Below are 106270 nucleotides of genomic sequence, written 5' to 3'. Positions count from 1 at the left end.
GTGGAGATGTGAGAGCACCGCTTCCTGGGAGGTGTCCAGGCTTGACTGGAGGACCTCGGGGAACAGAGGAGCTGCTGTTTTTCCTGGGAGTCTCTTGCTGATCCTATAACTGAGTGTGGAATTGGCTCAAGGATGCCTTCCCTGGCATTGCTCATCCTGGATGACTCGTGTATGCTGGCATCCCTTCTCCTGGTTAGATGTGCCCTTGCCAGAGGGGCTGCTGAGAAATTGCCCTGCTCTCAGGATGGGTCTGGGTGTCCTCTCAACTCTGGCCTTGGCCAAGCTTTCGGTCTCATGGCCCCAGCTCCATTGCTAGCAGCCACATTAGCCAGAACAGCCCCAGGGAGCAGCTGTACCCTGTTGGACTGTACCGTTTGACCTCATAATTCCCACATCCTCCCCCTTTCTGTGCCAGCCCTGGCCACCCACATCATTTAACATTGCCCTCTTGGTCCACCCGAGCGCTAACAGACCACTCTTCGCTAACGTGGGGGTTTAATAGTTCCTGCAAGGACACCTAGGAGGTGCAGGTCATGGCCACGTCTCCTCCAAACAGGACACTGTGATCTCAAGCTGTTGCTCGGGTTTGTCTCCTGCTCTCCCGTGCTTTGCCAGGGCCCCGGAGCCTCTTTGGAGGATGCTCTGTGGATCTGCCTCTTTCCTGCCCCTGCCCAGGCTCCGAGCTGGCTTGGAAGAGCTGACCTGGAGGCTGCTTAGCTTTGCAGCCAGATCTGACCCGTGGGAAGGCAGGAGAGGACATCGGTTTAGGGAAGGGCAGCTCTGCAGCAGGCTGGGAGCAGGGCTGGCCCCTGGTACCCGTGCGTGCCCATCTCTGACCAAGGTGCCCCAAGCTCAGAGCTGTCACCCTCAGAGGTGCCCTGTTTCAGCTCTGGGAGGCCCAGCACCTTGGTGCCAGGATCAGGCCAGGGGACATGACAGCACTTTTGGCGCTGGGAGGTGCACGGCCGGGCAGACGCTCGCCCTGTCGCACGCATCCAGCTCAGCTCGCACCCACGCAGGACAGAGTCCCCGCAAAGCTGGGCTCTGAGCACAAAATGTCCCCTGCAGTGGCTGCCCCGCTGAGGAGCAGCTCGGGGCTGGCCAAGGCCGCTCCTCAGGGAGCCCTTTTCATAGAATCATAGAATCTGTAAGGTTGGAGAAGACCTCAGATGATCAAGTCCAACCGTGCTCCTCTGTCCTGGGTCCGCATCTCCCTCTCACTGCCGCAAACGGAGGGTGCTGGCAGCACCGCGCCAGCCGGCCACGGGAACCTTTGCACCAACAGCACCTTCCCCTGGCCCCAGGACGCTCGTTCCCAGCCTCCTTCCTTCCTTCCCCTCCCGGTCCCAGAGCAAAGCGGTATTTTCATCGCCGAGGCAGGGTTTCTTTCTGGCTGCTCACAGCCAGACCCTGACCCCTTCCTGGCCGGTATTGCCGCCCGGCATGTAGTGTACCGTCACGGCCCCGCTGTGCTTTACTCCCCGTCGTTTGCGATGGAGGTTGTTGGTGTGGGACGGAGGGCACGTGCGTGCTGTGCTGCCTTGTAAACAGCACCGTTATTCCTGGAGCCTTGCTCCAGGGAAGGAGCCAAACGGGAGTGATGAAGAGGAGGGATGCGCTGGCACATCCTTCACAGCCCCACTCCTGCACCGGTGAAGGACCGCAGAGCAGGACCGGGCACACGCAGGCAGCCCTCGCTGCCGGCTCCTGCCCACGGTGGAGGACCATTCCCACTTCACTTTTTTGCTGCGTGGGTGACCTGGATTCGGGTGGGCAGTGCACATGGGTGCAGGCAGCAGCTATTCCCCCCCCGGCAGCAGCATCCAGCTTGGGGGCTCAGGGGCACAGACCGTCTGTACCCAGTTATGCTCCATCGCCCCTTCCCTGGCCCGGAGGTGCCCCGCACCCCCTTTACCGCTGGAGAGGTTACGGGATGTGACCAGGGGCAGGCAGGACCCCAGGTTCACGGCCAGCCCCATTCTGGGGCTCCCCTGAGGCAGGTGTCACTGGGAAGGCGATGGATGTGCAGCGGTAGGCACGGCTGCCTCCAAGTTTTACAGCAGGACAGACCGACCAGCGATGCTCACGGGCTCCCATTTTATCTCTGCTGGCACCAGCCCCTACCGTAGTGCCCCGGGAAGGGCTACAGCCTCTCTCACCGCAGGGTGATTTGGGTGCTAGTACGGTGAATGAGCCCAGCAGTGTGGGGAAACCCACGGGGAGCGTCCCCCCGGGGGGCCGTGGCCGTGCCCAGCCTGGCAGGGCCGCCTGCTCTCCCGGTGAGGATGCTCCATGCGGCGCAGGGCGGCTGCGAGGCCCCGGCTGGCCCCGAGCCGCTCGTACCCGGGCAAATCCCCAGCGGGTGGGGGAGCAGGGAACGTGGGCAGGTTTGCCCAAATTCAGCATCACCCACAAGCAGGAGTTTTTAGGGCTGGGTGCTCCCAGGGCAGTCCCCTCTCTCAAGCCTAAAAAAGGGACAAATTTGGGCTCCGAACCGCCCCATATAAACCCAAGTCAAGCTTTACCTGGGGGACTGGCGCCGTTGGGGTCACTCCCATGGGGGAAGGGTCCCAAGGCTGGGGCAGGTAGGGTGACACCCTCACCTCCATCTCCCAGCACCTTTGCATTTTCTAATTTCAAATAATTTCTTAATTGAGTTTTAACTGAGCATTCCATCCCTGTCTCTGGAACCAGAAGGTCGGAGCAAAACCCTCCGGGAGGGAGAGAAGGGGGGGGCCGTGGTGTGGTTCCTCGCAGACGCAGACCCTTTCCCCTGGGCTTGGCCGGGCAGTTGCCCAGCATGTCCCTGCTCCGCGAGGGGTGATGGTTCATACCCCAGGGCAAAAGGGGTTTGGGGGCACCTCGTATCCCCCAACACAGATGTTTAGGCAGCACGTGTGTCTGGCAGGAGGGCAAGTACCTGTTCTGGTGAGGTTCAAAACCACCTTCCTGCAACTCGGCCCCAAAGGTGACGTCCCCATCCCGCTGCCAGGGCCACCTCCTCGCATGGCTTTAACCTGCACCCCTCGGGGAGAAGTGGGGTGTCTGTGCCCAGGAATATGGGCACGGGGTGGCCTCAGCCCCGAGGGGTCCCTGGGGTGCAGGGGGACCCGCGGGTGCTGCCACCCCAGCTGGTTGCGTAAGCCCAGTGCCCGCGGGAGGCAAAATGGGATTGAGGGGGATTACAAGGAACAGGCTCAGGCTGCTTGATTCTTGTTTCTAAAAGGAGCTCTTAAGCCGCTGTTGTTTTCCTGGTGCTCTGGATTAGGGCCAAGATGTGTGGGGTGGCCCCCCGGCTCCCCAGAGGGACCCCCCGACCCTCCGCCAGCCCGCAGCTCCCCACCGGCATGGGCTCTGTCTGTTAGTGCCAAGACATAAACAGGGCTGGGGGTGACCGCCCCTCCCTGGGTACCCCAAAACCACCCCCCTCATCTCCTCCCCACGTCCCCAGGAAAGGCACTGGGGGAGTGGGGCACACGGGTGGGGGGTTCGGTGTCCCCGGCACAGACCCCACTGCTGCTGACGGGCCCCAGGGTGCTCACATCCCGGCGGGGGGGGACTTGGGGTGCTCATCTCCCCGCCACGCTCCCTCTCTTGCAGAGATTATGCATGATGTGATCCGGAAAGTGAAGAAGAAGGGCGAGTGGAAGGTGAGAGCCAAACCCTGGGGGGGCAGGAAAGGAGGAGGAGAAGGAGGGTGGGGGTAGGTGTGGGCAGGGACCCCCCGAGGGTGGGGAAGGGGTGGGGAAGGGCAGTTCCCTGGCTGCCCCCCATGGCCCCGGCTCACAGCCCCTCTCCCCAGGTGCTGGTGGTGGACCAGCTCAGCATGCGCATGCTCTCCTCCTGCTGCAAGATGACCGACATCATGACGGAGGGGATAACAAGTGAGTGTGGGGTCCCAGCCATCTCTCACAAACCTCATTGTAGGAAGGGCAAAACCTCCCTCGGTACCAGGGGACCCGCAAAGCCATCTCCAGGCTGGGACAAGCCAGTCGAGGCGGCTGCACGGCCCCCACCCAGCCCCATCCCTCTTGGGATGGAGACGCGCTGCCTCCCATTGCTCATGGACGACTGTCTCGGTGCCAGGCTGACGTTTCACAGCCTCTCTCCTTGCCTGCTGAGGCTGGAGGAGCCCGAACACCTTGTCTCCTGGCAGTGTCTCAGTCCAAGGAGGAGACCAGGTGTTATTTTATGTCAGCCCTATAAATAGCTCGCTGCGGCACTCAGGATGGAGAAGGAAACCCCAGTGCATTGGGAGGGGTTTGGGGCAGCGGGGGTTTGCCCCAGCCCGGGTACCACCAGAGCATCACCCCCCGGGTGGTCCCCTCCAGCGGAGGGATGTGAGAATAAACCAAGGCGAGAGCAGCACGGGAGCACGCAGGCAAATCCCCCGCCCCCCCCGGGACCTTGCCGGGCACCCAGACACGCAGCCCCAGCGGGGCACCACGGTGCTGGGACAGGGTGGGGACAGCCCCTGCCCTGGCTCCTGGGTGGGCAGAAGCGAGCGGCTGGGGACGTTTTGGATGCAGTTGGCAGGGCTGATCCCGTGCTGCCGTGGGATATCCAACCACCCCGCGCAGCCGAGTGCCCCCGCCTGCACCCCCCCCCCGCCACAGCTCCTGGTTTTCCCCCCAGTCGTGGAAGACATCAACAAGCGTCGGGAGCCGCTGCCCAGCCTGGAGGCCGTCTATCTCATCACTCCCTCTGAGAAGGTGAATATGTGGGGCCCTGCCTTTGGCTGGGGGGAGGCAGAGGGATGCCCACCCTGGGATGGCATCCTGGCCCCAGCGAGGCCAGCGGTGCCGCCAGGGCGGTGGACCAGAGGTGCGGAGCTTCCCCTGTGCCAGGAGGGAGGGCGCTGGGTGACCCTGCCGAGGTGCCCGCAGTGCCACCGTGCCCAGCCCAGCTGGTCCCTCCTCTCTTGCAGTCCATCCACTCCCTCATCAATGACTTCAAGGATCCCCCCACCTCCAAGTACAGAGCTGCCCACGTCTTCTTCACTGACTGTGAGTACCTGGGGGTCACGGCCCCCACCCCATTGCCCAGGCACCCCGGACCCCCAGTTCCCCGCTGACATCCCCCGGGTAGCAGAGAAGGCGAAAGAGCAAACCGTGGGGCGACAGCCCCGTCCTGCCCGTGGCACCGGGCGGCTCCAAGTGCCGACGGGTGGTTTCCATCACCCGCTCCCAAACGGCCGGCCAGATCCCTGCGCCCCAGGGCAGGCGCTGCAGGCAGCCAGCCCTCCAGGAAAGCATCGGAGGGGAGGGAAGGTCCCTGTCACTAAAACACGTGCAAGCAAGCGGGGATGGAGGGCTGCGGGGATGCTGAGCTCTACCCTCCTCCTCCTCCCCTTGCAGCCTGCCCTGACGCCCTCTTCAATGAGCTGGTGAAATCCCGCGCTGCCAAGGTCATCAAAACCCTGACGGAGATCAACATTGCCTTCCTCCCCTCCGAGTCCCAGGTGAGGCTGGGCTGGGGACCGTCCCCGCTGGGGTGGTCCAGGGGATGGGACAGATGGGGGATGCTCCGGGTCCTTCTCCAGCCTGTCAGGGTTTGTGTAACAGCCTCGTACCCCTCTCCCCCGGCCGGCTCCTCGCCTCCCGCTCAGCTCTTCTCCCTGTCTCCTTCGATTAGTCTCGGGGCTGATCCGCCGCAGGGGATTTAGCAGGCGCCGTGTCTTGGCCCCGTGCCGGCAGCCACATTGGCTGGCTCTGCACCCCCCAGCCAAGGGCAGCGGGGAGCCGACCCCGTGCCATCTGCCCCGATGGGGACGTGGGGACAAGGGGGACAGGGAGGGACAGATGGCGCTACCCGCTTGGTGCCATTAACCCTTCAAGCCTCAGCATTTCTGGGGAGACAGAGAGGCAGACGATGACCTGTTGGCATCCCCACATGCAGCCAAATTGGCTTCTGGTCTTTACTGGTGGCACAGGCAGGGAGCAGCGTGTCCCCAGTTGTCCCTGGGTCTCTGGTTCCCTGCCTGGGAGCAGGTGGCTGCTGTGGTCAGGGGGTCTCCCGCCTCCTCTGCTCACCCTGGGTGGCTGCACGTGGGTAGGGACCGCACCGCGGAGCCGGGGCCGGAGCTGGCAGCCACGGGATGCCCTGAGCATCACTGAGCTCCTGCTGCCCGGTCCCAGGCTCGGCTGGGGACCTTCGTCTGGGGTTGAATCTGGTTTCCAAACCCACCAGAGTGTCCTGCGGGGCCTGTCTCCTCTGGACATCCCTCAGTACATCCCCTCTAACCTCCCTCCCGCTGCACCTCCCAGGTTTACTCCCTGGATTCGGCTGACTCCTTCCAAAGCTTTTACAGCCCCCACAAGGCCCAGATGAAGAACCCGATCCTGGAGCGCCTGGCAGAGCAGATCGCCACGCTGTGCGCCACGCTGAAGGAGTACCCGGCCGTGCGGTACAGGGGGTAAGGGCAGCGCCGTCGGCAACCCCCCCTCTGCCCCAGCAGCGTGACGGAGCTGGGGCCGTGCCGAGCGTGGGGCCGTGCTGTGTCTGGTGCTGGTGAGGGCGTGAGGATGGAGGAGACGGTGGGATGGACGGACACCCGTGCTCAGTGTAAAAACAGACTCAGACTTGAAGATGGTCTGCAGAGCGGGGGAGGTTGGGACCCTAAAATCCAGGTGGCACCAAGGCAAAGCAGAGCACCCCAAGGAGAGGTGGAAATGGGCAACAAAACTTGCCCAGGTCCCTCCTCTCCCATGAGCCAAGGATGTTGCACAGGGAAACCAGCAGCTCCTCCCCATCCCACGCTGGCGAGAGCCAGCCGCCCCGGGGAGCTGACTTCTCCTCCTGCCTCCTCCAGGGACTACAAGGACAACGCCATGCTGGCGCAGCTCATCCAGGACAAGCTGGACGCTTACAAGGCTGATGACCCCACCATGGGCGAGGTGAGCAGGGACGGTGCCGGCAGCCCCAGGGGAGGATGCTTGGGTGATGCTTCACTCCTAAAGTCCCGCTCGAGTTCCGCCACGTGGCAGTTGCAGACCCCATGCGGGGACCCCAAAATGGCCTCGGCTTCCCCTGACCACCTGCAGGGCTGGAGGAGCCCCTGGCTCTGCTGCTGACGGCTTCCCCCGTCTCTGTAGGGTCCGGACAAGGCTCGCTCCCAGCTCCTCATCCTGGACCGTGGCTTTGACCCTGCTTCCCCAGTGCTGCATGAGCTGACCTTCCAGGCAATGAGCTACGACCTGCTGCCCATCGAGAACGACGTCTACAAGTGAGTTCGGTGCTCCTGTCCCCACGACCCCAATGGGCCCCACGAGTCCAGCCCTCGAGTGGGAGTTGGAAGCTCAGCCATGAAGTCTGAGCCTCAGCATCCCTCCATCCATCACAAGTCATTGGTTGGGAGAAGCCACTCCTGCCTGCAGCCTGGCAGGAGGTGTGATGGGCAGGATTGATGCAAAAGGGGCTTTTCCAGCCTTCAGCCCTTGGCCCCCTCCCAAGATTTAGCAGTTGTGGGGTACAAGAAGGCAAGATGTGAGAGTGAGTTGAAGTAACTTCACCCTGCTACTGGTGGAGCCAAGAAGAGGCCCCATGTCCCCCCATGTCCCCCCACCTCCCTAGAGCCCAGGCAGCGAGGGGACCACATGCCCCCCAGCCCCATCCCCACCGTGACACCCCCGGTCCTCTTCCCAGGTACGAGACGAGCGGCATCGGGGAAGCCCGGATTAAGGAGGTTCTCCTGGACGAGGACGATGACCTGTGGGTCACCTTGCGCCACAAACACATCGCCGAGGTGTCCCAGTGAGTGTCCCTGTGGGGCGGTTTGCCGGCTGGGTGGGATGTCGGCTCAGCTTTGCCACCCACCCCGCTGTTAGGGTCCCCTCCCTGCTGATGGCTGCATCTTCCTCCTCTCCCCAGGGAGGTGACCCGGTCCCTGAAGGAGTTTTCTTCAAGCAAGAGGATGAACACAGGCGATAAGGTGACCCAACTGCACTCGCTGAGCTGGGGGTGGGCACCCGGGGGGCTCAGCGCGGGTTGGCACACGGTGGAAGAGTCTCCTGGGGGATGTCTGGTGGGGACCTCTGCAAAGGGACAAGGGTGCCCAGGGCCCTGACTGGGGGAGATGACCGTGGGGTGCCAGCCCTGCGCCTGGGGCTGGGGAAGTGGTGCCTTGGGAGAGCACTGCGCCACGGGGTTTGTTTTTCCCCTGGCACGGGGTCCGTGCCCGTTCCACAGCAGCTGCCTCTGACCCCGGCCCGTTCCCTTGCGGAGACCCCGAGTCGGTGGCGGTGAGGGGACCCCGCTGGAAATAGGATGTCGAAGTGGCCAGAAGCTGAAAGCACCATCTCACCCTCAGCCAAGTGCACGGGGGTCCCAGGGGAAGGTCTGGGGGGGGATTTCTCCCCCTGGCACTCCAGTTTGCAGAGCTGCAGACCCCCTCCCTGCCCCTCAGCCGCACCAGAGGAGACCCGGCAGTGCCACGGCAGGCGTCACCAAACCCCCGTGAGGGACTCGCATGGGGAACAGAAGTCCTTGGTGGGGTCATCCCCTCTTTGCTCATGGTCCCTAAGTCCCTGAGGGTGAGTGACCATGTCCCCTTCACTCGCAGACCACCATGAGAGACCTGTCCCAGATGCTGAAGAAGATGCCGCAGTACCAGAAGGAGCTCAGCAAGGTACGAGGAGGGGAGGAGGTGTCTGCAGAGGAGCGGGTGATGGCAGCTGTGCCCGGAGAGTCCCCAGCCATGGGCAGGGGCTGAGGCTGGGGGGTGGTGGCACGGGGACCTTCGGCTGCTGCCAGCACCGCAGTGGTGACCACACCCCTTGTGTCTCCCCAGTACTCGACCCACCTGCACCTGGCTGAGGACTGCATGAAGCACTACCAGGGCACGGTGGACAAGCTCTGCAGAGTTGAGCAGGTACCAGCTCCCCCAGCCCCCCACCCCCCCCACATCCCCACGGGGACAACTGGGGCCGGCAGCTCCTGCCCCACAGCTCAGCACTGAGCCATGGGTGGAGGAGTGATGAGCTGTGCGGTCTCTGCAGGACCTGGCCATGGGCACCGATGCTGAAGGTGAGAAGATCAAGGACCCCATGAGGGCCATCGTCCCCATCCTGCTGGATGGGAATGTCAGCACCTACGACAAGATCCGCATCATCTTGCTCTATATCTTCCTGAAGAACGGTGAGGAGGACACCTAGGCAGGGGTGGGCGAGACGTGCAGGCAGCTCGTTGGCAAACAGCTCAGGGTTTGGCCAAGATAAGTCGAATCAAAAAGCTCAGCCCTGGCTCCCCAGCCACCACCAAGCCAAGTGTCCTAAGGTGACGATGGAGGGGCCATGTCCCTGCCGGGAGGCATTTCTCAAGTGGACACCATCTCCCCATTGCATTTCCAGGTATCACCGAGGAGAACCTGAACAAGCTGATCCAGCACGCTCAGATCCCGGCAGAGGACAGCGAGATCATCACCAACATGGCCCACCTCGGGGTGCCCATCATCACAGACGTGAGTGTCCACCTCCCGCTTCCCATGGCCCTCCTTGCCCCTCGGAAGGACCCACATACCCCCTCGGGATGCCCCCAGCACCCCTCCGGGGTGGCCCCGGTCCCACCACGGGAGCCCCCGTAACTCGGGGTGTCCCTGTGCTCTTTCTGCCCAGTCCACCCTGCGCCGCCGGAGCAAGCCGGAGCGGAAGGAGCGGATCAGCGAGCAGACCTACCAGCTCTCCCGATGGACCCCTGTCATTAAGGACATCATGGAGGTGAGCCAGCAAGGACAGGGATGGGGCACGGAGCAGGGACCTCAGCACCGCCCGGGAAGGGACCTGCAGAGACCTGGGTGCTTCCACCCAAACCCTGGCACCTCTCCCCGACACGTGCCCTCCAGGCTGCTCGCTGCCTCCAGTTGCAACAAGGTTGGGATGTTTTGGGAGGTTTTCCCGGCCCCCACGTGCATGCTGGCCCCGAGTGGGTTCGCTGCAGTTCAGTGCCACCTCTGCTTCCCAGCACCGGTGACAAGCAGCCCCGGCTCCCTTGATTTCCAAAGGCACGTGTAACGCCAGCTCTTGCCTTCCTCTCCCACAGTCCGTGCAAACCCCCCAGGATGGCTTTAGGCACCCCCAAACCTCATCCCCAGGACCAGAGGGGGCTGCACAGAGCACCACCATCTCACCACCATCTCACCGATGGCATTGACCCTCCACCACTGAGGTCCCTTACCCCGGGGGTGGATCACGGGGGTGAAGCCTCCAGCTCCGCTCACGCCCCTGAGCTTCCCAGAAGAGGACCCAGCCTTGCCCCCCACCCCTACTTCCACAGGCACCCCGTGCTGGGGGCGAGCCTCACCCCTACCCTGCCCTGCAGCCCCCCCACGCTGTGGAACAGCCCCCCCCCCCCGAGCAGCACCCTGCTCCCCCCCAGTGCACCCTGTTGTGGGAACGGGGCCGACTCGTTCCAAATGCAGATGGATGTAAACGAATCCCGACGCAGTCGGGCCGATCCCCTGGGCCCAGCCCTGCAGAGCGGTTCCAGGGCCAGGGGCCCGGCTCCTTGCTGACCCCCCCGGGGCTCTGTGCCCGCAGGACGCCATCGATGACAAGCTGGACACCAAGCACTACCCGTACATCTCCACCCGCTCCTCCGCCTCCTTCAGCACCACTGCCGTCAGGTGGGTCCCCCGCGCCCCCCCGCCCTGCCCCTATACGTTGGCACGTATATCACCGGTAGCGTCCATCCCTCGCCTGCCCGGAGGGGCCCTGCGCATCAGCAGGTGTGTGAGCTGCTCTGCGGTCGTTCAGGCATTCCGTGCCTCAGTTTCCCCCCCTGTAACAGAGCAGTTCTCATGGCTGGAGAGCTGGACTTTACCTGCTCTAGCAACAATTTGAGACCTAATTAACGTGTGATTATTTAAGATGTGAATTCAACGCACAGTTTGTTGCCGAGCATCCTCCTACCCGTCCTTCATCCCTCTTCTCTTCCTCTTTCTAGTGCCCGCTACGGCCACTGGCACAAGAACAAGGCCCCCGGCGAGTACCGAAGCGGCCCCCGCCTCATCATCTTCATCCTGGGCGGCGTCAGCATGAACGAGATGCGCTGCGCCTACGAGGTGACGCAAGCCAGCGGCAAGTGGGAAGTGCTAATAGGTGAGTGGGAGCCGGGGCCGGACGCTGCGCCCCGTCGCGCTGGCTGCTCATCCCATGCTCCCTCCGCCATCCCGCAAATTCCTGGCTCCAGATGACTGCGGGAGCTGGAACTCTGGAAAGGTTTTCTCCTGCCACCTGGCGTCATCCCTTTGTCCCCCACCCCAGGGACAGGATATGTCCCTCCACCCGTCCCCAGTTTTGCTCCCGTTTTTCCTCTCCCTGGCTGGTTTTGTTCCCGCAGAGCTGGGTGAAAGGGAAGGGGTTTTGCAGCTCGAATTGCTCCCGTCACACCCGTGTTGCACACTCATCCTCGGGGTTGTTACAGGGAGAAAAAAAGGAAGTAAAAAGAGGCGTGCAACACCGCATGCCAACCGCGATGTGCACTGCGCGTGCAACTGGAGATGCATTTTCCTGCTGCACACGCGCTGCGTGTCCTGTTGCACGCGCAATGCAATGAGATGCGTTTTCCTGTTGCACGCGTGCAGCGTGCATTGCGCACTCAGTCTCAGCAGCCCGGCTGTGCTCCCGGAGGAGCCGAGGGTCAGGCATGGAGGACACGGTGGAAGCCCTGCCAGATGTTAGCAAGGAGCTTTTAGGTCCCCTAAAGTTTCCCTGGGGAAGCACGGCTGGATACACACCTTGTAGGGCAGGGGCAGGAGCCCCTCACCGTCTCATCTGGTCCCTGGATTCTTGCCCGAGGCACCTGGTAGAGCCTCTTGCTGGCATCTCACCTGCTCCTTGTAGTCCCCCGGGGGCAGCAGCCCCCTCTCCGTCACCTCCCACAGCCGCCGGCCGTGTGCCCCCCGCCCCAGACCCACCACGGCCACCCGGCTCCATCCCACCTTTTGCCCATCTCATCCCGCGTCTCTCCGGGGACCATCCCCTGCATGCGCCTACAATGCTCCGGGTGGCAACCGCGTCCTTCCTCGCCCCGAAAAATGGGGGTGGGGGGTGTCTTGGCGCAGCCGTCAGCCCCGCTCTGTTCTCCCGCAGGTTCTACTCACATTCTCACTCCCACCAAATTTCTCATGGACCTGAGGCACCCCGACTTCAGGGACTCTACTAGGGTATCATTTGAGGATCAGGCTCCAGCAATGGAGTGAGCCAAAGAAACCAAGTAAAGGCAGCTTACTAACGAAAAAGAAACTCTTCCTCCCCGAAGGGTTTTCTTTGATTCTTCCGTTCCTCCTTTCTTTAATTATTATTTTGGGTTTCGTTTCCATTTGGTTCTCGGATACGAAAATGCTTGCAGTTCCTCCTTCCAGGTGGAAAAGCATCCAGCGCCGCTTCCATCATCCCTCTGCCATGTCTCTCGGCCGGACCTGGCCGGCTCCTTCATGCCACGAGTTCCCCCTTGCTGGGGCCGGGGGCGGCGGGTCGGGGTCCTGCCTGCCCGGCAGAGCCATCCCGGGGCCGGGCAGGGGGCTGGAGCACCCCGGGGTGCTGCCCGGGGCGGGTGGCTGGAACAGGGCCGGGGGATCGGTGCCCAGGGGAGAGCGGGCAGCAGTGGGTGCGGAGGGAGGAGCCCAGCGCTTGTCCCGGCTCTGGCCCCTCTCGTCCCCCACGGCGAAGGCTGGGCGCCGCTGTGATCCCCCCCCAGCTCTGGGCTGCGACGGGGCTGAGATCCCGAGTCCGTGGGAAAGCTCGGGTCTGCTCTTGCGGCACTCGGTGCCCTCGGGCGGGCGGGAGCCCCCTGATGTTACAGACCCCCAAAATCCACGCTGGGGGTTAAGCTGCCAGCGGTTTTACCGGTGTGACCCGTTGTGGCATCCCCCCGCTGCCACGTGTCGGTCTGCGCGGAGCCGGGGAGGCTGCGAGGGGGCACGGACCGGGCTGTGGGCAGCGGGGCTGGGAGCTCCCGCTGGCACCGTGCCGGGCAACCAGGGAGCAAGGGGCAGCAGAAGGCGAGAGCCCTTTTCCTCCTCCCCCCCCACCCGTTCCCCTCCGACCACCCCTTTGACCCAGCGATGCTCCGGGGGCGAGCCTGGGGACCTGCAGAAGGTCCCTCGGTGCCCGGCCCCTGCCTGCTGCCTGCCCGCACCCCCTACCCCATGCCACCCCGCTGCCTTTTCGGCCAGTGCGTCCCCAACGGGGCCGGGAGCGATCCCACCGGCCACGACCCCCCTGCACGGGCACCTCCCGCCCCCCCCCCCAGCTCCATACATCTCCATTTCTCCTTTTCCGTTCCTTTCCCGTTATCCGCGCTCTCCCCAAGCTCCCCCCCATAGATTTACATTTTCTCGCAAGCATTTCCACCGGCGCGCGGGGCCGTCGCCGCCAGGTAAGGCCTCGCTGAGGTGGGAGGGGGGGGAACCGGGGACAGCGGGGGCCAGTGGCCGGGGTGCGACGGGGGGGTCCCAAAGCCATCGCTGACGCCCCCTCCTTTTCCTCTGCCCCCGCAGGGTCCACGCACATCCTCACCCCACAGAAACTGCTGGACACGCTGAAGAAGCTCAATAAAACAGAGGAAGAAAGCAGCAGTTAAAAGGAAACGCTGCCACCGACTCGATGCCGAATTCACTTTCCCTGCCGGGCGCCCAGCCCGGGGTCCGATCCTGCTCCCGGCCCCAGCCCGGCCCAGCTTTCTCTCTTGTTCTTGTGTTGACCCCCCGCTCCCCTCCCGATGCCTTCCCCATCTCATTTTATCCACAGGGAGGGGATAACAGCCGGGGGAAAAAAAAAAAAAAAATCTTACGAAAACCGATGCATTGTGTTTAAAAGAGGAAAAGGAAAAAAAAAAAAAAATCTATATATTTGTAGCTGCAGCTATCCGAAGCACCCCGGAGCTCATTGCTGAGTAACCCATCTGCCCATTGCTAGCGAATGATGGCGACAAAAAAACCAAAAACCCAGAAAAAAAAAAACCTTTTTCCAAAAGTTTCGCTCCTCGTTGGGGTCCTGTGTGGATGGAAGGACGGACGGACGCAGCACCATCACTCCGGCCTCTGCTCAGGCAGGCGCCGCTGGCTGGGCTCAGCTCTCGCATCGCTGCTCGCTCTCGGCCGGGGGGGGGGGTCCCCGCTGCCGGCTCCTTCCCCTTGTCTTTCGGGGCGGCGGGCGCTCCTGCCAGATGTGCACGCCAACATCTGGGGCAGGGGTTGGGGGCGGGGGAAGGCGCACCCGGGATTCTTCACACTGTGGCAATTCCCATGTGAAAAGGGACCAAAGTGGTCAAAAACCTGGAAATGGGGCCCGTTTGCTCGCACGGCTGCTCCCCCGCCCTGCTGCGGCCTGGCCTCCTCCTCCTCCGGGTATTCCTTAAAATGCATATATATATATATATATATAAAAAAAATAAAAAAAAATTATATATATATATATCTATCTCTCTCTCTCCATCCATCCCACGGAAGCTGGGTGCCCCGTGCCCGGCTCCGCTCGTGTCGTCCCGTGGTGAAGCGTTTCTGCGCGTGCCGTCGCCCCGAGGCCCCCCCCGCTCTGGGCCCCCCCTCTGGACTCTGTGTATATTAATGACTGTGTCTCGTGACGTTCTTACAAGCTTGGTGTATAGTGATTTAACCAAACCTCTGATTTTAGTTGGGTTTTTTTTTTTTTTTAATTTTTACACCCAAGGATTGCCCCCGCCCTCCCCTGCCATTAGGTGCACTGCAATATTTTGGGGTCCATCGTTTTGTTCTCTCCCTCTGAAGGCTGCGACCCCCTTTTCCTTCCCCAAAATCTCTTTCTTGCCTTGTTGGTGGTTAGCCCCCCCCCCTTCCCTCCCCGTCTGTTCCTTGCCCATAAAGTTAAATATATATTTTTAGGGCAAAGGCTGTATCATTGCACTGATATTTGTTGGTTCCTCCTTGGTCCTCCCACCTCGTTTGAGTTCCTTCTCGGTTTAGCAATGCAAATGCTTCAGGATCTTGTATGTTGAACATTATTATTTTTTTTTTTCTGTTACAGTTATTTATATAAAAAATAATTTATCAAAAAGGAAAACTTTAAAAAAAAAAAATAATCTAGTCTGTCTTGGAACTTGTTTACCTTGAAATTACTGGAATCTAAATGTTTGAAAGTGTTGAAGCACAAACATGTATCAGCTCTGTATATCTGTTCTTCTGTACTAAAGCACTCGAGTGACTAAATAAAAGCGATCTCCATCCCTAGTGCAACCGGGCTGTGCCGTGCCGCTTGCTCGGGGGCCAGGCAGGCGAGGGAAGGGCGCGGGGAAATACTCTCACCAAACCCCAAAAATGCCTCCAAGGGAGAGAGCCTGGCGCGGCGACGCCAAAACCTGCCCGCGGAGCGGCGGTGGAAAGGAAGAAAAACCCACAAGCCAACCAACCGCGTTTATTTCGTTCAAAAAAAATAGGCGATTATCTTTGTACAAAATACCATCGAAATGGCTCTGCTGGTTATTACAAAATAGGAGATGCGGAACCCCCCCCCCATCATCTTTGCTCCTGGCTGTTGCATTTGGGACAGTTAAATACGGCTGCACGCTCCGGCTGGGCTGGGGAGGGGGGGGGAGTCATGGCTTCCAGCGCGGCCGCGACACAGGTACGTGCAGATGCAACCAGGGACACGTAAATCCTCTTTAAAATCCCCGCTGCGTGCCCCCAGCCCACCCCTCTCCACCCCAGGGCAGCCCCCCAGTGCCCCCCACCCCGGGCTGGCTGCAGGATCGGGGCTCAGTGGCTTCGCAAGCGCTTGGGGATGCTCTAGACCTGAGTATCTCACGGGGGGCGTTAGCGATTCCCCACCCCCCAAAGTGGGTCTTTGTACAACAACAACAACAAAATTTCAAAAATAAATAAATTTGACACGGGCACTTTAGGTAGGTCCTACATAAACGCAGCCAGGGGCACTGCAGGCAGAGATGCTGAGGGATGGAGGGGGGGCGGATTTGGCCAGACCTGTCCCAGGGACATGGGGTGCAGGTCCCAGGTGGGACCCCTGCTGCTGGGCGGGGGGGGGGGGTCCCCCAGGGTTTGTGGGGTGCAAAGCACCCACCTCCAAGCTGCCGTGACCTCTCCCAGGGCTGCACCGACACTTCCGTTTTTGCTAAAAACCAGACATTAACTCATTACAAAACCGCCCTGGAGGTGCAGGGGCTCTGCAGACCCCTCGGGGCCCGATCCTGCCTGCGCCTTGGTCTCACAGGACAATTTTTCCTCTACCAGCCCAGATCCTTGGGGAATTCCAAGGAAAACTCCAAATCCTTCTACTTTTCTGCCTGGACAACACTGTAGGTGGCCACATCCAAGCATAGACAAAAAAAAAAAACAAACCCTCAAATGCCCGAAGGATTACGCTGGAAATTAAACCCAAACCCTATATATGTATCTATAGATACATATATATATACATACACACACACACACATGTATTATAGATCACCGAACAATCCTAAAAGGGTGATTTAGCTGCTTGCTAGCCACCCCAGAGAAAAAAAAATAAAAATTCATGTAAAACCCCCAAAAAGAAGAGCTTTCCCAGGGAGGATCTGGCTGGGTTCAAGTTCAAGGGCAGAGCGGGGGGGCACGTGGGTCAAGCCCCAGGCACTGAGCCCCCACAGGATGCCTGAGGCTGGGAAAGGGTTGAACAGGGAATTGCAGGCACGGAGGTAAACGCAGCTGCCAACGGGGGCTCGGCCCGTGTTGCAGTAGGACCTACACAAAGTTGGAGCATCCCCAGACACAAAGCTGGAGCATCCCCAGAAGTGCCCAGCTGTGTCTGTCTTGGGGGACGCGGGGGCCACCCCGTTGGGGACGGTGCCCTCCTGCCAGGGCTGTGCTCGTACCCCGGGGTGCTGCAGGGTGGTGCAGGTCTTGGGTGAGCTCTGCCCATGTCTTACCCCCCTCCTGCAGCTTGGGTGGTCCTGAAAACGGACAGCTGGACGGACAGGCGAGGCAGGAGGTCTAGGGCAAGCGGGGTGGCGATGGGAGCTGGTGCAGGACCCCCTGGAGACGCCTCCAGCCCCGGTGTCCCCAGATCTGGCAGGGAGCATCCAGCGCGAGGACGCTGATGGGAGGATCATCCTCCTCCTCCTCCTGCCCCCCACGAGTGCAGGGAGGGTTTGGCAGGTGCCGGCAGGACCCTCAAAAGAGGCAGGAGCCCCGCAGGTCCCGCGCTCGGCTCAGCTCGGCGGTCAGCACCCGGCTCATGCGGGTGGTGGTGAGCCTCATGCTCTGCGCAGCATCCACGGCCCGGCTCAGCGACCGGTTCAGCTCCTCCAACCCGTCCAGGTCCAGGGTCAGGCAGCGGTGGTGGCCAGCGGCATGCGGCCGGGGGGGATGCTCTGCCCGCCGGTGCCCCGCGGCGTGCTGGAGGGGGACCCCGGCCAAAGCTGGGGCTGAGGTAGGTACCGCTGGGGAGCAGTAGCTGGGGAGAAGAAGGGGACACAGGCTGGGCTTCGCTCCGTAGGCTGTGCCCCCCCCGGGGCTCTGTGCCTCCACTCTGCCTTGTTTTTCATCCCTCTCCCCCACCTCATCCACCTCCAACCCCCAGCACCCGTCTCCCTGCGCTCACCCCCACGCAGACCCCCAGTTCCCAAAAGAGCAGGGGGCTGCGTGACCCCGCTCCCAGCCGGGTGCTGGGCTCCGTGGGCAAACCAGCGGGTCGCTGGGGTGGGCACAGCCCCTCTCGGCTTCACCCTCCTTCCCCCGGGAGATGCCGACCTCCCCCCGGCCCCCCCCACCGCAGAGCATCCTTACAGCACGGAGGGCGCGTAAGGCACGAGGGGGACGGGTGCCAGGCAGCCGATGGCGGTGGTGGCAGCAGGGCTGGCTGCCAGGTACCAGAGTCCTGGCTGCTCCGGCTTCTCGGCTCGGGGACCAACGCGGGGGTCTGGGGGGGACGTACCACCAGGGCCACGCTCTGCTGCGGGGAGGAAGGCAGTTAGATGTCCCCAGGGTATTTAGATGTCCCCAGGGGTGTTCGATGTCCCCAGGGGGTGCAGCAAGCGGCAGCCCTGGGTGAGCCCCCCCGCCCCGGTGCCACGCTGGGCTGCCGCTGCGGGGTGGGAACACGGTGCCCACGGGGAGCGGGTGGTGGCACCGCTGGCTGTCACTTCTGCCCCCCAAGCAGCGTGCCAGAGCTCTGAGGGATGTTCGGTGTGTCCCCCACCCCAACCCCCACACAGGCCAAGCATGTGCCACCCCCGTCACCCACCATGCGCGGCTCCGTCCCTGCTGTCGGGTGCGGGGGGACCCACGGGTGCCTGGCAAGCGGGGCAGCGCGTCCTCCTCGGGGTGCTGTGCCGGGGCTCCCTCGCTGCATCGCCCGCCCAGGAGCCGGCTACGGAGAGAGGAGTGAGTGTCCCCGGGAACGTCCCAGCAAGTTTGGAAGGAGCTGAGCGGTTTGGGGGTGCAGGGACAGGAGGCAGAGGCCTGTCCCTGCAAGGGCAGCTGCAAAGGGGGGGGGGGGGGGCTGCAAAAAAGGGGAGGCTGAAAAGGGAGGGGCTGCAAAAAGGGGGGGTGTCTGCAAAAGAAGGGGTCTGCAAAAAGAGGGGGTCTGCAAAAAGGGGGAAGTCTGCAAAAGGGGGGGTCTACAAAACAGGGAGGGTCTGCAAAAAGGGGGTGTCTGCAAAAGGGGGGTGTCTGCAAAAGAAGGGGTCTGCAAAAAGGTGGGGTCTGCAAAAGGAGGGGTCCACAAAACTGGGGTGGGGGGGTGTCTGCAAAACAGGGCGGGGGCTGCCAAGCACTCCGCACGCACCGCGCCCGGCCCCAGGCAGGGCACACGGCACAGCCCGGCCCTGAGCGGCTCCCCGGGACCGGCCGGGCCCCCCCGGAGCGGAGGGCCGGGCCACCCGCGGGGCAGCCGGCAGGGAGGAGCGGGGGGGTCCGGCCAAGGGGCAGTGGGGAGAGCCCCCGGCCGCAGGGAGTGTGCTCATAGCTCCCCCCACCCCCGAACCTCCGTCGTTAATGAATCCGAGTCATTAGCGGCTCCGTTAGCGGCACCGGGGAAGCCCGGGGGGGGGCTGGGGGCCGCTCCCGGGGCCACTCACCCGACGCTGTCCTGCTCCCCCGGCAGCGGGGGCACCCCGAGGTGCCCGGCTCTTCTCGGGGTGCCGCAGCGGTGCGTGGCGTCACCGCCCGGTACCGTGTCCCTGGCAAAACCCACCGTGAGCGCGGCCGGGGACCCCAACGCGGGGGCGGCCGCCCTCGGGCCCCCGGCCCCGTCTGCTGCTGGCACCCACCCGTGTGCTGCCCCCGGAACGGCACCGCACCCGGGGGGCTCCCGGGGCTCTTCTGCGGGGAGGGGGTGGTCCGGGGCCCGGCGGGCAAGGGATCCGGCTCGGAGGCTGCGGCAGAGGGGAGGGAAGCGGGGTGGGCTCCGGCGGGTCCGAGCTCCAGCTCTGCAGGATGCGGCCCCGGGCTGAGCACCGCTGGGTCCCACCCCCGGCACCCCGCTCCGTTTGGGGAAGGGGAAGCGGCGTTGCGGGGAGGAGCGTGTCCCCGCTGTCCCCTCCGTCCCCACCGCGGCGGGGTCCCGCTTACCGAGCTCCAGCTCCGGCCTGTCCCGCCGCAGCGATGCCGACCTCCCCCTCCTCGTGGGTGCGACCCCGGGGGCCGCCCTGCCCCGCACCGGGGGGCTCGGCTCCCTGCGGAGGGGCCAGAGGTGCCGTCACCACCCGCCCCGCAGTGTCCCCTCAGGCATCGCCCCGACCCCGGTGCGGCCGCGCTGCCGGCCCCCCCCCGGAGCCCAACCCCTCCCGGTCGCAGCAGAAATGGGACGGGCTGAGGCTGGGGGTGTCCCCATGCTCCTGGGACACAGTGCTGCCCCCCCCCCCCCCCCCCCAGGTCCCTCCTGCCACCTACCCCGCGGGTGCTGTGACCTTCGATGGTCCGCTGGCCACCGGCTGCCTCCTGGCCGGGGCGGCACGGGGGGCGGCTTTTCCCTCGGGATAGCTGCGGGAGCGGTGCAGGCTCTCCTCCAGCCTCCGCCGCAGCCGCCACACCTCATCCCGCAGCGCCCGGATGGCCTGGCTGCCGCAGGACAGATGCCACGGTGAGGGGCGCCCGCAGCCAGCAAGGCTCCCGACAGTGCTGGCTGACGCTGGGCACCCTGGGGGGGGGGGGGGGGCGGGAACAGCCCCGTCCTCCCTGGAGCCCTGCGCCTGTCCCCATCCCACTGGCCAGGACCCAGTAGCTCATGCTGTGATGCTCCCTAAAACCAAGCCTGGGGCTTGGCTGGGCTGGGGTCCAGTCTCAGCCAGCCCACACGTGTCACGAGTTTGGAGGACTCAGCCCCAGCTAGGTCCTGGCTCTCCGAGAGGGGAAAACCTGCTGCTGCCCAGCAGAAGATGCTGGTGCCTCTGCGGACTTTGCTTGGCAGGGTCCCTGTGTCACCCGGGGCGGGGGGGGGGGGGTGTCAGCCTGGTTTGGGGGGGGGGGGTCCAGAGACACTCACTCGCGCTCCAGACGTGAGCCCAGCAGGTCACAGTGAGTCAGGTCGGGGGACAGTGGGGTGGGGGACCGTGTTTCAGGGGATGGCGGGGGGCTGGCTGGGTCCCTGGCCGTGGCAGGGGGGTGGCCGCCGGCGCTGGCACAACTCCTGCCTTCAGCCTCCGAGTCCGTATGAGCTGGGGAGGAGGAGGGCAACGGTGAGCCGAGGTTGGTGGTGTGGGACGTGGGGGTGTCCCCCCCACAGGAGAGACCTGGGAGAGCAGAGTCAGCAGGCAGGAGCCCCCCCCCCCCCCACAGGGCAGCACCCCAGGGGGGCTGGGGAAACACCGTGAACCAGAACCTCTTCCACCCGCAGAGCCAGGGCTCCCCAAATTTCTCTCCCTGGGGATACATCCCCCCCCCCCCCCCCCCGAAACGCTCCCTACTCACTGCCGTCACCGTTGGGTCCTGCCTCGCTGCCCACGCTCTCAGCCCAGCGGGGGGGGGAGCTGCTCTGCGAGGGGGTGCTGGGGCGCAGGCGGGGCTCCCCCGTACCGCCCTGCCCCCCCGTGGGGTAGATGCCCATCAGTGCCGGCTCGGAGGGAAGTGGGGTCACCTCTTTCTTCCGTGAAGGACGGAGGGTCGACGGGACGGGGATGGAAGGTCCCAGTGAGCCGGGGGTCCTGGGGATGGGACGGGTCATGCAGGCAGCCCCCACGGCTCATCTCCAGCTGTGGGTCACATCTCCAAGCCCCCCGGCACCCTGTCACTGCTCCCCACATCCTCTCCGCCTCCCCCCCCCCCATCCCTGCTCCCCTTCGATGGCCCAAATCCCCCCAGAGCAGACAGCCTGTGTCCCCACATCCTCCCCTCCCCGGGCGAGGGCAGGGACCCCAAGCGAGGGCAGGGACCCCAAGCGAGGGCAGGGACCCCAAGCCGTACCCGGTGCTGGGGGGCCGGTGCTCAGGGGTGTGCACAGGGGGTGACACTCTGCTGGCCTCTGAGCCCACGAAGCCACTGTCTGTCTCTGGTGACACGATGCGCTGCTCCTGCAGATGCAATGTGGGGGGGGGGGCAGGATTGGTGCTGAGCACCCCTAGGACCCCCCAGCAGGGTCTGAGAGTGCCAGCTGATGGGCACCCATAGTCCTGGGGGACTCACCTTGCGGGGCCGGTACTGGGCAGCAGCGCTGCCCACCCCACTGCTGCGGCAGGACAGGGGTGCCTGCGGTGGCTCAGGGAGCCCCAGGGGGGGCTTGGCTGTGGCTGGCAGCTCCTCAGCAGTGGCCAGGGACAGGTGGCCCCGTGTGTCCCCTGGCAGTGGAGGCTCCTCGGGGGGCAGCAGCGCCGCTCTCCTCTCTGGGGGGTGCCTGTGGGGAGAGGATGGAACACGATCAATGGGGCAGAGCAACCCCAGATATGGGGAAATGCCCTGGTGCAGCTAGCTCTCCCACGGAGGCTGTTAACTCTGAAGCCTATCAATGGCAGTAATGTAAAACCTCCCACTCGCCCTGCCTGGGGGACTTGTCCTCCCACATCACTTACAAGTGGGAGGTCTCGAGATCGGCCCCCTCCTCTAGTGACCGTGTCCTGCAGGGGACCTTGCTGGGGCCACCGTCCTCTGCTGCAGGTCCATCCACCTCCTCCTGGGACCCGCTCTCTGCCAGGCTCAGCTGCTCCAGGCTCAGCGACTCCGGCAAGGACTTGAAGTGCTTGTACCTGGGGGGGACCCGCAGGCAGGTGTTGGTGGCTTTGGGGAGCCACCCCCTACCCGTGTCCCCTCCCCTGCCCCACCACGAGGGCACTCACTGTGCCAGCAGGTCACCAAAATCCTCCTCCACTCGGAGCTGCTTGTGCCAGAGGGGCCGGGGCAGTCGCCCCGTCACCCCCTCGCTGTCCCCCGCTGTCCCCCGGGGACCCTCCGCCAGCACGGGGCTCTGCAGGGCGCAGCCAAGGGGGGGTCAGAGAAGCCTGACCCCCCACCCCAGCCGCAGCAGGGTGCCCCCACCCCAGCATCTTTGCACCCCCCCAGCCCCGTCCACCCCCCCTGCAGCCTTGCCCAGCTCACCTCGGGGCGCGGGGAGCGGGCGGCCGGCGGTGGGGAAGGGGCTGGGGGGCAGCGGGGCTGGGCCGGGGGCTGCGGGGGGAGCTGCCGCCCGGCCCCGGGCTCCAACCGCTCCTTCAGCTCCTCCAGGCACAGCCCCAGGCGGAAAATCTCCCCTTCCACCGCGCTGCAAGACAGCGACCGTCAGTGCTGGGGAGACCCGGAACCCCGCGGCACGGCGGCCGGCAGCACCGGGGGCTGGGGGTTCACCGGCGGGGAGGGCCGGGGGGTCGGACACCTACCGGTCGGGATCAAAGGCCCCCGAGGCCCCCGGGTGCTGCTGCCGGGCTCGCAGGTACGCCCGCTCCAGTGCATCCTGCGCATCCTTCAGCTTCCTAAACCTCTGCGGCACAAGGGCGGCGATGTCCGAACCTGCCAGCTTGGCCCCCCGGTCCCCGCCACCCCCCCCCGGTCCCTGCCACCCCCCGGTCCCCACCACCCCCCTCGGTCCCTGCCACCCCCCCCGGTCCCCGCCAAGCATCCCCGGGGTGGGGGTGTCGGGAAGGGGCTGACACACCTGGAGCTGCTCCCGGGGCGCGGGGGTCCCTGCCCGCATCCAGCCTTCGAAAGTCTCCACCTGGGTGGGAGAAAGGGCTGAGCCCAGCCCTGCTGCAGCCCCCCCACCCCCGTGGGTGACCCCCCCCACCCCCCCACCCCGGGGCTTGCCTGCGCCTGCAGCTTGTGGGTCTGTCCCGCCAGCGTCTGCGTCAGCTGCGTCCCCGAGCAGCGACACGGCCCCGGGCAGGTGGGGCAGCCCCCCCTGGGTGGGGGGGTGGAAGGAGGCTGGGGTGATCCCCCCCGGTCTGACGGTCCTGGTGCTGGAGCTGCAAGAAAACACGAGGACAAGGTGATGCTGGGGACCCCCTCGCAGCACCAGTCCCCCCACACGCCGTGAGGATGCCGTGGGGATGGGGTCTCGGCTGAACATCCCCCCCGCCCCCCCCCAAACCAGAGCAGAAGGGCGATGAGCTGGCGGGGGGGGACACGGTTCTACCCACCTCCACCCGGCAAGGACGGGGGGGCCGGGGCCGAGCTGACAGTGGCCGTCCTGGGCTGCGGGATGCTGAGGGCCATCACCTGGCAGCCGGTGCCCACGGTGCCCACGGCGAGGCTGCGGCTGGGCCGCGGCGGGTCAGCGTACAGGCTCACCTGGGGGCAGGGAGAAGGGATTTGGGCACCCACTCCGCACCCCGACCCCAGCGCTGCCCACCCAGCCGTGCCCCTCGGGCACCCCGAAGCACCCATCCCCATGGGGACAGCAGGCAGGTGGGGGGGGGGCAAAGGTGGGGGCGCAGCCTGGGCAGGGGGCACAGCCGGACACCAGCCCTGCCTCAGTTTCCCCACCCGCGCAGTGGCGCAGGGCGGCAGGCGGCGAGGGTGACACGGGACGCGCTTCCGCCCACTGCCCTGCCATTTTGGCGACCTGCCCTGCAGCCGCCCCCGCCATTTCGGGGCCGTTCTGGCTCAGCCACTTCCCTGGTGCGGAGGGGAGCCCGCTGGGTGGGGGGGGGGGGGCACATGGCAGCCCCCAGCTTTGCTGTGGGTGCTGCAGCAGCCTCACCCCCCCCTCCCCAGCCTGGGCTTGCTTAACCGCAGCTCTCCGGGAGGAGGAAGAGCCAGGCCAGGGGAGGAAGACACCCCGAATAACCCCAGGAGGGGGGAGCAGAGTGGGAAGCTGCCCCCCCCCCCCAGCCATGCCGGCCCTGGCACCCACCCTGGCGCCCAGGCGCAGCTGGTCGATGGTGTTCTCGGCCTCGGCGTACTTCGTCAGCAGCTTGTGGTAGTCGTCCTACGGAGAGGGGACACGGGGCGGGTAACGGCACCCGGCATGGGGACGGGGGCTCAGCGGATGCCCAAGGGGTGGAAGCAAAGGGGGACGCAGCATGGAGGGAGGCATCCCTGCGTGGGGATGACTGGGCCGGGGGGTGTCCCATGGGTGGGGGACACCCTGGAGTGCAGAAACCCACCCCTCCCCACCAAGCACCCAGTCCATCTGGTGCAGATGTGGCCCCCATTTCTCTGCGGGGGTGGAGACTCTCCTTCTCCTCCCAGGGGACGGGCAGCATCCCAGGGGACAACATCCTGGGGTGGACACGAGCATCCCGAGCACCCCTGCATCCCGAACATCCCTGCATCCCGAACATCCCTGCATCCCAGGCATCCCTGCCTCCAGCCCTGAGCACTGCCCACACCCCCGCCTGGTCCTTCCGCCTTGCAGAACTGGGAAGGGGTGACCAGCCCCAAACCCCACCAGTAATGCAGGGCCGGCCCAATGGGCTGGTGACATCTCCAGTTTGCCTGCACCCCCTGGTCCCCCCCCACCCCAGAGACCCTCCCAGTAAGGTCTCTCTGGCTGAACTGGGTAAGGTGGGGGTTACCTGGAGCTGCTGCACCAGCTCGGTGGCTTGCCTGGGGGAACTGAACTCCTGCGGCAGCCCGGCGGGGGGCTGTGGGGACACCCCCTCCCCGCTGCTCAGCAGCACCTCCCGGACGATTTCGGCCGGGGACTTGAAGCCGATGGGGCCACCCAGGGCGCTGGGGAAGGCGGGCAGGGCCCGGCCCCGCGGCGGCCGGTAGCTCTGGTTGAACTTCACCCGCGCCTCCACCTTGGAGAGGTCGGGCAGGGGGTGGTTGAGCCGCCCTCGGCCGTACTGGGTGCCATCGGCTGTGCTGGTGCCCGATCCCGAGGGATCCCTCGTCTCCTTGCCGCGCGCGTGCCGCTGCCGGGGGCTCAGGGACCGCCACTGCCAGCCGGGCTTGGGGGCCAGCGCCGTGGGCACCGCTTTCTTGGGCACCCGGGACCTGTCGTGCAGCCGGGGCGCAGGGCGGGTCCCAGCACCCCAGGGCTCCCCGGTGGGTGCCAAGGCAGCGGTGCCAGGGGCTGACAGCCCCATCCCAGCCGGCTGGGGCTCGGGGACGGGCTCGATGCTGGTGGCATGGTGGGGGTCGTCGGTGGAGAGGTGCAGCCGGAGGCTCCGGCTCAGGGTCCAGCCCTGCCCATGCCCCCCGCCGGTGTCCCCGGCCGTGCCCCAGCCCCGGTGCCAGCGGGACGGGGTGGCGGGGCCAGGGCTGCTGTCCGAGAGCCCCGAGGTGTCACCACCGTCCGTGCTGCAGCCGCGGGGCTGGCAGACACCTCGGCCATCCTGCTGTACTTCGGGGCTGCCGCTGGACCCCGAGCCCCACTGGCCCTCGTAGGAGAGCTCAGGGTAGGGCTCCCCATCGCTCTCCACTCCCCAGGGCCCCTCGTCCCCCCCCGAGCTGCCCCGCTCCTCCTCCTCCTCCTCCAGGTCCCGCCGCGGGTGCCAGTGACCCTCCTCCGCCGGGGACCCTTCCTCCAGGTCCGCACTGTCGCCTGCAAAACACCGGCACCACGGGGCTGCCGCCAGCCAGCCGGTGCCCCCGGCCCCCCCCCGGCCCCCCAGCTCCAGGGACAGCCGGGTCCCCCCCACGAGGGGCTCTGGGCAGCGGAGAGGGGAGGACTCACCCCACGGTTGGCCCCCGGCATTCTCCCCCAGGCTGATGACCCCATCCTCGTCCATCCGCCTTCCAAAGTCGTCGTCGGCTTCCTCCTCCTCCTCCTCCTCCTCCTCTCCCTCCCAGCGCGTCAGCTCTGTTTGTGTCCAGCGCAGCCATGGTGCCGGGCTGGCCATGGCCCGCGGGCACGGCGTCCCCGTCACTTGCGTCGCTTCATGGCCCGGCGGTGGCTGCGGGCCGGGGACCTCCTTGCCATGAATGTGGGTCCCATCATAGCTGCCACATCCTGGGGGTCAGGGAGAGGGGGGGATGCTCAGCAGGACACGACGGGCTCTGCTCGAGGTGTGTTCCCCCTGCTGCTGGGGCTTCCCCTGTCCCCAGACCCCAGGGACAAGAGCTAACCCCCCGATGGGGGGGTGACATCCTCACCACCCCCCCCAGCATCCCACCATCGGCACCACAAAGCCGGGGCTGCCACTTCCCCCATGGCCACAATGGCCCCCGCAGGTCCCCATGGAAAGGAGCCCCCCAGGGCCACCCTAAAAGGCTTTTCCCCCCTTGGGGTGGGCAGCGGGGGACACCCAGGCTGTGCTGGCACCCTCCGGATGTCACCGGGCCCAGGCAGCCACAGCCTGGGGATCGTCAGCCTTGCCATCATGGCGCAGGACGGTGCCGGGAGAGGTGGGAGCACCCCAAGGCCCCTCCGGCTCTGGGGGGGGGGCGGCAGCAAGAGGGATCACAGCAGAGGCCTGGCACACTCACTCCACAGATGACCTAAAAGCAGGAACTCGCCCTCGCCCCGCTCCTCGATGTGCCGGGGTTCCCAGAACCGCAGTGCCAGCTCGAGAGACGCCAGATGCCAAAACCCCAACCACGAGTAGCAAGAAAGGCCACGGGGTTTTCCCGGCAAAGTCCCCTCGGTTGGTTTTGAGCCCCCCACAACCCAATTTTGGCCACGGGGTGCTGGAGGTGGCAGCTGCCCACGTGCCAGTACCAAGCACCGCGCCAGCATCACCGGCAGCCACCCCGCAGCATCCCCAACCCAACGCCGGAGCAACCGGCCCCGCGCGGGGTACGCTCACCCTCTACCAGCATCCCTGGTGGGGTCCCCAAATCAGCATCCCCTTTGAGCACCCCAAAATCTTCCTAAACCTACGGGGCAGCCGGGCTTTTGCAGAAGTAGGAAACCATGCTCTGGTGCTTCCTGCGAGTTTGCAGGCGGCCGCAAATTTTTTAACCCCATCAGGCCCTGCGCGGCGGGGGGCCGAACCCTCATCCCGTGCCGCTTTAAAACAAAACCTTTATTTTTTAAGCCAATTTGGTGCAAAACGCTGAAGCAAAATGGGGGGGGGGGAGTTATGTCCCTGGGTCCAAAAATTCAGTCATACGGCCCCAAAATTCAGCCAGGCAGACCCCCCGCCTTGGAAATCCGGGATATGGGCTTCGCCCATATCCCGGATTTCCAAGGGGGGGGTCCACCTGGCACCCACCCCAAGGTGCTGCTCATAGCCCTGGGAACGCCGTGGCCGTAACCAGGCACCCCGATGCATCCTGGCATATTTGCAGGTGGGCAATTAATCCAGCTCATCGCTGTGTAATTAGCGGCACGCGGAGGAGAGCTTGCACAAGCTCCCGGCTGCTAAGGAAACCATGGCACGGTCCCCAGGGTGGTTGCATTTAGCTGAGGGGGGTGCTGGGGTGATTTGGGGGTGCTGCTGGCATGGGGATGGTGGAGATGAGCAGCGTGCTCCGGGAAAGTCCTCTAACCCATCCCAAAGCCTCAGATCTGCAAATCCCCTGGCTTAAATCCCACTTTAGTGGGGTTTTGGGGGTTATTTTCCAGTACCGCCTGACATCAAGGTCCTCAGGCATTGTCCTTGCACGGGGAGCAGCGTGTTCCCAGCCCTGCCTGCGTCCTGGGGGCTTTACGGGCTGAGAGCAAACCTGGAGCAAACCCCAAAGCATCCCTTAGGGTTTTGCAAACCTCCCAGGGAGCTTGTAGGAGGTTTTTCCCCGCGCAATGGCCAGGCAACTTCACTTTCTGCACCTGGAGATGCTCCACAGCTTCTCCTGCCTCCGGGGTGCTGCCACCAGGGAGGATGCTCACGGGCTGCTTCAGGCTCTGTGGCTTCTCAACGCAGCTAAAGAGCGATTTTGGCTTTAGCCCCTCGCCGAGGTGGGATGTTTCCAGCCCCAAGCTCTTGTCTGAATCCTGGCCTGGAGAAGCAGCACACCAAAGTACCCCCCAACCCCCCTTGAGCCTTGCAGCATCCCCGAGAGACGAGGAGCCCCAAACATCAGGCCTAGGGAGGGGGGGGGCGTGCCAGCGGGTGGGCGGTGGGTGAAGGGAGCCCGTGGGTCCTGTCGTCTTGGGGCAAAGAGGGTTAAAACATTTCCTACTTGGTTTGGGCAGGCTGGGACCCGGATCGTGCCTAAGCCATACCCCGCTGGCCATCACCCCGTCTCTGAGCAGCAGCCGCAGTCTGCAGGATCTGCTTGCAAACCCAGCCACATTTATCGCTTTCCCAGAAAGTCCCTCCACAGATGGTCATGGTGGTAAGAGAGAAAAATCTTGGATTTTTTTTCCCCTTTAAGTGAGTTGCTCGCTTTTATGGTAGCACAGAAAAGCTTGAAAAATGATGTGGGTACGTACTCAGGAACCACAATGCAAATGCAAACAATCCCAAGTGTGCGCGTGTGTGTAGAGAGAGATATATATATTTTTTTTTTTAAGTCTTGCTTTTTGAAAGCCAGGATTTTGCCACAGGGTAATAAGAGAAAGAGCTAAAAAGAAATTTAAAAGCCTCAGCTAGAAAACGTCTTGTACCCCTGAACTCTGCTCTGCCTCAGACTCTCAGCCCCTCTCCTGCCAGGGCTGTCCCGAATTGCGCCTGGGCGATGGAAGTGCTCGGACGAGGCAAGGGATGCTCAGGGCAGCGATGAGTGCTGCCAGGTCTCTGCCTAGCCAACAGGCAGGAGAGTTTGCCTCTGCCTGTCCCTGCCCACGGCTCCTAATCTCTGATCCCCTTCGCAGGCAGCTTCACCCTCCACCGCAACGACCCTGTCCTTGTCCTGCTCCCCCTGCTCTGCAAACCCCCGTGGGACAGGGAGGTGCAGGGCTGAGACCGCCCAACTCATTGCACACGTGAGGCAGAGGAACAGCAGCGCAGTCAAGGCCGACACGAAGCAACGCTCGACCCCGTCGTCGCTCCTGGCTTTATCAGTGGTGACAGCAGAGGAGACGCCGCATCTCCCGCCCCAGGGCTCGCTTGGTGACACGGCGGGGGGGGGGGCAGGGGGGGGGACAGGGCTGCTGTCACTCTGCCTTCGCTGCCTCATCAACCCTGGGCAGAATAGGCGGGTTGAGGGGGGGGGGGGGCTCGAACCCCCCCACCTCCATCCCCGCAGCGTGAAGGTGACATCCTCTGAGTGATGGGGAATAACCCAAAATAAAATATCCATCCTTTGCCCGGGAGGGGGGGGGGGTTAAAGCCCCCCACCGCGTCCTTGGGACGCGGTGGGGGGCTTTAACCCCCCCCCCCTCCCGGGCAAAGGATGGATATTTTATTTTCCTAAACCACCAGCTCCAAAACCAAAACTCAGCTCCAGAGAGCGGCTCATCTCCCGCAGGGATCTGCACCCCAGCACCCCGAGAGGGCAAGCAGGCAGTGCCAGCAGCCAGAGACCTCCGACCGCAGGGGTTTTTTTGGTTAAAAAGCTCTGAATCCTCGTGCAGCCCAGAACTCTGCAGGGGGGGGAGTGCATAAAAAAAAAAAAAAACATTTTTACTGCATTAAAAAAAATATATACATTTTTCTGCTTGAGTGTCTAAAAAGAGAGGTTAAAAGCAAGCAGGGGCTGATATTTGCTCCTGGCGACTTGCAGGGGAGGGCTGGAGAGGGCTGCTTTATGGAAGCGTGGGTCTCTCGCAGCCTCCCCACGCTCCTCTTCCTCGCCTCAGCTCGCTTTTTTTGTCCCAGCCCCTAGCAGGAACCGCGCATCAGCGCTGCCATCCAAAGCGTCTCTTCTGGGGGGGGCCTGAAGGAGGCCAGAAGAACAGCCTCGGGCTGAAACTTGGCAAGGGGCGTCTGCACTCCAGGAGGGAGGAATTCCTGGGTTAGAATCCCTTTTTTTTTTTAAGCCCACAGAGTCCCGTTTTATAAGCATGAAAGAGAGCAAAGAAGCGGAAACGCTTTCTTAGTTTGCATTATTTCCTATTAAAACAAGGGAAGAACCGTCATAGCGAGGAAGAGCCTGACAAACCCTCCTCGTCCTCTGAAAGCGCACACGCCCGTTACTACACCATCGCTCCAAAGCCCACGTGTCCCCTCAGTTCCTTTGCCCGGAGGGGCCACATCCCCCCCCCAGCCCCTCCGTGCTGGCACATCCCTACGGAGAGGTACCAAAACCCCGTGGAGGAGGCATCTCTCCATCACTTGCACCGAAGCAAAGCCCCATGGCGGGAGACGGAGCTGTTCCCGCAGCCGCTTTCCCACCTCCTCCGGCACACGAACTCTCCGTTGTCCCCACGTTCCCAGGGCCTGCCCTGGAAAGCTGCGGGTTTCCACCTCAGGGCCGAACCCCAAGGTACCTGTGGGCGAGCCGGGGGCTGCTGACGGCCGCGACGCCTGCCAAGGGCGGCCTTAATCCCCGGCTGGAGAGAGCTGCCGCCGCGGCCGAGCCGGTGGCACCCAGATCCCTTATTAGCAGAGGACACGGGGAGGTGGCGGGGGACGCGGGAGGGCAGCCGGCCCCAAGAAGCCGCCAGCAAGAACGTGTGATGGGGTTAACCAGCGATGGGCTGGAGCTGGGTAAACAGCGCAAAGGCCGCTCCGCTCCGCGGGGAGTCCTTGGGGACCCCCAGGGACAGCCCTGGCTGGGCCCCTCCGAAAGGTGCCGCAGAGCGAGGGACACCCGGCTGGCACCCGCTGACCCGGTTCGTTCACAGCTGCCCTGGAACTGGAACAAGGAACTGAAGTTAAGGGCAGCGCCTGTAACTTCCTCGGAGGAGGCACCGGCACGGCCTCGCGTCCCGCAGCCCCCGCTCAAGCCCCGGGCTCGGCGTCGTGCCGCCCCCCGCGGCCCCGGCAGCCGGGTGACCCCCCCCCCCCGCTACCCCCGGGACCCTCGGGCAGCGCTGCCCGCGCACGAACCGGGGTGGGGGGGGCAGGTTCGGGCCCGGGTGGGGAGGAACGGCCGGAATAAGAAAAGTTACGACAAGTTTCCCCGCGGGCACGGAGGCGCTGGTGGCGTGGGGTGGCGTAGGGGGGACGCGGGGTGGCGAGAAGCGGCGCAGCGGCGTGTTCCGCACCCTCCCGCCCCATCTCGGGGCTGTGGGGACCCCGGCGGGGCGGGGGTTCCCCCCCCCACCTCCGCCCGGAGACCCCAAGTGACTGCCGGCTGCGAGCCAGCCCTGCCGGCGCCGGGCTCAGCAGAGCCGGGGGTGCCGGATGCGACCCCCCAGCCCCACGCACCCCCAGCTGCGCATCCAGCTGTGCGTCCAGCGGTGCCCCCGGGGCTCTCTCCTTCCTTCCAGCTGCAGCAGGGAGCAGCCGCGCAGCGCTGGCCCCGCGCCCTGAGCCGGCCCCCGCCCGGGACACAGCTGGGATGGGGGGGGGGGGAGCACATCTGGCCCGAGGGCGGCACCGCTGGAGGGGCACCCCCCGCCCCCCCGCATGCAACAGCTGCCCCGCGAGCGCCCCGCGGCTGCCCACCTGCAGGGAGGGCCCGGCCGGCCCCTCCTCGCCCGGCGCTGGGCGGCTCCGCACGGCGACAGCGGCCCCAGCCCCGGCCCCGGCCCCAGCCCGGCCCCGGCCGCCGCCTCCTCCCGGCCCGGCCCCGCCGGACAATAGCGCGGGCCGCCGGCGGCGGGGGGCGGGGCCTGCGCCCTCATTAGCATCCCGCCGCTTCCCGCCAATGCGCGCGCGCGCCGCCGAGCGGAGAACGAGAGGGCCGTTAGCATAAACCCAGCCCTCTCCTTCATTTGCATAGCCCGCGGCGGGCGGCCAATCAAAGCCCCGGCGGGTGGCTCTCATTGTCATAATTTATGCAGCACGAGCACCCCCTGGTGGGGCGGAGCGGGGTTGGGGGCTGCCGCATGTACGGGCAGGGACACGGGCAGGGACATGAGCACGGGCAGGGACACGGACACGGGCAGGGACACGGGCAGGGACATGAGCACGGGCACGGGCACGGACACGGGCACAGACACGGACATGAGCACGGGCAGGGACATGAGCACGGGCAGGGACAGGGGCACGAACAGGGACACAGACACGGACAGGGACACGGGCAGGGACACGGACACGGGCAGGGACACGGGCACAGACGGGGCATCCCGTCCTCGGGCACGGCCCTGGCAGGGGATGGGGATGGGGATGGGGCAGTTTCACCCCACCAGGATGCCCATCGCCATTGCACCCCCACCTGCCCAGCCGGTGCTGGGGTGCCCCGCAGGCAGCCCTGCCCCCAGCCCCCATCCCAGCCCCCAAGAAACCCCCACGACCCCACCCGTTTTCTAACCTGATAGATTTATTGAAAAATTAAAAGCACAAGCTCTGTATATATAAATACGACGACGTTGCCAGCGATTTACAAGGCCTCCGGTTGCTCTCTCCGCATCCCCGCCCCGTGGCTGTGCCACTTGCCTGGGCACGAGCATTGACCGCCCGAAAACCCCTCCGGCCTGAGCCACGGGCCCACCTCGCTCTGCGTGTGGCACTCAAATGACAGTGGGGACGCCCAGACCTCCGCCATCTTCCCGCCCCGCTCCCCAGCCTGGCCGAGGGGCAGAGGGTGTCCCCGAAGGGCAGCCCCCCCCACCCCAGACAGGACAGGGATGGAGACTTTAAGGGACGTGCACTGATTTCTGCCCGTTCTCAGCCTGCCCTACCCAGGCAGGGAGAGGCTGCGGTGGGTGAGGGGACGTTTGGGGACGAGATGGGGGTGTCTGTACGTGCAGGGTGGCGCGGCGGGCGAGGGCTCTGCGTGGTGGGATGCTGCTTACACACCTCGGCGCTGCCTTTCATCCCCGTTCGGGTGCTCCCTGTCCCAAGCCACGCTCCCCAAACCCCATTCGGGTTCCTAAAGGGCGACGTTGAATTCTGTGACCAAGAAATCAATGTAGTCCTTTTCCTTCAGCTTAAAGGCTTCAGCGATGATACGGGCGGCCTCCCGGTGCTCTTTGCCCCGTAGCCCCGTGCCATTCACCTCCAAAATGACATGGCCCACCTTCAGCTTCCCGCAGTTGTGTGCCGAGCCCCCACGCTGCGGGAAAGAGGTGGTCAGCTCATGCTCTCACCATCCCCCTCGGCTCAACCCAGGGATGAAATACAGGCGGTTTTGGGAAAATGGGAAATACTTCATTTCCATCGTGTTTACCTGACCCGGTGAACGCTGGGTCAGGGTGAACACGATGGAAATTAAATCACATTTTGGAAAGAGGGGATGAATTTGGCTTCCCTCCTGCTCGCTCCTGGAGCACAGCGCCAGCTGGGATGGCCAAGAATAACCAAGGCGCAGTCAGCTCTGCCTTTTGCTGTAAATAACTTGCATTTTGCCCCAAGTAAACAGCAGAGGAAACGGTGTGGGAAGACAGCTCTCGAGGGCTCAGGCTCCCATCCACCATTCCCCCCCCCCCCCCAAATCCTCTGAGCAGAAAAAGGGAGTTTCCAGACGTCTGGAGACACCAGCCAAGCTTTTGGGGCTGCCCAGACCATCTCTGAAATGTCTGGAGCAAACCCTTGGCTCCCAGGACGTGCTTTATGGTATGGGATCATGCACGGGACACAAACACAATCCTCAGGAAAGCCCCCCACAGCAGAACGATGCCCCTGATGTCCAGGGAGATGCAGGGCTATTCAGGGGGAGGGCACACCTCCAACCCCCGCCCCGGGGCAGGGCTGCCCACTGCACCCTGGCCGTGGCTGAAGGGCTTTCCTGACGTCCAGGGAGGAGAGGGACAGGATGTGCATCGAGTTCTTCCCATTCTCTGCCTGCCCTACCTGGATGGTGACAATGCGGGGCAGCGGCTGCCGCGTGTTTGCTCCACCCTCGATGGCGATCCCCAAGGTCGGTGCGCTCTTGGACACTCGGATCAGACACGAGGTGGGCTCCAGGAGCCCCGGCTGCGGGGAGAGACGGCAGCGCTGCCGAGGGAGGCCGAGCACCGCTTGCCTGCCACGCTCCCTCGGCCGGGGGTCGACGGCAGGCAGTGTCACCCATGGCAGGCTTCCACGGGAGAGGGACAGCCATGCCGCCTGCAGTCGCTCTCTGACTCCTGACATCCAAGATCCCGACCGTGTGCAGGTCGGAAGGGCTTGGGGAGCAGCGGAGCGGCTCTCTGCCTGCCTACGCCCCTCGACCTCGCCGCCATCAGAAACCTTTCAATTTACTTCTGATACCTGATGTCACCTTCCCCCTGGGAGACAGGTGGCTGCACTCATAGGACACTCTGCCCTGTGGACATCCCCTCAGAGCCAGGAACTCTGGCGCGTCCCAAGTAACCACTTGCTGGAGCTGGGAAGGGACCGCGTTTACCCAGGACAGTAACCTCGGCTGCTCCTGGCTCCCGGCCCCACAGCTCAGCCCACCGGGGAGCTGACTCAGCTCGTTAAACGAGAGGATAAATGACCCATCGGAGGGGTTGCTGCCTGCAGGCAGAGGAGGCAGAACCGGCAGATGGCTGGACGAGGCAGCGGGGAGCAGCACTGCCCCTTGGCAGCCCTGGGTGCCCACCTCCCACCAACGGCAGCACCCCTGGGCACCCAGCCTCACCGGCTTGGAGACCCCCTCCGCTGCCCCCTCGCTCCTCGCAGCCGCCTTGAGGCTTCGGCTTTTCCCAGGGACCGGCTGCCGGCTCTTGTCCTTGCCGCTCATCTCGACCTCCCCGATGTCCACCCCGCTGTCCTCGCTGAGGGTCTGCCCGCTGTCCGACAGCTGGGAGAGCGTGGAGGCTGGGGAGAGACGAGGGCTGTTAGAGGTCGGGCAGCGCAGCTCTGCGGCCAGCCGAGCACCCACAGGGCCACGGACCAGAGGGAGGACATCTCACCCGCTCCCAGGGCTGGGCAGGTTCCCTGGGATTTAGACCCAGACCTCAGAGCGGGGTTCCCAAGCGGACCCCTCCTGAAGAGCAGAGCTGTGCACAGGGAGCATCAAGGCACGAGTGGCCTCAAACCCCGGTCCAGGATCCAACCCAAATCCCGAGCTGGGACGGAAGGAGAGGGCGATGAGCTCAGGGATCCTGCCGGAGCCCAGTCTGAGGCAGCCCACGTTCAGCACCAGGGTCTGGGAGGACACGGCCAGCCCCCAGCAAGCAGGTGACGCCAGGCAGGGGCTTTGTCCCCTCCGAGGCTGAGGACCCTGGGTGCAGACCGAGCCTCCGCCTCCGGACACGACCGTGGGAACACCGGTACGACAGCACCGGCGAGGGCTGCAGGGGCGGGAGATGGGCTCCGGGGGGGCGGAGGAGTTGGGGTCACAGGGAGGCAGGCACTGCAGCCCCACGGCATTAACCACCCACCTGCAGCGGGGGGGCGGTGCCACGGGAGGGCGACAACGTCCCTCGCATCGGGTCCCACGGAGCCTGGCCGCAAACGGGGCACTGCCCGGGGGGGGGGGGGGGGTCGGGGTCGGAGGGGCTGGAGGATGCTGGGGGTACCCCCAGCCCACCCCCCCGGCACCCCCAGGGCTCCAGGACCACCCTTCCCACCCGCCGGTGGTCCCCCCCAGAGCCACTGCCGGGGGACCCGGGGAGCCCAGCACGCTCCTCCCTCCCTTCCACTTCTCCCAGGATGTGCTCAGGATCCAGCTGACTCCCAAGCTCTGTGTGGGCACAATTAAGTGGGGGTTTTGTGTTGGTTTTTTTTTTTTTTTCTCCTTCCAAAATACGGAGTTAATGGAAAAATGCCCGAATTGCTGGGGTTTTTTGGTTTTTTTTTTTTTTAAACTCCTCTGGAAGCAGATTTTATGAACTAACGCAGCAATGCCCACACAAGAGAGAAGTCGTAATCAACTGCCGAACAGAGCTCGGCCTTTAAGCAAAGGTCAGCCTGAGTCCCGCTGGCGAGGCAGGCAGGCTGTGACGAGCGTGCTGAATGCTGATGGGGAGCTGGCTGCCCCGGCCCGGGCCCTCGCAGGTTTTCCAGCGATGCCAAAACCCAGGGCCGAGGGCTTTGTCTCAGAGATTAACAGCACTACTGCTGAGAACACTGCGGAGGGCTTCACGTGTTTCGTGGATTTTCACTTTTTTTTTTTTTTTTTTTTGTCATGATGCTGTCAAGCTGTTTTCTGCAATTGAAAATTCACCTTGGGGGGGAAAAAAAAAAAAAAGGCAAACCAACACACAGCTACCAAACGTCGCCGCGCCGATCCAGGCTCTGTGGCTTTTACCCTACAATATATTGACCTGGAATTTGAACCAAAATTGTAACGTTTGCCCCTGCAGCCTCCCCGGCAGGCGCTGCCAGCCCACATCCCCACCAGGAAGGGAAAGCCCTGCAACCGAGTCTGCTGCTCAGGCAGGGACCTGCAGCCTGATGTAGGTCTCTCTCTTCCAACTCCCCCAGTTCCTGCCCTTGAGACGTGTCTCTTCTCCTGTTTCTCTCTTGAGGAACACCCCAGAGAGGGGTTTTTTCACCCCCGCGGCTGATAACGTGACACCCACCTCTGGCCTGGGGCAACGGCCTCACTTCGTTGACGTCGGGCTCGCTGTTGGGTTGGTGCACCTCCACCATGATGAAATGCTGGTTGGCCACGGCCTGCGGGCTGCCCTTGTCCGGTGGGGGGGGTGCCGGGTGGGACGGGGGAGGAGGAGGGAACGGGGAAGGGGGGCTCTGAAGCCCGCCGGCTGCAGGGCCATCTGGGGGTGGGCTCTTCAACCTCGTTGGGGACTGGACCCTGGGGAAGGGACCGATGGGGTGTTGGCTGACCAAGGAGAGCTGGGCATCCATCTGCCTCCTGGAGCTGTGCAGGGCCGGAGAAATGGTGGCATAGATAGCGCTTGGGGCAGACTCCTCGGTGGATGTGGTAGCAGTGGAAGTCACGCTGACCGTGTCCTTCTCAGGGTGGCTAGGAGGGGGCGTGGGGTTTCGAGGGGCCACGAAGAAGAGGCCTGACTGAGAGGACTCGGAGGAAGGGCGCTTGGGCTTGTCTTTCCCTGGGTTCCTGTGCTGGGCAGCAGCAGGGTCCAGCATCTGGGGGGCTGAAGGAGGAGGTGGAGGCTTGAAGTTGGGTGGTTCGTCTGGGAAGGAGGAGAGATCGTCCTGCCAGACCAAGAACAGAAGCCTTTAGGACACCATGCTCTGCTGCAAGAACTTCCCCAGGCCCACAGTCACCTGCACCCGCCTTCTCACAGTGACCGTGGCAAAATGAGCTGATTTTCATAGCAACACCTTTCCGACCTCACCGGCAGTAAGAACACGACTCAGAAGTGAGGACAATTAGAGGACAAACTACCCAACTTCTGCTCTGGTTCACACAGATCTGAGACTCAGCCAGCCAGCCAGCATCCTTCTTCCCAACTGGTCTGATTAATTGGCTGCAGTGAAATCCACGGGCCCGTGACGTAGCAACGAGCTACAGAAGCTGAGGCAAGACTCGGTATCATCAATTTGCCTCCAGCTCCCATCCAAGACGCAGCAGCACGGCGTAGTGCCTTACCAGGGAGATGTCCGGCAGAGTGTTGATGCTAGTTTGGTGGCCATCTCCACCTCCCTCCAGTTCTGACGTGTTCTAACAGGGCAAAGAAGGAAGAGAAAACCAGGTCACAGCAGCAAGGAGCAACCACCACAGTGTCAGCGAGGCAGGGAACATGCAAAGAGATACACGGCGTTGCCCAAAACCCCCACGCAAGGCCAGTCTTTCACCCAAAGGTTTTGGTTTCCTGGGAAGTTCCCTAGAGACTCACACGTACGAGCAAAGCAACACGGCTGGGAAACCGACTCTCCCAAGCTAAGCTGCGTGCTCAAAGCACGCTGTGAACTTGACCTACCAGGGCAATCTCCTCTGTAACGGAGCAGCATGCTCCTCTTAATGAACTCTCAGCTCTGGAGGGAGGGGAGGAACCAGCTCTGAGGGCCGCAGGTTCCACACCTGGATCTTTCCCAGGAGAAGGGCAATGCACAAGTTTAAAACTTCCCTCCCTTGCAGACCAGAGCAGTCGGCCTCAGATGCTAATAGAAGCCGCTGCCACTGCCTTAATGAGTCAAAATGTCATTAGAAAACGTCACATCACAGCTCTGAACACGTCACAGCTCCAGACGTCAAGAAGGGCTTCGGGAATGCGTCAGTCTGTCTGCGCAGGGGCAGCTGTCAGTCGGGATGGACCCAAGGCGAGGACACGGGACACAGTCTGACAGAGCAAACGGGCACCCTGGCTACGCACCAGCAGGGAGGGCAGAGCTGGGGGGTGCAGAGGGGGCTGGGTGCGGAGCTCTGCCCCGGGGAGCCGTGCCTGGCCTGAACGGGGCTGAACCCAGCCGGTCCTGAGTCCAGGCCAGAGCCGTGGCTCTGCTGCTGGCTTTGCCCCAGGTACTCTCCTGGGGGATGCGCTGCGGTGGTGCACATCCCCAGCTCTGCCTGGTTCCCCTGCAAGAGCAAACCCAGACTCAGCACCCCCCTCCCACAGGAACCCCCCATCCGGAGAAGCGTCTGCCGCTGCTCGGAAAGGGTGTACTTCATTTCTGTCACGTTCACAGGGATGTTTGTGTGTTTGTGCTGGAATGGGCAGGGTACAGTTTGTGTTTAACTGTGTGTTATTTATTGCAGGGTAAACAACTGCTTAGTTGAAATGTTGGTGCATCTGCATTTCCCCCATCTGCTGGAGGCTGCCGCTGTGCCTGTAAGATGTTAGCGTCCCAAAATAGACACGGGAGACAATTAAGAACATTAGAGAAGCAGCAAAAACATTGATGGAAAGTGCTTTTATCTCTGTGGCTTATCAGAAGAAACCCTGGAGAATGAGAACTAAAAGAAATGGCTTGTTCAGAAAGCAACAGGGAAAGTAGTAGCTTGGGAAACCACTCCTTCCTCTGTCGAGGGCTGATTTTATCATCAATCCAATATAAAGGCAGGTGGCTTTTGAAAGAGAAACTTCCCCTACCCCTTCTTGGGTTACTGACCGCGCGGCAAGCCAGGGCAGCAGACAAGATCTGGCTGAAACACACGGCAGCAGCGACAGAAAGATCAGGCTTCAGCCAGAGCTGACGCACCACAGGACTCTGCAAATCCAAGCGCTGGCACGAAGGACGGGGCGATACCATACGCCTGAGGCTGGAGGAAGGCTGTTTCAGAAACGACCTGCCTTCATATTGATTAAAAGGATCACGGACTGCTCTGGGCTGTGCACGTATTAGCAGCAGGACTTCAGATTCACCTGAAGCGCCCACGAGTTTAAAAAGCTCGAGTGCCATCACGGACGCCAAGGAGCAGAGATGCTCAGCCGGACAAAATGCAGGGCTGAAGAAACCGCTCGAAACTGCACCAGCGCGCTCACCGCAGAGCTCCCTCCCTTTGCCATCGTTTCCTCTAACGAGAAAGCTGTTCTGCAGAAAGCTGCCCAAGAATCTAACCCTCCCCCTGCACCAGCCCACCTCCAGCTGCTGCCCAGAGCCTTTAATCCAGCCAAATGGCTGCGGGCACGAGGAGAGGAGCCAAGGTGGAGACGGTGGCATTTCAGCTCAGCCTGGCCTCACGTGAGAGGATCTCGGTGTCCCAAGCTCTTCCCGCTGCCAGCCTCAGCCTGCCTCCAGGAGTTCACCGAGCTGCTGGCAGACGCGTGAGGACCAGACCCCCGTGATGTGACGGGGAGCAGCCTGCCGTCAGATAGCCATGGTTACGTCGCTACTAAAGAGAGAAGAGTCCGCCCGATGCCCCCCCTAAAATTCTGCCCGTGCCATTTCCCCCAGCCCTACCGCTGAACTCCGTGCCCATCACCATGACATCAGGCCCATCGTGTGCCGTGTCCCAGCCCAGGCCTCGTAGCTAGGACCAGTCCGCAGCGAGACTTGAATCCTCCCGGCAAAGGGAGGGTGGGCACAGCGCCGCACCCCGCGCCCTCGCTGCCAGCACTCATCCTGCTGCCCCGGCTCTGCTCGCCCTGCGCAGCCAGGGCCACCGACACTGCTCCTCCTCTTCAGGGCACTTTCTTTCTGCTGAAGTGTGCAGGGAATTTGCCTTTCCCCAAGCTTAGTACTTTGGGGGCAAAAGCAATTAAATAGAAATTGCTCTGGGCTATAAAATGTAATGGGTTTTAAGCTGAGCACATTTGCTTTCAGGAATTGGCTATTTTAAGACTCTGCTTTCCTGGATTTCCCTTGGAAGACCCATCGAAGCCACGTGCCACTGCTCTGAAAAATGAGTTTTTATTGAGGAGGCTGCTCCCTCCTACCGACTCTCTGCTCCTTTAGCCCATCTATTTTCTAGTTACTTATAGAAACTGGGGGCCAGGCGAGGCTCTTCCAGCCCCTCTGCAGGATGCAGCTGGAAAACTTTTGCCATAGAATCACAGACTGGTTTGGGTTGGAAGGGACCTCAGAGATCATCTGGCTCCAGCCCCCTGCCATGGGCAGGGACACCCTCCGCTGGCCCAGGATGCCCAAAGCCTCATCCTCCTCCCTCCTATCTTGCACAGAGTCCAGGGCAGGAGCAATGGAGCTGGACAGCATCTTCCAGACAGGCAGTTTCCATCCTCAGATTAAGTGGTGGAGAAACTGCCACCTCCCTGGGGAATACAACCCAACCTTTAATTAACCTCGCAGCTCCAAGCGAGTCCCTTGTTTTCCCCTCCCTTGTTTTCCCCTTCCTTAGCTTTGCAGAGCTACTCAGCCTGACTCCCGCAGGGTTTAAATTTTGAACAAGCGCACCAGTCTGAGAATAAGCCCAGCTTTCCTCCTCTCTCCCACCCCAGAACACATCTGGGGGGGGTGGAGGAGCCCCAGAGCCCCTGGCCCTGCCCCAGCCTGAGCACAGACCTCTCCGACTTCGGGGGCTCTGAGGGTGATGCAATGACACCCCCGCGGTGGCTTCACTCCATCTCTATCCTCATCGCCCGAGAGGATCGTGCCACGCGCACAGGAACCCTCCACATGGGACATCTGTGCCTGTCCCGGAGGGGGTCAGAGGACAGCCGGGAGCTGGAGCAGCTCTGTAACGGTGGACATAGGTGAGGAAGATGTCCCCCACTGCTCTGCTCTTGTTCTGCTCTCTCTCTGGGGACACAGAGATCAGCTGCCAGAGAGGCTGTGGGCTCTCGTGCTTGAGATTCACTTTCCAGAGAGAGGAACCGCTCAGTGCCATCCTCTCCTTACTCATACTGCTTGTGAAACGGAGACCAAAGACGGACAGGGGCTAGCAACTCAACTGGGTTACTGCTCTGGGCCCAATCCTGCAGCTTCGGGGAGCTGGGAGCAAGTCAGCGCCTGTGGAATCAGGCCCTGGGAGGAGAAGGCAGCTGTGGACGGCAGCGCCTTTGCTAGGAGGCAGCGGAGAAGAAAAATGAAATCAACAGGGATTTCGATTCCATAATCCTAGCAGTGAGGGCTGGGACAGGGACAAAGGCAATGCTAGACTGCCTTGTCTGTAAGCGATTAGAAACTCATACTGCTCCGATTAGACAAGTCGCATCTGATTATGGCAGGCTACAAATAACCTCTGCTTTGCAGGACTCATCTGGAGATCCAAGATTTACAAGGGGTGAGGGTGACACTTAGATAGGCAGACACACATCATCTGTGGGTGGCACCATCAAACACAGCTTAGTCTCACCTCCAAGCATCCCATAACGGAATCACTTTCTGCACAGCAGGTCCTGATCAGCCTTGTACTATTTATTTTTGGCATTAGTTCACCCACCAACCCATGGAGAGCTGAAGGGACAGGGAGCCCGGTCTAGTGTCGCTGCCTTTGGTCATGGAGCCAAAGAAACGTGTCCCACGGTTCAGGGTGCCCATGACAAACTCCATCTGGGAACACTACAGCTACCCTCTTCTAGGTAAGTGCCATTCCCAGAGGGATGTGGCTTTTGGGCCAGGTTCACGGCTACCAGAGGTCCCCTCTCCCAAAGCAGTACCAGCAGCTTTCAGCTCCACCACTCGCTGTGTGTGCTCAGCCCAGGGACCCCAGCGACCTCCTCCCAGACAAGGAGGGAACGCACTCCGCCCCACGGAGCTGCGCTGCGGGACACAAGCCTGCGGCTCTTCTCAGCCTCCTCCCGACCAAGGGCTCTGTTATGCAGAGGGATTTTTGAGGTCTACCCTCTCTAAAAAGTCTGTGTGAGGATTTCTCCAAGGCTGAACACGCCCAATGCGAGCACACCGACCCCTCCTGCACTGGGGCACTGATTTTTGCAGACTCAAGGCCCGTAAAGAAAATTCCCCCCATCCCTGAGGATGTGTGACAGGATGTGACCAGCCTACTGGTTATTTAGCCAGGGTGCCCGTACAGCAAGACAGCGCAGCAGCAGGGAGAGCACGCAACAGGGCAGGAAGGGCAGTCTGGGGTCCATGAGGCATCAACGCTGCTTTAGCGCAAGCAGGACGCTGGTACCAGCTGGGCTCGGCTCAAGGCTGAGACTTGTCTGCACCGCAGCACCAGGGCCTGCAGCCACGCTGGGGAAGGGGACTCCGGAACGGCTCAGCAGAGCCACAGGAAGAAAAGGCAGAGGTGGGTGAAACGAGGCGGCTGTTCACGCGGCTGAGTCGCATGCTGGCCCCTGGACAGCCTGTACCCGCCTCCCACCCGACGCACGTTCGCGCGCACTCTCAACCCGTCTACTATGGCAACCGCAGCACTCGAGCTCCCCGTCTCGCTGACAGCCCCTACCTCCATCAGGTCTATTAGCCACAAGAGCCGCTCCTGGGGACGTGCGAGGGGAAAAGCAGATTAAAACAAGCACAAAAGCGAAAACATAACATCAGGGAGGATGCAAAACAAATGAGTGAGACAAGCAAATCCTGGCACAACACGTCCCTCCTCCCCCAAAACCCACCCTGCAGAATCCACGTCCAGCCGCACCCAGTGCCGATGGTGACGGCTGAAACGGGCGCCCCCCCCCCCCCCCCCCCCGCGAGAGGCGCTGGGGAGGGCAACAGCAAGGCAGAGCAAACAGTTGGGGAGCTCTGCCCCCCTCCCCTCTCTCCCGCTAGCTGAGATAAGCACCATCCACCACGAGCTGGTGCTCTCTGCTTGGCAGTTGTTTTAGCCAGCAGTGGTGGCAACCATCTCGAGCGTCAGCGTTCCCACCACCCGCGGCAGAGCTCAGAGGGGTGCACGTTCTCACACCCTTGGAAAGAGGTGCCGCGCTGCCGGGGAGGACCTGCGGTGTGATCGAGGGACACACGGTCCTGAAGGAAGCTCTTCAAACAGCGGTGCCCGCTCTCTTTATGCCAGAACAGCATCCCGGTCTCCCTCCCCGACCTCTGGGCTCGTGTGCCAGGCGGGGCTGGGCCGTTGCTCGCACCCCAGGCCAAGCAGCCATGCCTGGCACGTGGTGTCACGGAGCGGGAGGGAGAGCACGGTGCACCCAAAGCAAGTGGTACAGCATGAGCACAGGGCGTCACGCTCAGTGCACAAGTCCCGGCAGACCTGTGTCAGCCATCTGAGACTTCAGAAAGCTTTTCCCAGCAGACCTTCGGAGAGCAGCACCAAACTGGCTTTGTTTACCCTGATCCGGAAAGGATCTCGCTGTAAGCCATCCTGAACAGAGCAGATGGCTTTCCTATGGGTATTTGTGAAGTCGACGGGACAAAAGCACAGCTCTGATGCTCTGAAACTCTCCCAGGCCTCTGGGGAGGCTGGACCGAAGTGCACAGGCAGGCCCAGCCCCAGGGAAGCCGCCCGCCTCTCCCCCACGCTGGCTGCGTTGCCTGGGCTCTCCGCGGCACAATCCCACTCTCCCCGGCCGTGGGCTGCTTTGCTGGCTGGCAAACTAGCAGAAAGCCTATTGTCATCCGTTCTTTTCATGAAGGTTTTAATTTCCAAGGTTGCTAATGCATTTATGATGAAAAGCATTTTACGGCTAGGAAATTAATTTCAGGGCTGTATGCCTGCACACTCTGAGGTGATTACGATAACTTAATTAGACGGTGCGTGCAATGAAGGCCTGGCAGAGAGACGTGGGAGCGCTGCCGCTTAATGCTGGAGAGTGGGCAGGGGCTGGGACAGGAATGGCAGGGGCTGGGACAGGAATGGCAGGGGCTGGGACAGGAATGGCAGCTGGCCTGGCCGCTGTGGTCCCCACTGGGATGGGGAACAGGCAGCCAGTGTCTTTATGGAGGTGATTTAAAAGCGACAGCCAGCACTGGCGAACGCGGCAGGCATTGGGTGGCAAGGAAAAAACAAACAAACCAAAAAAAAAAAAAAAAAAAAAGCTTTGAGGGAATCCATCGGGGAAGCAGAGTGAACAGGGTTTCCTGAGGGGTGAAGTGCTTTCAGAGCACTCCAGGGAAGTGAGGCTGTTGTAGGGCTGCCAGGAGCAAGTGCTGAAAGAAAACGGAACAGCCAGGAGGGACTCACCCGGGCTGAGCTGACGGTTGTGGCGGTGAAGTGGCTGCTGGAGGAAGAGACGGTGTCGCTGTAGGACATCATAGAGTAGGAGCCGGTGCCGATGCCGGGCCCCGAGGGCTGACGTGCCTTCATGGACTCGATCTCTCTCTTCAGCACCAGGTTGTCAAAGCGGTCGAGGTCTTGCGGGGAGATCACACCCCGCACCTCTGAAAGCAGTGAGAACTGGGCCAGGCAGACAGACAACCAAAGAGAGGTTGGAGCACGACCATATTCCTGGGTCGGCGAAGACCCATCCTCCCGCGCTCTTCTACAGTGGTGATGAGATGTACGAGCAGGTAACGCACGAGGACCTTTGGTCCTAACCTTTACCAGAAGCTCCTCTGCCACTGAACACCAACCTGATTCCCCCAGTATCTCCTACGTCTGGATTTTGCTTTCATACCCTCACCCTTGGCCCTGAGCAGACAACCTCAGAGGCACCGAGCCACACTGTGACAGTGGCTCTGCTCAGCCCACCGGGCACAAGAAACTGTCCCTGCCCTTGGTGTGGGCCTCACCTTAGCATGCGTGTTGAGTAGCTCGAAGAGCGCCATGACCAGAGCATCCACGGAGATGTTGCCTTCCTTATACTCTTCGAGGTAGTACCCCATGGTGGCCCGCTCCTGTTCATTCAGCAGGTGCCGTGCCTGTTCCTCCAGCATGACTCGGGTCTGGTTCACCATGCTGCTCAGCGTCACCTGGGAGCCGGCCAGGCCCCGGTAAAACACGGGCTGGGGAAGACAGGAGACAGGCTTTGGGCTGGGGTGCCAAGGAATCAGCTGCTGAAAAAGGAGCGCGGCCATCCCTCCTGCAGCACAGGCAGGACCAAGAACTGCCCCCTTGCTCTGGGCTCTGCCTACCAGCACAAGCCACCGGCGTTTCAGACCACTGCTCTCACCCAACTACCTGCGGCGAAGTTGGAAAGCGGGACTGGAAGGGAGATGCCGAAAACGCCTGGAGGCAGGTACCCCCAAGGATCCACCAGCACGGCTGCTCACTTAGTGTCACTACTTGTCACTGCCACGAGTTTATGCAGCACCACTTGAATAAACAAAACGGCTTCCCAGCTCTGTTCAGCAAGCATGGATGCTGTCCCTTGACCAGCTCGGATTTAAGGGCAGGCTGTATTCCCTCCTGGCAGAGGCAAGGTTCCCATCTGGTGTAAAAGGCACTTTTGCCCCCGCCGCAAGCTCGAAGCAGACCTTGGGGAAGAAAGAGCCACTGGCAACCAGAGGAGTCCCAGGGAGAGACATGTCTGGCTGCAGATAAAAGCCTTTTTTCTTTGAGAGGGATTTCTAACAGCAAGTCCTTGCTGTTCCCCTCCCAGGCAGTGCTGGCACAGTCAGCGTAGGGATATGGAGCCAGGCAAGACCCTGACTATCCCGGAGACACCAAGAGGAGAGTTGAGGCTGGGGAGCATGTTTTGCCAGCAAACAGTGCAAAGGCATTATCAGCGAAAGCCACCTGTGAAACCTTGCTGCTTCATTTCTATTTAAAAGAAACGTGCTTTACAAAGAGGCGTTTGGAGAAGACATGCCGGCACAGAGCTGCAGTCACAGCACTGGGCAAGCCGCTGCCGCTGCTGCAGCCCTGTCGCGGGCTGCTGCGCTGGAGAGGGCTGGCTCAGCTCTGCTTTGGGGTGGGAAAGGTCCCAGGAGCTGTCATGGCCCAGAGACCCACCATGCGGAAGGCATCATGGTCACTTCTGCAGGGTGGAGGGAGTCCCCATGGTCCTTGCCCGTGTGTGATTATTGACCCTTGCCCATTAATGTGATCATTCCCAGGCTGGAAGGCACCAGACGTGCTGCAGAACTGACCCACCAGCGGCACAGGAGAGGGGCTACCCATTATGTCACTGGGTAGAAACACAGCTGGCAACACAAGGTGGGGAGGAGAAAAGCTAGAGCCAGTTAAAACCCACCAGTTCTCATAAAACTAGCATCCCTTTCATATTTAAGGCCTGATATCTCTTACCCTGGCTGTCGCCTCCGCAGCACAGTCGCCCATTGCCCTGCGAGGAGGAAGAAGATCAGTTACCACTGAGCACGCATCACGTGCCCATCACCCATCCATCACTGGAGGCCTGGCACAAGATCTGTTCTGTGCTCTCCTCTCTGTGACTGTAAGCCAAAAGCTTCTGGCCTGAGAGAATCCTGGACTGGTTTGGGTGGGAAGGGACCTCACAGCCCATCCAGTCCCACCTCTGCCATGGGCAGGGACACCCTCCACTAGCCCAGGTTGCCCAAAGCCCCATCCAACCTGGCCTTGACCACTGCCAGGGAGCCCGGGGCAGCCACAGCTTCTCTGGGTGAGAACAGGGAAGAGGCAGCAGCGTGTTGTCCAGACCTGATCCACCTTACAGGCCAGTGATGCCATCTCCCTACGGGAGCTCTGGGTCGGCAGCCCTACACCTCAAGCTTGCCCAAGATGTACCAAGCACATACCCTGCTGAGCTGACGAGGGTCTCTCCGATCTGGGAGCTTGCTATCCACCTGGTCTCATCCACGGTGGTGCGGGCGTGGGGCAGCCTCCCGATGTCCTTCACCGTCATGATGAGGTGGCGGGAAGACTTGAGGAGCTTCACCGCCTCGTCGTGGGGGATGCTGAGGAAGCTCCTGCCGTTCACCTCCAGGATCTGGTCTCCTACCTGTAGAGTCAGGATGGGGTGAGCCTGGCAGGCCCTGGGGGCTTTCCTGTTCGGAGTCTGCTTTCCTCTCCCAGCCAGGGAGGCACTACTCAGTCTAACCCACCACCAAACTAGGGACGCAGCAATTGGAGGGATCAAGAAAAATGAGGGAAAGGGGCCAAGTGCTGGTGGCTGGAGGCCAAGCACTCAAGCTGACAGCCAGTGAAGGACCAGGCCGTGAAGCCTGGACAAGTCTGTTTAGCATCCCAAGTCAGATCAATCTGCCCAGTGTCCTCCATTAACCAGATCCATAGAGCAACTTGGTTAAAACAGCCCCCAAAGAACATCGAGACCTCTAGCCCCAACGCCTCCTGTTGATCTGGGAGGCCAGGAACCATCTGTGGAAGCCCCGAACCTCTGGATCTTTGTGTACAGCAGGGAGGGTTCAGCTTGAGTAACTCACCGGAGTCTCCAACTCTCTGTGAACTGTAGGATCTGAGACAGCTGGATTTCATCTCTCCTCTCCTCCCATTTCCTCCACAGCTGCTCCTGAGAGCTTTCATTTTGGGGCCAGGGCCTTTGCTGCAATCAGGAGCTTCCCTGACAGCCTGGCCATGTTCACAGCACTCATCTGGCATTTCCCCCTTCATCCCAGCTCCTCTTTCTCTTTGTTTCTAGGGCATTCGGCGCCACTCCTCCTCACTCCCATACCACAATTCACCCTGCTTCTGATAAGTCACCTCTTTGAAACGCTTTTGTATCTTTGCTTAACCATAGGCTTCTGTTCAGCTCTGTCAAAACACAGTCTTATTTTCTTTATGCTGCAATACAAGCAGAAGGAGACGCTCCTTTGAATAATTCACCTCCATCCTGGAGAAGAGGAGAAAAGAGGGAGCAGGAAGAATTTCTAAGGCTAAAAACACGGAGAGTTAAAACGATCCTTTCACCTCAGTCCATCTCATTCTGCTGCTGGGTCAAGGAAGCCTCAGAGCACTGGGATTAATTCTCCAGATTCTTAAAATCATTTACTCCCATGAGAAGCCACGATTAACCACTGCCACTTCAACGTGGCAGGCTGCGACTGCGCTGCCACCCAAGGTTCCACCAGTGCTACCCTGAACTTTGCTGGGGTGAAACAGCAGACAACGGGACAACTCCAGCAAAGCCCAGCTCAGCATAAAGCACGAGAGATCCAGCGACCGCTCCGGCAGGGAGGGGAAGCCAGCTGCTGGGCCGAGGAGGCAGCACCTAGTCCAGAAATCAGAGCACAGCTCCCGTGCTTGGACATCGCCTCTGTTTTATGCCACAGCCACGGTGAAGCTCACAAGAGCACAGGACCAGGCTCGCACCAGCTACTCTCCAGGCACAGCATTGCCAGCTGAGAGGGAAGGCCAGGGGCTGCGGCGGTAGGACTGACACACACGCGAGCACCTTGCACACTCGCGCGCACACTCCCACTTGGTATCTACTAGCCTGTGGCATCCAGATGGCCGATCCAACAACCGTTGAGGCTTCAAGGTTAACAGGACCCCTCGTCAAGACATCCACTGCTCTAACTTTGTCTTCCTGAGACAAGGTTTCCATTCCACTAGTGCATCCGGTGAAGGGCTGGTGGGAACCAAGGGCAGAGCGGCCGTGCCACCGTGTCAGACACAGCGCTGATAAAACCCGACCGTGGCTTGTCTGGGCATCCCCACGAGGACATCCTCAGCAGAGAGGGCACAAGAATGGGGAAGAAAAGACAGAGAGAAATCCTGCCGCTCGGGCCAGGAGAGACCCCTGATCACAACCCTGGCTGTCTTGAGGTCTGTGGTGTGACAGACACCGTTCAGATCACCGAGAGGTGACCTTCGTGAGAAATCAAGTAGAGAGAAGGAGAAGAGCGAGCTGGTGGAGAATCCCTGGGTGGCAGAAGTGAACACGGCTTAGCAGAGCTGTCAGAGGTGACAGGGCAGCAGGACCCACCTCAGGCTGTCTGGAACCGCTGCAAATCCCAGTCCTGAGAGTCCTGCTGGCGCGAGGGTGTTTTGTGAGCAGGGTCTGACCCTGCCAGCAGCCACGTTCGGGGACAGTGGCCCAGTGGTGAGAGGCTGTCCCAGCTGCGGTGTAACCAGCCAAGGGTGCAGGGTGCAACCGGGAGCATACGGCAGAGTCTCAACAGCAGCATGAGTGACCATTTCGGACAGAGGGTTTTAGCCATCAAAGCAGAGGCCACGGCCCAGCCCCTCTCGTACTCTGCTGTGGTCTCAGCATCCCACTTCTGCCAGGTTTTTTGTATTCCCGTGGCACCAGGGCACCTCCCGAACAGACTGCTGTAGAGCAAAGTTGGCTCAATAGCAAAGGAAAAACACAATTTCCTTGAATTATGGTCCTCCCAGCAGCCCTCAAGGGGAGACTGCAGCAGTTTAATTATTACAACATTTTGTTTTGTTTTGAAATGAGTCTTCAAGAAAATTCCACGTGCCTTGTGCAGGCACAGCAGAGAGGTGGCACGGCCTCAGAGCATCACAAAGCTCCAGGAGCACTTCACTTGCTCCAGCCCACTTTCCAGAGGAGGGCAGAAGAAATCTCCCAAATCCGCTGCATGGTACTTGTGCAAATAGTATTGCTCGGGCTATTTAAGGGATTACGGAGGCAGAGTTTCCAAGCGCCAAGGAGGCACGGCAGCTTCCCCCCGTCCGCTGCAGGGCCACGGAGGGTCACATATGGAGACCTTCGTGCTCCTCTGGCCTTACAAAAATAGATGCAGAGGGAGAGATGGCTCAGGATCTCCCTGAGAAGCAATAAAGAGATGCAAAGGAATGGGAGAACCTGAGGGTTGCTGAACATCCAGAAGGTGGGGAGGAGATCCTCAGATGCCTGCAGCAGCAGTGTGAGAGTGAGCCGAGGAAGGAGTCAAGATCTACCAGCAACACTCAACTATTTGGGTTAGTTCAGACTAGAGGTGTCAGAAGGGGCTGGTAAAGGTGCCCTGAAGAACCAGGCAGGGCTTTGCCACTGGCCAAGATGTGACTGATGCCTCTTGAATGACCAGAGAGGACACAGGCGAAAGACTATAACCAACAGCTCATGGACCACTTTGCTCAGGGTGCAGATGGGAGAATGATCAAGTAAGCCTGCAACCAAAAAACATGATGGGAAACCGTGGTAAGAAATATATCAAAAATAGCTCTAAAACTAGTAGTGACAATATCTAAGGGAATGCGTGACCTTGCTGTGACTGCATTCCCTGGTTACATCTCTGCCTGCCCTGCAAGGAGATGTGGAGGGAAAAGTTCTAGAGATGGGAAACAAAAATGATTAGTGGCAGATGAAGGTGCCTGTGAAAGGACAGATCAAAAAGATTAAGCCTGTTAAATTTAGAGAAGAGATAATGTGTGGAGAGCTTGATGGAGCTATACAAAATAACGCTGGCAATAATGAGAAGCCAGAGAAGGGCTTCCATTTACCCTTCCCTCTGATGAGAGGACAGAGGATGCTCAGTGAGGCTGGAAGGACGCTCTGAATCATCGATAGGAGAAAAGGACCTGGTACAAGAGCAACATAGAATCATAGACTCGTTTAGGTTGGAAAAGACCTTTAAGATCACTGAGTCTGGACGCAGCTTGGAGGCAGCAGAGCTCGGTCTGCGTTCAGCTCCGTCCAGCGACCTTGGGCAGATTTGCCTCATTGTTCTGGGGACAGTGCCTTCCCCTGTGACACACAGAGGGGCTGGGGGACAGCAAGGGCTGTGGCAGCACAGGAGAGCCCCATCCCTACCAACACCACTGTCAAAGGCCCCTGAGTTTTGTCCTCACAGGGGTCAGCCGATGCCCTCTGCTTGCTGTCTTCATAACCGCTGTCAACGGGGCAGCTGCACAGCTAATAAGGCAAAAGAGATGATGTGGGTAAGAGATAGACCCACATTCCTCTGGCCAGCCAAGAAGGCAGCCAAGGCCTTCAAGCTGGGCTGATGCAAGCCTGCAGCTCAAAGGGAAGAGGGAGCACGTGCCAGATGCATCGCAACAGCTCTCAAAGGAGGGTGTAGTGAGGTGGGGGTTGGTCTCTTCTCCCAAGTAACTAGTGAAAGAACAAGAGGAAATGGTCTCAAATTGCTCCAGGGAGGTTTAGGTTAGATATTAGGAAAAATTTCTTCACCAAAAGAGTGGTCAGGCATTGGAACAGGCTGCCCAGAGAGGTGGTGGAGTCACCATCCCTGGAGGTGTTCAAAAAATGTGTAGATGTGGCGCTTCGGGACATGATCTAGTAGACATGGTGGTGTTGGGTTGAGGATTGGACTTGATGATCTCAGAGGTCTTTTCCAACCTTAAAGATTCTACGATTCTAACAGCACTGCAGGGCCCTGGTGCTGGCACAGGCCAGGTCCCGCTTCACCATCTTTTGCTTTGGCTCCAGTAAGATGCCCAAAGCAGCAGGTCCCGCAAATGGAGCTGCTGGCTCTTGGCTGGCCTTCCCCTTCTCTGACTTTCCCTGGGGAAGGATGAAGGACAGCACTGGGGACGGGTCGGACGTGGCAGGTCCTGACCAGGGGATGGTGGCCCTTTGCACTGGCGGGCTGGAGGGGAGAGTGCACAGAGCAGAGCTATGTCAGGGTGGGATGCTCACACCTACCCCTGCGGACTGCGGAGCACAGATCGGTTGCCAAAATCATATGCTAGGGATGTGACACTTCCCTGGTTTGAAAGACAGACAGCCTGGAGCCAACTCACCTCTGTGAACCAGCTGCAGAAAGAGCCAGAGGCAGCCAGCTCCACCTGAGCTGATCCACAGAGACCAAGAAACAGGAAGGGAGGGAGGGAGGGAGCCCAAGGGAAGGTAAAGGACACAAACAACCACATTCCCGACCATCAGACTCCACAAATATCTCAGGTTCCTTTCGAGCTCCGTCAGCTTTAAACCAACAATCAGAAAATTGCTGACCGCCAACGTAACAGGCAGGGAAAGAAGTGTGACTGCCTAAACTGCCAAGAGAAACTCACATTCAGGTGTAATGAATATCATCTCTCAGGTCTTTCTAATTCACTGGGCAATCCACTGGAAGGGATTTTGCTGCTAAAATAAGGAGCACCGGGCTCACTGCAGCACTGAAACAATGAAAATCCAAATTCGATTAGATAGTTTTATTGCAATTATGAATCTTTAATAGTTTTCTATATCAGGGATTAAACTTTCATGATTTTTTGTTCAAGACTGTTATACAGATTTAATAACCTTTCTTTAAGTTTCTCCTTTCAAGAGCGGATCAAAAGGAACCTGGCAAGCCCTCGTCTTATCAGGGAGACCAGAGGGACCCTGGACAAGCTACTTCATCTGTCCGTGCCTGTCCTTCATCGCTGCCTCAACATTTATCCAAAGTCCTTCGCGGCTCTCTGGTCTCTCGTGCTCCGTTAGTATAGTGCCCAGCACAAGACCACCTCGATCTGGTGTTGCTTGGTGAGAACAATCAACCACAAAATACTTAAGTTTAAGCATCTCGTGCAGGAGGGGAAAAAAAAAAAGACGTTGCAAAAATAATTGCTGGTGAAGGGCAGATAAGGGAATCACAGCCCGAACGCCTACAAATCAGCCTATCTTGATGATAGGCTCCTATTAGAGCCGGAAAGGATTTTTTGCTAATTAACATCATAGATAATTATTTTTTTAACAAACTCAAGGTCAACTGAGAAGGTAACAAAAGACTGCAGAGATGCAAAAGAACGATCTATTAAACCAAACATTGACCCTGGCAAATTATTTGCTGCCTGCACAGCTCCAAACCAGCACAGAATAAAAGTAGTAATAATAAGACACAAAAAAGTTATAATAAAACACAGAAAAATTATTGCCCTGGATATTTCAGGAACAAGTTTTCAGTCGTGCTTGGGTAACGGTGGGTGGACACAACAGGACCTGCTGAGTGCCTCACCACTTCTGAAAATGGGATTATTCTCATTTCCTAGGGAAGAATCGACCCTGAAATGCAGGGGCTGAACATGACATGCAAAAGGTGACAGACCACGGACAAGAACTGGAGTTCAGAAATAACAGACCTCGGTGACGGGCTTGGCTCCTTCTCTTTCTGGAGACAGAGAGAATAACATGGGAAAGGGAGGTGCAGTCAAGAGAAACTTGCTGGGCTTAAGACAAGGGTCCTGAGCACCTAAAGTCTCTTAAAAAATAATCAAAATTGGCTCTGGGAGAAATTCAGTCACACAGACAGAAAAATAGGTGAGAGATTTTAAACATGAGTTAATGTCAAATGACACCAAATTGAGCTGGGAATAACAGGGCTAATAGGATGCCAAATGGTCTGGCACCAGCACTAGTCTTATTTAATGCCACTAACGTGCTAGAAGAGAGGTTAAATTACACCTGCGGCTACCACTAAAGTAGGAGGAGTCTCTCTCTAGCACAAATAATTACCAAAAGCAGACCTTAGGAAATTAAAAATATGGCCAGGAAAAAGAATGAATTGATTTGGAAATGGCCAAATTAAGAAAAAATAAGGAGGTGCTCAGCTTCCCCAGGAGGGAAACAGGTCGGGGCAGATGATCCACATCCAACGAGGCCAACACAGCCTGAAGGATCGGAGACAGATTTGGAAGCAAAGCAAGGGAACGGCGGGTGCCAAGCGCTGTCTGAAAACATGTTCTTTTCCCCAAACACCTCGCAGTACAAATACAAGGAACAAAGCAGACACAGACTGAAATAAAAGCGTACGAGGAGCGGAGATTGTCTCTTGGGGCAGGCGGCGGGTTTGGCACTGCGGCGGGGAGGTTTCTGGTAGCCGCAGAAGAGGAGCAATTCAACGTCTGTCGCCATGAAGGTGACACATTGAAGGACCAGTGCAAAGGTTACATCTGGCGTACCACAACCACGCACCTCCTCATCGCGTTTCTCGCTCTATACTTTACTCCCCAGACTCCAAGGCAGCCACAAGGCTTTTTTTATCAGCTTCTGTTTTTCAGTATCTCTGCTTACATGCAGACCTCAAAATACAAGGCTGTTTTCAAGAGGCCAGCTTCATGACTGCCACCGATGATGTAAAATCATTCACCTCTTCCTATTTACAGTCTTTTTCTCTCCTTCTCTTGTAAATGGGTATACGTGGATCGCGGTAGCCTCGTTTTTCCGCAGCCTTTGCGCAGGGAACTCTCAATATTGAGTTGTTCGTTCAGAGAAAGCTACCTGAAATCTGCTATTTCTGATGTAAAGGTCAAGGAGAGAAAAAGAAAAGGCTTAAAAAAAAAAATCCTGACAAAATACACCACCAGAAAAAATGAACGAGGAAGAAATGGGGATGAGCAGAGCCACAAACGCCAGCAGAACAAGCCCAGCTCCTGTACGGCATCACTGTGAACGTGGTGAAGGAGGCAGGAAGGACAGAAGCCGAAAGCAAACGAGCCTGGGTCACGTTCCTCTTTTGCAGTCCTCTGCTAACCCCTGTTTTTTCAGTCTGAGAACTTACACCGAGGCAGCATATTTTAAAATATGCCCAAAGAACACGTTGTCAGAAGTTTCATGAACGAATAAACATAAAGAAGGCGAAGGCCGAGAGCGTGAATATTTAATTCTTGACTGACTCCAGCGATCCAGCCTGTTTTCCGCTGGCGCCTGCGGAGCGCTCTGCCTCGTGGCCACGCGGCCGGCGGGAGCAGAGCGGGGGTACCCAAACCCATATCAGCGGGGCTGGATCTCCTCCGGGCCCCGCTTCTCAGGACACGGCCCCTGGTTCTGCAGCAGGCAAAAGCCAGCTTAGCTTTCGGGCCTGCGAGAAACTTCCTCGGTTTTGACTGGGTTTCAATACCGCATTGTTCGCCCTTTAATCAAAATTCAAGGGAAACGTAAACCATGTTATTAAAGCATTCAAAAATTCTGATTTGGTGCCACAGATGCAAGAAGGTTTTCCCTAAAATGAAAAGTCTGTTTACAAGTTGATTCTTCCAAATCTGGTAACAACCCACAGAAGCATCCGCTGCCTGGGAAGTCAGTGGGAGCCTTCCCATCGACTCCAGCAAGGTTGGGTTGAGCCCACATTGAACGAATCCACAGTTTTTCTATTGTAGAGAGCAATGAATTATCTGGAAATCACATTTACCCATCAGTTCTTCCCTCCTTGTGATATCACATCCCTTCCACTCCCCCCCCCCCCCCGAAGCCGCGTGGATGCAGTCTACACCCGATCGTGTCTAACAGCAGAACACAAAAGGCCTTTCTTTATCTCCAAACCTCCAAGCAGTTCTAAATTTACGGTCTGCAGCATACACAAATCAGGGCGGGAAGCGTCTGCGCGTATCTGAAATCACATAAAGCCTGACATTCAGAAAAGCATTGGCCTGCTGGCACACACAAATCAGCTACTAGAAAATAGAAGAGCAAGGAGAGAGATATAAAGAATCAATAAGCACAGGCTCTGATGTGCAAACAATTGCCACGGAACGGGGACCTTGCTTGGCAGGGACGGAGAGGAGCAGCACACACCGCTCCGTGTGCTTCGACTACAGCGTGCGTGTGATTATTTTCTGAAAGGAGAGGTGGAGGGAGAAAGCCTTGTGTAATGCTGCTCTGATTTTTTCTCCGTGTACGAGTTTGCAGTACGACATTAGCTGTGCTGAGCTCACCGGCCGGTGGATTGTGCCAAGAAAAGCAGCAATTTTCCCCGTGCAGCGAAGAGAGGGATTCAGAGCAGTATGGAAGCACTGAGCATGAAACAAACAGAACAAACCTCAGGAAAACAACACAACTTCTTTTTCTTTTCCTGCCTTTAATCTTTCAGGCTTCTGGTGTTTGTGAGATGGAGACTGGCACTCTGGCACAGGGTCAGCAGGTACTGGGGACAACCAGGCTTCCTTCAGACGGCGGGTCCCTTGGCTCAGCAGAGTCACCCGTGCGATGCCCGGGGCAGCTCGAGCCAGTCCCTCTCTCTCCAGCTCTATGAGGCAGAAAAATTGCCCTGTGCCTCTTACCATCTCTGTCTTGAAATCCTCACGTCCCAGCACACCGTCCCTGCTGCCTCTCACCACAGCCTTGCGCTAACGAACAAGCGTGCGCTAACGAACAAGCGTGCGCTGACGTCCCTGGGAGACGGCCGTGCAGCCCGGCCGCGTGTGCAGGCAGAGCGGCTGCGAGGTGGCCAGCCCAGAGGATCACCGGACACTCCGGGAGAGAAGGGTGGTCTGCAGGGAGATTCCAGCAGCAGCTCTCACTTCTTGCTGTCCTGAGAAACAGTCAGCCATCTCCCCAGGGTGCTCCTTGTCCCTAGTGCCCCAGTGACCCTCTCACACGGCAGGGTCCAAACCCCATTTCCCTGCTAAGGGCCTAAGAGAGAGATTAAGGCCCTGATTGATCCAAACCTCCAAGTTCAGCATTTTCATTCTGTGTCCAAAAGAGTCAGCAGAGAGAAACAGGAGCCTGCGGCAGACAGCTAAGCTCAGAAGTGGTTGCATTCCCTCCACAAACGTCTCCCTCTTTCTCCTCTGTCTATAAAGGGAACCCTGGTGACCCCCATGCTCGGGGTTTTGTGCCAAAGCAACTTGAGGGATGGGAAGGCATCTGTCCCAGCCCAAATCCCAGCCCTCCACCAAACCGTCCACCCTCTTCGTTCTACCAGACTTAACAGATTTAAGTGACTTTAAGGGGCCAAAGGAGCAAAGCTGAAGGCTTAGCCCTAAACTGCCCAGGGGTGATCAAGGGAGAAACATCACTTCACAATACAGAGAGGGGATCAGAGCAGATTACCCCTCGATCCTCAGCCATCCAGCACCACTTCAGGGCGCTGAGAGAACATTAGGGAGTTTAACATCCATCGAGTCCCAACTGACACAAAGAATAGGGAAAGAACTCTCAGAGCCCATGGGATTGCACTGGAAGAAGCAAAAAAGGCATGATGTGATTGCAGGGAGTTGGGTCATTTAGGGAGGAAAAAAAAAAAACCAAACCACACACCAGGAAGGAAATCCTGAGTGATGAAGTAAAATCCCACAGCCTGAGGAGTTTGAGTTTCAAACATGTCCCATTCATGACTAGCACAGAGATACATCTGAAATCCAATGGCTCCCTTTTCAACTTATTTTACTGGTGAACACCCTAGAAAATATAAAATACTAACTCCAAATGCCTCTCCCAGGAACAGCTGAGGTCCCAGGATGTCCCATCCTTTTCTAAGGCCTAGTACAGCAGGAAGGCTGGAGGAGCTCGGAGGTGATGTGTGCGCCTGTGTACACGGTGGGATGAAAGAGATGTAGGATCTCATTTGTTTTTTTTGCTGCAAGAGGTCTGCAGTAAAACTGTGGGACTCTGGACCGGTGCAGCCTCCGAAGGGCCCAGCCAAACCACAGAGCATCCTTTAGAAACCAGTCTGACTACGGAGGGAGCTGGAGGTCACACCAAGTCAGGCTGCTGATAGATCAGCTCTGCTCTATCGCCGAGGGTGATCCCGCCGTTTCTGCCTGTTAGGGCACAGTCCTTGTGAATGCCGATGCTGCAGGAGGAAACCAGCACGCAACTGCTCCCACCGCAGCAAGCCTGGCCCCCTCTCACTGCGGCAGCCAAACACATTCCCTGCAGGCAGGCTAAGAGCACCTGGCGCAAAACATTACCTCCAAACATAATGGGTTTGGATGCAAGATGCAGGAAGAGGGCACGGGACCAGGATCTTTAATAGAAAACTCTTCCCTGCCAGCTCAGGGAGGTGAGAGTGACTTTCTTCACCTGCCAGGTCTGGGCTGCACTCCTAGATACCCACACCAACAACATCCCCAGGCTGTCTCAAGGGGGAGAAATCAGGTGCGGGGGCGTGCTAAGGCAGAAGGCAAGTACAACCCACTCCAGAAGCTGTAAGGTCGCATCTCTCTCTGCGCAACCACCCTGATCCCTCTAGGCTTACTATCCAAAACGTCCAAAGAACCCGCCCTGAAAAGCTGTGTCCAGAAATGCAACGCTCACCTCTCCACGGAGAGCCCTGCTCGGCTGGGGACGGAGGGACAGGACCAGCACCAGTTACGTGCCGACACGGCCCTGCAGCCACGGCGTGCGAAGCTCTACCTCCCACCCCGGGGTCGCTCTTACCTTTAAGCCAGTGCTCTCTGCTTCGGAGCCTTTATCCACACCGGTGATGTAGATGCCCAGGGAATATTCAGCCCCTCCTCGGATCATGAGGCCCAGGGATTTCCCTTCATTCAGGACCAGGTTCACCTGCAGAGGAGACAGCGACAGCTCCAGCATTAGCAACTAAAAACATCAACTAAAAAAAAGCAAGCTACAGGCTTCACTCCAGTTTACGGCAGACACGCTCGGGGGCCAGAGGAGCTGCTGTTAAGGTCTCTGGCTGCAGGCCAGGCTGCTCAGGACCACTGCACCTCCCCTGACACCAGCCCCAGGTGTCACAGGACACACAGTGACAAAGCAGCACCAAAGGGACCCTTCCGCTCCCGTTCTGCAATCCTCAACACGAGGAGGAGAGCGTGCAAGCGAAGGGAGAGGCAGGATACACGGCCGGCTGGAACACGGATAGCTGGACCCCCGCTGAGTCCCTCGGCCAGGCAGGGCAGCTCCTGCGGGACAGGGCAGGCAGCGGGCAATACGAGAGGGAAAGGCCAGCTCTGGAGGACTGAGGTTCAGCTACATGAGGGGCAGTGCATGTGGCCTGGGAGGATTACAACCATAAACCAGAGGAGAAGTTGATCCGCGGCCGTTTTCAGCTCTCTCCTTTTACAGATGCGTCTCCGGGGTGGATGGTCGGCTGAGAGAAATCCCCAGAGCGCCACGGACACTGACAGCGCGGCGCCAGTCAGCACCGGCTGCGAATTTCCCCTCTGCCCACCCGTGTCCTGGGACCAATGTGTGATCACACAGCGGTTACCCACACCCATCCAGACTGGAGCCCAGCTCCGTTTCTCTGCCCTTCTTCCGTGCGGCGAGGGGCCGCTGCAGGCACTCCTCCCCTCGGGAAAGGGCACAGAGAACACGCAACAAGACAGAGGCTGCAGTGGGGAAGGACCCCAACACAGCCCAGGCTGGTCCTCACACCACGTCACCTCCGCCAACCCCGGCAGCAGCCACCGGTCTGTGCGGACAGCAGCTCCGCAGGACACCCCACCCAGCACCCCGCCTGCCCAAGGCGCAGGAGGCATTCAGGACTCCTCCGCAGAGCCATATGCCTTATTAGCTCTAATTAATAACACTAGGACAGATGTTCCATCTATCCTGCCCAGAACAGCCAGCACATACTCCACCAGATGCCGATAATATTTCCCACGAAGCCCTGACAGGCTGAAGTGCCACACCTGGACAGCTGTGTTCCCCACCGAACGCTGGCCGCGGGGCTGATTTTGCAATGTACGCCAGAGCTATCAGCCAGCTTCCCATCTGCCTTCTTCCAACCTCTCCTGCTCAGAGGGCCTGATGATATATGAAAGTCCAGGTGAGAATTTAGAGTGAATGAGCAAGCCTGTGTTTAGCTCCCTCGAGGAGGCTCAATTTAAAATGGCCTTTGTTCACTCGCTGCATGATATTTTCTAAATGAATAAATCTGGGGTGGTTTTTTGTGGGTTTTTTTTTTTTGCTTTTGTCCCAAGTTTTAAGTCGATTCTGAAGAAAAGCAGACAGCAGGAGTAAAAACAAATGAAAAAAGCCAAAATGTGTTTCATGCTGATAGAAACGGACTGTTTGTGAATGGCTTTTATATTTGAAACTCTTCATCGAAGTCAAATCAAAAGCTTATGTATTTACCTGCATGGAAAAGTCATTTCCAGCTTGGAGTCCTAATTAACCTGCCTTTCTGAAGAACACAGCATCATGCAGGGAATTCAGCCCAGCCTTAGAGAGTCTGGTATTGAAAACCCATTTTCCTTCTTGGTGGTGGGGCAGCAGCAAGACAGAAACCAGCAGCAGGACATAAATCCACCTAAGGACTATACGCTGCAAAATTTCGTACTTCGAGGAACGGATGCCAGAACAGCTCCTACTTTCCTATACCGGCATTACAACTGGCTGGTAACTGCATTAATGCCTCCTCAGCTGCCTGTGTTTTATGGACCTGTGAGCTAAAGGTGGGGTGATCCCACCGAGGCGGCAGGTTCTCAGCACGGCGCCGTTGCCCTCTGCTCCCCGCGCTCCAGAAACGGCTCTACCGTGGAAAGCCGGAGAGCGAGAACCGTAAGGCATTAACCACCCGTATCGGCATCTTTGTCTAGGGCTGTACAAAAGTGACGTTCCCTGGGTTAGTCCCTCCCCTGCTTTTAAGATGCACAAAGTGCTGGAAACGGTTTAAGGATTGAAGCATTACGAAGAAGCCATAAAGAGACTTTCACGCTTCAGGCTGGAGAGGAGAGCTGGGCATTGTACCCACCCAACAGAGCGCTGGCCTGTCAAAATCAAGGGCAGTTTAATTTTGTCTTCACATGAAAATGTTGCTCTGGACATGGAAGGATTACTTTATAGAACATTTCACTGAGGTTTTTTTAAAAACCAGAAAATATTCAACTTTCCTAAAGTCCTTCTGTGTTCTCCCCATTTGTCTAAGGACATTTAGAGTTTCCCTTCTACTGTAATTTCTTCACCACACCGTGGCCATACTTTTTAAAAATTCCCCAATGTTGGGAAAAATACAAGTAGCAGAACCACAGCCAAGTGCATGCAACCACAGATCAGGGTCAGGACAGGCTGGTAACGGCAACACTCCCTTCTCTAGGAGTCCCCAGACAACAAATATACCTGCCGGCACCTCACTGGAGTTAGCAACAGGAGGGGTAGCTCCGTATCAAGACATTTAGATTTCCCTTTAACGCTATCCCGAAAGCTGAGAAGCTGCTCTCCCCACCCCGCTATCATCAGATCGAGTAAAAGATACTCCCTCTCCCCATAAACCCGACGCGCTGCTGCGTGAGCTGGTTTGTTTACGCGCGTACCAGTCTTCAAGAAGCAGAAAGCAATGAATACGGCCTCGAGCAATAAAGGTCTGATGGACCTTCCTCCCCCCCTCCAAAACACAAGCTGCCTGAAAAAAACCCAACCTAAGCACTACTTAAAAATACATCGCTGCTGGCAATCCCAGAAAGCTGGGTTGTCAAAGGCTTAATTGCATTTCTTAATCAACTAATACCTACGCCTCTCCAAATAAACCCTGCGGAAATCGCAAGAGAAACTCAGGCAGCCGGGAAAAGCACGGCAGCAGCAGCAGGGGCCAGAGGAAATAACCACAGTAAGCGTTCGGCTTATTGACGAACCGCAGATTTAGGGAATAGCTGAGAAATAAAGCGAGTGCTCGCAGGCAGGGGGCTCGGTTTGATCAGACCAGGGAGCGACGAGGGAGGCGGGAAGAGAAAGCGTTCAGGAGCCAAACCCAGAGATAAGCTGATTGCCAGGACGAAGCAAAGGCTGAGTCATTCTGTGCGAAGGACTTCGCCTGCAAAATAGCCTCCCCTGTTATCCCTGTTTCCCAACCATCTCGTGCCTCCAGGAGGCTGTCTCCAGTGACACACCGCAGGGACGGTGTCAGGTGGGGTTGGTTGGCATCGTCATGCCGGCTGCCCCAAGCACAGCCTTGTCCCACCCCCTGCCCTCACGACCGAGGGCACCTCTCCCACGCCGTAAGCCCACGCTCCAGACGGGGCCGTGGGGTGGGAGGGAACCTGCGGGATGACAGTGAAGCACAGGCCAAGCTGTGTCCAAGGAGGGAGCTAAATATGTCCACTGTGACCAGGCTGTTGTTTCCAGTGGTCCCACCACCTTGACTTCATCCTGCCACGATGGAGAGCACCGGGCCCGGGCCCCCTGGGAACAGACCCCCGACACACCATTTCCCAGACCAAGCACTTCTGCTTTTGCACTCGGGCAAGCAGGTTTGTACACGTACGATTAACCCTTCCGTGCAAATCTTGACCTAGAAGAGGGCATTTTGGTTCCATTTCCAAGTCACTTTTCCTCCCTCCTCCCCCTGTTCCGCTGCCAGGCAGAAGCTCAGCTGTCCTAACGCCATCCTAAAAGAGAGGCGGCGAGCCAGGCTGTGCAGTTATTCGGGGGGGGGGGGAACCGAGCACATCCAGGCGAGGTAGCTCCCCCAACCTCACTGAGAAGGGCAGCACTCCCAGGCTCACGGTGGCACAGACGTTGCGCAGCCCCCACCTCCTCCCCTACGCCGTACCGAGGCCGCGTCCAGCCCCCCCGTTACTCCCGCGTGTACAACACAGAAGCATTTGGAAGATCAGGGTCACAATTTTAATTTCAGTTTCAACACAAACATCTGCTGCCTCCTGTAGCAGAAAATGAAGGAAAAAAAATGCCGTCATGAGTAAGGCATTTGCTCCGAGTCAGTTCTTGCATGGGATTTCTTTTCTCTGGGTTTATGAAATTACCTGTTGACAGATTCAATTTTACCATTAGGAAAAGCTCTTTCAGACAAGAATTACTCTGCATCGGTGCGATTCAGCACACAGCTGCCTGAGCGGCTGAGAAGGTTTCACCCGTGCCAACAGCTACTTCCATGCCATTACTGCGACCGTACAACAAAGACAACACTTAAGGAGGCTCGCGGGGCTCATCCTCCTCCTGCTCGCCAAGGAGGCCCCACTGGCTTGTGTCCTGACATCCTGCAAACGTGCGAGCACAGCTCGCAGGAACGCAGAGCCAGCTCACCACCCTTCCACCGAGGAACTGGGAGCAGCAGAGTCAGAGCTGCCAACGGAGCCAGAGCCGCCGCAACACCACCCCCCCTCGCAGGACTGGCTTCGTGAGGGGACGCGGCTGTCACAGCCACGATGCCAGCCACCTCCGAGCGCGTTTAGTATTAGCGCAGCAACTGCGCTGCCTTTGGCTACGCAACGTGCCCGCGCGGCACGCCGATTTGCAAACAGGTTCCTGCAGGGGCTGCGCGCCGGGGCAGCGAGCGTCTCCCACGGCTGAGAGGTGACCCTCAGCGCAGAGGGACAGCCGGGCCACGACAGAAGGAGCACAGGACGGTCTCTGAACCACGTCCTCCGCCATGGGGCCCGGTCCCACGTCCCAGCCCAGCGGCGCTGCCCGGCGCTCGGCCACGCTGCTGCTGAGCCGAACGGCTGCCTCCCCACCGGGCAGTGCTCGACCCAGGCAGCGCCCCATAGCCCTGGGGCACAATTATCGCTTTTGGGTGCTTTTTCTCCTTAACGTACCTGAAATACCAGAGATGGCACTGCTGCCTGCCAGCACGGGGCGAGGTGAGCTGACACCGTGGGACATTTGGGGGTAAGTCTGCCGGGACAGTGCTACGGATGGCCCGAGGCAGGAGGAAACCTTTTATCCCAGGGAACTGGGGGACCAGCAGGTCGCTTCACGTACTCCAGTCACCACGGGAAACCTGCAGGCAAGCGGGGAGTGACCACGTACCCCCAAGGAGCCTGGAGAGGCTTCCAGCTGGCAACCAAAGCAAACTCCAGCACGGTCAGAGCAAGCAAACAGCGAGGGACATGGGGAGCTGTATCACTTCACACTGAAAATGTCATTACAATCTAATAGAAAGAAATTCTTCCTTCTCTCTCTTGCATCTCTTATCCTTCATGCTCAAGCAGTCACCATTAGTGTCTCAAACATTCAAGCCACGCAATGTTATTACAGATCTCTATATTTTTTTATAATAATTATAGCTACTTTTGAATACAGAACTGCCTGAAGGCAAGGAGACATTCACACTCTCCTCTTTACGTTTATTTTCTTTCTTCTGCTGCACCAAAAGCTTAAAGGAATAAGCAGCTCCCCTGGCAATAAGCACATCAGAGCAACGATTCAGTTGATGAAGTGGCATTTCTCAGAGAATTAGCAGTCCGACACTTACAGAACATTTTGCACAGTTCATCTTCCTCCCAGCTCAGCAGCACCTACGAGTTTTTGCTGGCTGATGGTTTCCAAAGTGCTTTTAATGAAATAAGCTGTTGATCCCCGAAGTGCATCAATGACAATTCACAGCACAAATGGTCCTTGCTGTCGCAGAAAATCTAGAGGACTTAAGCCTGGACAGATCATAAAAATCAAACTGCTGTGAAGCACAAGGTGACCACTGGAAGCAGGTCTCATCTTTCCAGCAAGGAAAAGCTACATCCTCTGTTGGGATGGCACTGGGGGACCGCGACCTGCTGCTGTGTCCGTCCTGGGGACCGGTGGCTCCAAGAACGTTTCACCAGAGCTTCGCACTAGTGCGAGCCATTTGTTTCACGCTTATTACTGACCACCACCACCGGCTACTTCACCTACGGGGAAGATGGGCGCAGGGCTCTGACGAAACACTGGATCCACTGATTACAGCTACAGGGATGCCCTTAGCGCAGAAAACTAGTCATAGCAAAACTTGGGAAATATGGCCATCTCTTCAACCTGCCACAGACACCACAGATACGGAAAGCGTAAAGATTTGCAATAATGTGCACAACCACAAGTGCATATGTGCCAGCACCTCCTTCATCCCTCCATTCCATTTAATTCTCACATCCCTTCTTGGGCCTTCTCATGAGATATCATTCATGTTAGGTCAGGTCTACACTGACTAACTGGCCCAGACCTCAGCATTCACCGCCTGCTCATCCACAGAGAATAGCCTCTGACTATTGGAGCAAGGTGGATTTTGGCTCAGAACCACTGACTGGAACAGGATGGTGAAAGCAAAGCCAGCAGACAGCCCACCAGTAACTTCCCAAAGCCCTCTAATGGCTCCTTCCACAGCAGACAGCGAAGGAATCCCAGCGTCCATGCAACGTTACGATAGAAAGCCAAGGGGAAGGAGCGTGCCAGCCCTAGGCCAGCAACACTGGCTGCCTTCTGCACTGAACCTGTGCTACAGCGCAGCTTTCCGAGGAGGTCGGGCTGGCCTGTCAGCTGCAAGCCCAGCCGCCCCGGCTGCACACCAGGCCAGCCCATCTGCCCCACACCCTCACCCCATCATCCGGGTGCCCGCTCCAGGCAGGTACGCGGCCACACGCCAGATCCCTCCTCCACCAGACGGATCGGTTACACACGCCAGCAGCAGCGGTTTCCATTTCAAACCTTTTGATAATGAATGCTTCTGCCTACAGATAAGCAAACTTGTTAAACTATGCTACAAAACCCATCCTTTCAGGCATACAGAACTGGAGAGAAAGGTAGCCAGACAGGGATATCTCTGCTCCCTGATGAATGTAGGATGCTTCTACCAACCTTGAATTTAACCTTGCAAAAGCTGGAAATATCACCTTAAGTACTGTAGCATTGCAGGCTTACCGAACCGCAGCAATGCATTAAACTTGCTGGTTTACATCTCTTCAGCCTTCTGCTGTAGGGCTGAAGTCTGATTTCTGCTGTACTTTCCCAAACAGCGTCTGTTTGAAAGCTTTCGCGTATGTATTCCAGGACATTCAGATCGATTAGAAATGGGGGGGGGGGGGGGGAGAGTGCAGGGGAAATAACCAACTAATGCCCAGCCCTTCCCTTGGAATGTAAAACCAGCCAGAAATCAAATAGCCCTGGGGGGGTACTTGTCAATTCTGGATGACTGGGTTGAATTAACCAGGGATATGTTGCATTTATTTGCATGATATTTGTGAACAGAGTAACTCCACTTTCAACAGTTATATATCTATCTATATCTACACATTGAAATAAAAAGAAAAAACTAGAGGCAGGCTGTTCCTGTGTTCTGGGACATGCTGTCATCTCTCAATGGTGCACAGTAAGTCAGGACAAAGCAACTCAGCTCACTCATGCCCTGAAGCACATGCTCAGACAGATGACACAGGCGGTCACACCAAATAACCCCTCTCAAATCTACCAGGCAGCTCAGGCTCTCCTGGCTGCCAGCCGGTCTTTGATCACGGTGGGGCTTTCTTTCCCCATCAGCCGGCAAAGCAAAGCACCTCTGGATACAGAAGTGTCTGGGTGGCCTTGGTCATTTAAAAGTTGTAGCATCCAGTAAATTTCTTTTGCTGGTCTTACAGATGGGAATTCAGGAGTGGAGGTTATCACAACAGGCATCCCAGGCCTTGCACATTGACACCAACGAGCAGGACCGTGATGAGGAGCTGGGTTTGGAGGCAGGCCCGGGGCAGTGCAAGGAGCAGAGGGGTCAGGGTGCTGTTCTGAGCAATTTCGCATCCCATCAGTGCTAACAGCTACCACTGAAAATCCTTCTGAACCACCGAGTCAGCAGGCTAGGGAGAAAAATGCATCATGCTTGTGGTCAGCAAAGATGGAGACCCATCAACAGGGCAAGGAGAAGGCCTCCAGGTAGTGCCAAGAGCTGTGTGACAGCAGGGCAGGAGGCACACTGGAGTCTGATGGAAGAAGTCAAGGCTGGAGTAGCAGAGGGAGCTAAGGGCCACCCGCAGAGCTGCGTGGGGATCCCACGACTGAAACAACACACAGCTGATGGGTTCTGTTAGAAGCACGGTACACGCCAGCGTGGCACAGGGGGGCAGGATGGAAACAGCAGAGCCACCGCTGTCACTGCTGACATGCCGCGGAGGAGCGGTGCCAGGAAAAGGTTGAATACTGCCTGTCCTCGTGATGCCAGCGCTGCCCTCCGCACCAGCTCTTCGCACACCTATTTCTGTGAGCTTCAAACATTTCCTGCAACTGTAGCTGGCTCTTCCCAGGTCAGCAGAGGGGCCTTCACCCCCTGCCCTGAGGTCAAAGCATGATTCTCCTCTACCAGAAGTCAAAGGGCTGTCTGACTGCGTGAAGCAGCACCAAGGAATGGAAGAACAAGCTCAGATTTTGGAAGAGTCAGGTGGAGTGCGAGGCTCTTCACCACTCCTCACACTTGGGCAAAAGGTCTTGAAGGCAGCAAGCCGCAACCTGGTAGCGCCATGAAGACTGGGCATTTCATCCAAGGCTGGTACATCTTCCCAGTGCTGTGCAGCACTGCCGCAAAGAGGCATCACAGCGAGAGCACCAGGGAAGCACAGCTCAGAACAAGGACAGCCACTTCTGCAAGCCAAGGTCCTGCAGCCTAGCTCAGCTAGAATGGTGACACAGTGGGCAACTTGGAGGTGGGACCCCCTCACACCTTGGGAGCAAGCATTTCCAACAGCAGCCAAGCCCAGCATGGACGGTCTTCGAAGTTTAACGCGGCCTTCATTCAACTTGGCTTCATTCCCTTCCAAAGCGGATTAAGCTAGGGTAATTAAAGCTCTTTTAACTTGCAAAGTTCAGTTGGATTCATTTTCCCGTGCACCCCTTGGGAGCCAACCCTGACGAGCTCAGGACCAGGAGCAGCACAGAGCGGAGGGTTCTTTGGTCTGATGGCCAGCCCACGCAGCAGCCAGGCTGCCCAGAGACAGCTAGGGCACCTGCGATCCCATCTCCCTCGGGAACGACGGGAAGGGGCTCTCTGGGGCCACGCGAGGCTCAAGCACTGGGCAGAGGCGCGTACAGCTGCGGGCTGCTAAGCATTTCACGTCGATACGCAGCACAGACTAAAGGAACGACGTGCAGAGAAACACCTACCTACAGCTTCAGAGAGTCGCTGCCAGCTGTATCAAGGTGACACTGAGTGGTAGGGGGTGGGGGACACCAGAAAGCCAGCGGCGGCTGCTTTTCTCTTCTCCTTAAAGTAAAAATAATGGGCCCTTCTCCCTTGTGGCCCACATGAATATTTCATCAGCAAACTGCCTCATCCTGTATTAGATTTTTTTTTCCCCTCTCTGGCTGAGGTGGGAGGCTCTAGCTTACAGATCCCTCCGCATCCTTTCCAGGAGGAGCCGAGGACATTTTGAGCATACAATCAAAGTGCTGGGGGCAGCCAGGGCGATCTCAGGATAACGGGATGGAAATATGTCATGGCTCCAAGCAACCTTGTGCCTTTGGGAAGCGAGTGCCCTGCTCACTCATACGACAGTACTATGATATCCCATGAATGCCGGTGAGGCAATACCAAGTCCTGCTTGTAAAGGATCAACAGGTTCCCTATCCATCACCACCAGAGAGCGAGCAGAGCCTGCCCCTCCAGCCTGTGCCTCACTGCAAGGGCATCTGAGCACTGTTCCTCTGCATCGACAAGGCTCTAAGCCTGTTTGGGCACGGGAAGCACGAGGGAGAAGAGACACTAAATCCCCAGGATCAGATACTGCAGCTTGAAAATGTCCTCTGCTGGCTTCACTTACAATAAGGCTTATTTCAAAGGAGGGCAGGCTCGCAGTAAGAGAAGAGGAGTGGGAATTAGATGTGCCGATACGTTTTCCTTTCTGTCAGAGAGACCCAGGCCCTGCTGGAGCGGCCAGTGCTGGCCAGACACCACCAGCTCCCCCGGGCACCGTTCTGAAAGCCATTCGCTTCCCCGCTCCTTTTTCACTTGCCAGGGCTTTTTACACAGACATTGCCCTTCCTGGCTCAGCCTGCCTTTCCCCACACAGAAAAGGAAAATCATCTGGTTTACTTTAGAGCCTTTTTAGAAGAGAAAAATTGGTTTGGGGTTTTTTTGGTGTGGGTTTTCTTTTTTAACCTTAGACAAAACTGCCAAGGGACCCAAGAAAGCCCCACAGAAACACTTGAGGAAAGGCCTGAAACCTGTGAAGAGCAGCAGTAAAGCACTCTGAGATCTAGCCCTCCAAATCCATGAACCCTGCTGAACCTAACATCTACGTCCACCTATCAATGACCATGCTGGCAGCGGGCCTCCAGCCAAAACAATAACCTCTTTGGGAAAAGCCTTAAAAGCAGCTTCTGGGTTGGCCGTTGTTCCTGGCAGGACCCTCACCGCCAGACAAGTCTGCATCTGGTCAAAGCCTTGTCTCCAGCTCAGGTGTTAGTTGTGTCAAATGGGAACAAAGCCGATCCATCCCGTCCTACAGGACTCCTCGAGGGAGACAGAGGGAAAGCTGCAGACCAAGGGAGAAAATCAGGATCTAATGTTTCATAAAGACAGACAGGCTATCCCAACGGAGCCCAGAATCACACCAATAAAAAGCATGAGGGGAACGAAGAGGGTTGTCACCTACAGACAGGCCCCCAGGGCTGTGACTGATCCCCCTTACTCACCTTCTTCTCATCTCCCTCTTGCAGGAGCTGGAGGTGGCTCCTCTTCTCACTGTCCTTGCGGAGGGAGCTGTTCTGGTGGTGCGGCAGGCCCATCGGCGGGGACACGCTCCGGCCCTGCGGGTCCACCCAGGTGTAGATGTGGTTGGTGACATAGCCCCCAGGTATGCGTCCCACCGAATGTACAGACAGGTTCAGCTTCTTGCAGCCTTTCAGTACCTGGAAGACAAGCCAAGGAGAGGAGGGAGTTAATGCCTACAGAGGGGGAAGGACAATCTGCCCTAGGACACTGGGGTGACACGGCTTTGCTCTTCCTTGAGGTTGAAAGATCTCAAGCTACACTGCAACCACCAACTGAATGACTGACCTATGTAAAAAGCCAATGGAAGAGCTGGATTTTTTCTATTCTCTCCTGAGCAGCAACAGCATTAAAAGGCAAAGCTGCTGCTGCTGACAGAGAAAATACGCTCTCCCCATCGGCCAGGGAAAGAACAGAGTGAAGCAGAGTGCAGGAGGTAAGGTGGGTAGTGACATGCCAGGAGGGACCCCAGTGTGGGCTGAACCTGAGACTGAGCAGTTTCTGCAGCTTTGGAGAGGAGCCAGAGCAGGACAGGGATCAGCGCTGGAGGCAAGCGGCACTGTTGGTCCCCTCAGCTCAGCCCCAAACTCTGCCATTGGAAAGGCTCTTGATGCCTTCAATGGACATCAACGATGCTCCCAGAAATTCAGCCTCCCATGGCATTTCATTACCAGCTGCCTCCCCAGCACAAGCAGTCAATGAATACAATAATTAATAAATACCTTTAATACACTAAGATGACCTTGAGATTCAGATAAGGCCATTTGCAATTGCTTCTCCGGCTTCCACTGTGAGAAGCTGACATAGGCTTTATAGTGAACTTCAATTAGCATAGGAGTTCTCCCCGGGGACAGCTTTAAGTGCTGATCCCTTCTGAGCCCTGAGGAACATCAACGCTCCAGATCTGCTCTCAGAAAGGAGGTGCTTCGGGTTGGGGGTTCCCCCCCCCCCCCCACATATCTGTCCTTTTGATGAGCTACTCCTGCAAGGTCTCTTCTTCCCACTGAGCAGAGAAGCTGTTGAGCAAAGCTCATGACCGGGAAGAACTAATACAGGCAGCTCTTCGGTAAAGAGTAATATCATCAGTAATACTGGGCTGGCTGGATCCCAGCTCTGACCTGGCAACGCTCCTGTCCCTCCCTGCAGAGCCAGAGAGAATCCAGCTTGCCAATTCCCAGTTCAGCACCTCCATCACATACAGCAATTTGGCTGCAATTTTGTCACATGCTCCCAAGGTCATCACGTGCCCGGAGAGCTTAAACGAGGACTGCAAAACCAACAGCCCCATCAGAGCAACTGAAGAGCACTTCCATGTCCTGGGCTGCACACTAACTCCATACCCCATCCCCTTAGCCCCTCCGGTCCCTCAAACACATCTCCTGCTGCATTTCTTCTCTCCCTGCGAGCACACGGAGCCCAGCCTGGCTGGCAGAGGTGCTCACCTCGCTTCAGCCTTGCTACCACCTGCCCAAGTCTCACTGGATTATTTGAGCCTGCTGCCCACCCTGGGACACTCTTCCCGAACGGGCACCACGGCGCAGGGGCCCACCCATCCTCCAGGCACAGTTCAGCTTCCCAACCCAAAGGCCCCTCATAAGCTCCCACGCAGACAGGCTCAGGATGATCTGACCTCCACAGCAATGAGTGGGGGTGCCAGGGAGACTTCTCATCTACTCTAGAGCTACCAGTGCAGAGTGACCGCTATGAGATGGGGTACAGCCCCCCCAGAACCTCCTTCTCCCTGCACTCACTGTCACCCCGTTCCCATGAGGGTCTCTCTGGGACGCATGCAGGGATCCCATTTCCTCCCTTCCTCAGAGCACCCATCCTGGCAGGGGAGGGGGATCTGAAGATAACCCTCTGGGGTTGCCACCACACAGGAGAGACACCAGGCAGAGGAGAAGCGAGCAAGTGCAGGCAGGGTCCCCAGCTCCGCGCCAGCGAGCGTTCGCAGCCCGTCCTGAGGATGGGGCAGCGGTTGTTGCCGAAGGCTGGCAGCAGGCAGAGCGCCTCAGCTGAATGTCATCCCCTGAAAGAGCAGGGCCTGCAGCAGAGCTGCTCTCTGGAAGCACAGTAAAATTTCCAGAGATGAGAGGCCAAAGATTTACAAGGGGCTTTTTATGTCCCCCCTACAGCTCCCTTGACAAGGCCACCAGAAGATGGGATCGCAGTCAACAGGGAGATGTTTTATGCATGAAGGTGACAGCAGAGAGCCGGGAGGTGAGGAAAGCGGCCGTCTGGCTCGAGGCAGCAGGCTGGGCCAGGGCTCCACGGCAGCCTCAGCACAAGAGGAGACATGAGTGGAGGGAGCGAACGGAAGCTGGTGGTGCCCATCGGGACGTTGCTGGTGACGGTCTCTCCCAGCAGCAGGCAGGCTGGTGACACTGTCTAGTCCTTTATACATTTACTGAGGCTTCTCAAGGACTCGGTGAGTGAAGCAGTCTCCTGCCCAGCACAGTCTTCGTCCCCCAACACTAATGCCTACCGAAAAGCTAGCGCAGGACTGCAATGGCATCCCACCAGGGGCTTTCCCTACGCTTAGGAGCCCTTCAGGACACAGCTCTGCTGCCCTCCAAGCCACCTGCACTGGAAAGTGACTGCACCTTTTGGGTGACCACAGTAGCACCCACAAAGGACTTACCTTACTGCTGTGAGGCAGAGTGGGACCATCCCTGCAGCTCAACGACGGTAAGCCAGTGGCATTGACCTCAGTAGGCGAGGATTCCAGTTACTTGCCCTAGTGCTAGGTGCTAAACACACTCAAAGGGATGGTGCTTGCCTCAAGAAACACCAGTGTGAAAGAGCAGGCAGAAAGGGGAGAAGCAAGGCAGGAAACACCTCGTCCAAGGTGACCCCACAAACCCCCGAGAAAGCTGGCGAGAGCCCCTCTCTCTCGGCATGGTGTCACATCTACTCGGTGACACTGCCCGGGCGTGTGGCTGAGTCTCCATGCTTCCCACTGCAACTCCAACCTGCCGTTTTTTTCTTTTTCTAAAAGTCAGGCTACACCTCAGCCCTGTCTGCTCCCACCCTGCCCCACCTGATTCAGCCTGCAGCAGATGGCCCCCGCCACCACACGCACCTTCCGTACAGCTGCCATCCTTTCCAGTTAAACTCCTCATCGGCTTTACAACCCATGACAGAACGAAGGGCCATGACATCAGCAAACCCTTCACCCAACCATGAGCTGGTAGAAGAGCTAGAGGCCATCCCCAAACCGCACAGAACACACGTGTATAGTGGCATGCAGATGTATATACCACACGCAAGATCTATAACACACCATTGCAGGCACCACGGAGACACACACACAGGTAAAAAGCAGTAGCTGTTTGACTGGACACAGCAACACTATGGGACCATTTAAAAGGGTTAATCAGCTGATTTTTTTTTTTTTTCCCCCTAGAAGACAGTCTCCCACAGCCCTGATTCAACATGGCCTTCAGGCATGTGCTTAAATGAGCAAACATTTAAGCCTCTGCCTAGAACATGCTTAAGCAAAGGTCTGAAATTCAACTAGTGAGGCACATTTGTAAGCTAAATTATTTGTAATCCCAGCCTATTTATAAGAGCTTGCATCAATTTGAAGATATTATTTATTTCTATTAATTTTAACATAAGCCTGGGTTTGTATCAGCTCAGAAGGTAAATCCTTCAGCTGCAAGCACAAATAGCCCAAAGAATCTCTGTGTTTAACCTCCACTAGAAGCACGTCTGCTCCAGTAAGCCAGAGTACAGCTCCTGCCTGAGGAAGAAGCCCAGCACGAGAGTCGGAGGCTGAGGCTTGCTCAGCACCACCCGTGTCCTCCCTCTGGCCACCGCAGTCTTGTCAAACTCACAGGACAGTCACCACAAACCGCCTCCCCAACCCGGGGAGCACTCAAGTCAGTTTTGTTCAAACATCCGAGCTTCCTTCGTTCACTAGGCAGCTACCAGCTATTTAAACTAAAGCTGGCAGAGCTATGACAGGAGATGAGAAGAGAAGCAGTGTTTTCCCGCGGATAACAGATCCACACGTGCTCCGTAACGAAGCACAGAAGGCACGGGAACGAGATCTGGCACAGCCCTGTAAAACCTTTGTACATCCACACACTGAACTAGACTTTAACAAAGCACTTGGCATGCAGAGCTGTGGCGTGATGAGGCATCAGGCGAGCCAAACAGGAGAAGCTTCCATCAGACATCCAAACGGAGACAGAAATCCCTATCAACTGCTTTGGTGAGCTCCAAGTGACAGAGCTACTGTCCATTTCCCTGCATGGGAAGAAACACTGCACTTCCCTCTCGGGGGTTTTTTCCCCCCTGGCTTTACCGAGGCTGATGCATCTGTTCATCTTCTGGTTTGCAAGAGTACCCCTCCTGATAGCTGGGGAGATGAAGTCTGTTACTCATGGGGGAAAGAGGAAAACCGGTGGTCCCGGTGGTATAGAGAAGACCTCTGGAACAGGACCGGCTGGGAGCAGGCCATTCATTCCTGGGAGCAGTGCAGTCATCTGGCAGGGACACGCTGGGTCAGCAGCCCATGGAAAGGGACCGTCTCTGCACTGCACAGCCTTTGACTCACCGGTTCCACTGAGGCCTGTTCCCATCATACATGGAAAACCAACGCCACCCTGACCTGAGGGGCTTACCACCTGTCCCCACCCAGCTCCCAAAAGCCTACAGGTCAGCCCTTGGGATCCCCAGCACAGCTGCCACGCCAGCAAAGCCATCAGCCGCCGCTGGCTTCTTCTGTTTACCATCCCTGGGCTTTGACAGGGTGCAGCCTTCAGAGCAGGAACCACAAACCTCCAGCTGTTACAGATCCTGCCACTGACTCCTGCCATAGTATCTTCCCATTTTTCAGTGCCTCAGTTTCCCTGCACTGAGGCTGAGAAATCATCTGCTTTTGGAAAGAATGCTGAGGCAACCCCAACAGCGAGTCCCTTCCAAGCTGGTTCATCTGCTTTTTCCACCCAGGCACAGAAGACAGCCTTCCTGGGTCTTCCTCACACCCAGCTTGGGGCACATGAGACACAGGTGCCCTCGGCAGCTCCTCCCCATTTCATCCCTTCGGTTCTGCTAATACACATTTCCATCAGGCTCTCAGCAGCTTTCAGAGTCTGGAGCAGACAAGGTTGATTTGACATCCCAAAGAAGTTTTGCAGGTAATTTTCTCATCCACTGAGCATGATCATCCAGCACCTTTGGAAAGTTAGCAGCACATGATAATGACTCTCCTGCCAGCTGTTCTTCAGGTCCATTATGAAGTGCTCTGGGAGAAGCCTCCCTCGAAAGGATGCTCTAGCCCCAACACCAGCTCCCATGAGGAATCCAAGCGACCACCATAGTGGAGCATTTGCCATAAATTTCTTAACACCATCTTGGTCCTGACAATTTTTATTGCTACAGGATTGGGATAAAGAGTAGATTTAATGGGGCCATTTGTGCCTGCTACTAAAGTAATGAGGTGCAGCCTCCTGCTGCACTACCACTGGGCCAGGATCTTACCACCTGCTTTACAACAGGACCAAAGCTGGGCCTGGCTAAGCCAGAGGGCTGCAGAGCGCTTCTCGCAGCACAGCTCCTCTCCAATTCAGTGTGCAGCTGTAGCTGGGCGTTGAGTACCCAAGGAAACCGCTTCAGAAGGAGAACTGAGGTGGAAATCTTGCCTCTAATAAAAGAAAGTGCTTTGAGTGTAGAGGTGCTGCAAAAATGGAAATCATTAAGGAGGCAAGAGCAAAGGCTAATGGGCTGAGCTGAGAGGTGATGGGCGTCTCTGCAAGCCCTTGGGGACACACCGGTGCTAGGGGACAATGACAACTGCATTACAAACAGGCGACTCAGCAGCTCGGGCAGGATGGAAGGTTTCCAAGCCAAGGATGCAGCAACAAAGCTCTTCATCACAGGGAGAGGAGGTGGTCAATGTCAGGGCATGGGAGAACACAACAGCCACTGCTGCTCACCAGAGCCAGCTCCGCTCGCCTTAGTCCCCTCCTCAGCAAGAGCAGAGAGCCTTGTTCTCCAGGGCCACAGCGTGGAGAGGAGTCCTGGCATACCCCGGGAGCAGCCTGGGCAGACCGTGCTGACGGCCAGAGCCCAGATACAGCCCCTGGCTGGAGCTCTGCACTGCCGGGACCACTGGGCTCCACCTCCCCCTGCTAAGCCAGCTGGGACCCGCAGGACATGGGTGGGACCAGTCCTGGATGGGCAGATTCAGACCAGTATCCAAGGGCAGACCCAGCCCTAAGACTCCTCACATCTGCCAGCTCTCCCAGCAAGCAGGACGACTCTCTCCTCTTTCATTTTAATTTAATTTCTCAGGGCTGGTGAAGAGCTAACTGACAATCTGGAGATCAGAGGTGCTCATTGCTGAGAGAGCAGGGACCCACGCAGGCAGCTTCTTCAACACATCTTTCCCTGCCATCACACAGGCATTTTGGCCAGCAGGGACCATATCTACAGCAGAGGGCAGGACCCATTTTCCAGCTGGTCTACCTGAACATCAAGCAATCGGCAGGAATTTTTATTTTCCAGCCCTATCACAACGGCTTCTCCCACACTGTGCATCTACCCTTGCCTCCTGGAACGCGTTTGCAGAAGGTCCCAACACCCATCCGAGCAGGAAATTTTGGCCAGCTGCAGTGAGCCCTTGGCAGTGGGGGGGGGTCCTGACAGGTTCCCACCACTGTACCCTGCTCCTCCTCCAGGCTGCAGGTCCCTGTGCCTGGCAGCCTAGCTGCTGCTTGAACGTTTAGCGTTTTGCCTTTCCCCGCTCCCAGTGAAGTGTCACACCACCGGCAAGCTGGCACGAGTCCACCGACCTCGATTTTGCTGTCAGGCCTACTGATAAAACACCACCAGCCCACGCGACAATACACTTCCCGTGAAGCAGGTCACCCCAATTCCCTGGGACAGAAGGAAAAGCTCTTCAGGCCACAATTTTCATCTAGAAAAAGTAAGGGACCGACACAGAAAAAGGATAAGCTCTGGATGGGAATAATGCAACAGAGAACTTCTTCGTTATGGACAGGCAAGTTGTCTTGCGTTCAGTGATTGTGGAGATACCACCCCAAAAGCAACAGCGTATATTCAGCCTGCAAGCTCTCTGGGAAAGCACGTTATTTGATGGGCATACTGAACCGAACCCATCTGCAGTGGACCATTAAATAAAATAATTCCACCTCCTTAATCCCCTCTGCAGCATCAGGCAGTGCAAACTGCATCTCCATTTCCTTCCTCAAGCCATTTCAGGGACTTGCTACACGTTGTTGAGTGCTGCCGTGTTTTGCTCCAGACTCAAGATAAAATTTGGCTTTACCCCACCTATAATGCGTTTGAAGACCGTGGTACGAAAGGTTTAACACTGGCACCACAGTGTACAAGCACACCTGCTACAAGACAAGCTTAAGGAAATAATTTAGTTGAATCTGGGGATCAATGCCAAAACATTTAGCAGGGAAACAGTCACCAATTGCCTAGAAATATTATTAGAAGCAGCAAGTGCCAGAGAGAAGGGCAGATCGATTCCATAAGGCCACTGATCTCCTGACAACACACTATTTAATTACCTATCAAGCCCTTTGAGAGTGAAGTAGATTGCTTAAAATAATAAAAAAAAAAAAGGAAATGCACATCCCATGTACCCACAGTTATTACCTCTTAAAAAAACCAAACCCCAAAGCAACGCCCAACGCAGCATGTTCTTTGCTGAGATCTGGACTGACAGCTGCCCCCCTTCCCGAAACCCATCTGTGCTGGGCCACTCTTGCCGGGCACGTCTTGCATTACTGGAGGCTTTCCTCTCCCGCCTTCAGAATTTTCCCCTTGTTCTTTCCACCTGGAGGGCGTCAAAAGGTTGAAGGCTGTGTAAAAGCATCTTCCAGGCCTTCAAAAATTCCCCCAGTAGGAACACAGATGTCAAATCAATGGCAATTAATCACCAGTATTCTTCTGGCAGCTTGAATAAAATATGCATGTCGTACGGATACAGCCCACTCACTTACCTTTGCCGCTAATGAAATGAGCAATCTATTCCAATTCATTCCGTTAGTGGGTAGATCACAGTTTGATACAAGAAGCATTAAATATGAGCCATCCTCCCCCTTGCTACAGACGCAAGCTGTTTTCTTCCGGCAATAATAGACTTGCCAGAGCTGTTTGGCTTCTTGGGCTGCTCAGATAATGGGCAGCCAAGCGCTCGCCCCGTTTGCAAACCACAAAGGTCGGTACGGAGGTTATCAATCATTGAAGTACCACGCAATTTTGCGCCAAGTCCCAAAAAAGTAAGGCACGGACTTGAAAATAAAGCTGCGAAGGGGAAAGAAATGCAGAGATACCACAGGAGGGAGGCAGAGCGAGCTTTTACAGCATGCTCCAGCACCCATGCAGGGAACAATTTGCAGAAGTTTGTCTAGCCACTGCTTCCCGCGCTATCCTGCGGGGTTCCTGCTGGACCCAGGTAGTTTTAAGCTCGTGGGTTCAGCTAGACTGAGCAAAAGCATCGCGGTGCCAGGGGGAACGATGAGGCTCCCCGTGTCCACGATGGAGGCAAGGGGGCTGCGAGACCTTCTACAGGGAGGTTGGTCGAGCTCCATCAGCTAAGTGGTTTCTCTGCCAGCAGAAAGGACAGAGCAGAAGACAACAGGCAGAGGCACCACCTGCCTGTCCCCAGAAGTTTGCTCCAGGGATCCTCTGCAGGCAGGACAAGTATAAAGCTGTTACGGCTCCCACTATGCACCTTGGTTAAGGCCACCTTTGCCAGATGCCGTAAAAATGCATACGGAGAGATTGTCCCCTGCCCCAGACCGCAGTAAAGATGCTTTGGATCAAGCGTATCTGCTCCCCATCTTGCCTGACAACCAGGGAACTGCTCCCGTGCAGAGGAACCGGGAGCCTCGTCGGCAGTGACGTATGCAAACGGCTCGTCCCCGCGCGGGGAGGACGCACGGCCGGGGCAGGCAGGAACGAAGAAAACTGGTACCAGAAAAAGGTGACACAGAGGCAGGTGGGGAGAGAGAGGGGAGGAGGAGGAGGGATGACGGGAAGCGGAGACACTCCAGGTGGAGGGCTGGGGGAGAGGAGCCAGAGAGGCAAGCGGTGGGTAGTGCAGCGCAGGGGATGGAGGGCGCGAAGCAGCCTCCCTGGGAGGAAGATAAATGGGAATTACAGGAGATACAGTCCAACCTCTCCCCCTCTCCCAAGGCAAAGGTGACAGCAGTTCGGCTTTCATGTAGTGGCACTTATGCAAATGCATGCAAATTGCTGCATAATTATGGTGATTGCACACATTTAGCCCCAAGGCATCAGGAAGCCCAGTCCCTTTCACCTGGAAAGGTCAAACGAAATCCTAGCTCCAGGGCCTTCTCCCTAACCCCTCCGAGGGCTGACTCCCCTCATCCCCGCTTCAAGGCAACAGCTCTGTCACACCCCAGCCCCTCAAAGCTGGTCACTGCCCGGTGTATCCCTCAGGCAAGTCCAGGACAGTTTTAAAAAGAGCAGAAGAACAACGCTGTATTTCAATGCAAGCCTGGAAAGCTGTCCGGGTGCTTTCTGGGGTGCGTGAGGGGAATCTAGAGCAATACATTACCCCCCACTTCCTCTTGGCTTTCCACGTCACACCAAACAATGCTGAAAAACATCATGAGAACCACCACCAAACCATATCGTCTAGATATGGTTAGTTACTTGATGGAAAAAAACCCAACTTTGAAAGAATCAATGTGAGGAGATCACCTAGACATGACTGAGCACCAAGGACACCCAGCCAGCGCCTGCACGAAGCAGAGACCCTTCCAGCCTTCCCCACCAGTACATCCTACCCCGAGAGTCTCGGACGCGGTTTCTGAGTCCGGCAACAAGAAGCTGGCAGGAACGGAGTTGCTCCAGGCTGCCCAGGTCCCTGCTTCACCTGTATTTATTAAGCACTTGGTGGTCTGCAACAGGGAAAATTCACAGAGCACCCAGTCAAAAGAAACTAAGCCAAATCATTTTAGCAGCTGCATTGTCAGTTTAGGAGAGGGGATTTAGAGCCAAATAATTCTCCGAGCAGACACGGCATTGAGGAAAGTGTCAAGAAAATCCATCATCTTCCCTGAGGACAGAAGAACTGAGTAAAAGATATTTCAACTCACCAGCTATGCTGCACACTAATGCTTTTGTTTTCTTCTAATGGACACTGGAAGGAAAGACAGGATTTTATCCTTGGGGTTATCTTATCAATTTCTCTACTGAGACAAAATTGTTTATTTACAAGAAGCCCACTCAATAACATTTATGCTCCAAGAACTCAAGGATGCCCTAACAATACTACCCCGACGAACAAGCCAATACCCACGCCAAGTACTATCATCCTTGTATTATGAGGAGAGGAGAGATTAAGGACTTCATTCTAATCTTTCGTATCAGTATAACGTCGTTTGATTTCATTAGGGCTGATTGCGATTTGCTGGTGTAATGAAGGGAAACAGATGACTAAGTAACTTGCCCACTGAGGGAAGTCAGTGGCAGAGCAGCACATAGAACCTACTCCTAACTCCAGGGCAACAGCCGGAACACCCCCATTCCCACAGATGCTCTCTGTACCTCCAAGGTCACCCCTTGCCAAATTACACGTGGTATTAATTTGATCGGCTCCGATTAGCTCGCAGTGACAATGGAGTGTCGCCGCTCAGCCCGCAGTCAGGCTCTCAGTACCAGGTGAGGTCCTGATGACCCGCGCACCAAGAACATCACTTGCCAGATCTACGCTCTGTCACTGCCGCGAGCCCTTCCCTTTAAGGAGCATTAGAAGGGATTTAAAATGCAGATGTCCAAGAGCGACCCTCCCCGTTTTTCCTAGGGACAGATCCCGGTGACGTTACACTTCCCACCCTCTCCCTCTGAGCTCAGCTGGCTACAGAAGTTAAAATGGAAACCGCAGGACAGAGCAGAAGCCTGTGGCATTGCACAGCACCTGCGTTTTAAGCTGTAGGTGCTTTTTCCTGTGCAGTTCTTGTCAGGTTTTGTTGTTTTGTTTGTGGTTTGTTTGTTTCTAACCAAACCCAGAGACTAAGGAATAGTTTACTGCTGTAACTATTGAGGTAGATACTAGTCACATCCTTCTTTTCCATGCTTCAGCTACCTGAGACCCCTTGGGAAGGGGAGAGGTTTCTAGCCTCCGGATCAGTCCGTGACTTCTAAAAATACAGAGACAAGCAAGCAGGCATTTAAAGGAACAAGCCTGGTATCTTTAGAGAATCAGGGGATCCACGTATTGCTTTCACTCCCCGTTCATCCCAACCACGACTGCGTGCGATGGTCCACAAGATCAAGTACCTGGAAGGGTTAAAAACCAACCAAAGAAACCAAGCTGCATTCATTCCCCCTAGCTGTTACAATGCCTGTACAGTACAGCAGTGATTACCGACTACAGCAAATAAGCAGTCTCAGATAATGATAATCAATTAATTGGGCATCACAAGGAAGAGTGCAATGAGATTTGCTTTCTTGTAAGCTGCCCAGAAGGTAAAATTGCTCTAAATATGCTTCCAAGGCTCAGGGCTGCATGTCTCTTCTGTCATTTCTCGGCCGTCTTTTCGCAATACCACTAGCGCCCAGAGCACAGGCGGCTGGAGCCCTTTCTACCTCGTACGAAACGTTACCGTCTCTGAAGAGATCACCTTCTTTGCCATCATGAAAGTCCAAATGAATAGAAGAGAAAAAGAATTTTAATCTCCTTTCAATTATTTTTAAATGCCCACTTGACACTATCAGAGGAGGCGATGGAAAGGCTGCTGGTTTGGAAGGAGTGAAAACCTCCGCCTGAGCGGAGAGCCCGCGGTGGCTGGCGATGGCGATGCCCCCTCCATCGCAGGGAACGGAGCCCGACGCTGCCTTCTGGAGACCTTTGCCTTGTCCATAAGAGATCTGCCTCATCACAAGCCTTCTCCCGGCCCCACCGCGCCTGCAGCTTCTCTCCAAAGCCACCTGAAGAGCCCAAGACAGGAAACTCAAACTACGCCAGTAGCTTATTCCTTCAGAACAAACCCGATGTGAGTCTGCTGACTTTGGCAAAGCTACCACAGACTTACACCAAGATGGAAGAAACGTGCTCCCTAAGACCACCGCATACAAATTAGTCTAGTTTTGGTTCTTTTGATCAAGCTCATCCGGATTTGCCCAGAATAAACAGAGACACAGCAAGGCAAATGGTGGAATCTGTGCAGCTCTTTTGAGGCTGCTGTAGCTCGTTAAGCCAAATCCTTAATCAGGAACAATCCATCAGTCATGATACTTCACACTTTCTCTGGTGCCCTTCCTCCCTAAATGATTTAAAGGATGTAAAAACCTACTGCAAAGCAACAGAAGTAAGGGGTAGGGGAGAAAGGGCGTGCAAGTTTAATGCAAGCCCCAGAGCAGAGGGGAAATTCCTTCCTGTGTAATGGTTTGATAGTCAAAACCCACAATCACCTCTATTATAATTACTCTGGACAAAATATTATGGCTTATCAATACAAACTTTCAGCACGACTACTACAATATCAACCGTGTACTATAAAGCAACGCTGATGAAAGCCAAATGAGCTCTAAAAATATGACAGACAATACAAACTTCTCCACTTACACCATAATTCAAATTACAGTGATCTTTCGCTAAAGTGCACTCTTGAATGCTGGAATGATAGAGCTATAATTGTAATGGAGTCATTTAATTTTGATTTGGATGAAACAGAGAGCATGAAGCAGACAAGGCATAAAACACCACTACTCACATAAAGGTTAAGCAGCTGGTCATTAAGTGAATTGATTTGGAGTGCTTAAGTAATCTTGTCATTTAAGTCAGAATCCAACTTTTTATCTAATTTACACTAGAATATCTCCAAATCCCATTGCACCGGTCACAGGCCACCAGGCAGTTCTCAGCTGGGACACCATGCAGCTCAGTACTTATGTCCTCTTTGCCCAGCGTCACGGCAGTTTTCATTTGGTGCCACGATTCTGCTTTTGGTACGTCACGGCTCTGAGCAACGCCGGAAAAAACAAGGCAGAAGACAGAAATTTCTCCTACCCTACAGAGAGTGCCTCTCCATTCCTAGCAAAGGGTGCTGGAAACAGTCGGGATACTCCTGCATGGCCAGATATGCACAAAAAGGAGACAACTGAGCTATCACAGCTCCTAAAATGAATGCAGTAACTCCTGCGTGAATGCTCTTACAAGACTGCACAAACAAGTTAAGGCTACGTATTTATTCACTGCTCCATCTGAAGAGCTGCCTCGCTGCTCGTATTCACAGCTGGGCTTCTCTGAGCACCCCGGCAGACAGAAAGTTGATTTCTGGTTCAGTAAGTTTGATCACGCTCACCCCTGAGCGAGCGCCGTGCCTGGGAGCAAGCCAAGCCAGCAGTGCAAGAGCCCTCCTGATCTCTGCAAACGTCTTATGCCCTGAAGAATGAGCTTTGACAACTTCCCTCGCAAACACCACGTTCTGCATATTATGAATAACAACGCTGTCCTAGACAGACAGTTTCTCGCTGCAGGACAGTCAAGATGGACGCGCAGCACGGGAACGTGCTCCTCCTCAGGCAGATGGAGAGCCAGAGCATCGCTCCGCACGCAGGAACGGGAGCTGTGCGTTAATCAGACAGCTTCTGCCGGAGAGGGAGTTCACGTCTACTTGCCTAAAGCGGGCGGACAGCGTTTGGGAGATCGAGCTACGCAGCCGTGGTTTTGTACTAAGAAAGCCCCTCTCTGCTCACCTTTTCCCCCTCTCTGCATTTGATCCCGAGTACAGCGTATGCACAAATTCCAGGACCAAACCCAGCTCTGGTACAAGCCTGTTCTTCCACCGTTTCTCTCTCCCCTGTTCCACTACAGAGCAGACCAACAGCCATCAGCGAGGCGGCAGGACGCAGTGAGGTTTGCTCCGCTCGAGCGGACCAGACCACGGGCAGAGGCCCCTGCAGAGCTGTTAACATTTACACCCAGGCTGAGCCCGAGATCCCAGGGTTCAAGGGGAAGCAGAGAACCCAGGGTGAGCCCACCCCGTACATCACCACCTCTCATCCCTGCAGCTCTGACACCCTGCACGACATCCAAAACATCAGGCTGAAGCGTTTGTATCTTAACCCCAGGGAAATCCTCCAAAGACCGCCCTTCGGCATCGCTGAACGCTACCCACTCTTCATTCCCCCCCCTCCCAAATACAGCATGCAAGGACAAATGAGCACTCGCTTAATTTTAAAACCTCCAAAGGAATTATTACAGCTGTACTGTAAATCACCCTGCGACTCTTCCCCAGGAAGATGTTTCCACCACTGCTACGCGGGTCCTAAACCCTTCCCAGACATGACATGAGTGCAGGAGGTCCAGAAGACTCCAGCACAGCTGGGTGAGCGATGAAGCTGTTGTTTAAAGAAGTTCATCTCACGAACAGACCATTTCCAGGCTTCTTTTTCCTATCAAGATCACATTAGCAAAACATAGCTCTTGTCACAGAACACCCCCTTGGCAAACCGCATCCTACAGGAATTATTTCTGTGCAGGAAGCGCTTAGTTTCACTCAATATTAACAGTGTCTAAAAGACATCACGTACATTATATTAGAGAACAAACAGAAAGCGATGCGAACTACCCAGCAGAGTGGGCTGAATTAGAGATGAAGTCATTTAACAGACCAGAGACACCTGGTTTCTACCCATCCCAACGCTGCAGCCAAAAATAGAGGGTTTGGGGTGTTTTTTTTTTTACAATCTTCAGGGCACAAAATTGCAGACTAACTTCAGAAAGCTTACACCATTGCTGTCCTGTCATTAGGAACAACAACAACAAAAGAATTCCTACAAATCTTTCCTCTCATCTCAAGACCGCTGGGAACTCACTTCCAGCCTGGAAGACGTGTCCTCGCCTGGGGCACAGATTTAAAGACGGGGCAGGGAGCACGCAGGTTGGCTGTGAAGATGCTCTTCAAAGCCACGCAAGATTAATGCGCCGTCGGAAGAACGCACCACATGAAGCGGGCTGCCGACAGAAGTGCTTTAGCTTATTATGGAAGAATTAAAGCACAAACAGCTGCAAAACAGTCTCGTCACCCCAGATTCCTGCTCTCTGCGCGCTGCCTACAAACTGCGGCCCTAAAATTCAATTCTCCAGCTCAAGAGGTTTGTGCCTGGCACTGCTGTGCCGCGGGAACCCCCTGAGCTGAGCCCCCCAGCCACCAGATCGTATCTGTGAGTGATCTGGATCAGTCAAACGTGGATTTTTGCCTCCAAACAGTCAGCTGCAGGTGAAAACCCCACAGTTTATGGAGCTCCCCCCCCAGCCTTCCGTGAAAGCTTTAATCGGTAGCACCCCAGCTGTCGTGTACAACAGGTCTCCGGGGCGCACGGAAACGCGCTGCGGGAAGAGCCGGGGGCACTTCAGTTGTGTAACTGTTCTCCTTCTGCCCTGAGACAGCCAGCGGGGATCTGGGATCTGCTCTGGGCACCAGGCAGTCCTGGGGAGGGGGGAGCGGTGTTCTGCTCCTCCGTGCCTCAGTTTCTCCACCTTTGGGAGGAGAAAACACGGCGTAGCGGCTAAAGCACACGCTTTAAAACCCGGCTCAAGCAGCTTTCCAAGTTCCACAAGCCTCCTCGACTGTAAGAAAGCCGCCAGCAGCATCGCTACGTTTCAGAGACGTTGGAATGAAAAATAAAGTATCGCTTGGCCCGGGGGGAACGAACCTGCCGCGTCAAGAACTGCGGCCGCTGCCAGGCTGACCCCGGCCGCCCCCCACCGCCGGTGCCGCCGGGCACCGTTACTGGTCGCTGTAAACTTTCCGGCTCGGCTTCACACGCTGCCGGTGCCCGTTAGCCGGCGGGACGAGCCCGGTACCTCCGGCGCGATGCAAACCCGGAGCCGCTCGGCTCCGCGCAGCGACGGGGCTGCAGGTTCCTCCCCCCCCCACCATCACCACCGCCGCGTCCCGGAGACGGGGACCCAGGGGCTCCCGTCCCACCGGGTGAAGCGGGATGGAGCAGCGACCAGAACCGGAGGGGGTGAAGCAGGACGGGGCGCACAGCCACACCGCCCGGGGTGGGGGGGAGGCACCGGGGACACACGCACACACACACACACGTACACACCCCCGCCGGCTCCGGGGATGAAGCGGAGCCCGGGACGGCGGGGAGGAGGCGGGACGGGGCGCACGGCGGCCAAACGCCGGGACGGGACGGGCACAGCAGCCGCAGCCCGGTCCGGAGCCGCCTTACCTTGACGGCCTCGGCGTGGGTCACCCTGTCCAAGGACTTGCCGTTGACACCCAGGATCTGGTCGCCGACGCGCAGCCCCTCCCGCTCGGCCAGGGAGCCCGGTTCCACCAGGGACACGTAGATCCCGACGCCGTGCTCGGCCCCGCCGCGGATGCTGAAGCCCAGGCCCTCGTGGGCCTTGCTCCGCCGCAGGGTCACCTGCCGCAGCTCGCCGGGGACCACCGGCGGCGGGACGGGGGCCGGCGGGGGGCGGCCGGGCGGCGGCAGGTAGGGCCCCTCGGCCGTGTATTGGTCGAAGAGGAGCTGGTCGGAGCGCGGCAGGACGAGGCGGAGCAGCGGCAGGAGCTGCCGGCGGCGGGGCCCGTCGAGGAGGGCGCGGAGGGAGCGTACCAGGTCGCAGACGTTGCGGCGGCCGTGGTAGGCGTTGAGGCAGAGGATGAAACGCTCCCGCTCCGCCTCGCTCAGCAGCGCCGTCAGCGCCTGGTGCAGCCGCCGCACGTTGGCCGACAGCGGCCGCGGAACCGGCCCCGCCGCCGAGCCCAGCGAGCCCGACGAGGAGGAGGAGGAGCGCACCGACACGCCGTCCAGCTCCGCGCTCATGGCGGCCGCGCCGGCCAGGACCGACCCGGACCGACCCGGACCGACCCGCTCCGGACCCCGCCGCCTCCGACCGGCGCCGCACGCGCCACTCCACCTGCACGCGCGCTCGCCGGCACCTCGCGGCGGCTCCCCAGGAAGTGACGTGCCCGCCGTTGCCGGGAGACGGGTTATACAGAGCGGCCCCGGCGGCGGGACCGCGCCCCCCCCCCCACCCCCGCCCCGCCCCAGCGCCCCGCCCCCGCGGGAGCAGCAATTAGCGCGGCCGCTCATTACCGCGCCCCACCGCCGGGGAGGGGGTACCGGTTTGACGGGGCGGGACCAGCCCCCGGGACCGCAGGGGGCTGAGGCCGGCGCGCAGCTCATCGCAGGGATGAGCCGCGCGGTAACAGCGGCCGCCTCGGTCAGGGAGCCGGGCCCGGGGTGAGGCGGCAGCTGCTTCGCTGGAGGAACGGCAGGTCAGGGCGGGCGGCGGCCACAGAAAGCCCTTCCACTCGGCCTGACACCGGGCCTCCCGCGGGGGCGGATCGCTTTTCCCGGGCCCGTCCGTCCCGCAGGAGGGTTTCCACACCCACGCGGGGCCGGGCACCCCGCACAGCACCCACCACCTCACGCGGGACGGCCGTGCCGGGAGGAATCGCACAGCCCCCACCCGTCCCGTCCCCCCTCTGGCTGCTGTGCCACCGCCCGGGGTGCCAGAGCGCGGACCCTCGTTACCGGCAGTTACAACCGGTGAGTTATAACGCTGGTAACTCACCCCTTTAGCTGCCATTCAGCAGAGAACTTCAGCACAGGCTCCGTTTTAATGGCGACTCAAGGGGGTTTAGGCACGGGCATTACTGACAGGGCGTTGAAGCAATTTATGATGTCAGGCTCGGAGTCAAACCCAAACTCCCCACAATTAACCCCCCTTCATTTAGCAAATACCGGCCGAGCCAGCCGCCCCAGAGAAGCCCCTCCTCGGAGGGATCCCGGTGGTCTAGACAGCGCGGAACGGTGGGATTCAAGGGAGCACGTTCTCGCCTGGGATGCTGCCACACACCCAGCCACCCTCTCTTCTGCTTCCACACCCCCAACTTGTGACTTCAGACCCAAAAGTCAAGCCTCAGGATTAGAAGTCAGTGCAGAAATCCCGAGACTGACTGCTTTTCCAGTTGCTGGATGAATTCTTTCTTACTACGTGAGTTTTTAGTTTCTTTTGCATCTCTGGAGCACTGAGCAAAGACCATTTTCCATCTCAGATATTTGAAATCTTTCTGTCTTCTGTAAAGTGTCTTCTGTCCACTGCAGTAGAGGAGGATTAAACCTAATTTATCAGATGCATCTTGATAGCAATAGAATTCATTTTGTTCATGGATATGATGGAAGAGCTTTAACAGCTGCATTACAAGTAGTTTATGTATTAAAGCTTTGTTGGAGCTTTCAATGCCTTGTTTTAAGCAAAACTAAACAAAGCAGATTGCTAATTGAAATTCGGGTTCTAACTGTGGGTGATAAATAAGCAGATGGAACAGTCAACATTGCTGGAAAAAGGGACAATATAGGACAGCAAAGTGAGTAAAAACATAAATACGCCTACATCAGCTAAGCAAAATAAGAGGAGGGCAAACAAGGTATCGCATGTCTTCGAACTGCACTCAAACACAATTTTAATGCTTAGTACCCCGCTGAAAGTCTCTGCTATTTACAGTACTACTGTTCCCACAGCGCGGTGTCTGAGCATCTCCAGCCTTTCTTTATCCCGCGAGAAGACGCCAAGCGTGCCCCCACAAGCGGATGCAGAGCTGCCCCTGCGCCCGCCCCAGGCTGGAGCAGCACAGCCAGCCCTTCCCACCTCGGCAGAGCACGGCAACGCCACAGCCACAGCACGCTCCATGACCGAAGCTGCCCCGCGGTAGCGTGTGGTCCCCAACATTTTAACTGCTACTCCAGAAACTCTCACAAAGCCAGTTTCCCAAGCCGAGTTCAATCCAATGCTACCCAGCAGAAACACGCACAAGATCCACACGAGTAGCTGCATTTGGAAATAATTATGTTTTATTGCTGCTACTACAGCCCTGCCAGCAGAAGCTGCTCGTCCTTGGGATGCCCCATCCAGCTGCTACTTGCCATAGGACAACTCCGAGACATCCCTTTGGAGCAGGGCTGGGTGCGATGCCTGTTCTAGTTTCTGCTCACAGGACACCTACAAAGTTTTAATCCCCAGATGTTTTACAGGTTTAGATTGTTCACACTTCGAGCAAGTTGGATCTCCGTCTTACACTGTCCAGGCAGGGACCCCCGCTGCTGTTCCTTTGGAGAAGAAAGGGATCAAGATCTTCTCATAGAATCTCAGCTTTGAAGTGAAGCTGATTAATTTCTAGGGGCTTTATCCTTTCCACTGCTTTAACCGCTTAAGCCATGCAGTTGAGACAGAGCAGAACGTGGCCTTGGGCCAGAGGGGTAAGAGGGGGCTCATCCAGCTCTGGGGCACAGGAGTGTTCCCACACCCGAATAAAACCTCCCAAAGCTTTCTCAGCACAAGTACCACTGCTGAACAAATGCCTCGCAGCAGCTCGCGATACCTGCTTAGGGCTACGTGGCTCAGTGGGCCAGATTCCTACAACCGTAAATCAAAGCAGTCCTTTCAGAGAGGGAGCTCTGCCAGCTGGGCAGCCGGCAGCAAGTGCTCAGGATGGAAAGTCAACGCCAGGGAAAAACAACATTACTCTGCAAACATCCAGCTAAGTGGTCCTTTGGAGGGGACATTAGTGAACGCCAAGGGTCCGGGGCAGCTCCTGGCTGAACTGGACCTTTGCTGCACAGACACCGGCAGTGAAGCTCCAGCACCCGCAGCTCAGAGCTGAACTGGAGCACTTGGACACTGTAGCCCAACTCTCAAACAGCATTTCAGATCCAACACCTAGCTTGCGCAGCAGAGTGCCTCAAAGCTAGCAAAAGCCAAAAAGGTGTTATTAATTTTCTTTTTTTAAATCATCCTTGCAGCACAAAATAATCCGATGCATTTGCTAAGTGCCAGATGAATAAATTGCCTAACCTTTCCACTTTAATCCACTGTAATCACTTTCCAGAGCACTCTCTGAAAAGCGAGCTCCATGGTTCCAGAGCAGCTGTGCTCCTAATTAAAAGGCAGTGTAGCAAGAAGACAACGAAACGTAATTCTGGTTGGAAATACCTTGCTGCAGAGTCGGAGGACTGAGCTGAACTGCGAGGAGGGCCAGGGAAGAAGCGGCAGCTGCCTGTGCTGCTAGGCTCCTTAAGAGAGTATTAGGAGATGGCTGCCTCTTGCCTAAATCCCTGTTTAGCAGATTGGCTCCCAATCCTCTGTCCCTGGCCGGCTGGGCTGGTTTGTGCGGCTCGAACATGTGCTTTCCTCAGCATGGACGAGAATCAGCTGAGTCCTGCAGTTAAGCGCTCTACAGAAACAGCCAATGCAGAGGAAAAAGCATCATGAGGGGTTTCGAACAGAAGTCCCGGGTACCGCGTGTTCCGGCACCACCTCACCAGTTGTCTTGAAGTAAAGCTGAACCCAGCACAATTCAAGCACAAGTTTCCCGCCGTGCCGGGTGCCGCACAAACAGCGGAGGCGCGTGCTCCAGCTGTTCAGCTCCAGGTATAACAGGCAGAAGTCGGATTTAAAGAAAAGCCCTAGGAGCAGTGAGAAATCATCATTTCAAGGGGGATTTTCTAAGCTCCGAGTTATGCGCGCAAATGTAAGCCAGTCGCAACGGGAGTGTTTCCAATTGATGGGCGCTGCCGCGCTTAATCAGACCAAGTTCAATTTGACGCGTCCCAGCGAACAGCCGGCGGTAGATACTCAAGAGCTCGGTTAAAGCAGGCAGAGGAGGCATAGAACTCACACACTTCTTAAATCCTTTGGTACACCTACAAATCTTTATGCTCACGTTGCTGAGTGCCACACTCGGACTGTTATTGAGCAAAGCCAGCCTGAAGCAGGTTCAGTTGGGTGGGAATTTGTTGTTTTCCATCGTGTGAGATAAGATCAAAGATGAGAATTTTAGCTTCAAACCATGGAGGCATACTGTTTCCATAGGGTGGACATCACAGGATTACAGTTTATCAGGCATTTAGATATTGCCTGGTTTAAAAAGTTAATCAAATCAGAGCACAATAGTTTCACCTATATTACTAGAAATATTTTGGTTTAATGCCATTGGAATGCTTTGACACTTATTAAAACCCAAAGTCAAAGCAATTCAAATTTAAACAAAATCACATTTTGGGAAAGCATTTGCTTTAGATAAAGCTACATTTTCTGGTGAAAAAACCCTTCCAACTAAAAGAAGTTTCACCCAGATTTGCCTGCAGGGATCTCTCTACTGTGCCAACAGCACTGAGTGTAACCCCGCACCACAATGCCAGGCGATTTAAGAGCTGCAATCCTCCTCCTCTCTCCGGCAATTTCTTGCACTTATGTTCTCTCCAGTCCCTTTTGAAATGCCTGAAAGAAAAAGCCACTTGCGTCACCGGCTTTTTTTTTTTTTTTTCAAATGCCCAGCACAAATCATCTGTAAGTCACGATGCGGGCCTGGATGTTATGGACAGGCAAAGCAAAGACTTGCTGCGGAACATCAGCCTTTATCATTGCCTGGTCTCTGATTTGGGCACTGCTCGGTGTATGAAGGACATGGAGCCTGTTCATGAAGGTGGACTGTCCTCAGGCATGAGAGGTGAAGTCTCTGGAGCGGTGGCACAGGCAACACAAGCAGAAGGAACCAGCCTTAGGGGTGCAAGTAACTAGCTCCACAGGACCTAGGCTGATTATATTAACTGTGGAAATTATCAAACAAGTCCAATATTCTCACCGAGATGAGCTGGGTGGCAGAGGAGGACCAGCTCGATTTGCATGTGCAGTCACAGGATGCTTTGACAGAGGGGAGGGCACAGACTCTTTATCCTCGGCGTTGCCTTTATGCATGATTTGGGGTCCACCTGAGTAGACCAGCCAGATATTGGCTCTGGCTGAGATGGAGTTAATTTTCCCCCCAGCAGCCCTCACAGCGCCGTGTATAGGTAGCCAGCAATGCGTTGATAACGCACCGGTGTTGTGGCTGCTGCTGAGCAGTGCCGGCACACATCAAGGCTGTCTCTCCAACATTTCTCCCCCCTTCAGCAGCAGGCAGGGGGTGGGCAGGATCTTGGGAGGGGACACGGCCAGGACAGCTGACCCAAACTGACCAAAGGGAGATTCCATACCATATGACATCTGCTCAGCAATAAGAAGCTGAGAGATAGGGGGAGGAATGGAGGATTTTTTTTTTTTTTAAACAACATTTGTCTTCCAGAGCATACTGAAGCCCTGCTTCCCGAGAAGTGGCCAGACATCACCTGCTGATGGGAAGCAGAGAATAATCTTTTGCTTTTGTGCGCAGCCTTTTGCTTTTGCTGTATTAAACTGCCTTTACCTTGACCCACAAGTTTGGGGCTGTTTTTTTCCATCTTATTTTTCTCCCCTCCCTGCCCTGCTGAGGAGTGATAGAGCAGCTTGGTGGACACCTGGCATCCAGCCGAGGTTAAACCACTACACTCACACACAGTGGGTGCCTTATTTATGCCTCCAATCCCAAATTCTCCTCCTGCTGGGTACATCACTTGCCCAGCCCAGTGGCCCAATTATTCTCATCCTAGGTGTCTGCACACCAGAGCCTTGACTTCTCCAGGAGCTGCAGCTGAGGCCCCCCAAGCCAGCGCAGACATGCTCTCAGTCCCATCGCACGTGAGCTGTGATGCTTACTCTCATTGGAGAGTACCCAATGAATCTGGGGGAAGTGCAGTCCCTTTCTGAAGGGCTCACTGAATATATCTGACAATTCCAGAACAGACCCGAGTATCGCAGAGCTCATTTGCACAAGTTCAGCCTCCCAGCGGGTGGGAAATTCAGGGGCTCCACTCACACTGGGAACTGACAAACTCACACAGAGCTAATCTAATTCGAAGACATTTATCTAATTCAAATAAATTTATCTAAGTCTACTACTTGCAGAAGCCTGTCAGTCTAGCAGGATTTATGGGCCGACCACGTTTCCTGCAGCTGACTGGCTGCAGCGGCACACGCTATCCCTGCAGGTTTGCGTCAGGAGCACAACTTGGCCCAGCAAGCAGGATGGCTCAGCTTCAAGGTCTGATTGCACAGCCGTGGGGGAACAAACACATCTGGGGAGAAACGCGCGGTTACTCCTTACAGCTGCTCTCCGAGACCCTCTGCTTTTCTTTGCATCTGTCACAATAGAGGCTGTCCTGTCTCCTAGGGGCAAATGCAACACAAAAAAGTCACCGGGGAGCAACTCGCTCATGCTGTGACAACCCTGAAAGGGTTTTGCTCCCTGTTCAACCCTTACCACAGCGTTACGGGGTTGAGGTGTTTGCCGGCTTACACCGTGGGAGCCTGGAGGTGAGTGAACCTTCCCATGAGCATCTCTCTCCTGGTGAGGATGATTTACACCACATTTCCTCCACTTAGAGGAGTAATAGGGCTGCAGGGTCACACTCCTCATCAAAAGCATCAGCACTCATCATCTCCAGCCTACAAATCCATCTCTGCCAGGCTGGAGAGGGATGCTCTGTGCTCTGTTACTACAAGACTGCAAGAAGACAATCAAAAGAACAGAAAAGGTTAATGAGGTACTAGTCACTATCGATTTGTAGTATATAATGCAATAAATACCCGCTACCATGGATTAAATGTAGCAAGGCAAAGACACCAAATCAATCACATCAGGCATTTGATTTTCTTTTTCAAAATTAATTTCATACCATCCGGGCAATGCTGAGAGGTGCCGGAGGACCGATCTCTAGCCTGAGGAGCTCGGCTGGCCCGGCAGCGGCAGCCTCAGCTCCCACCACAGATCGGTAGCCACACCACTACCGCGCCAAATCTTGCTGATGGGGCTCCGTGAGGTTTCATTGGAAAGGCCACAGTGCGGAATTAGGAGCACGGAGGGATAGGAAGGAAAGCCAGGAAAAGCTTAAATCCTGGATTCTTTCCCTGCAGGCTTTGTTTGCCTCCAGCCCAAAACTCATTTACTTGTAGAAATGAAGCATTTGGTGGAACAAATATTTGCTTTAGCAAAAAAAGCTGCTTGGAATGCTGAAAGTTCTCCTGAAGTGAGAAATGTCCAATAGAAAACAAAAAAGTCTGAGCTGTCATAACATTTCTGAAACTTAAGGAGACGAAAACAAAAGAAACCCCCTACAACCAGGTGTAGGTCCAGCCTCAAGACAGGACGGATGGCAGCACGGTGCTGTGCTGGAGCCTGCGTAACTGCAGAGCATCGGACGGTGTTTCTGGCTGCACCGGACAGGCAAGTGGCTTGGCTGCCAGTAGAGGATGAGACTAATTAAGGCTGTGATCCCCTGACTCACACACACTAATGCCTGTGGATAGATCTCTAATGCTCTCAATTCATGCTCATTAGCACAGACAGCAGGGACAAGACAAGCGTGTTATGTCATCGTTTAAATCCTGTCACATTTCCCCAATGACTCTGATTACATTTTAAAATATTTATTCTCTTCCCCCAAGGCAGGATTGGCTTTCCCAGGAACCTCTGAACCCCGCAGATTTGCTCCAAGCAAAGCTCTCGCACGTGGCAGTGGTGAACTGATCCCCAGCCCTCCCCTTCCCCGAAGGAAAGTGGAATTCCCCTGGCACAAGCTTTGAAGGCATCGGCTCATCCTTCCCTAATTTTCAACATGACTTTACATCTCAGACTAGAGTTAAGCTGAATATTTCCCAGTCACCTTCGCATGAGGAGGAAGAACTGCACCGGTACACGGACGAGTATGTGGCTGTGCATCTCAGTGCGCCAAGTCTTCCTCCAGTTAAATAAGCACAAAACACTTCTGCAGGCAGAAGCAGCCAGCTTTGCTTGTAAGTCAGCTAGCAGGAGTGACAAGAATAAATATTTATGGACACATCCTTCCCTAATCAGTACTGCCTGTATTCATACCAGCCCTCCTTGTCCCCAGAGGGGGGTTTCAGCCTTCTGCCCTCGTTGCCCAGTGACCTGTTGGTGACGGCGTGGCTGCTCAGCAGCAGCGTAGGGACATCAAATAAGTCTTTATGCTTTGAAACCCTGGGGCAGAGCGCTACGTTACAGCACTAGTCACAAGCACTCCTGCTCCTCTCCAAGGGGAGGGAATGTCTCCCACCGAGTTCAATGCAGGCTGGATCAGACCCGTTCACTCTTCCAGCTATTTCCACGATCATTTTGCAGAAGCTACAGAGGGAAGAGACCTGGCCAGGAGCACGAGGGACAGCCCAGGCTAGCCCCCAGCCAGATTCAACCCCACAGCACATCCATCCCATCCCATTCCTGCTTTGTCTCCCCAGCTGGGCTGTAAAATGGATGGTGGTGTAGCCCGAGACCTCTGTGCTTCTGCTGTGCTCCCTTTAGCCCTGCAGACAGGGCCAGCAGGCACTTGGAGAGGCTTTTACTGCAGGATCTCCCAGGGGAAGGGCTGAATTGCTTTTGTTACAGCAGTTGTGGATTTTAGATCTTACATATCAAAGTGGGGAAAGGAAGAAATTACAGACACCTGGATGGAGTCACATCTGCATTAAGAGAATGGATTTACACTAGATGGCACCTGATCTCATCCTTTTAGATGCAAAAAGTAAAGCCACCAGGATTATTATACTGAATGATGTTATTCTTTTACTAGGAGCTGGCTTTGTGGCCCTCCCCAAGTTCCCAGCAGCAGCCGTGCACGAAGCGCAGCGAGCCCAGCAGCCAGCGCGCTGCTCTGAATGTTAAACACCCTTTGCATAACCCCAGTCCGAATCTCTTCGGAGATGCTGAAGTACCCGGGTTTGCTCAGCCCAAGCCGCTTTCCAACAGCCACTTTCAGAGGCTAAAGCGTGCCCAGTCTTTTTTCAGCAACTCGCCAGCCAGGTGCTGTCTAACCCGAAGAACGACCTCGCTCTGTGGAAGCAAAGGGAGTTGGAAGGGCTCCGTCCCTCACCGATTTAACATGGTGTTAAAAGGCAGCAAAGCTGCTACAGGACCATAACGTGGTTAATCCGGAAGATACAAACCACCCCACCTGAGCACAGCGCTACCACAACAGCCACTCAGGCATGTGAGGACACTCCAGCTCCACCGCAGAGCCTGAGATGTGGCACAGAGACGCCAAACCCAACCGCAAGCTCAAGCCCCTTATCCCAGCCGCATCCCACGGGGACACGGACAGCCCTGTGATAGCTGAAGACACAAAAAAAGCAGCCACGATCTTTGCAGCAACGATGCGCGAGCAGCCGGAGGCACATGTGGATGGAGGGCTTGCAGGAATCACTGCTCCACGCTGCACATGGAACAATTCACAGCGACTTGCTCTGAGAGAAGAGGGAAATGCTGCTGTTTGGGAAGATGAGAAAAGGATGCTCAGCCTCAGGCTTGCTCCTAATACAGCATCCTCTTTCCCTCTGCCATCAAGAGCCAACACATTGAAGGTGGAAGCTGGTCTCAGTCCGTGGGCACAGCTAGTGAGCATTTCCTCAATGACCAGCCTGAGCTAAAGCTGCCCACCTCATCCAGTTTCTGCCCCTAAATACTATTAATGAGATTCTCATCTAAGTAAAAGCTGATAAGGGCTAGGTAAAAGCTAAGTGACAAAATGATCCCCCCACAGATCGGTGGCAGAGCCAGCAACAGGTCTCAGCCCAACATCCCAGTCCCTCACCTGGACTGTTCTGCCTCTTGGACTCTACCCTGGGCTGGAAAAGAGATTTCTGCTCCTGGTTGCTATGCAGCACCTTTCCAACAAGTCTCAGAGTAAGGTCACTATCACGCTGCTCTGAAGATATTCACAGGGAAATTATTCTGTCTCTCCCAAGCACAGATAGTCATTGCTTCAGCAGGAGGCAGCAACTAGATTACACGAGATAATTTAGTAGCTGACATTAAAAACATCTCATTTAGACTGGAATAAAAATATCTTCATTCAGCCTAAGCTATATTAATATAACTGAATTCATAGTAAGTTTTGAATAGCTGCTCACTTGGGCAGTTGAATGAAGATTGCCTCCTCCAGCCAACATCTCCCTGTCATCACGTCCTTGCTGGAAATCAGGAATGACAGCAGGGACTACTGGAGTAAATGGATTCTTGTGTGGCCTAAATCTTCCTCTTTAGTACAAGAGATTTAATTTTCCAGCTTTCTTATATGAATTGCTTTTCACCTTCTTCCCAGTGTGGGCCCACGACCTCCAGCTAATAGGAAGTGGAGATGAATTCTGTTGCATCTCAAGCAGCTGTTGCTCTATTTTGACTTAATGCTGCGCTGTAAGCAGAGCTACGACTAAAGCGATTGAGTTAATAGTATCCTGAATGAGACAGGCAACAGGGAGAAGAGATGTAATGGGATGCGGTGAGGAAGGATATTTTAAGGACTGGTTTATCTGACAAATTCTGCAGTTATACATCCTGTGCTCTGCTTTCCACCGCAGCCCATCAGTGGGTAGATGAAAACAATTTTTACCTGGCATAAGCAGAAGAGAAGCAATCAAACCCTTGCTCCCAGTGAAAGACTCAAGTGCAGAGGTGCCATTTCTGTAACCTTTGGAGACCTTCATAATAAAGGAATTACAAAAAATGAAGTTATAATCCTTGTCCAACCCCATTTTTGGGGCAGCAGCTGCTCTGAGGTGTTGGGGATTCATTGAGGCACTGGCCCAGGAGAATCACTTCCCAGACAAAGCAGCTGACGGGGTCCTGACACCACAAGGCCCAGAGCCTTATGTGGCTTTAATTGGTGATTCCCCATCTCAGTGCTTTTTTTTTCCCTCTAACATCTGGAGCTGAAGAATCAGAATTTGCAAATTCCCCCCATGGAGGCAGCTAGCAGCTGAAGAAACTCTCGCTCTCTGTAACTGCCCAGCTAGAGCGGACTCCCCTGGAGGTGCAGACATGCTGCCCCAGCTCTCTGCTCCCACCACACTAACAGCAGAGCACTTCTTTTGGAGAAGAAATCAAAGCACCTGATCTTAAAAAATCCTGCTCCCCATCCTAACTCTGTGCTGAAGTCACCACAGAGGCAGGAGTTGCACACACAGAGTGGTCTCCATTTAATGCTTTCTTTAGCAGCTCTAAGCCAAAGCCCCTTAGCACCCCAATTCTGTAGATCCCTTCCAGGGGTGCCTTGGTCTCTTTAGACCATCTGGGTATCCAGCTCATGGTTAGTGTTGCTCCAGTTGTTCACCATGTCTGAACATAGCTCCTAGTTCTCTTGCACAAGGATTTGCTCTGAGCTGATGCTCTATGGGTCAGGTGCTGCTGGAGGTGATGGACAGAGGGACTTCCAGCCACAAGGAAGTGCAGGACAATCTCACCTGCTATGAATTACAACAGCACCTTTGGCTGCAACAGAGTTGCTCGATTTACACCAGCTGGTGATCCAGCCTGAGAAGCAGACCCCAAAGGGCTACAGCAGCACAACTCCAAAGGCACCACGAAACCGAGCTCTGCGTGTCCACGGACTGCAAGAAATGCTGACGTACCAGAGCAAACACAACTGTCCTTCTGGATTTGCTCTCTGGAGTTCTGTAAGAGAAGTCAGAGGACATTTGGCATGTGTAGCTAGATATTAAACTTACAACGAGGATGTCTGGGCTTGTTTCCCAGCTTTAAGACAGACACAGTTTGAAGACTCAGTCAGTTCACCTTCCTTTCCAGGCCTGATTTCTCCCCACTCTATGCCTCACAGAGTCATTTTTAACTTGTACAAAGCATTAACCCAACCAGAACATTTTGCTCACTTACATAGTTGTCACATTCTAACATCAACAGAGGCACGCTTTCAGCATCACTTAATGATGCTTTTCTACTTTGCATAAAAACTTGGCAATAAAACTTGCAAGGATGATAAAGGAGGAGAGCTGCCAACTGACGGGCAGGGAGACAGACAGTGCTTGACGCCCTCCTTTCCCTTGGGCACAGGAAGGAGGGATGTAAAGACAACCACGCTGCTGCACCAGGAATCCAGCAGCGCTCATGAATTAAATTTACAACCCCAAAGAGGGTCTGCGTTAACACTTGGCTCCTGCTCTCCCCCACCTCCCTTTGGTGGGCCTGCCCAAGTCCCAGCTCACCTCCCCAGGCTCTGCAGTCGCTCAGCAGCTGCTTTTCCCCACCTCCAACGCCTTGTGCGCAAGCCAGTACAGACAAGAGAACAGCAAAGTTAAGAACATAACAATTCATTTTATCGAGCCACATTTTCTCACTGCTTTGAGAAGATATTACTCTTAAACTAGAGCTCCCTACAAAATTTTAACTCTTGCAGCCAACAAAACCCAAGGCAGCTACAACCACTGCTCTCCTACCTGAGCTCTACCAGGAGTAGCAGAATACTACCCTCCCCTCTTACAACCCCCAGTCCATCTTTCCCAGGTGCTCACCTTCTACCAATAAATACTCATCAGGGCTTGAAGCCTTCCACCACCTGACCTCCTTCTTGCTTTCCCTCATAGGATTTCTATGGGAGAAGGTGCTGTGTCTTGAGGCTGTCAAGTCTTTAAACAAAATATTCCATGGGAATGCGCTGCTGGTGCAGCTGGATGGCTGCTGCTCCATTGCTGCGTGGCCTTGGCTACATGTAGAAATGGTTCCTGTTCCCTTTGCTCGTTTAGCTCAGAAGCAGCTCTCAGAGCTGCAGAAGCATCTCGGACAGGGTGGTCCCCATCTGCAGCTTACAAGTCTCTGTGCTACTGGGGACACAGATGTAGGGTGCCCAGTGCCACCTTGGCTTCCCACCCTTCCTGCTGGTAGTGTCCGTAGCCTCGCTGGCTCAGGACACGTCCTTCCTTCCCTGCACTAGTTTCAAACAACGAGCTTCCCAGTGACAGAAAGTTTGCTGAGTTTTGGCACAAGTAGTTACTGTTTAAATGAATCTGTCCCTGAGAGCGGTCAGTGCTGTAGCTGAGGCTGCAGCTTTGGTGGCACCGTGCAGGTTGGGTACCGCAGCATCCTGCAACTCCTGTACGCAGCATCCTTTTCCCCTGTACTTGGCTCTGGTGAGGCCGCACCTTGAGTGCTGGGTTCAGTTTTGGGCCCCTCACTACAAGAAAGACATTGAGGTGCTGGAGCGTGTCCAGAGAAGGGCAATGAAGTGGGGAAGGGTCTGGAGCACCAGTCTGATGGGAGCGGCTGAGGGAACTGGGGGTGTTTAGCCTGGAGAAGAGGAGGCTGAGGGAGACCTGATCACTCTCTACAACTACCTCAAAGGAGGGTGTAGTGAGGTGGGGGTCGGTCTCTTCTCCCAAGTAACTAGCGAAAGGACAAGAGGAAATGGCCTCAAATTGCTCCAGGGAGGTTTAGGTTGGATATTAGGAAAAATTTCTTCACCGAAAGAGTGGTCAGGCATTGGAACAGGCTGCCCAGAGAGGTGGTGGAGTCACCATCCCTGGAGGTGTTAAAAAAATGTGTAGATGTGGCACTTCAGGACATGATCTAGTAGACATGGTGGTGTTGGGTTGACGGTTGGACTTGATGATCTTAGAGGTCTTTTCCAACCTTAAAGATTCCATGATTCTAACTCCAGGAGTTGGCTCCCTGCAGAAGGAGCCCTGTTCCGCAGCATTTTAACACTGTGTCTTAGGAGGTATTTCCTAGCATTTGACCGGGGCAGCTTTTTTTAATTTTTTTTTTTCCTGGTACAAACCAGAGCATTTAAGTGGTAAATTAGATCCATTTGGGATACATATAAAAATGCAGACAGATAGGCCACGAGGCTGTTAGCATTGTTAACCTTGGAAGTGCTGAGCTGCTATTTATTTCACTGCAGATGGGGACTTTGCAAGGATTATAACAAGAAATGCAAGAAACACAAAGGCAAAAAGTAGTATTTCACACTATCAGAATTGTCTGTGTCTTGTTCCGACACGGGTGACTATGCCCTTCCAAGACAGCAGCGAGATGTAGAGGATTATTTTTGTCAAAACCATCATTGCAAACACCGCTGAACTTCCTTTGGCCTTCCGAGAACTAAATAATTTCCCTGATTCAGGTTACATGGATCAGGGACACATCCTCCAAAATAAGGATTGTCTGTAGTGTTGCACGCTTCACCACCAACCTCCTGCACCGTAGATCTTCTGTTTTCTCCAAGCCCCAGACTCTTATCACCTCTTTCTCCTGAAGGCACAGACAGGAAGCCCAACTTTGCAAAAGGCTGAGTGCTTGCTGTGTCTATAAACAGCAACCCCCAGCAGACGGGAGCTCACCTCTACGTTGTCACTTCAGGACGGTGCAGGACATCCCTAGCACTGTCGTGTTGGGGCACAAGAACAGCAAAGAGGACCTTTTATTTGATAGATACCATACAATGCTTTAGAACAAATTTGAGAGAGAAAACACTTAAAGCCCAGATTTAAGTGGAAAATAGCATAAAAGTCAATATGGCTAATGATCTGACAAGGAACATGCAAAGATAAATTAGTACTTCTTTAAGTAGGACACTTGATTTAACAGACACCAGAAAGGCATTAAATCATGCAGGTGCTCCTTGGTAAAAGCATCTGTAATGAGGTTGTGGTGGGAAATTTTTAGTGAAGTTGAAGAAAACAGAGACAAGGAGAAAGCAGAGAGAGGATCTGGTGAAAGAAGAGATGGTGATGGTCAGTGACAGGGGTCACTGACACCCCTATCACAAGGAGCACAGGGATGGAGTTCCTTTAAGGACCGATTTTGCTTAATAAGTAAATTAAATACTTGATTACTCTGGCAAAAGGGTAGGACTGTGCAGATGAAGTGTCCTCCCTCCCTCCGGTTCACTTTCTCCCTGCGCTGCACCTGGCTGCACCATCTGGGGTCTCCACCCACCGGCTTTCACCTCTTGCCTCAGGTGAGGTATTTAAGCTCAGCCGAAGTATTAAGCTCAGCCCTTTACTCAAGTTGTGTTGTATGTATGATGTACATTGGTTTGTGCTTTGGATTCTTGGCCATTTGCCTAGGGGCTTGTCTGGGGGTCAATGGATTGCTAGCCAGCCTAGAGTTCCTCTCTTCTTCTCACGCAGGTACTGTGATACTGCACCTTGCTTGGTGGGGATGCTGCCCTTTGCTCCCTGTTCCCCCTCCGTTGTACAACAGCCCCCTTTTGCTGTTCCCTGGCAGTTGCTACCAAAGTTATAGCTGTGATGCTGTGGTCAGTTTCTATGGTTGTGTATGCAATATGGTATGGCAAAAAAAATCTGATTGTGATTACCAATAAACTGTGTTGTTGGGTGTAAGACTTGGGATGCTGGACAGAGTAACAGTGGTAGTCACTAGACAAGAAGAGGCAAGCTAAAAGAGTGTGTTAAAATATGAGGTGGTGTTCCACAAACTTCCTTCTTATCTTAAAGCTGAACATATGGTTCACTCCTTTATGTGAAGTCTGTGTTCTCAGTGTTTGCCTGCAGCCAGCTCCACAGCCAGATTCAGTTTTGAGGTGGAAACTCTGGGCCTTTGATGTTGGATGAGATGCTACCCACCAGCCTGTTAGCTGAGAGTGTTGTTTTGCTGTACATCTATACAGGCACCAGAAGCCGGATGCTGTCTCCCCTCTCACTTCTAGTGGCAAGGTGTTTTGTGCAAGACATGGGCTTTCGCTCTTGCTGACCTCCTGTTTTCCCAGAAGAGGTCAGAAGCTAGCTCTGTCTGCTGGCTCATGCCTGGAGCAGCACGTGGACTCTCCACCACTCCAGTTTGTAGTCATGGGATGGTGACAAAGTCCTTCCACAGCAGTGATTGTACTGATTTAATTTCATTTAGGCCGTATTGGATGTTCCTTCTGAATAGGCAATGGATGACAAATAACCTTGTGTTTTACATGTGATTACAGTCTTCATAGTCTCAATCAATAAATACAATGAGCTTGAACAGTCCGGTACTGCAAGTTCTTTAAAATCATATTCCCTATTAGAGACAACAATCGATAGTACTTAGTCCAGTTTAACTGTGATTATATGCTAGTTACTGCAGAAAGTCACTAGCAATCCTGAAGAGGGGACTGTTATTTTCTTTTGGTGTATAGCACATCTGCCTTGCTCTATAAATATTAGTTTTTAATTAAAATGGATAAAATGCTTTAGAAAATGCTATGTGCTTTTTTAAATACCAGTCATCATTCATGGGAAAGGGATTTAAACAGGAAAGTCTGAGCATTTTATAATGAAATATGTAGCTGACTGCATAAGGTATCTCATTTAACCAGATGCAATTCATTCAGGGTGTCAGCCCCAATTACACATGCTCACTAAATTAGAGGGAGAGGATGAAAGGGATGTATGTGCATATATACATTCTATATATATGAAATGTTTGGGGTTGATAACAAACATATTTATTAAAAATGGTGGACATCACACAGAAAACAAACACAATCAGGAGCTAACCCTCTTCTATGCTGACATACTGCCACCACCTGAAATGAGGACCACCAAGGAGTTTCAGTTGTCCATTATTAAACAAAACTCCAGGCATGGATGTAGCAGATAATTGCATATCTGTCGCTTTGAATCTCATCTGCTGGAGCATTGTAGACAAAGAAACCATATTCACCTTGACTGGAATCCCAGGGCTTAGGCTTCCTACACCAATAAACTCAGGCCAGAACTGAAGGGGTGGTTTTGTCCATCATAAACGTATTTTTCAGTATCAATAACAGTAGCAAGACCAGGTTTCCTATGGCTATGGACAGGGTGTCTGTGGTAGGAACAAGCAAACTTTGATCTAATCCCCTTGCTGGGCTAGCTGAAATGGAGCTGGAGTTTGGACTCTGCTGGAATCCTACCCAGGAGCAGAATGTGATTGCAAAGAGAAACTTCTCATGTTTTTTTCCTTTTTATTGCAAATTCACTTTACTGTGTTTTATGTTGGGGAGAACAACTAACCTAGCAAGTAGCATAGCAGGAGCTGTGCTGCTGGTGCCAGGTAGGCTTGATATATACTGCGCCAAAGGGACTACTTTAGGCTACATCAAGAGGTGGGTCATGAAATCAATGTGACTTGGATATAAAGAGACAGAGGCTGGCTAGCACAGGATACGGATGGGCTCTCCCTATGTTTATCCCTAGGAGGTAATTCAAGGCTCCTACACCGCTCAAGGCTTGCTTAGACCTCGGTCTGGGGTACGGTTCTGCAGTGAAGAGCTGGCTGCGTGGAGCTAATTTACTGCTCGGGCTGAATTACAAAGTGTGTGGCTGAGAAAGCAGGGGTTTGTCCGCTGTTATCTAATGTCTGCTGCTCCCCAGAAATTTGGGGAGTGTGAGGATTGAAGGATGGCAGCCGTGTAGATCAGGTGAATGTTTAGTGCACTGCAGGAACTGGAAGAGAAACTGTGTGCGTGACTTGCACAGGGTTAGACCTAGAAGGATGTCAGTTCTAGCAGTGCTAGATGCTAATGTGCGTTTGCTTATGCAAAATGGATCCGTGGAAGTCTTGTGAAAATTAATATGTAGAAGTTGTTGCCAGCTACCAAAAGTAAAGGGCTTTGTTAAAACTGCTGCAGCACCCAAAGGTCCTAGTGGAGGATGGGTCCTCATTTAATGCTTCATGTATACAATGAAGGTGTGAAGAACCTGGGAAGAATTTTCATTTTTGTGTATGTTTGACCTCCACTTGTTTGTGCTATTTTGCTACATAAATCAACCAGAAGCTCTGACTAAAACAGACGTGGATAACTCAACCACACTTCATCCTTGCCTTGACAATCTTACGATGCTGAGACTTCTGTCTTGTCGCACCGGCGACTCACCAATATCATGTCTGGGGCATAGAGGTTACTAAACACAGAAGTAAAAGGCTGATTTTTGGCAAGGTACAAAGCATAAGCGTTTCAGACTTTGCTTGTATACAGGTGTCATTCATACCATGGATTAACATATGGCAAACTAAGTTGTCACCACTTCAAAATGCTGCAGGTACATGGGCAGGTGTCTAAACATGATGGGTCTGTACACCTGGAGTGGCAACTTTATCCCTGGATGAATCAACTTCACTTTCCTCATTTTTTTTTTTTTTAATTTTTTCTCCCCACTGCCTGCCTCTGGATGCCCAGACACAACCTCCTCATTTATAGGCAGCTGCTGAGATGCACGTTGTTCCAGTTCTGCATCTCGGGGTTCACTTCATGTGGCCATCACCTGAGGCTTGCCCTGATTGTTTAGTGATGCTGATACAAGGTACCGTTCCTGAGCGAATGCCGTTTTACTTGCACAAAGATGCCTCCGTTATTAGTGATTGCCTTCTCTGTGCTCATTCTGCTCTAGCTACTGCCAATCTCAGCTGTATTTGTACTAGTAAGAGTGGGTGTTGATTTATTTATACGTGGTTAAGTGTGTGCAGTGCCGGTGCATGGGCAAGGCCTAAGGGGTTTAGGCTCTCACCTCTTTGTATGTGATGAGGAGTTAGGAACTCTTTTCTGAGAGTCCCAGAAGTGAGATTCTCACCAAGTGGCACTTAGTGTCATCTATAGATGCACAAATGGTTTTAAAAGCCTGGTTTTGCCTTGTCGGAACATTTCAGCATCTGTGAAGATCACGTGGGTGTATCAAAGGTATCTAACACTATTGAATCCCTTTGGCTAAGTGGGAGACTGTCACAAATAGTGATTTTGAAACCTGTTGACTATGCCAATTTGTCGCAAATCCTGATTTAGGATCCTGCAGACTACACCAATTTGTTGCAAATTCATTTTACACACTTTTAAGGTAGCAGGAAATCAAGCTTTATTAATGTTGTTACGGTAAATCACAACATGAGATTGTATGATATTTAATGACATTCAATTATCAGCCAATTAAAAAGAGTGATTCAACAAAATTCGTTATCAATTTTGTGACTTAGTTAAAGATTTGAAAATAAAAAGATTCACACAAGACTTATGACAGATTTCTAAATCATATCACAAACACATAGATGAAGAGGTTAAGCTATGATCAAGATTTTTCTCTCTTTGTGAATTGTAGTGAATTGCTTTTTCCTTTGTTGGCATCTGTCGGTGGACAATCTTTGAATCCTCATGAAATCTACCCTGCGAGGTGTCCCAGCTCAGGGGGAGATACTGGCTCACAGCCCGCTGCGACCCTGGAGAGCTCAAAGGGTCTCATGTAGGATCGTTATTTATAGTGAGATGATGGACTTTGGTCAGTGTTTTTTTGCCATTTGGCTACAATTCTTGTCAGGTAATTCTAGTACCTTCCAGATCGGGCTATGATCCAGGCAGCAGGAGTTTCAGGTATGGTTGGGGAATGTCTGATTGTCCCAACTCACCGCGCTTGTAACCAAGACAAGAACACAACGTTGGGATTGCAAAGTGGCCCAAGGGGGCTGCACCACCACAGAGACCCTCTTAAAGCCATGGAAAATCCCACTCCTGCACATCCTTGGGTCTGTTCATTCACAAATGGAGGTGGATACAAACCAAACAGCAGTACTCCAGCGCTGCCATCAGAGCTAGCCACTGAACTCCATAACTATCTTCTTTCTAAGCCTGGATGTATTGATTGCAAAAGGAATGAAAAGATCAACAGAAAAGGAAAGAGCAAGCTCACGCATACTGGCAAAACCCAAGTGATGCTTTTAAAGCTCTAAGTAAGCAAAGAAGTCTTTATAGGAGCATTGTTCTGCTTCAGGCATTAGGATTGCCATGAAACCTCCTGAAATCAATAGGGTTTGTTGATCCATGCTGTCAGGTCTTAGATCAGGCTGCGGGTGAATACAGAGCTACATGCTACATCGCAGCTACAAGGATTCTGCTCGTTGTGCCAGTGGCCCAGTGTTGCTCTAACTGATTGCATCCTTCTCGAAGTAATTGCCTGTGTTCATATATCATGTTATTATCTGCAAGATGAATTTGTGATGTCTCTCTCGGGATCCTGTGTCTCATCACTGGCAGACTAAAATAATGGATCGCTCTTTCCTCTAATTCCGTCCTCTGTTCCTGGCAGCAAAGTGGGGCTGCAGGGAGCCCTGTCTGTCAGGAAAGGCTCGTGGGGCTGGGGAAACTGGATCCAAGTCTATGGCCTTTACACTGCACGTGTCTGAGAATCCACAAGATCTTTTGTCCACTTAACCTGCCAGTTCCTTGGTGGGAGAAGTGCTGCAGTGACTCAGTGGCTCTGGGGATGGCAGCAGAGCTGAATGATTAAGGAACTGGAAGCTCTTCTGCTAAACATGCTACGGGAAGGAGTGATTGGTCCTTCTTCCAGAGGCGAGCCTCACCTCTCTGGGACCATTGCTGCCAAGGCTGGAAGAGGACAAGTTCTCTCACCTGC

The 106270-nt window shown here is 56.3% G+C and overlaps 3 protein-coding genes across 6 annotated transcripts in view; 1 reads left to right on the top strand and 2 right to left on the bottom strand.

Moving 5' to 3' along the window:
- The window catches only part of STXBP1 (syntaxin binding protein 1), a 21867-nt gene extending 8074 nt beyond the window's left edge, over positions 1–13793 (top strand). The window contains exons 2-20 of one of the 2 annotated variants that reach the window (XM_075772896.1): positions 3601–3650; positions 3803–3884; positions 4636–4712; positions 4928–5006; positions 5358–5461; positions 6267–6415; positions 6812–6896; positions 7095–7225; positions 7645–7752; positions 7870–7930; positions 8561–8626; positions 8789–8869; positions 8997–9135; positions 9348–9457; positions 9612–9713; positions 10533–10618; positions 10939–11093; positions 12087–12210; positions 13496–13793. In XM_075772896.1, coding sequence (XP_075629011.1) covers positions 3601–3650; positions 3803–3884; positions 4636–4712; positions 4928–5006; positions 5358–5461; positions 6267–6415; positions 6812–6896; positions 7095–7225; positions 7645–7752; positions 7870–7930; positions 8561–8626; positions 8789–8869; positions 8997–9135; positions 9348–9457; positions 9612–9713; positions 10533–10618; positions 10939–11093; positions 12087–12196 — 1775 coding nt within the window. In that variant the 3' untranslated portion in view covers positions 12197–12210; positions 13496–13793. The remainder of the gene's footprint in view (positions 1–3600; positions 3651–3802; positions 3885–4635; positions 4713–4927; positions 5007–5357; positions 5462–6266; positions 6416–6811; positions 6897–7094; positions 7226–7644; positions 7753–7869; positions 7931–8560; positions 8627–8788; positions 8870–8996; positions 9136–9347; positions 9458–9611; positions 9714–10532; positions 10619–10938; positions 11094–12086; positions 12211–13495) is intronic. The other variant, XM_075772897.1, reaches the window with a different exon arrangement.
- Positions 13794–16739: 2946 nt separating this feature from the next.
- AKNA (AT-hook transcription factor) lies at positions 16740–27208 on the bottom strand. The gene is made up of 22 exons (XM_075772296.1): positions 27159–27208; positions 26013–26288; positions 24907–25880; positions 24243–24317; positions 23527–23677; positions 23195–23352; positions 23046–23105; positions 22771–22871; positions 22493–22655; positions 22234–22361; positions 21970–22143; positions 21587–21794; positions 21368–21474; positions 20876–21108; positions 20451–20622; positions 19859–20026; positions 19538–19641; positions 19237–19341; positions 19045–19146; positions 18210–18335; positions 17753–17918; positions 16740–17420 (listed from the first exon to the last, which is right to left on the bottom strand). Exons 2-22 carry the CDS (start codon positions 26176–26178, stop codon positions 17138–17140), a joined length of 3924 nt encoding a protein of 1307 aa, XP_075628411.1. The 5' UTR covers positions 26179–26288; positions 27159–27208; the 3' UTR covers positions 16740–17137.
- Positions 27209–32515: 5307 nt separating this feature from the next.
- WHRN (whirlin) lies at positions 32516–86137 on the bottom strand. 3 transcript variants are annotated; one of them, XM_075772309.1, is made up of 13 exons: positions 85402–86128; positions 69120–69335; positions 58215–58340; positions 46987–47189; positions 46517–46553; positions 45061–45273; positions 44513–44725; positions 42821–42853; positions 37661–37732; positions 36666–37263; positions 34778–34956; positions 34006–34128; positions 32516–33268 (listed from the first exon to the last, which is right to left on the bottom strand). In XM_075772309.1, exons 1-13 carry the CDS (start codon positions 85999–86001, stop codon positions 33086–33088), a joined length of 2796 nt encoding a protein of 931 aa, XP_075628424.1. In that variant the 5' UTR covers positions 86002–86128; the 3' UTR covers positions 32516–33085. The 3 variants fall into 3 exon arrangements, with proteins under 3 accessions (XP_075628424.1, XP_075628426.1, XP_075628425.1); XM_075772311.1 differs by lacking the exon at positions 42821–42853 and having other exon boundaries at positions 86096–86134; XM_075772310.1 differs by lacking the exon at positions 42821–42853 and having other exon boundaries at positions 32949–33268; positions 85402–86137.
- Positions 86138–106270: the final 20133 nt, after the last annotated feature.

This window comes from Balearica regulorum, chromosome 20 (assembly GCF_011004875.1).
Source record: "Balearica regulorum gibbericeps isolate bBalReg1 chromosome 20, bBalReg1.pri, whole genome shotgun sequence".
In the NCBI taxonomy this organism is placed as follows: domain Eukaryota; kingdom Metazoa; phylum Chordata; class Aves; order Gruiformes; family Gruidae; genus Balearica; species Balearica regulorum.
The sequence above is the reverse complement of the archived record's forward strand: the minus strand, read 5'-3'. Positions and strand labels throughout refer to the sequence as shown.

What these genes read in the sequence shown, in the direction of transcription:
- AKNA (XM_075772296.1), bottom strand. Translation starts at nt 26,178, where the DNA reads ATGGCCAGCCCGGCACCATGGCTGCGCTGGACACAAACAGAGCTGACG. An exon ending in AGCTGGTGCAGCAGCTCCAG is followed by an intron (nt 24,318 to 24,906) that starts GTAACCCCCACC and finishes CCCTCTCCGTAG; the next exon opens with GACGACTACCACAAGCTGCT. An exon ending in CCCGTCCTTGCCGGGTGGAG is followed by an intron (nt 23,353 to 23,526) that starts GTGGGTAGAACC and finishes GTTTTCTTGCAG; the next exon opens with CTCCAGCACCAGGACCGTCA.
- WHRN (XM_075772309.1), bottom strand. Translation starts at nt 86,001, where the DNA reads ATGAGCGCGGAGCTGGACGGCGTGTCGGTGCGCTCCTCCTCCTCCTCG. An exon ending in CCCACGCCGAGGCCGTCAAG is followed by an intron (nt 69,336 to 85,401) that starts GTAAGGCGGCTC and finishes CTTGTCTTCCAG; the next exon opens with GTACTGAAAGGCTGCAAGAA. An exon ending in CCCGCATTGTCACCATCCAG is followed by an intron (nt 33,269 to 34,005) that starts GTAGGGCAGGCA and finishes TCTTTCCCGCAG; the next exon opens with CGTGGGGGCTCGGCACACAA.